This window comes from Ascaphus truei, chromosome 14 (assembly GCF_040206685.1).
Source record: "Ascaphus truei isolate aAscTru1 chromosome 14, aAscTru1.hap1, whole genome shotgun sequence".
Classification (NCBI taxonomy): domain Eukaryota; kingdom Metazoa; phylum Chordata; class Amphibia; order Anura; family Ascaphidae; genus Ascaphus; species Ascaphus truei.
The window spans coordinates 2,434,755-2,578,933 of record NC_134496.1 but is presented as its reverse complement, the minus strand read 5'-3'; the positions used below and the strand labels follow the sequence as shown (position 1 = coordinate 2,578,933).

At 46.2% G+C, this 144,179-nt stretch overlaps 3 protein-coding genes and 1 long non-coding RNA gene across 19 annotated transcripts in view; 2 read left to right on the top strand and 2 right to left on the bottom strand.

The window, feature by feature from the left end:
- The window catches only part of KIF1A (kinesin family member 1A), a 376,457-nt gene extending 329,615 nt beyond the window's left edge, over window positions 1-46,842 (top strand). For 7 of the 13 annotated variants that reach the window (XM_075569525.1, XM_075569526.1, XM_075569527.1 and 4 more), the window contains 11 exons: window positions 12,313-12,446; window positions 13,957-14,037; window positions 14,657-14,718; window positions 18,898-19,043; window positions 19,731-19,943; window positions 22,703-22,780; window positions 23,332-23,456; window positions 31,820-31,957; window positions 42,528-42,720; window positions 43,269-43,387; window positions 44,116-46,842. In XM_075569525.1, the coding sequence (XP_075425640.1) occupies window positions 12,313-12,446; window positions 13,957-14,037; window positions 14,657-14,718; window positions 18,898-19,043; window positions 19,731-19,943; window positions 22,703-22,780; window positions 23,332-23,456; window positions 31,820-31,957; window positions 42,528-42,720; window positions 43,269-43,387; window positions 44,116-44,158 (1,332 nt within the window). In that variant the 3' untranslated portion in view covers window positions 44,159-46,842. The remainder of the gene's footprint in view (window positions 1-12,312; window positions 12,447-13,956; window positions 14,038-14,656; window positions 14,719-18,897; window positions 19,044-19,730; window positions 19,944-22,702; window positions 22,781-23,331; window positions 23,457-31,819; window positions 31,958-42,527; window positions 42,721-43,268; window positions 43,388-44,115) is intronic. The other 6 variants (XM_075569528.1, XM_075569530.1, XM_075569529.1 and 3 more) reach the window with 1 other exon arrangement.
- A 17,381-nt stretch (window positions 46,843-64,223) lies between these two features.
- On the bottom strand, window positions 64,224-65,589 carry LOC142466245 (uncharacterized). The gene is made up of 2 exons (XR_012788105.1): window positions 65,258-65,589; window positions 64,224-64,464 (listed from the first exon to the last, which is right to left on the bottom strand). It is a non-coding gene; the product is annotated as an uncharacterized LOC142466245 (long non-coding RNA).
- A 15,464-nt stretch (window positions 65,590-81,053) lies between these two features.
- On the top strand, window positions 81,054-120,910 carry ILKAP (ILK associated serine/threonine phosphatase). Of its 3 annotated transcripts, none has more exons than XM_075569520.1 (10): window positions 81,054-81,214; window positions 83,092-83,247; window positions 94,539-94,653; window positions 97,243-97,349; window positions 97,423-97,516; window positions 99,971-100,058; window positions 118,640-118,761; window positions 119,615-119,734; window positions 120,465-120,546; window positions 120,655-120,910. In XM_075569520.1, the coding sequence occupies exons 1-10, from the start codon at window positions 81,172-81,174 to the stop codon at window positions 120,793-120,795; spliced, it is 1,068 nt and encodes a 355-aa protein (XP_075425635.1). In that variant the 5' UTR covers window positions 81,054-81,171; the 3' UTR covers window positions 120,796-120,910. The 3 variants fall into 3 exon arrangements, with proteins under 3 accessions (XP_075425635.1, XP_075425637.1, XP_075425636.1); XM_075569522.1 differs by having other exon boundaries at window positions 81,055-81,214; window positions 83,092-83,205; window positions 94,541-94,653; XM_075569521.1 differs by having other exon boundaries at window positions 81,055-81,214; window positions 83,092-83,217.
- A 2,568-nt stretch (window positions 120,911-123,478) lies between these two features.
- ERFE (erythroferrone) lies at window positions 123,479-143,785 on the bottom strand. 2 transcript variants are annotated; one of them, XM_075569518.1, is made up of 9 exons: window positions 142,557-143,785; window positions 142,126-142,323; window positions 140,603-140,809; window positions 139,044-139,155; window positions 128,513-128,670; window positions 127,545-127,653; window positions 127,048-127,135; window positions 126,711-126,789; window positions 123,479-123,999 (listed from the first exon to the last, which is right to left on the bottom strand). In XM_075569518.1, the coding sequence occupies exons 2-9, from the start codon at window positions 142,249-142,251 to the stop codon at window positions 123,901-123,903; spliced, it is 978 nt and encodes a 325-aa protein (XP_075425633.1). In that variant the 5' UTR covers window positions 142,252-142,323; window positions 142,557-143,785; the 3' UTR covers window positions 123,479-123,900. The 2 variants fall into 2 exon arrangements, with proteins under 2 accessions (XP_075425633.1, XP_075425634.1); XM_075569519.1 differs by having other exon boundaries at window positions 127,048-127,132; window positions 142,126-143,784.
- Window positions 143,786-144,179: the final 394 nt, after the last annotated feature.

Sequence of the window (144,179 nt, the reverse complement as noted above, 5' to 3'; positions counted from 1 at the left end):
GTTAAAGAAGGAATGGCTGAGCAGGGTATAAATGAGTAGAGAACCCAATGGGAAGAGGGGGAGGGACGGAGGAGAGGCCCCATGGGAGGCAGGGATAGGTGAGGGAAGATTGCCACAGCTGATAGCTTGACGCGAGGCTTGTGGGCGGTGCACGCGCATCAGGCATGTGCCCTGCACGGGAGAGCTGCGCGCAGCCCGAGCTGGGGGTGGGAGCGCCTCCTGCGGGAGGACGTAAAAGTACGTGGGCTTGCGCGCGCATGCGTGCGTCCCGTAGCAGCCGCGGGGACCAGGGAGAAGGAAGGAGGGTCCCCCTCGCGGCGGTGAGCCAGTGGAGCCGGAGTGCGCCGGGTAAGTGGTGTCACGGGGGGAACCCTCTTTGGGAGAGGTGTTCTCCGGGGTCTTACAATTACTCAGTGCTATTTTTATAAAACATACAAGCAGACAGTTTCGTTTCTCCCCCCCCTCTTGTTTTTCTTTTGCTATCTTTTTATTTTGAGTAAAGTGTAGTGAATATGGCTGCTTTATACCAACACCAGATAAAAGAGACACTGATGGCTCTGTGTGAGGAGTGTGATCTCCAAGGTCTGGGTAAAGATAAAGAAGAGCGCATACAAGTCTTGCTGGAAGATGACAGAGGGCAAGATGCTACACTGTGCCAGGATGCCCACCGCAGTGGAAGTGAGTGTGGTGTAGCCCTGGAAATCGTCCACGAGTGCCTGGGACCAGTAGATGAGGGAATGCAGTTGCAGCCCATCACCCAGTCCCAAGAGCGTGAGGCTGAGAAAGAAAGATCAGCTTCAGAACACGCCGCAGCGAGATGTGCAGCAGAAAGAGCAAGGCAAGCAGCTGCAGAAGCGATATATGCTGCGGGATGTGCAGCAGAAAGAGAACGGCGAGCAGCTTCAGAGATGAGACGCGCTGCAGGCCTACGGCAACAGATGGTATTTGCCAAATCCAGAGGGCATTGCCAGAACCAAGCAGCAGAGGTTCTAGCCCTTCAAGACCACAGATGGAGCATTTCCCAAAATGGAAGGGGGGTAGATTGGAGGAAACCCCCCAACCTCCTCTTGATACACCAACTGAGGCTTCTTTTGGAGGGGCGGTTGGCACACCGAGACAGGGGGATACCCGTTGGTGTTTTGCCTGCCAATAGCTGGGGCACATCAGCACCAACTGCCCAGAAAGGAAGAGGCCTGCAACTGTCTCTGGAGGGGATCGCCCCTCAGGAGTGCAACTAGGTGCCTGTATGGTACCTGGGCAAGAAGAAAACAACGGTGCCCACTTGCAGCCAGTCCTGGTGAGTCAGAAACTCACCCAAGGACTGAGAGACTCGGGTGCAACCCTACCTTGGTGCGACCAGAACTGGTGCGGCCTGAGGAAATCATTTCTGGAAGGACTCTGCATATGGGGGTGGCGGGAGGGGGTCGCCACGTTTTGCCAGTGGCAAAGGTATATTTGAATTGAGACACTGGGCACGGTGTGTGGGAGGTGGGAGTAATTGATATTATTCCTGCTAATATGTTACTAGGTAATGATCTGGGCAAGATGTTTACCCAATATGAGACCGCTGTGACGCAACTAGCCCAGTAATCCGCTAAACAATTCCAGATACTGACGCACACTGGGGATCAGGGAAGGGTGACTGACAGGAGTTGTACCGGAGTGGGGGGCAAAGATAGTCTCCAAGTACAGCCTGCCATCACAGAAGACCTCAGGGGGGTGCTCAAGGGGGATTGTGCCAAAGGGGGGGAGAGAGCTTCCCATTACAGCCTGTCATCCCTAGGTACCAAGAGGAAATGGTAAAGGTTTTATTTGAGCATGGGGCTGGCATGTAAGCTAGCCCCTTCGCTCATTTTAAGGAGGGAGGTGTCATGATAATGTCATGAGATATTGGGTATTTTTAATCCCTCTGGGGTTTAAGGGGTTAATGAGCTACAGTTTTAGGAAAATACAAATATGTGTAGTGTCTTATAAGAAATCTCTGGGCTTCAAAAGGCTTGATTGAAGTTGGGTGTGAAAAGTACAGAGGGGGTTTGGTGTATGTTAACAAATATTTGCAGGCCGAGTGTATATTGCTGGTAGAGACAGGTAAGGGCAATGTCTGGAGCATGGGGTGTGAAATATAGCACCTGTGACAAAGGTTCTCTACACAGGAGGCCCAGCTTCAAAGCATTTCTTCAGTTTTATGGGGGCCTGGGGTGTGACTACAGAAGGTATCAGAATGAGTGACCTTATTAAATATAAGAATATCATGAGATGTCCTCGGCTGAACATGATAAAAGTTACATGTGTGTATTCGTGGGACCGAGTCGCAAATAATGATTACAGACACATGACATCTAGCAGGTACTAAAAGACAGATATTAATATATCTCTTAATTTTAGGATTACACTGTAATATTTAGTCTCATTGGGAGCGTCATGCGTGCCGGAATGTATTAATATGTCTCGCGTGCCAGTAAGTATTACCTAACTGAAGTTATGAAGTTATTTAGATAGGAAAAGCAGTTTTTAAACATCCTGGGGTGGGAGGAGTTTTACTCTGGGGTAAGACTGTCAACCTCACCACTGATTTATGACAGGGGCTGGGTTTAGGTTGTGTTCAATGGGAAATAACTGTATTTAAGACTGAGCAAGTGTGGTGGGGGGTAGATATCTACAGAGGAGTATTTTGAGACCGGATACGGGATATTTCAATGTTTCTTACCAGCGACCTCTCTGGGGGAAAATCTATGTCATGTGGTGAAGTATAGATTTTCTTTTATGTTTATCATTTTATTTTAAGAAGCTGTTCTGCCTTATATTGTAATAACTGTATGTTTATTTTGTAATACCTTTTCTGTAATCTAAGCACTGTATTTTTATATATACAGGCAGTCCTCGGTTATCCGACACAATGCGTTACTCAAAATGGCGTTGTAAAGTGAAACATTGTAAAGCGAAACACGTTTTCCCATAGGAACAATGTTTAAATGAAAGGTTCCGTTCCTGAAGGCATTTTTAACACTAAAATACACCAAATATTTTATGCAGGCAATAAGATATGCAGCACACACATAAATTATATAGTGTATTGTAACAGGGGACTTATCACTGTTCACAAAGGTGCCTCTAATCCAGCAGTGTGGTGGTTAACTGCTGGTAGCAAATTAACTAGCACCACCTGCCTGATTACAGGTAGTAGAAAAGCCGGCATTTGAGACAGGAAGTAACTCCTCCCTAGTTCTGACTGAGAGCTGACCTTTGGAGAGACAGAGCAGAGGTTCTTGAGTCCCAGGAGAGACTGACCAAACGAAACCCAGATCTCTGGAGCTGAGCGGTCTTGAGCTGTCATGGAACAGGAATACCCCTGTCTGCACTTCTGTCTCACCCCCCCCCCTTGTCCTTGCAGCCCTGCTTGTCAGCCTGCTTAGTGGCAGCTGTATGTGTTTGGTTCTGCACACAAACACATTGCCAGTTCCCCTCTTCCCAGCAGTATGCTGCATTAAGATGCAACATTTCTGTTACATGTTGCAGCTTCCCCAGACACTCCTGTGCGTTGTCATGGCAGCCCCAGCTTTCCCCTCAAATGGGCTGGTCTGCTTCTCCCCCTCTGTTCTGCCCACAGATGGTTTGTCCCCAGACCATTTTATTACCCAGTATGTATCACCACCTTCTATCCACCATTTTCCCTGGACTTGTGAGTACCCTGCTGTAATCCCCATAATGGTGATGAAGAAGTATCTTTTCACCTCCTTTGAATACTGAGCACACACAGAGACACCTACACCTCTACCCAAGAGACTGTACCTTATCCTGTTTTCCCTCAATAAAACTAAGAAAAGAAACAGATCTTGTCGTGCTTAGGAAAGAGGGCGAGTTGGCACTATCTGAGCTAAGTCATAACCACGTGACCCTCTGGCTTCCAGAATAGTGAAAAGATATCTGTGCCTTACAGACACTTACAGGAGCAACCACTCCAGACTCCATGACTATATAGGGCAGCCTCTACTGCAGTACAAGCAAGCAGCTTACACAGCAAATACAGAGCAGCCTCTGCAACTGCACACAGCCTGCAGCTTTCACAGACAACCAGTAGCTCAAACTGCACAGCAGCCTTGCAACAAACAGTGCTTCTCTTACAATACCTAACTGCCTTTTTCTCTGTCTGAGTCCACCCGCTGCTCAGCCCCACAGTGAGGAGCCACCTTCCGACCTACCCCTGCGCACGTATCCACGGCCAGCACCATCAAGGGCCACGCCACCGGACACCCGCCAGGACACGGGTCAGAGCCAACGGACACCTGTAAGTACAGCTACCCCAACGCTGCACGCTGCAGGACACCGCTCGGCATCATCTGAGACAGACGCCCATCGCTAACAAGGTAAAAGACCGCACGCCACACGCACTGGCAAAAGGCCTACACACACCTACAGCATGGCAGAACTCAGAGCCTCACCAGACATCACGCAGGAAAGCGATCTCTCAGACACAGAGACCGCTGCGCATCTGCAACAGGCGCAGGTGCAAGGCCTAAACGGACAGTCACACTGACACAAAAGGACCGCGAAAAATATGAGACTAACATTGAAGCGCACCGCGCCAAATTAGAGTTGGCCTGGGAAACAACCGCACTTGGGGTACGCAATGTTGCCGCCGCCGGCAATTCTGTACAACAGCTCGAGCAGGCAATAACTCAATTAAACATAGACCATTTATACTACCAAGAGATGTCAGAGGCGTACGTCACTTACCTGGCCAGGGCTAATACCGGCGAAAGCCTGCGTGAAAGGGACTTACAGCATAACCTTGACTTGACACGTGACAGCCGCGTGCGAACCTCTATCACGGAAGCCGAAAGTAAGAGGAAAGACCTTTTACTGGAAACCGCATCGCAGCGCTCAAGCACATCCAGACACTCATCAAGGTCAGCAAGATCAGCACAATCTAACGCGTCCGGCGCAAGCGCGAGCACTACCAAGGCGCGAGCCACAGCAGAGGCCGCGCGTGCCAGGGCCGAATATGGTCGGAGAGAGGCAGCCGTAAGGGCAGAAAAGGCACGCATAGAAGAGGAGGAGCAGAATGCTGCCAATGCCGCCGCCAATGCCGCCGCCGCTGCTACCGCCGATGCTGCCGCTGCGCGTAAAAAGGCCGAATTGGACGCGTATCTAGAAGCCCTAAGCAAAGAGGAGGACGCCGCGGCCGCCATAGCCCAAGTCGAAGTCTTAGAAGCAGCTGCGAGACAGGACGGCGGGGAGCTACCGTACAGACGGATAGCCTCAGAAGACCCAGCCCAACGCACCGAAGACTACGTAAGGAGCCTCTTCAGTGTAAACACCAGCGCACCATCTCAACACGGAGGGAGTGACACCACAGACACAGAAGACTCGCTAAGACCACGAGGAGAAGACGCTGCTCCATCAATGGCACATGGTGCCTGGGATAGCCACAGCCACAATAGGGATCCACACGCCAGCGCGCACACGGATGCACCACAACAGGCTCGCAATCCAGGTACACCCACGCAGGAGAAAACAGCCCCTCACACTAGCCAGCAACCATCACGCGTCCACGCCAAGGAAGAGGCGACCGCACAGACCCTCCCAGCAACTACCTCAGAACGGGACAAATGCGCCGATGTCTCAGGTCTGACAGACATAGCCAAGTACATGATCCGGCGCGACCTGGTACAAGCAGGGCTCATCTGCTTCGACGACCGCCCTGAGAATTACCGGACGTGGAAGTTCACGTTCAAAGATGCAATCGACAGCTTGGACTTCTCAGCAAGGGAAGAGCTCAACCTGTTAGTCAAGTTCCTGGGGAACGTATCCAGGGAGCAAGCGCAGAGACTTCGGGCGGCAAACGCGCACCAACCCCAAGTAGGTCTTGACCTAGTTTGGGAAAGGCTAGAAGAGTCCTATGGCAGCCCCGAAGCAGTCGAGGATTCACTCTTCAAAAGAATCGAGAGCTTCCCCAGGATCACAACTAAAGACTACTCGAAGTTACGAGAGCTCGGGGACCTGCTGCAAGAAATGGAGTTCGTGAGGAAAGACCATTCCTTAATAGGTCTCAACGCCCTAGACTCAGCTCGTGGAGTGAGACCCATCCTGGAGAAGCTACCCTACAACCTCCAAGAAAAATGGATCTCACAAGGCTCCAAATACAAAAGGGAGAAGCAAGTCGCCTTCCCCCCATTCCCATTCTTCGTGAGCTTCATCCGCGAAGCGGCAAGGACAAGGAACGATCCCAGTTTCATCTTAGGTGCGCAAACCACATACAGTGCGAGCAGCCTGAAGAACGAGAGACCAGCGACGAGATATGGTAACCCCCAAACACCCATCTCGGCCCGCAGGACGGACGTGCCTCCCATGACCCAAACTACTCCCGATCAGTCGGTCACCGGAGACAAGGAACCAAGGGACCCAAACAGGGAATGTCCCATACACAAGAAGCCACACCCACTCAACAAGTGCTTTGGGTTCAGGATGAAGTCCCTAGAGGAACGCAAGAGGTTACTTGGAGAATTCGGGGTTTGCTTCAAGTGCTGCGGTTCCACGACTCACCTAGCCAGGGACTGTAAGGAAGAGAGCAAATGCACAGTGTGCGAAAGTGACAAGCACGTGACAGCGTTACATCCAGAGGCGATGACACTCCACCAACTCAAGAACCCATCCTCCGTAGCGGAGCATGGCGGGGAGGAAGAAGAAGGAGAGTCAACATCCGTCACATCTCAGCGCACTGAGGTTTGCGGAAAAGAAGGTGACAAAATGTCCTGCTCCAAAATATGCCTTGTCGCAGTGCACCCCCAGGGACAACCTGAGAAGGCTATTCGGATGTACGCAATCCTTGACGACCAGAGCAACCGATCACTGGTCAGGTCAGAGTTCTTCGACATGTTTAACATACAAGATGGTGCTTCTCCTTACACTCTCAGAACGTGCGCAGGGCAAATGGAGACCACAGGGAGAAGAGTGAATGGCTACACCATATGCTCAATAGACGGCAAAGTGAACATGCCGCTTCCCACACTCATCGAGTGCAACCACATGGCCACAAACAGGGACGAGATACCCACACCAGACGTGGCACTCCATTACCCCCACCTCAAAGGAATAGCCAACCACATCTGGCCGGTGGAACAAGGCGCCAAGATCCTGCTGCTGCTCGGTAGGGACATCATGAGGGTACACAAAGTCCTTAAACAGCATAACGGACCCCACAACGCACCATACGCCCAAAGACTTGACCTAGGATGGGTGATAGTGAGCAACGTGTGCACCAACAAAGAGCACGGGCAAGACTACGTTGATGCCCGCAGGACGGTGGTGACAGAATGTAGACACACCTCTCTCTGAACCATGTCTTGGCCATCTCCAAGTGACCGAAGGGCCAAGTGAAGAGGAAAGACAAGATCATACTCCTGAGACCAACAAAGACATCCTCACGTCAATGGGATGCGACAATGGCTTAGGATGCTTAGCAGTCCAGACAGCTAAGGATGAGGAGTCGACTCCACCGAAGGAAGAAAGTAACCTCCCAAAGGTGATCGACAAAGGGATCGTCCAAAAGGCAATGAACAATCAGACAATACTCCCACGAGCAAGGGCACAACTAAGACGTACAGTTGTTCCTCTCCACAGAGTATCAAGCAACAGAGCAACCAACTGCCACGGCTAACATAGCCGCAAAAGATTGCGTTCCACAGATGAAGCCACAGTGTCAAAAGGACTGTCCTCTCACACATCCAAAAAGAGACAGCCACAGAGACATTTCATAAAGGGTTTTACTAGGGCAAAGGAGACTGTTCTTCGTTACGTCCGGGGAGACAATAACCTCCCGATGGCAGTCAACAAAGAAACACAAAAGCGTTTAACCAAGCCGCGCGGAGATGTTCTCGTGCAAGAGAAATGTACAGATGAACTACGGTGCACAGCGTTCCAGACAACAAGGGACGATGACAAGCAAACACCATCAAGGGAAGATAGAGGATTCCCGAAGTTAACAGTCAAGGAGCTCTCTAAAGACGGACTAAGCAGTTGGGTGACTCCGCTACCAGTCCGTTCACCAAAAAGACGCCTCCTGAACAATAGAGGACCTGTCATCTCTAGGTTCACTTCGCTCCGCCGCAACCCACAAAGGGAGCCGGAGATCAAAAGCAACTTTGTGGCCTTCACCCAAAAGATATTCCTTACAGGCCACGCAAAGCCAGCACTTCTAATGAAGAAAGGTGCAGAATGCCGGTACCTCCAATCACCTGGGGCCTACCACCCTCAGGAACCCGATCAAATCCGGGTAGTGTTCAACCCTAGCGCTCAACTCCAGGGAGTCTCCCTGAACGACGCCCCCCTCACTGGACCAGACTTGACGATCAGTCTTCCAGGGACATTAATCCGCTTCCGCAAGGAACCTAAAGCCATCTCCTCCCGCCAAACGCCAGGTGATGGGATGACAAACTACCATGACTGGCACATCCACGAGGTGATGCACTCTGTAGAGAAACCTACAGAGTCAAAGGGACTGTTATCTTACAAGACTAAAAGGAAACAGTGCCAGAGACTTTTTACAAAAAGACTTTGTGGCGCAACCAGCAAACCTGGAGCGGTTCATCCACCCAACATACTTTGCTAAAAGACTTTGCCAAGGGATTTCAACACCAGTGGTGCCGGCCGGTATCACCTCGTTATGTGGACATGGACCTTGCATTATTATGTTGTTATGTTGTATGCATTGCACATATGTTCCACATAGCCTACCATATTGTGGTATCTACAGATACCAGACGGGGAGTGTCATGGAACAGGAATACCCCTGTCTGCACTTCTGTCTCACCCCCCCCCCCCCCTTGTCCTTGCAGCCCTGCTTGTCAGCCTGCTTAGTGGCAGCTGTATGTGTTTGGTTCTGCACACAAACACAGTGCCAGTTCCCCTCTTCCCAGCAGTATGCTGCATTAAGATGCAACATTTCTGTTACATGTTGCAGCTTCCCCAGACACTCCTGTGAGTTGTCATGGCAGCCCCAGCTTTCCCCTCAAATGGGCTGGTCTGCTTCTCCCCCTCTGTTCTGCCCACAGATGGTTTGTCCCCAGACCATTTTATTACCCAGTATGTATCACCACCTTCTTTCCACCATTTTCCCTGGACTTGTGAGTACCCTGCTGTAATCCCCATAATGGTGATGAAGAAGTATCTTTTCACCTCCTTTGACTACTGAGCACACACAGAGACACCTACACCTCTACACAAGAGACTGTACCTTATCCTGTTTTCCCTCAATAAAACTAAGAAAAGAAACAGATCTTGTCGTGCTTAGGAAAGAGGGCGAGTTGGCACTATCTGAGCTAACTCATAACCACGTGACCCTCTGGCTTCCAGAATATGAGCTCTGCACAGCAGAGCTGAATTCAAGACACAGGGAAAACTACTGCACCTGAAGCTGAACCAGGAAGTGAGATTTTCCCTCCAAGAAACAGATAAGACTTTTATTCTTAAGAGACTGCTTATATCTGCTTATTTCATGTTATATGTTTTGGGGCTGCGAGAACTGCTTGACTAAGGGAGATGTGAATTATTGCATAGTGTTTCACTAGAAATACTCCCAAGTGAATAGAAGCTTTGTTCCCCCCCCCCCCCCCCCCCTGTGTTTGGATGAATTTCCTGATGAAAAGGAAAAGGCACAATAAAGCCTTATTATAATTTCACATTATAAACGACTCCAAGTGTGTACCTCTGTGAACGTCCGTCTACATGTATATACTGTATTATATATATAATATAACATAATAAATAATATATTATATAGTATAATATAATATTATATAGTATAATATTATATATAAGCTCTTACGACGCTTTGCAACGTTGTTTATGTGAATGTGTGTATATATATACACACACATACACAATGTTGCAAAGCGTCGTAAGAGCGTTGGATAAGCCATTTTGGCGTTGTAAAAATAAATATAGGTATGCATTGCATAGCGTTGGATAAGCCATTCGTTGTAAAGCGAAGCGTTGTAAAACGAGGACTGCCTGTATTAAAACATTTAATAACTAATGCTTTGGGCTCTGAACGAACTAATGCGCGCTCTGGAGAGAATAACTTAGGAATTCGGGTACATGTTACTACAACTGATTTTGTGTTAAAGTGCATAGTTTTTTCCTATAATAAACAGGGACCTGAGGCCCATGCGGATATTTTAGTCTAAGATCTTTTATCATATCTGCATAACCTCAGGTGGTGGCAGTGGATAGGTATGATGTGCAATTGAGTAGGGGTTAATACTAACTCGCTGGTTCCTTTAAGAGGAGAAAGGGGGGTTGCTAGAGTAGCCGTGTGTATTAACCCTGGTTGCATATCTAAAGTCACATGCTCACTTGTGTGCTGTACGCGGCGGTGGTATATTGGGGCGGCTTGAGGAGAGATACAACTCATTTGAGGGACCCCTGAGTGGGGCAGCTTGCGGGCTGTGTATAGATCCTTGATCCTGTAAGAGAGGATATTGTCCATTTGACGGACCCTTGCGGGGGTGAAGAGTGGGTGCGCTTGCGAGCGTCAGTATTAACCCTTGTCCCGTATGCAGGTCGCGTGCTAGCAGGGGGTCGTACGTGACACCCCTTGTGTCCAGTATTTTTGGAGAAGCCACCTGGCAACCGTAATTATCAACTCCTGGGACAACCCCTTCCCCTGTTCCCGACAAATGTATTTTTTTTAATGTACCAGTGTTTTTATTCCCTTTTGGGAAAACTAAAATTACCACCAAGTCAGCCTCAGCCCCCACGAGCTAATAGGAGGCCGCGTTGTCACCGGGGACTCGCATTGCGTTTTTCCTTTCTTGCTCCTTCATCAGGCTTTCCATTCAAAATGCCATCGCGGGCCCCAGGTTGGCCACCACTGGTCTAAATAAGTGAGAAAATCGATGCATAGAAATCTATCAACCAATACAAACCAGCATAACCTTATAGTATTCCAAATAACCACTCCATATATACAGAATATACATCACTTCCGGTATACAGACTTAAGCTAATCAGTATTCTGAAACGCTTAGTTTAGTTGCGTCACTTCCGGTGGGTGGATGATGCCTTACCGCGTCATTTCCGGTAGGCAGTCATTGGGTATAAGAAGGGGCACCGAGTCGACACTCTGCACTCTCTGACGAAGCGCCAATCATGGTGTGAGACGCGTAAGAGCTTTTCCTGTCTGCACCATGATGTCCTAATAAAGAAGTTTTTTATCCTACTGGCTGTTATCCTGAAGTATCACCTTACCTTTCGGAGGTCAACATTCTACAGAATATATATATATATATATATATATATATATATATATATATATATATATACAAATACAACTGTATGCTCATATATATATATATATATATATGCAAATACAACTGTATGCTCATATATATATATATATATATATATATATATGTGGTCGACAAATCACCAAAAAATCTACTCGCTGAACAAAAAAATCTACTCGCCACCTACCACACATGTGCTGCTTGGGCCAATAGGAGCCACGATGTTAAATCCACTTGCCCGGGGCGTGCAAATGTATAGGCTTGTCGAACACTGTATAGATATATATATATATATATATATATATATATATATATATATATATATATATATATATATATATATGCAAATACAACTGTATTCTCATCTGCATGTCTTAGGCAGGTCTGCAACCCCGCCTTTCCCCATCATCACCCAGCATACAGCACTTCCACTGCAGCAAGGGATTCTGGGAAATGACATGCAAATGAGCACACAGTGCCACCTTTTGTCTCAAGCTCACATTACATTAACAACCCTTAAGCAAATGCATGCTGCTTTAAACACAGCTTTTAAGCATAGGCTGGTTACATACAATAATATTTCCATTTGCTATATATATATATATATAGCAAATGGAAATATTACTGTATGTTCATTTGCATGTCTTAGACAGGTCTGCAACCCTGTCTTTCACCATTATCGCCCAGCACACAGTATATATATATATTTCTTGCACATGTGGTACTAATGCAGTAGAAATGTACACATGCGGCCATTTTTATTAAATTATTGCATAAAACGCCTTCTGGAATTGGTAAGATTATTTCTAATCCATTCACTTGAACTGGACTGTAAGGTGTTTTATGGAATAACACTGCCAATGAAATACTGGCCATTGTATCATAACACATTGATTTCAAGTGATATATCCTGCACATGATTCATTCAACATATATTGCGGACTCTCGTCCATGCAGAAGCTTAAAAATCTACACCTCTCTCTTCGTTCTTCCCTCCCCCTAAAATCCCTTCCTTGTCTTTTGGTAGCTGGAGAACTGTACGCAGCCAGCTGTGATCACCAAAGACTTCTGTATGGTTTTCTACTCTCGGGATGCCAAGCTGCCAGCGTGTCGCTCCATCCGCAACCTGTTTGGAACTGGCAGTCTGCGAGCCTCCGAGGGGTGAGTATATCTCTACACACACACCTCTATACACCTCTATGCACCGCTATACACACACCTCTATACACACACACACACACACATACACACACCCACGCCTCTATACAACTCTGTACACACACACACACACACACACCTGTATACAAACACAAACATATCTGTACACACACACACAAACATCTGTAACACGCACCTGTAAACACGCACCTGTACACACACACTCACACATCTGTACACACACACATCTGTATACACATCTTCTTTCTACAGATGTGAGTACAGTGACAGTAAATGACACTTTAGCAGTCAATAGACTACAGTAATAATGTGGCCATATTTATTAAGTGGTGTTACTCCATATAGACACATTCCATGCTGGAAGGTACTTTGCAGCCCAAGTGTAATGCAATTCATGTGGATGGGCCGTAAACGGACATATTTACTGAGCTGCACTGGGAGGTGGCGTATGAAGTAGCACTGCTTAGTGAATATGGCCCACAGTGATCACAATAGATTTAAAGCAGCAATCCCCCCATTCCATTTGTTTTCATATATTTTTTCTGAATTGGATCTGGGGGGATCTATCAGAGTTGAACTGCGCTATTATCAGCTCCAGGGATCACCCCTTCCCCTGTTCCCAACAAATGTACCTTTTAGTGTACCAGTATGTTGATTCCCTTTCGGGAAACTAAAATGACCACCAAGTTAGCCTCACTCCCCCGAGCCAATAGGAGGCCGCGTTGTCACCGGGGGAATCACATTGCAGCTTCCTAGTGCGGGGGCGCTCCACTCCCGTCCTCTAGGATCCCCAACAGGTCAGGTTTTCAGGATATATCCCAGTTTCAGAACAGGTGGCTCAATCAGGAGCTCAGTCGTAGACTAAGAGGCCCATGCTATAAGCCTTCATAAAAAAATTGCCGGGCCATTTAAATGGCCAGTTTTGTGAGTATTACTATCGCGGTATCAGAAAGCCTCGATTACCTGTGATAGCAAAATTCCCAAAGCAGGCGAGTAGCCGGCGACGTGATGATCGTCTCCCGGAAAAGGTCTTACCTGGCGATTTGTTTCAGCTGCAGACAGAGCTGCACAGAGAGAGCCGCCTCTCCCTGCACAAATCTCGCCCGAAACTAATGCTTTTTAATATACATTTTATTACTAGTGTAGATGAGCAGGGGGTCTCCGGAGCAGAACCGCGTTGATTTCAGGTCCGGGGACCCCCTGCTTCCCGAGATACAGGCCCCGGTATGGCCATCTTGATATTTTTCTCCTTGGGAACATGGGGTCCCTGGAGCTGGTAATAGCATTGTTCATCTCTGGGGGACCCTCCAGCTCCAAATAGTAGGTTTGTTTAGGTGGGTGGAGGTTAATGAAACTATTATAATTATGTCATATGTCTCCAGCAGTACTATGAAACTATACTCTGTCTGTCTCTTTAGCACGGAAGGGATGGACTTTCTGCAGGTCTAGCATGAGAGGGGTTAAAAGAATGACATTTGATATGTCTTTGCAGGAGGAAAGAGTTCAGTAGAGTGATGCTTTGGAAGCTTTCTATCAGATCTGCAAATCTCTTTAGCAAAGGAAGTATTACTGGGTATGTCTGGTCGGAAGAACATGGTTAACTGAACAATGTGACTTTTTCAGTATAAACTGGGGGTGTTCAAATGAGAGAATATGGTACCTTTTCCCCTCATGGTTTACAATCCATTCAGAGGCCCATATGTATCAAGGCAAAACTGGTCCAATTCAGGGGTAAAGAAAACTGCATTATAAGCAGGACTGGCTAGGTAAATTGCGGTGTCCGGGGGCAAACTGCGAGTGCGGCGCCCCTTACTCTCCCCGGAACCCGTGGGGTGACGGTAGCGCTGGAGGGAGCCTGACCCGGAATTTGGGCCCGGCTTCCATGATCGCCGCCCTGGTGGGCTCCCTCTATCACCGCTCCCGCTCTACGTGTGGGGTCCCACGGGGGAGAGGGCGCTGGCCTCTGCAAGCACTGGGCCTGGTGCAGTCGCACCGCCATCAAGCCAGCTATCAAAGACAAAAATCCTATTTCAATTAAAAATCACTTGATACATATGGTGCAATGATTTTGCCCCATTATTGCACCACTTTGGCCTTGATACATATGCCCTGGAATCGTTAATTAAATAAAGTGCAGAAGCTATTTCAGTAATTAGCTGTGCTGATTAGTCCAAAATGTCTCTCTTCCGCAGTAACCGTGTGACGGGAGTTTATGAGCTCAGTCTCTGCCGCGTTGCCGAAGCCAGCAGCCCTGGTGAGTGCTCCCCTGCTGCAGAAGCATAGCATCCCTGCACAATTATACTATGCCTGTCTCTATCTCCACATCCCATGCAGGATTCATGCGCCCCTGCTAACCCAGTGCTCACACACACTCACATGTGGTACCTCATTTAAAGGTAACGGCAACACTATTAGCTGTACCTTGATGAAAGATTACTTTTCAGACGTGGTGAATTGAGATTAATTTTCATGACAATCACTGGTGTGTCAGGATGAAGCCAATATAGGGCCATGTCTGCAAAGCGCTGTTCAATGTTGACGTTACCAGTAACCGGCGTTATTTCACCGAGGTTAACGTGTATCCTCGTAGCGAATTATATGCACAAACAGCTGTTATACATCTCATTAAAATAGGCTTAATGAATCGCGGTGTTGTAGCGCAATGTTGTGTTAGCTTCCAATAACATGACGCCAAGTATGTCTTACTCCGGGGGGCTCAACTCCAGTCCTCAATCCCCCCCAACAGGACAGGATTTCTTGATATCCCAGCTTCAGCACAGGTGGCTCAATCAGAGGCTCTGTCTTCAACTGACCCTCTGATTGAGCCACCTGTGCTGAAGCAGGGACTGATTGGGCCACCTGAGCTAAAGCTGGGATATCCTGAAAACCTGACCTGTTGGGGGGGATTGAGGACTGGAGTTGAACCCCCTGTCTTACTCCCATCCAGACCATGAAAAGGGCTGTGTCAGTGGTGTAAAAGCTGTAAAAATGTTACAACAAAGATTCAGTTATCAAATGAGTTTATTTCAGGTGCACACAGCGGAGACAGCTTCAAAACAAAAAGCTCTCTCCCAGATAACACGGTATGCCATATATTTATACCCTAAAACCTAAAGCTCCACCCCTTTATGGGGGGGGCTTGCACGTCACTAAATATTACCTCATTTTGTAATACATAACAATACTAAGAATAGAGAGCGTTGATAGCGCACTGCCAGGGAATCCTGTGAAAATCATTCAGGAAAAGGAAACAGCCCGGCCACTCCAAGAATGAAAAAATAATTTTGGATTTATTGCATGCTGAAAATTACACACAAAGAACGGACAGGTAAACGCACCTACGCGTTTCGTACTTAATGTACTTTATCAAGACCTTGAATTATTTTTTCATTTTTGGAGTGGCCTGGCTGTTTCCTTTTCCTGAATGATTTTCACAGACACATTGCCAGACACGTCAATTTTTGCCAAAATGGCAACACTGATTCTATTAGTTTCATAGGCATTGATAAATATTCACCCGGTATTCGGAAGGGGGACTGGGACATGGACCTCCTCAAAAAAGAGGCAAGATGGATTTACACCTTGGGTACCATGTCCCCTAGGGGTCTTAATGAAGGGTTCATGTACTCTCCCTTTATTTGAAGGAGCATAAAATGATCTTCATTACCCCCTACACAACCCCTTCAGGGAACTCGCTTTCTCGCCTCTCATGTGCCCTCCTGTCTTGGATATGGGTCTGGTCTTAGGATCTATGTCCCAATACGAGTTAAAATCTTTAATAACAAAATGATGCTATGAACACATGATTACATTCATACATAGTACTATTAGCACTTACCCACACCCTCACATAGGACCTATCCAGTCCTCAGTAAATATCTGTGCCTAGCCAGCATTACTGTATGCTGTAATAAGGCTTGAGCACTTTCTCCCTAGGTACTGTTGTGTAAACACTGTGGTTACTACCCCCCGGCTTATTCACTGACTGTGCAGTCAGTGGATCGTGACGTCACATCTAGGGGGCGGTACTTAGTGCTCGGGCAAGAAATTTACATAAATGCAGGGCTATTTAGCCGCACACCTTTCTGGTGTGTCCCTCCCCCCTTGTACTGCCTTGAGGAAGCGGCTACGCGAAACGCGCGTCGGCAGATGGGTGCACGCGCAGGACTCACTTGCATACCTATTAGTCAGCTGACGGCAGTGTTCGCCAGCAACTGCAGCGCGCATATTTTCAACAGGAGCCTCCCTGTGATCGGATGATCTGAAGGGAGCCCAAACTTACCAGACACGCTCTATCCTGCTGTCACACGGTAGCAGTAAGATGTTTGTTATTTTCACAGCATTACCATGTATTCACATCTCCTATCTCTCACTTAGTACTGATCCTTTAGAGATCAACTCTGACAACAGAGTTGGTGTTGGATCAGTACTGTTTACCATTACACTGATATTCATACTACATTGGTTATTATCACCATTACACAACCTTTTACCTACCTGAGAGACGCTGAACAGATTGTATACTTACCTTGTCTGAGTCAGCCTTACCGATGTATTAAGTATGTGAGCCCAGTATGTTATGCCCACAGTGTGGATAGGGACTTATTGTCATGTTCCCTTATACTCAATTTCACCTTACCCAGGGTTATACATATAACCAGTGAAACTGAGCTGATAATTTATAGTCCCTATATTTTATTTATCTACAGCATTTCTAGCCCATATGAGAGTCACACTACCAGTGGCCAGGATCCTGTCTATTTAGCCAGTCACTCTACCTCATTGTTGTTTGGCAGACCTGGCTAGGGTCCCCTCTATCATGCTAGTGTGCTGTATACTTGTTTATTAGGGTCTATACATACTGGCACATACCGCTACAGTAGCGATTATTAGGGTGTCTTGGTTCATTTGGACAGTGGTCTACCATACCCACTTGTTCAAACTGCAGCACACATTATTAGTGGATATTTGCAGTTATCTTCCACTTGATCCAGAACACCTAATTTAGTGTTCATACTCTTAGGATCTAAGCGTTTAATTATAGTTTTACCACCCATTTTTTAAATTTGTTATAATAAAGTGTATGTTTTAAAGTGTTCACCATATCACCTTTCAGGTGTTGAGTAGCCTTACTAGGTTCCTTTTTCTTTGGTTTGGGTTAATAATTGGTTAGCATAAGAACTTTTGGGGAAAAGTATCTAACTTAAGTGTTATACTCCAAATGCACCATATTATTAGGTTAGCATAGGAGAACACTTCCTATAGTAGGGGAATACATTGTATAGCTATGTTATTGCAGTGGATATTGTTGTATGAACGTCACCAACTGTATATGACAACACGCCACAATGAATCAACTTGTAGATATATAAAATTCTTATAAAGCTCTACCAATGAATTAACTGGTAGCATAGAGTATCAGCATGGACTGAGTCACATAGTAGCTAGAGATAATAAACAACATCACATGACGCCGGAGAAAAGGTAAGGGGGGGCGCGAGCAGGGGAGGAGAGCAGGCAGGGGGGCGCAGATAAAGTTTGTGAACCCCTGTTCTAGATGACAAATACCCCGAATGTCTGGGGATTTGGGACTTTTGCTTGAAGTACCGTGGCCCAGACTGTCTCTCAACTAAACTTTTGAATTGGTGACTCCATTCTTGTTCCTCCCTTCTGTGAGGGGTGTGTGAGGGGTGTGTGCTGGTCACTAAACAACGTAACAATAGCGTAGAGATACGCCTGGTTAATTATGAGTGTAATTCCAAATTGATTTAATGCTACAACAACTAACATCTTGATTTCTCGCTCATGATACACCACTTCTGAGTTCCTTGTGCACGCCACACGCTGCTTTCTATGCCCAATTTGAAGTTCTGTTCCCTCCTTCCACACCCTCCATTCCTGCCCTTCGTCATTCTCTGACCCTCCTCCTCTACCCCATACAAATAAATTAATACGTTGAGTTAAAGAAAACACAGAAAATATCCATACAAATATAAGTATTTCTTCATATATTTTTTTTTATCTTACAATGTTTCCTTAGTAACTAAACGACTTGGAGACTTTCTTTTAATTATCTTTACCTGTCTTTTATGTTAAGACTGTTTGTGTCTATTGTCTATCTCCGGTGTGTCTTGTTTCTTGTAAAGTAATTATAGTGCCATCATTAGTGAAACAGATTAGAATGCCGCCGCACAGCAAGTGTATTTTTTTTTTAATTTCATAGCACCAGAGGAAAATAAAAAATGCATTTGTTTCTCAAAGGAACAAAAAATACTGAAAATGTCACTTTTAAAGAGGCTGTGAGCTGAAGGAGCACTGGGAGTTGGTCCTCTGGTGTTGTATTATATTTGTAGCAGGCTATACCTGTGAGCGCACACGCCCTTTGGTACTTTCATTCTGATCTTTTCAACGTCCCCCACACATTCCACCTCAGGGATGCAGCGAAGACGCAGGCGCGTGCTGGACACCTCAGTGGCATATGTGCGGGGGGAGGAGAACCTGGCAGGATGGAGGCCGCGGAGTGACAGCCTGATCCTTGACCACCAATGGGAGCTGGAGAAACTCAGCCTGCTCCAGGAGGTATCAGCCCACTGGTGACCCAGCCCCTACACAGCCTTGGTGTGGTACTAGAGTCTCAAATTGCCATGCTGCAGATGTAGAGCATCAGTTTGTTCCCCCAGATAACACAGAATATCACAGAGATTCCATAGCATTCAATAGCAGTGCTGAGATTATCATAATAGAGAACTACTACACCTGGTGTAGCTGGCCGTTCCATGAATAGTTATGCAAAATGCAGAGTATACAGGACGATACGAGAAAGGACCAGTCAGCACAGGGCACAACTACCCCAACAAGCTTACACTTTGGCCCATTAATACTACGCTGCGCTATTCCATAAAACACATTCACAGCCCTTTGAAGTGAATGGACCACAAGATGTCTTCCGTTGCCAGGTGGCGTCCTTTGGAAGTTATTTGCTTGCTCAATTTCCTCCTAGTCTTCTGGCTTCTGAAATAGGGCAACCATATGAACCTGTGATCTTGCTGGCGTCACTTTATCTTCCTGTGCCTTAGCTATAAGAAATGAGATGTAGATATATATATATATTTATTTCTCTACTTCAAAACAAAAAAACATTCATATTATTGATAGGGGCAGCAGACCCAGCCGAAAGAATAGTAAGGTACCCCATCTTCTGCAGTGCCTGTAATCTATTAGTAATTTTCTTCTGCTTAGTAAACATGGGTCCTTGTGTCTGCACAGGTGGAGAGGACCAGACATTACCTGCTGCTCCGGGAGAAGCTGGAGGCCACACTCAGGGGAGGAACAGACCCTCTCACTCCCTCGCCCAGTGAGGAGATACTGCCCCTCATCCCTATGTGTCACCTGGCCCAGATCACAGAGGAGGGGTCACCACATGCAGCTGACAGGCCTCTAGACACTGCCAGTGAGAGGCACAAGGAACTGGCAGCCAAGGTAGACATCTTTTCTCTCTCTGCTTCAAGTTGACACTGAGAGGCTTATTCTGCAGTATATCATCTAAAGCAGCCGATCGGGCGGTTTTCGGATAAAATTCCCCATTGACTCCAATGCTCTGGCAGATACAGAATAAGCCTTTTCAATGTGCTATTAAGACATATTTTCTAAGCTCAAGAAGAGTTTGGCTAAACTCTTCTACATCTTGAGGAAGGGTTCATCGCATATTAAATAGGGGCCTTAAAGAGACATTTAGAGTACACATTTTTCAGTGTGAGTGCAGCCGTTGTATTTGGTTTCTCCCTGTTCATGTTAGCGAGCGATTTAGGGAAGTTATGGGATGATTTACTTGAATCCTTATGATAAGGGTATAAAACTTTAAAAATCAGTGAGTAGGGAAAAAGCCACAAAGGTAAAAACAGACACGTTATTGTACATGTAATGTGAAGACATTTTATATAAAAAAAAAAAATAATGAAGCTAGACCAGAATGGACCTCACTGAACCATGGAATGTGCGGTCAGCAGCTTCACACATAACCTGCTTGGTCTCTCTAGATATCCTATCTATCTGTCTATCTCTCTTACTCACCAAAGTGCAATAAATAGCATAGTATTATCTCTGCTGAATATTCAAATCGATAAAGGGCCATATTTACTAAGAAATGCTTATACATAAGACATCTCACCATGCTGGAAGATAAATTATAGCTGTACTGACAGGGATTGCTTATCCTGTCCACTGCACCAAATATCCTGACAGGAAATACTTATTAAAATAGCACTGATAAAAATGCTTGTTCGGATTGTCGATATCACCTACGAGTACGCACATGGACACGCTCACACCAATTGTTAGTAAAATATTGTTTATTGAAATACTTAGCTGTGGACAATATTAGCAGTCAGGATACCACACGCACGGTTTCCCCAGGGGAACCCCGACACCTGTTGAGGTGCCTGGCAGTTAGTTACTTCTCCTGCGTTTGCGTATTCCCGGACACAAGCAGCTTCACTGTTAGGCCTCGGCCAGGGTTCCTGCTTGCTGGTGGAGGCGCGCTGAGGCGCGCTTCCGCTCAGCACTGAGCCCCTACAGCCGCAATGAGAGCGGCTTTAGTAGGGGCTCGCCTACGCTTCCGCGCGCTTGCGGAAGCGTAGGTCTTAGGGAAATGTTAAATTTCCCCTCTTGCCAGCGCGCAGGGCCGGTCACGTGAGCGGTTCGCCCAATGAGGGCGAACCAGCTCTGTGACGTCACTGGCCCGCCCGCCGACACGCCCCCGGACGGCGCGTTGTCTAAGGCCAGGGAAAGCACCCGCTTTTCCTGAGCCTCAGCGCGCCTCTGCGAGCAAGCAGGAACCCTGGCCGAGGCCTTAGCCTTGTCCTGGGATGAGATTCTGACCCCCACTCCTCCCAAGACGAAGCTTATATCTCGGGGGATAGGGGGAGGGGGGAGTCAGCAACACAGTCACGAAAACATTACATTTTTGAGTGCCAGCCCCGAGACTCAGACAGTCACTGTAAAAGAGGAAGCATCTTCCGAGCTGAAGCAGAAAGAGGATCTAAGCTGTTTGACATACGAAACAAGCTATTTAACATTACAGCACAGTAAGCATATTTACGAAGAGACACAAATTAACCCATTACATGCCTAGAACTAGACCATCAGAAACAAGACAAACTTTCTTTCTCCCTACAATAGCCTATTCACTTGAATGGGTCTTAAAGGGTTATATTTACTAAGCACTGCTGGAAGATATCTTTTGGAGTAGCACTGCTTAGTAACTATGACCTTTAAGTGCTAATTTGGTTTGGCAAATACAAGGTATTTTATCTGTCTCTGTCTGTGTATCATGCTCCTTAGATGTCACTGTCTTTTCTCAGCTGTCTCTCTGGTCTCTATTCAATAGTGCGACACACAGTTAACAATTCAATTGAATGAAAGCTGATGCATAGATTCTCCGCTTTTCTCTGCATTACTTTGCTTCTCATCACAGCTGAATCCAGTGGTTTCCAACTTTTTTTGGTTAAGAACCCCCAACCCTCTCTAATAGTGTGTCTGAGGTCAGAAACATTGTAAGGAACCCCAACCCTCTCTAATAGTGTCTGAGATCAGATGCATTGTAAGGAACCCCAACTCTCTCTAATAGTGTCTGAGATCAGATGCATTGTAAGGAACCCCAACTCTCTCTAATAGCGCATCTGAGACCAGATGCATTGTAAGGAACCCCAACCCTCTCTAATAGCGTGTCTGAGACCAGATGCATTATAAGGAACCCCAACTCTCTCTAATAGCGCATCTGAGACCAGATGCATTATAAGGAACCCCAACTCTCTCTAATAGCGCATCTGAGACCAGATGCATTGTAAGGAACCCCAACCCTCTCTAATAGCGCGTCCGAGATCAGATGCATTGTAAAGAACCCCAATCCTCTCTAATAGTGTGTTTGAGATTAAATGCATCTTAAAATTGCAGGGAACCCTTTTGGGAAGCCCAGGGAACCCAAGGGTTCCTAGGAATCCTGGTTGAAAAACACTGGTTTAATCATTAGCTGTGACTGCCTCCATGTCCAGGCTCAATTCTTTTCACACTATTCCATTAAGTATAAGAAAAAGAACGGGGAAATGTTGTCTTGTTAAAGCTGTGTGTGTCTGTGTGTGTCTGTGTGTGTCTGTGTGTGTCTGTGTGTGTCTGTGTGTGTGTGTTTGGCTTTTACTCAGTCTTTGTCTCTGATCGTCTCTCTCCATCTCTGTATTTTACAGTGTCTTCGTCTTCTCACCCACACCTTCAACAGAGAGTACAGCTACAGTCACGTGTGTGGGAGCGCCAGCGAGAGCAAGGTGAGCCACCCATAATGCTCTCACAGGGAGACCTGAAGGGATCTTCTCTCCTACACTCCATAGAGCAAGAGTCATAATCATAAGGGATCTCTATAGCGTGTAGTCCAGGACACAAACTTCTTGAGCTGCGCCCCCTGCCCGGCAGCTGCTCGCACCCCCTCACCCCCCCAAGGACACGGCGGGTCATGTGACGCACATTGCCATGAAGACCCGGCAGAGAGCAGATAAGGGAGTTACAGAGGCCTCACACCTCCCCCGGCATTTCATTTAAATGCTGTGGGGAAGAGCGCAGGGCCTCTGTAACCGCCCGTGCCCCCCCTAGAAATTCTCGCGCACCCCCCAGTTTGGGCACCGCTGTTGTAGTCTACCCCACCCATTGCAGTGGTAACATGGTCCCATCATACTACTGGCCCTATACTCTATGCAGGGAAGCAGCCTGTGTGAAACAGAAGGAATCTCTGCCCCATTTAGTCTTTCTGCCATATAATAGGGTGATATACTAACATATCTGCCAGCGATAGTGGGTCATACAGTGTTCTATTTCATTGCAGTTGTCAGAGATGTCAGTCACGCTTCTACGGGATCCCTCACTGCCTGGCCTCGGGGTCTCCTCTCTCACCCCATCCAGCACCTGCCCCTCCCTGGTAGAAGGACGATACTGCAGCCCTGACTCTAGGTACGTCGGGGCCGGTAATAAATGTGCATGTTTGTCTCTGGGACTTTACGGGGGCCATGTATCAGGCAAAAGTGGTGCAATTGTGGGAGAAACAAAATTGCACCAGATGTACAGTATCAAAGAAAAACTCCTATTCATCTCAATGTGCAGTGTTTTTGCCAAACAATTACCATCTCATTTTGGTGCCTGGGCACAGGGAGATAGTGACTTGCCCAAGGTCACAAGTATAGATGAAACTGGTACTCAAACCGGGGTCACCCACTTCAAAGCCGTGACATTATTACAGAGCTACTCCTTCAGCTCCCTATTCTTTATGAATGCCTCATGCCTCTTGGACTCACTTCCATCTCCCCTTTTATTAGGTTCAGACTGGTTTCTTGTTGTTTTACATTTCAATCTCTGTCACGCTCCTTCTCTTCCTATCCCTCTCTTATCAGTGATATTATCGGTTTCTTTGCCTCTTCCTTCTTCCTCTCTCTCTCTATTTTCCTCTCCAGAGGTGGCAGAGCCTATCATCTCTTGTTTCTGCCTTCTCTTTATCTGTGTATTTCTCCCTTATTCATATCCGTCTCTCCCGGACGTCTCTTTCTTTGCTTTGCCTCTTCAGCTCTGACTCTCACACCTCTGCTATTTGTACTCACTCCATCTTCAACTCATCACAAACATGTCCTTCTCTTCCTGAATCTTCTTCCCCTCTCTCCTTCCTTCTTGCTCCCGCTCTTCCTTCCTCTCTCTCTTTCTTGCTCTCTCTCTTCCTTCCTCTCTCTCTTTCTTGCTCTCTCTCTTTCTTGCTCTCTCTCTTGCTCTCCCTTCCTTTCCGTTTGTGTCTATTAAAGCAGTCTGCGCTGATTACCATATTTGTCATTTTCAGAGAGCTCTATACTTGCACTTTTTGAAGCTGGAGATATAAGCATTTTAAATATTATGTGTAACCTCAGAAGCTAGAGATTAAAGAGGCAATCCAAGCAGTTCAAACATATATATTTTTCTTTTAATATATACAGCCTTTGATTACCTTTATTGAAAATGAATTACCTTAGCTGCCGATCGATTTTGTTTTCCTGTGATCGATCAGCAAAGATTCTGCTTCCCAGGGTTTACTAAATGGCCGCCTTTCAGTTTCAAATTGATCCTTCAGTCAGTGTAACTCAGGGGTGCGCAAACTTTTTTGTCTGCGCCCCTGCCTGTTTTCCCTCCATGCTCGCACCCCCCACCCCCCTCCTTACCTTTTCTCCGGCGTCATCTGACGTCACGGTGTCATGGTTGCCATTTGACCCGCGGCGTCACTTGACGCCATTTTGCCCAGGCAACACACAGCCAGAATCCACCGGAGACGAGGTAAGGGACTTACAGAAGCCCTGCGTTTAATTTAAATGGTGTGGGGAAGAAACCCTGCTTTAGAAATCAAAGGATGCTCAGTGTATTCAAACTCATTAAAAGTGGCATTAAGAGTTGAATTATAAAATAAAAAAATGGTAGTAAGTATTATCTACAGATGCAGCGGCCGTTACCCAATTATTTCTCTAAATGGATTTTGAGATTTGCCTAAGATTCTTTCAAAATTTGACAGACTTATTGATAAATATTTTAATATATGGTTTGTTGGAATTGTATTGTATTTTACTATTGGTCAGTCAATACATTCATTCCTAAACCTGTATATTACACATATCACATTATAATTTAAGGTTTCATTTAATTATGACCTGCATTGTCCGCTAGGGGCAGGACTTAATATTATACTATAGTCACAATCCTACACCCCTCACCTATGTTTTATTAGTAATGACACTCTAATAGGGGATTTGATTTAGTTCATTCACGTATCACTAATATTATTAACCACATATGCCATCACCCAGCACAACAATGCATGCTCCCAGCATATCAAATTATCACCTAGAAGGTAGTCACAGAGGTTTTTAGGAGATGCACCTATTAATGATATAAGCACATTATATATATAGCATTTAATTATTTGAATATTATGTAACCTTAGATTGAGAATAAAAATAACCCTGTATTGATAATCTCGCAATCATCTCAGCATTTTTGAGACATGACACCAGTAAACAGGACAGGTTTTAGCATAATAATCAGACAACATACATATGTGCTGTTAAAATATTTATTACCATCTGAACCAGGAGTCAACTAATACTTACCTTAGCTAATGTTCCACACTAACAACCTTCCCCTTCAGTCGCACATTGCTTGCCCGTTCACACATTTGAATGCACTATGCCGGTTAGCATTTAATTTAATTTATCTAATATTATATAACTTTAGAATGTTAGTAATAACAACCCGACATATGGAATCGTGCAACCATCCCAGTATGCATGGGACCCGATATCAACAAACAGGACAGGTTTTAGCATAACAATCAGACAACACACATATTTGTTTGGATAAATTTATTTCCATCTGAATCAGGAGTTAGCCAATACATACCCTTACACAATGCTCCATACTAACAACCCTCCCCTTTAGTCCCACTTAGCTTGCCTTCACATACAATTGTATGGACAATGTCGATTAGTCCTAAAAAGCAAAACAATGAGTTATGGACACATGTTAGTATCCACGCCCTAGGACATGCGTGTAGCTAATTGGTTAAGGCTCCACCTATCATAGGCAGTGAGCCCAACCAGATACTCCTCTGTGAGTATAAAACATTCACCGACGGGGACATGTTCTTATCCCTCCTCCCCTGAAGAAACGTGGTGAACACGTGAAACGTTGCGTCGGGAACGTAGGGCGTCACTTTCGTGACGTCACTCCAAGTGGCGACATCCTATCGGGTTCGGCTACGAGCAGGCTTGTATACTGTGGCAGTGTTGGTTACTGATTTGTACAGTACCAACATACATCTCTATTTGTGAGGGATTCCTCCATGTAATTTTGGTTGTGTCTCTAGGATAGTGGCTTATGGTTGGTCCTATAGGCTATTGTGGTCACATTACTGTACATGCGGTGATACTGGGGTACTCCCTACATATGCAAGAAGCAACTGGTTATCATTGTAGCAGTCTATAATATCGCTGTTAGCTGCAAAGATAAGAAATACCTCATTTTGCATTTAACTCATAGCTGCAACTCAAACACCTGTATGATATAATGGAGTGATAATCTAGCTTCAATCCAACAATTGATTTTGCAACAGCATTGCATTGAAGTACTCTCTGATAGAGGTATAACATGAGAGATCTTGACCTGTTATTCTGATATGTACTCTGCCACTTAGGTTTATGTGAATAACCACTTATGCAATAGCATATTTTCAGATCACACGCCACAACATTACACTAGCCTAATTTGATAGGCGTTGTATATATTATCAATACCTATATGCACGTAGCCATACTACATTAGTAGATGATTATTGGATGTCACATGAGAATATAGAGGCATACAATTACTATTGCTCTATATAAGGACTACTTACTCATTAGCCACACGGCACGGGGATTTTAACAATGTATATGTGTTTTTAACATTTTCTATGTAGAATTAATAACATTTTATTATTTTTGATTTCCGCGGTGATACTGGGCAACTTACCAGTTTTTTGTAGTAATGACTACAGGGCGATTTTCAGTCCACTTTAGACTTTCCAGGATTGAGTGCTCAATAGAGGGGGAACCTTTCTGATCACCTTTGATCAAAACTGTTAATACTATAACCATATCCTCCAGAGCACCTCTCACTTTACACAATTCTCTTGTTATACATGGTGATGCGGTCCCACTAATCTATGCTTTGTCCAGACTAATTGCCCATCAGATTAACACAGCGGGGGTCCATGCTGTGTTAATCCTACCAGGGTCTACCTGTCTGTAAAAGATGTGCAGTAAGAGAGAGGCTGAATCAGTCACTCTAACTGCGCACCTCTCACAGGAGATCGCAGGGTTTTATTTAATTTGAAAGATTACAGTAATGTAGCAGGGGGCCTCCAGAGCTGAACCGCATTGATTTCAGGTCCAGGGACCCTCTACTTCCCGAGATACAGGCCCGTTATGGGGTGCCGGTATCACCGCAATATTAAAGGCCTCTGGTCACGTGATGCAGAGGATTTTAACATGGAGGAGATACCGGCACCCCTTTACCGGGGCCTGTAACTCGGGAAGTAGGGGGTTGCGAGGCTGAAATCAACTTTGTTCAGCTCAGGAGACCCCCTGCTCACGCACACTATGAATAAAAATAAAATGTAAGCAGCTTCATTACCTTAGCAGCTACCCGCTAAGGCAATGAAGTGGTTAAGGTAGACTACCAGGTTGATTGGGGGCAGAGGGGGTGAGTGAAGGGGGTAATAGCCCCAGGATGGTTGGTTAGGCCCCTCGGGTGGGCATTGGGAGGGGTTAACCCCTTCATTACCTTAGCGGTAGTAACCGCTATGGTAACAAAAGGGTTAACGCCTCCCACTATACACCGAGGCCTGACTACCCACCCTGTGGCAACTACCCCCTTCACTCAATCCCTCTACCCACAATAAACATTAAAATACCTACTACCTACTTTACCAATACAAAACCCACCCCCTGTAACCCCAACAACCCCCTTAACACATGCAGTACAGTAATGGGCAAAATTACTATTATCCAGATATGGATAATAGTGCATTTGCCCATTTAAAATAAAACATAAATCAGCAGCATAAAGTAAATTAAACTGGCACTTACCCCTGCCAGGATGAAGGCTATCGTCATCCTCATGACTGTCCTTGTCCTCCGTGGGCATCAACAGCAACAGCACAATAAAAAAAATTTGACTGGCATGGTGGCACTCCCATGCCCAGTGGGCATGGCATGCCACTATGCCAGGGAACATGTATCCTGCCAATCTTCAAAACAAGCCACTAATAAAAAACACATTCAATTTTAATCTTAGAAATTCCACCACAAAAATTGACTGGCATGGTGGCACTCCCATGCCTACTATGCCTACTGGGCATGGGCGTGCCACCATGCCAGTCATTTTTTTGTGTGGCATTTTTAAGATTAAAATTGAATGTGTTTTTTATTAGTGGCTTGTTTTGAAGACTCTTCTTCCTGTTAAGGGGAGTGCTGGTGGTTCACGTAGTGTAATATGTGAAAGAAGATAACAGAATATGGTGTAGTCAGTAACATAATGAACCCTTTCTAATACAAGTAATAGGTCTCACTCACAAATGGAGCTGAAAAGAATAGCGAATCAGAGGTACTTCTCTCTCTGATAGGAGCCCTTTAAGCTGTCTTCGCATACAAATCTCTGGACACGACTGGATAAGCCTTTAGTGAGCCCTGGATAAGCCCTCTGAAGTGGATGTTCTCAGATGTATACTCACCTGAGAAATAAAACAAAGAAAGCCCACAATAGTGCAACACTGTTAAAATGAATAGTATATTAAATAGATGTAGAAAAATTCACACTCACATTTGAGCAAATAGTACAATCATGGGAGAGAATAATGCAGGGAGATGTCGCTAGCTGCCCGGTTCGTGCGTCTTCACATCCACGTCCGTCACTTCTGGGGACGTCTTGCTTCAGGGCGGAAGCGCCTCTACGGTCTCTACGGTCGCGTTAGCTTGCCAGTACTCACTACTGACGTGATCTCTGATGCCTCCCAGGAACAGCTAATCGATTCTACGCGTTCCGCTGTATCTTCTTCAGGAATCGATTCCCGGAATGGAAATCAATGTGGTTTATCTCCGGAGACCACCAGCTACATTACTGTAATGTTTCAAATGAAATAAACCCCCTGCTATCGCCTCTTAGAGGCGCGCAGGTAGAGTGACTGATTCAGCCTATCTCTCACTGCGGGTCTTTTACATACCGGTAACCCCGGTAGGACTAACACAGCAGGGACTCCTGCTATGTTAATCCAATGGGCCATTATGTCTGCAGCAGACTATCTCGGACCACCACGTGGCATAGTGCAGGATTTACCCAGGTAAATGATCGAATAATGGCCGCTGCGTCTGTAATACTACAGAACTGATTTATTTAAAATAACACACATGTAGGATATTGCTTGGATAGCTCCGTTAAGAAAAGCATGATTTTTAGCACTAGAAAACATGTTGTTTTTTTCAAAAGGTCAGGGCATGCTTTTTTTTTCTTTCTTTTTTTAATATTTCTTTATTATCTGCGAGCATGGTTACAACATATAATAAAATGAGAAAAACATAATGAACATTAGGCAACCATAAGCTCACCGCATCTTATCTTTTCTTGCAAACTGTTGAACTTTAAATGATAAAAAATAATGATAATGGGGAAGGGGAGGGGGGAGAAAAGGGGGAAGAGAGAAAGAAAGAGAAAGAAGAAAAGAAAGAAAGCGCTCTGCAGGTCCTCACATCTCGCCACCAACTCCTCCGCACCCAGCACCCTATAGTTCTTTTAGTCTATCCCAAGACCTGTGTAGCAGTGCAGAGGACACCCAATCTGAATATTTAAAGGGGCCCATAACCTCTTTAAATGTGTCGGGAGGCAGTGTGTCCAGAAAGGGTTCCCACTTACTCAGGAATTTATCTCTTCTTTTCCTAATGTCTCCAAATGAGTCACATTTTTCACTCATCATAACTGCAAACAGATAAGATTCGAATTGTCCAATTGTTGGAGCGAATGGTTTTAGGCAGTTGACCAGAATCAGCTTGCGTGCTAAAAGGAGAATCATTCCCGCCAGCTGTGGCACACTGACAGTCAAGGTATTCCAGCCTCCAGATATCCAAATAACATTGGTTTAAAGTCATGGGGAAGCTTTGTTTTTAGCAGTTTGTTTAGAAACCTTAAGGTTTTATTCCAGAATGTCTTTATTTTTCTGCAGAACCACAGGCAATATGAGATATTGGCGCTGGTACTGCCGCACTTTTTACACCCAATTGGAGAAATGTGTTGAAATTTGTTTAGTTGTGCTGGGGTGAGGAATAGGGGAATAGGGAACAATCCCCTAACTGGTGCTACAAACGTCACATGTGGTATAGAAATATGTTAAACAAATCCGGAATCCATGTAGCATGAAATGACAAATCAATCCAGGTGCACAATGAGGTGTGTAAATGAAGGCCATCTCACTCCTGTTAGAGCCCCATAAGGTAAGACCAGTAGGGGGGTCTGACTGTGCTGACAAGGGCAAGTGAAGAAAAATCAACACTCACCCTGTGTGAAAGCACATGCTTCTGCCCGGCGGTCTGGACGGCTGGAGGGATGTGAGAAGCACACTGGCAACCGAAGGAAGTTCCGTGTAAATAAATAAACTCACGAAGTCCGCTGGATCCCGGTGAGGCGTGCTTCAGTCCAGGTAAGTACAGCAAAAGTTCAAAGAAGGGACTGATCACAGCAAGTGATAGGGCTGGAGGCAGGTAACCAATAAAAAAGTATTTATTTAATTAAACAGCATAACATCAGACAGATACAGCCCAGATAAGTCCATTACCTGTCTTTTTCCTGCTATAGCATGGTTGATTTTGATATGAGCACACCTGGTCTAGTGGGTTGTCTGCTACTTAAGGAGCCCTGTTCACAAGCTGGGTTACTCTTTGATAAAGCGCCTGATGGGCGAGAAACGCATCAGAAGACCCTGTATCTGTCTGATGTTATGCTGTTTAATTAAATAAATACTTTTTTTATTGGTTACCTGCCTCCAGCCCTATCACTTGCTGTGATCAGTCCCTTCTTTGAACTTTTGCTGGGGTGAGGAATGCCCGATTCAATATTCTAATCTGCAGTTCCCTTAAATTTGCATCCAGAGTAATGGAACGGACACTCCCGTAGCCTCTTACCAGGACCTCTTGATCTATCAGATCAGGGAAGTCCACCTGCCACTTAACCAATAAAAGACTCCAGAGACCCACAGTACGGGTCGCTATAAGGGCGGTATAGATACGTTTAGATGTAAAACCTGTTTGAATGGAGATCTCAAGTCCGGACTCCAAGGCATTGTGTTCTAATAGGGATGGATGTTCCCTCATCAAGGAAGTCACATAATGACTTAACTGTAAGTAAGCAAAGAAGTATTTATTTAGTAATTGATATCTTTCTTGGAGTTGTTGGAAAGTTGGGAAAATGTGTTGTCCTGTGTTAAAACAGTCTGCGACATGAACAAGTCCTCTACTGGCCCAAGTCCTGAAAACTGCGGACTCGGTCAGGACATGCTTAGGGGGCTAGTTACTGGCATTATAGGAGGTAAACTCATATGGCATCTGGGGAGCTGCTGCTTTAAGCTCAAACTTACTACACAGTGCTCATTTTTGGCTTCACCAGAATTGGGCTTTAAAGTGCTTTAAGCCTTCGCACCATTGAGTAACTTTACTCACATCTCCTTACTCATGTTGCTCTTCTCTCCATTCTCACTCGTCTCTGTCTCCAACCTCTCCCAACAGCCCTCAGCCCCTTTCCCGTGGATTCAGCCCAGAGAGAGACCTCCTGAGCCCAGAAGGAGAGCTGCAGAAGTCTCCCAGTGGTGGACTGAAGATCCCTCCCTGCTTGTTTGTTCCTGACATACAAGAGATCCGGGTCAGGTAAGGAGAGGAGGTAGCAGGATAGAATTGGGTTATAATGGGAGAGAAGGTTCAGTGACAAGGACAAGACCACAAAAAGAGCCCCCTCCCTCCATGAACGGACCAGATCACAAAGGTACGAGCAGTGGTAGAAGTGGCTTCAAAAACCTGTGGCATAGTGTAGGACTTAATTTTTTTTTTTACATTGGGGACAAGCTATTTCCTAAAATAAATATTTATTTTCTGTAAATCGAAGGTTATTTAAGTTTGTTAGGGAACAAAAAGTAGTGGTTCTCTAAGGTTGCAAATTAAAAAGTGGTGGTACTGTGAGGGATGGAGTGCATTTGGAAGAAACAAGACAATCTTTCAAGGGAATAAGGGTCTTAAGAGAAATGTGTTCGACCAGTGTATTCTGCCCTTGCACTCGTATGGATGTAAAACTTGGACCCTAATTGCGAAGATAATTCAGAAGCTTCAGACAACTCAAAGTACGGAGATGTATGCTGGGTATTACCTGAAGAGACAGGAGAAAGAATGAATGAGTTTGGAAGCAAACAAGTCTGTGACATCATCGCCATCATCATCATCATCACGTTTGCCTTCCTCTGGATCAATATACTGTAAGTACGGATATAGGATAAAGTATCGGTCGTCTAAATTTAGCATAGGTTGAACTTGATGGACGTATGTCTTTTTCAACCTCATCTACTATGTAACTATGTAATCACATGGGTGAAAATGTAAAATGGCAGTGGGCTGGATATATTGAAGAAATTACCATCATTGAACAAAGATGGTACTCGACTGGATGCCAAGGGGCATCACAAGAATAAGAATGATCAAAAGTAAGAGGGTAGGATTAAATTATGACATTTGTTGGAGCAATGTGGAGGAGAGTCTTGAAACCGCAGTACTTGAAGAATCATTGGGGAGGCCTTCACCTGACTGCAGGGTTCCCACTGGTACAGTCTTATACTAGGTGACACTCTCCAGGGATGGTAGAAGACGAACCTTTGATGCTGGTGGACTAGGGTTCTTTTCTGTAGCAGCAACAGCAGGGACCTATCCCTTCAGGTTCCATCTGCCAAACTTTCCCTCTATTGTGGCAACTCACCTATTGGTAGTCCTATAGCCCAGAAGGCCGACAATTCCTTACCAGGACATTGCACCATCAGGGCAGGGTTTTGTCACCTAGATTGCCCTCCTAGTTAATCCTAAATACACCCATGGGGACCTCCATTTTATACTCTTAAGCCAGGCCGCAAACTTTTCCCCCTGCGCCCCCTGCTTGCCCCCCTCCTACCCCCTTACCTTGGCTCCGACATGAAATGACGCCATGGGGTCATGTGACGTCACGTGGCCCACGGTATCATTTGACGCTGCATTGCCATGATGACACGTCTTTAGAAGCCAAGCTAAGTGAAGTTACAGAGGCCTTGTGTGGTCCCCCAAGCATTTAATTTGGATAGCCACATATATACTGTATGTAACCCTCCCTGCCAGCTCCTAGGGAGTTTACATCAGGGTCTCTTAGACTGGCTACTCAGGATGCATTACCTTACTCATGGTCAAGGCTTCATGTGGCTGGGCAATGAGGTACCAATGTTATAAATGATGGGAGCCAGGAACTTTTGTAGTACAAACAACATTCTTTATTTGCCCTCTCTTACTAGGGCTCTTTCATCCATACACAATACACATAAAGGCATACCCCGCATTAACATACGCAATGGGACCGGAGCATGTATGTAAAGCGAAAATGTACTTAAAGTGAAGCACTACCTTTTCCCACTTATCGATGCATGTAGTGTACTGCAACCGTAATATACAGTACGTGCATAACTGATGTAACTAACACATGTGTAACAGGCTCTATAGTCTCCCCGCTTGCGCACAGCTTCGGTACAGGTAGGGAGCCGGTACGCTGTTCAGGACGTTATGACAGGCGCATGCGTGAGCTGCCGTTTGCCTATTGGGCGATATGTACTTACTCGCGAGTGTACTTAAAGTGAGTGTACTTAAAGTGAGTGTCCTTAAACCGGGGTATGCCTGTACTGTAGTTATAGATGGTGTCAGATCCATGTGGGTGGCTTGTACTCTTGATTATTGCAACCCCAGGTATCCTCTCAACACCCTGGGGAGGTGCGGACACTTGGCTGATGTTCTGTCCCAGGCTCACTGTGGCTAATGAGTTGAGAAAGGCAGTTTACGCAATTCCTTCTCCTATACAAAATGGGGTCTTCTTAATTTCTGGTGTTTTTATTATAAGAATATTAACAGAAATAAAAGGGGGAAAAAGTTTTGGGGATGTATAAAAATAAGGAATAGGTAAGAAACAAAACTCCCGCAGAGGGAGAGCGGGTTGGAGAACCTTAGCACAGAGGTACTGTAGCAATCTCTAAAAGGAAAGAACTACAACACAGTGCTAAAAGGAAACAGTTTAGACTGTACCAATGGACAGGGAGAAAGGAACGGCCCAAAGCCTGAGGGGGTAGAGAGAGGGGGTTGCCAAGGCAACAGACAGAAACAGGAAGAGAACTGCACAGGAGACAGGACACTCCACGTCTGGTATCAGTAGATACAACTATAAAAACATATGTGGAACATATAATAAAGATACAATAAAACAACAGTTTTAAAGTCCATAATCCACATTAATTCCATGGTATCAACCGGTACCACTGGGTCTCCAAAGTCCTTTTGGTGACACAGGTGCAAAGGTATGTGCACCAGTCAAGTATGGCTTTGTGCTCCTTAATGTCTCTTCGGGAGCCATAGAATAAAGTGGGACCCACAAATAGTAATAGACCAAGGGCTCCAATTTTCTAATTTTCTAGTGTCCAGGTGAGACATTAGAAGAATGGTCTCTGTAATAAAGGTTTTACTTCAACTTTACAGACCTTTCTATCTGCACAAGGAATCGTCTTGACAATAAGACCCATTGGCCACTCTTTTGCTCAACTTGTTCCTCTTTGAGCAAGATGATGTCTCCTTCTTGAATGTCTTGTTTGTCCAACCGGGACAGGAATGCCTCCCACCTTCTGTGTGAGGAGCATAGAAGGGGTCAAGATATTCGGTGACTCAGGATCTGTAGATACTGGAATCAAAGGCTTTGCGTTGACAATTGCTGAGACTCTGGCCTCCAGAATCATAGAGTCCAAAATGCATCAATCAATTCCAATCCTTCGCTCCCAAGCTCTTCTCATGTGAGAGGAATGGGGAGAGTTAAATGTCCACGTGCAACCATGATCATGCAAGTACTTCTGGATACTGACATCTTCATTGTATTTTGGATGAAAGAATCAAACCACGCTCATGCTTCCTAAAAAGGATCTTGAAGTAGATCAGCTCTCCCCTCTTGCTGCTGCTGTGATGTGAAGGCACCCCTCCTTCACCGGTAACCGCCGTGGGAAGACTCCGGCGCCGGATAGAAATGAAAAATAAACAGAAGCGCACCAAGGGTCAAGATATATGAAATAAACAAGTAAAATAGTAACAAATAAAAACTTACATATAAAATTATATAAGTCCAGTAGAGGCCAGTGCACAGGTAACCAGTTCAAACGAATGGTAGGCGCAGGAGGTATATGCTGAGGCTCACAGATCAGTCACGCGCACTGGGGCTGACTTGCTCGACAAAACTCAGTTGTTACTTCCGGGTTGCGGCTTCTCGCAGGACCCGTATTCAGTAGTCCACCACAATCGCCGGTGTTCTGTACTTCCAGCACACATCCCACTCGAGCGAGCCGGATGCAAGTGGCTCAAACCTCTGTGGGAGGGCTGGGACTTGTACAGCCAAGAGTCTGGATACCTGTATGCACTGTGTGAACTCCGCAACGCGTTTCACACAATGATGATGATGATAAAAGGGTGAAATTAAATAACTAGGGTAGAACACTGCAAAGAAGATTAGGGGAGCACATATACAATATTAAAAGAGGCTTTGAGTCCCATAATGTATCTCTCCACTTTAAAATAAAACATGCACAAAGTCCAGCAGGACTGAAATGCCAAGCCATCGAATGTCCCACATTCTGCAAGCGAGGAGGAGATCAATTTAATCTCATCTCCAAAAGAGAATCATTTTGGATTTTTGAATTAAAAACGCTCAGTCCACAGGGGTTAAACATTGAATTTGACCTATCGGCTTTCCTTAAATAATATTACATAAAATGAACAGTGGTTTTGTCTGCCGACAAGTGTTAAAAGTATCACACTTCTGATTGTCACTGTTCACCATATGTATTTGCCTGCCAAATATCATTAAGTTCGTTTTATTTAAGGTTATTTAATTTCACCCTTTTATATTAATTATTAATATTCACACTTACAACTAATAATATTGTCGTAATTCATTATGAGAAATTCACTATATTATTTATTTAATAATAACACAACATTGTGATTAATAGTACATTGTAAGTTATTCTCTTATGGTTCCTACCTGATATATATTGTCTCTTCAATAGGTGCTAAGCAATATGTTGTTTAAATATATGTTGAAAACTATATACGTTGTTAAAAATATATATTGTTCTTTGTTTTTGCATATTTATATTCAAGCATTAGATTGTTTGATTTTGATGTATTTTGTTGTGTATCACTGTATATGTTGTAGCAAATTGTATTGTATTGATGTATTGATATATTGACTTATCTGCACAGGCACGGTTGTTCTAAACTTCATCTAATTAGTGTCTATTATGAAGGAAGGTTTTATTTATTTCCCCCTATAAATTATGAACCGTAATCTGGGCATTCATGATTCAATATTGATCAATATTGCAATTATATTTCATTCATTTTAATTTGTTTACCTTCTGTTACCTTTTTGATGTTATTCATGTTCTATTAGAGAACTATTCACATTCATGTTCTATCAGAGGACTCTTTACTGGGTGTCATCTAAAGTAATTAACAATTACCATAATTGAATGAATTGGGGTATATATAAAAGCACAGACCCATGCAGCATCTATCCCTGACGAAGAAACCCACTATTAGGAGTTTCGAAACGCGTTGGAGGTTTTTTGGCATCGCAGGGACACCGTAGCAGTGAGATCCAGGTGGTGACGTCAGCAGAGGAGCCGATCGACCAGACTCTGGCAGCAAGCAGACTCCGAGTATAGAAGGCGATCCTCCCCCAGTGACTGGCTTATTTCACCCCACGGCGAGCGGTATACCTGGCGAAAAAGACCCTAAAACAAATGTGCATCTCCTAGTCACCTTTTGGTGAGTAGGATTTCAATTTTTATCAAGGCGGAGTAAGTTTCATCTTGCAAGTGCACAAGCACATGAAAGTTTTTTATATTGCATTACAATGTTTGGTTCAATTGTTTTATAATTAATTGTTTTATATTAAATTGCTCTCTTTACAATTTTGTTCCTGGGTAATGCACCATTGCAGTGTTTTCTGTACAACTTGTCTTCCTTTCTTGAGGTATTAGCTTAAGAGAAGAACTTTATCCACAACTATGAGCTCTACTGCTAAAACTGCTCCACACTGCTTGAACCTTGGTCAGGTTGTGGTGCCAACTTAGCCTTGCCAAGGATGAATCTAATAAGTTGTTCTCCATTGGCCTTTAAGTAACCACTGCTGCTATGGCTTTCATTGAAGCGCCTGAGAAAACGCAAATCTCTTCGTTGCGTGTTGCGGTGAGGGATATGTGTGAGTAGGTGTCTAGGATCTGAAGTTGCCCAAGGGTCTTCAAGGAATCCTTCCTCGTTTCCCACTCTCGTTTGTTTTCTGGAGGTAATGGAGTATTCCAGTCCCGTGTTTCCGCAGACAGCTCTTTGAGGAGAGACTTTCCTCGTATGGTGACTGGGGCTACGAATCCAAGAGGGTTGTAGAGACTGTTGATTGTAGACAGGACTCCACGTCGGGTGTATGGCTTCTCTTCAATGAATACTTGGAACATAAATGTGCCCGCTTTAAGATCCCAGCCTCCAGACTTACTGGCACCAACTTGGTAGCTTGGGAAGGCTGTCAGAACATTGGTTCTGAAAGTCCCAGCTCATTACCATGCACAACAGTATATCTTATGTTCAAAACACAATGTTAATAAAATATACTTTCTGTGTCCTAAGTCTCTGGGTATGGGGAATAGAATAAAAAGCTGCACTTTATTTTCTATTAGCCTATATTCCCCACACACTGTTTCAGGGACTTGGACTGGACTGTAAGACTTCCCTCACAACCTTATCTATGGTTGGAGAACTCATGAACCCCTATATAGGTTCTGGGTGACCTGGGCATTAACTGGGTATCCCCTTTAACCTAGGGACCCCTTATAGTTACAGGGACACTGTCCACCATTTACCTTTCTGGGCAGTGCCTGGCCTTTATTAGGAGCCTGATTACCCCCTCACCGTCACACGAAGACATGCACTTTCATCTTGTACTCTGTGATCTTGTCATCAACGTTGTTGTTATGTTACCACAGGAACCTTATGTAGTTTCTGGTGTCTTATCGAACGAGGAAACCGTGAAACATCTGTTGAATGCCGGCTGTTATGGCAATAGGCTCCTTTCAAAAGCAAATGAACACTCCTAGAAGACTATTCTTTAAGCCTGTTCCAGTTAGAAGAACGTCGTTTAAGGAGACTTTCTAGAATTGGGCACTTGAATCAAATACTACCCGGATTTGACCAGGTTTCTGGGGCTGATAAACATGAAATGATTGAAGGAAGGCGAAGAATGTTGGTACCTTCTGTGGAGGAGCTGGTTCTGCATGACCACTATTGAATATCTTTTCCATGAAGGCTACGAAGTGACAGTTTCTTTTCCAAGTTGCGATGTAGCGAAGTAAGGCTAGAGAGGGCCTGCTCTCTGTTTTTCAGGAGATGTCTGCTGAGTGAAGGGAATGGAAGTGGCTATTTCCCTAAGATATGGGTGCAGACGTGCCACGTCTGGTGTGGGAATTTCATTCCTGTCCTCTGCTATCTGATTACACGCTATAAGTGTAGGGAGTGGTATCTTTATTCTACCATCTATGGAACACATGATGTAGCTGTTTCCTCTCCTTCCTGTTGTTTCCGTCCATCCTGCGCATGTTCTCAGTGTGTAACAAGCGTTGTCTCATATGTTGTATAAGTCAAATAACTCTGACCTGACTAATGATCGGTTTCTTTGAACATCGATGATGGCGTAGATTCTTGTAGCCCTCGCAGGTTGTCCCTCAGGGTGTACTGCAACAAGACATATTGTCAGGGTCTCCTAGACATCCTGCTCCTAGCCATAGTTCCTTTCTCTGTCCACCGGGTGTGCTGCTCGTTTCTGTCTGCTCTGGGGTTCCTCTGTCTGTCTCCTCTTGTTGCTCCTGTCCTCTGTCCTTATAGTTCCTGTTTCCTGTTCTTGCCTTTGTTTTGTGATCCTGACTCCTGTTGCTGCCCTGATATGATCTGACCTGACCTGACCTGTTCCCTGTAGTCCTGATTACATATTAAAGGCCCTTGCCTATGATCTGGCTTGTCCCGTTTGTTTCCTGCTCCCTGCTCCCTAGCCTAAGTTCCTGCTCCATAGTCTCAGTTCCTGCTCCCCTGCCCTGCTCCTGCCTTCCTGTTGCCAGCACTGCCTGTGACCACGACGATCCTGCTTGCTGCCTGCCACGAACCCTGCTTGTGACCCCAACAATCCTTCCCGGCACCCCTAGGTCTTACCTGCTACAGGGGTCTCCATGTGACACATATTTTGGAGCAGTATTTCTCATCACGTCCTTCTCCAAAAACCTTGGTGCACTTGGATGTGAGTAAGTACAGAAAGCAAGAACCCAGTAGAAGCACTCAATACCCTGTTGAATATTGATGAGTACTTTAAAATAAATGTTTAATGATCATCAGATTAAAAAAATGGGAGTTAAAATCCAAGGATAGGACACACACAGTATAATCCTATATCGGGAAAAATATAATAACTGCGCCAACCGTGATAAAATGGGTTCAAAGTTTCAGTCCCTCATAGAGTGAGCCTGCTGCCAGAGTTTCTTCCAGAGGTGATTCACCAACCTCTGTACGTAGTCACAGAAAAGAAGGGGGGGGATCCTCCGGCGCACAAGTCTGTGGAGACCACCCGATTGTCATTCACATCCCTGCATTACCATCCTACCAACTGGGACAGACTCCACGCAGACACCTAACCACTTAGGAGGACGTTTGGTGGAGCCTGAAGACATTTCCTCTCTATGCCATTTTTGAATGGCCGCTAGTGAGTTTGCAATCTCTTTTTAATCAATTTTGTTAATAAACAGTATTATACTATGTTTCCCTTTTTTCCCCCCTTTTTCTGAGGTAACACTAAGAAGTACACACTATCCCCAAGCTGGAATTTGGTGCTTTAATCTGTCCTGGAAATACGAGTGAAACCACGAGCCGGAGGATCCCCCCTTCTTTTCTGTGACATAATCCTATATCGAGTGCTTAAAACACTCTGGATTATATACAGATTGGAACAATTGAGTGGAATTAGATCAATGTTCCAGAGGGAGCTGATACGCAGAAAGAAACGCTTTCTCAAGGCTGTAATGATAGGGGCACCCCTGCCCTGCTCCTGCCTTCCTGTTGCCAGCACTGCCTGTGACCACGACGATCCTGCTTGCTGCCTGCCACCGCACCCTGCTTGTGACTCCAACAATCCTTGCCTGCTCCCCGCTGTTCCCGGCACCCCGAGGTCTTACCTGTTACAGGGGTCTCCCTGTGACACTCTATCCCTTAATAGGCTGTTATATACAGCATGAGATTCTGATTATCTGTCATGAATCTACCATATGTTTAATCAACAGAGCTGTTACAGCAATGTTACTCTGATTACAGTCACAGTCAATGCTGTTTGATTTTAAACCCGTATATTTTATATTCGCTGATGACAATAAAGAATAAAGAATAAATTTTAAACATAACATCATACCATCCTTGTGACACATATTTTGGAGCAGGATTTATCATCACGTCCTTCTCCAAAAACCTTGGTGCACTTGGATGTGACAGATGGTAGTGATATTTTCTCTTCTTCCTCCTCCCCACCATGCTTTGGCATGTGGGTAGGGGCCTTAAATTTATTAGGTTTAAATGTCTCTGGATGTAAAGCTGCTACATGCTTGTCACTACCACACTCTGGCATTTGGTAGCTTCTTTACAGTCTCTGAACAGGTGACTTGTGGAAGTGCAGCATTTGAAGCAAACTCAAAGTTCGTTGAGTAAGCTCATGCGTTCCTCTATGGGCTTCATTCTAAACCCAATACATAGTTACTCAGTTACATAGTAGATGAGGTTGAAAAAAGACATACGTCCATCAAGTTCAACCTATGCTAAATTTAGACAACAGATACTTTATCCTATATCTATACTTACTTATTGATCCAGAGGAAGGCAAACAAAAAAAACCAGGGTCATATCATCCAATGATATCTCATAAGAGGAAAAATAAATTCCTTCCTGACTCCAAGAATTGGCAATCGGATTAATCCCTGGATCAACAGCCTTCCCATGTACAGTATACTTATTTTGTATATCGCTGTATACCTTTCCTTTCTAAAAAGATATCCAACTTTTTTTTTTAACAAATCTATTGTATCTGCCATCACAGTCCCATGGGTAATGAATTCCACATTTTAACTTCCCTTACTGTAAAGAACCCATTCCTTTGTTGCTGGTGAAATCTTCTTTCCTCCAACCTTAAGGGATGGACCCGAGTCCTTTGTACTCCCTGTGGGATGAATATTACTTTTGAAAGCTCCTTGTATTGTCCCCGAATATATTTGTATATAGTTATCATATCCCCTCTTAGATGCCTCTTTTCTAATGTAAATAAATCTAATTTAGCTAGCCTCCCCTCATAAGTTAGATTGTCCATCCCCTTTATTAATTTGGTGGCTCTTCTCTGCACTCTCTCTAGTTCCATAATGTCTTTTCTTAGGATTGGTGCCCAAAATTGTACTCCATATTCAAGGTGTGGTCTTACTAATGCTTTGTAAAGGGACATAACATTTGTTATGCTCTATCACTAGGGGCCCCTTCCCAGGCCCTGGCTGACTCGATAGGGATAACAGATCTGCATCCTGCTCCTGTCAATGAACTATCATTCCTAGGCAGATTATGTCTGAGGCCTGTGCGGACCTGCCTGTAGAGCTGGTCCGTTTGCACCCGGGGGCCTCCCTCATGGAGACCTCAACCCCATATAATAGGAAAAGGCATCACTCTTTGTGGATCTGCACCCATAGGGGGGTTACATATGTATATACTAATACAATTATCACTTTTTTTCACAAAGGAATGCATGTTATCTATATTGTCTTGTGCTCAATTGCTTGTAATACAGTGCACCCTTATTTATCTACATACAGAAGTGTGCAGCTCTATGAAATATATATATATCTCCTTTGTGGCAAAATGTGATAATTGTATTAGTCCAATATCACATAAATAGATAGATACATAGATCTCCCTGCACTTCTTAAAACATTCACTAATTGGCTTTAAAAGTGTTGTTGCTGCTTTACTCCTCTGGAAGAAATAAAATGAGCGATGAGACATTGTTTTATTCAGTTATATAACTGAGCTACTTGGTTTCCTCCATCCCACCTCTCACTCCTTACAGCCCCATTGTGTCTAAGAAGGGGTACCTATACTTCCTGGAGCCGCACACAGGGGGCTGGGTGAAGAGGTACGTGGTGGTCCGGCGCCCCTACGTCTATATCTACAACAGTGAGCGGGACCCCGTGGAGAGGGCCATCCTCAACCTGTCCCAGGCCCAGGTGGAGTACAGTGAGGACCAACAGGCCATGCTGAAGGTGAGAGGCAGATACAGGAAAGGGGAGAGGCAGCGTTGCAACATCTTGGGGAAGTACATTTTCTTAATATATAATAACAAAAGGGTTATATTTAAAGATGCCAGCTCATTAAGACAATATGGGGTCTATATAACAATGCAAAACTGGGGCCATTCTGGGGCAAGCAATCTGCACTATATGTATTACAAACAACCTCATTCAAATGAATAGGATTTTCTCTTTAATGCATCCGGTGCAATTTGCTTTGCCCCAGAGTTGCAAAATTTTTACCATCATACATACTGTGGCGTCCATGAGGAGGTGTAAGACCAAGCAAAATTCGGCTCTGATTATCAGGTTGGGAAGATGGCAAGAGAGAGATGTAGAGAAAGAGGGAAGAGAACCCCAAGAAAAAGGATTGTGGCAAGGAAACGATGTGAGGTGGACTGTTCCTGCGGAGCTACTTTTAGTTATTATTAGTGGTTGAAATGGTGGACCCAAAACGTATGTCCACCGAGGCCTGTGGGAGTGGGATCTCATCTGTGCACACGTCCTGCTGTCTCCCGCAGACCCCCAATACGTTTGCGGTGTGCACGCAGCACCGCGGTATCCTGCTGCAGGCCGGCAACGACAAGGACATGCACGACTGGCTCTACGCTTTCAACCCTCTGCTGGCCGGCTCTATCCGGTGAGACTGCGTGACTGACGCTCTGCAGGGGATGAGCGAAGCACCTGCGGGGGAGGAAGAGAACATAGCGGCTTACTAGCAGTGATGGGGTGGATGGATGCTTTAGCAAGGAATGGGTTTATAGAGCAATACTGTTATGTAAAGGTAATGGGGTTGATGAAACAATGTCATAGAGGCTGGAGAAGAGAGAGAGGGTTAATTCGTGCAGCACAAGACATGGTGGGTTTCTCTGACACTTAAGAGAACATTTAGGGTTTGTTTCCAGTTGCACAGAAATCTCTACTACCTTGCGTGTTGCACAATACACATATTTAATAGGAGAATGGACCATATGTACACCAGATATTTCCATACACATTCTAGTGCTGTGACAACAGATACAAAACCCATGTAAATGAGGGGGGGGTCAGGGAAATTTCATCTGGCTGAGTTGAGGAGATAGGAGGCAAGAGCAACTGTACTATCATGATACCCACGAATGGCCAAAGTGTGTATAGGTGTTGCTGGCTGTTTTGGAACCTTGGATAACACAGTTCTACTGATACAAAGTGATGTGGTTTATAACTGTGAATTTGGAAACCAACCTCTACAAATCCTAACTGTGCCTCTGTCGTTGAGGCAATTAATGAAGCTACTGTATGAATGCACTGTCTGTAACAGAGAACATGTTTGACTTAGCATGTGACTCTCTGTCTTTCTTTTTCTCTCTTTCTTTGCTTCTCTCTTAGATCCAAACTGTCTCGACGCAGAACGGCCCAAATGAGAATTTAATGTGATCCCTGCACACTCCCCCTCTCTCATTTACTCATCCCACCCTTCATTAACCACCCAAACCTGCACATAAGAACAGCACCAATCCTTTAAAGCTCTCGCTCAGCAGGGATCACACTTCCTAGCACTCTCACTGTTTGGGGATCTCCCACATTCTCACTCTCTAGGAAATCTCACTGCACTCTCACTCTCGGCTCTATGAAAGCCTACTGTTCCTTCTTGCTGAAATCTTCCACAGTCTGCCACGCTTAGCAGGGAGGGGGCTAATAGAGCACTGCTTTATTATGTCTGTATTCAGGGGAAGAGTTAATGGAGTGATGCTCTGCAGGTTGTACAGTAGATGGCTTTAGGAAGTGTTGTTCTGCTGGTGTTTTAAAGGTCAGTGGAATAATGCTGTACAATTCTCTGAAGGGGTAAAGAGAGATGTTCTGCAAGTGTCGCTCAGCGAAGGAATAGATTGAGTGATGTTCTGCAGATCTCTAGCATGGTAGAGGTTTAAGGAGTGATGATCTCAGGGAGTCTGACAGGAATAGATCAAAATAGTGATGTTCTGCAGGTCACTAATTGTGAAGTGGGGAAGTGATGCTCTGCAGATCGCTAGTAAGAGATGTCAAAGGAGTGATCCACTGCAGAAGGAGAAAATGAAGTTCATTTCTCTGCACGCAGAACTCCTTCCTCACACACAGTGCACTTCTGCATGCCACACAGATGTGCACACTCCCTTGTTCATTTGCACTCATTTCTGGGGTCATACTCCACACCTACAAAGGAGTTCACATTCGCACACTCTCACTCACTCTCCCTTACTTACATTTCCTTGCACCATAGTAACTGTCTTTCTATTTAGTGAGGGTGTGAATGGGGCACTTGTACGGGGGGGGGGAGTGGGGGAGGGGTGAGATCACACTGCAGAATACCACGGTAGAGTAGCTCCCGTGAGTTAATGATTACAACTGGGGACGTGAGTCAGATACCCATAAGATAATATTGCCCTAGAGAGGGATATATTGAGGAGAGAAGGAGCAGCTCCTTGTGACCTTCAGCAAGTCATTTTATCTCTTTGTCAGGCACCAAAAAACATAGATTGTAAGCTCTATGGGGCAGGGACTGCAAAATGTCTCTGTAAAGTGCTACGTAAAACTAGCAGCGCTATACAAGAACAAACAATTATTATTATATTGTATGAACCCTTTATATATGATCAATTTATAATTATCCAGACAGCAGGCACTTAGCAGATGGGTAACCATCAGATTATATAAAGTTGGAGTGGGAGGGGGGGGGCTGCATGGGATTCTATATGGAGTTAAATTAATAGTTATTACACCAACAGACACTGAAGAGTTGGGTGCCCAGCTCATATCTTATGTCACTTGGCTCCACATTGGGATCCAGTTTTTTTTTTTTTACCATTTTCTTAAAGCCTTGTGATGTATTTAGACCTGTTTTAGTCCTTTGTAAGGAAAACAGCATTAGAAATACATGAGTGGATCAACCTGTGCTCCTGACTTCAACCATGGAGCTACCGTAATGTAAATACTGAACTCGTCCAATTATAAAGAACATTGCAACATGCATTAGGTTTTTAAACAATAAGAAGTTGGGAGAGCATCAGTAACGGGATGGTATATATAAATATCACAAACTCCACCGTACACAGTACAGTGATGATAAAGAACACTTAGTAAGTACATTCATGTTTTTCTTTGAGTGCTCATTTGCATGTCATTACCCAGGATCCCAGGCTGCAGAGTAAGCACTGTATGTTGTGTAAGTATGGAGTGAGGCGGGTTTGGGGGACTTGCCTGAATGTGCTCAGAGTTGTTCTTCATCATAAATGGCTGATATTACCTGATGACCACCTAAGCGTTGACTACCTTGCAGTAGTGAATATGGGGGGGAGTGACTTTGCCTTTGATAAGGAAATTGTAAGACTACAGCCAAAAAGTCCTTCTATTTATGCTGCTAGTGTGAATATAAATACAAAGTTGCAATCTCACAGGCCACAGGATGACCCAAACCCTTAAGGCACCCCAAAGAGAGGATGTACTTTAATAAGCCAAAGAAGGGAACAGTGACCCCTAAATGGGGAACTTTGCCTCCCTATGCACTTTCAGAACTATTCCCTCTTAAAACAATGTGTTGCAGGACAAACCAGGACTTACAGGGTTAATATCCTAGCAGTACTGCCCGATACCTCAACATACACAAAACCCACTTATATACGGATAACAAGGTCCTAGGGAGTCTCTCCATGTAATGTGTGTCGTGAGTATTGTCTCTGTGCTCGGTCTCGTCTTTTTGTGGTGAAAACAATGCACTCACTTATGGTGTGATCCCATTTTAAGGCTCTCTTTGCATGTGACATGTTAACTTGTGTATACCTTTAAAATGCATAAGAGAGAGTGGGGGGGGGGGGAGAGTAAAGACACAACAAGAAAAAAAGAGAGTGGGAAGGAGGTTGGAAAACAGGTATAGACAGAGAATGAGATTGATGACGGGAGAGCTATCTAAGGATAGAGAGGTCGTGAAAGTGTGCTGTAGGTCTCCCTTTGTGACTGCCTACCTCTCTTGGAGTCTCTTTGTTGATTGGAGGAGGCTGGCACTGGTCTGACTTAGATTTTGGTGCAGCGTAAGTGGGGATTTGATGGGACCTTGTCTCGTGGTCAGACTGCCTCAGAGACTCTGATGTTCCCTTATCTCATCCACTATGTGACGAGTGTGTCTGAGGCCAGAAAACCTACAGTTCACACTGTGCCTCCAGAGATGGACCAATTACAGCCTCTAACTCCTCCACCAAGAGAGAGACGCAGGTAGAGACAATAATTAGGGTTACCACCCGATTCCAAGTCTTACAGAGGAGGAAGGCTGGATCGGTATTTTACACCCCCATCCTATAAAGTAAAGTACATGCTTTTAGGACTGGCACCCTGTTGTATCATCAACACAGAGATTAGGAAGTCGTTAAAAAGGAAAGATAGATTACCACATTATAAAATAAGGAGTTTTGGTTACACAAAGAGAAAAGGACATGTAGCCTTAGAACAACGAGGGTCTTTTATCAACAAATTCTGGGTGCACAGATTGACTCCAAATGTATCAATCGTATTGATTTTAATGACATTTTCTCATTGATAAATCTAATTGTTTTTATCATCAGTGATTTGTTTAAATGTGATGCCTACGGTACATTTCCTGGCCTGTTTGAAGACAGTACATATTTATGGAGGCCGGAAAGGGGGAGTCCCACTAATATTTTAGGCTTTTGGCATTGTGCAGTAGCATTTGATATTGCTTTATATTACATGTTCATTTTCAGGTGGGGGTTTATACAAGAAATGTCCCTTCTAGTTTTCTAGAACTGTATAACACTAGTGTGGATCTTGTCATATACAGTATATCTGTCACTTTAATGGGTAGTGAGCCGAGTCCTCTCCTGCTAAGCCTGTAATATGTAAATACATTAACAATTAGCAGTTTTCATTAACCCCATGATTGCCGGGGGGAGGGGGTTGGACAACACATTGTCAAGATGTTACCAGCCGTCGACAATGTGTCAACAATTCCAGGGCTTAGTGAATAGAGATCCAGTCAAATATTTATTTCCATTCGCATCAATTTGTGGATATTCGCAGCTGGCGAAAATGGCGCAAAAGTAACAGAATTTCTAAAAAATGAGAAACGGCAATAACTTCCCAAGAGATCGTCTTTTACCCCAAATGTTGTGAATATCTTGGAGAAATTCGTGAAACTTGATGAGTTTCACCGCAAGTTTTTGCAGCATTCACTTGACACTTGTTGAAACTTCCCAATGCGGCAAGAATTCATATACAGTAATCGGGGAAAAAACAAAGAAGTAAGCGGGTTCGTGTGTAGCCAGTTTTTGGCTTTGCACAAGCCCAGGTAACATTGAAATGAACTCTTTGTGGTTCCACTAATGTTTATAACAGTAAACAAAGACGCCCAAATGCACGTCCAATATGGCAAATGATTAGATTTTTTTCTTTGTGTTTTTTCTTCCCTAAGTATGAGAAGAAAGAATATATAGACATGAATGAAATAATTTGCCATATTTGATGCATTCGGCTTCTCTTTGTTGAGTGTTGTATATTTGAGGTCCTTTTCCCAGTAGCCCTTGAATTGGCACAATTACATATATAATACTGGGTTTCCAGCTGGCTAAGATTGTATATGTCTAATTACTAATGTCTATAAAACATTTGCAGGAACATTTACAGTATGAACTGAACTGAGACATGTTCACACATCTTTATAAGGCCTATATATATATATATTGAATATAGTACGAAACAGAATAATCCACAGTTTCGCGGTGTATTAACTGCACATGACCCCGCTTCTCATTATATAGTGTGGGAGCGTTTAGGTCAGGGGCGGCCAACTCCAGTCCTCAAGGGCCACCAACAAGCCAGATTTTAGGGATATCCCTGCTTCAGCACAGGTGGCTCAATCCGTGGCTCAGTCATTCTGACTGGGCCACCTGTGCTGAAGCAGGGATATCCCTAATACCTTGCCTGTTGGTGACCATTGAGGACTGTAGTTGGCCACCCCTGGTTTATTGAATAGCCCACGTGGGTCACGTTACCATAGTTTAGCGCTGCTGCATTGAACAGCACAAATCTAATATGGGGACTACGGCTCTTTATATCAGGCCAATAAACAACACACCGGGACCCCAGGGGAATGTACTCGTTACTTTAGTACAGAGCGTAGCATCTGAACTTTGCAAATGTTGAAAGTCCGCTGCCCACCCAGTGAGGTAATATTAATAATGATTATTTGTACCCTCCCCCTCGGAGGTTGCCAGCTTCGTGCTGTCAGTTTGCCCCCCAAAAGTGGCCAGACAAATGCCACTGTATAATTGTAAGATATGATATAAATACAAGTTATTATTATCAGTACATATATTAAATATAATCATTTGTTTCCACTCATTAATCTGGAACAAAATAAAAATAAGTGACATGGGCGGCCTTTCTAAGCCTGTCAATGCATTGCCGCCTCTCTGGCAGTGAAGGGGTTAACGCGTCACATTGCCGCCTTTATGCGGGAGGCTGTCAGTTGCAGGCGCGTGGCTTTTGTGCAGCGTGCCGGAGGGTATCAGCGCTGGCTGCATAAGGTTTTACATGATGCTTTATCTGGTGTCTTATGATTGGGAAATCGTAGTATGCACAAATATATTTCATTTATATTTCCCAAAGCTGTGGTCTGAGCTGTAATTGTGTGACCCACCCTAGTATGCAAAGGCGCGTTGTGCGTCCCCTGTACAGGACGAGAGGGGCAGCGATTCCCTTTCTGAGATCTCCTGTTCCTTTTCTCACTATTCCCTGTAAGAGCTTAAATTCAATTATGATTGCCCACATTCATCATGTTGTCTTAAACTACACGCCTGTCACAGCCCCCCCAAAAATGCCAGTGCTCCATGACATTGGGTAAGCGTCACATTTGGTGGCACCCTGTTGGGTTTATGTTGCCCCAAAATAATGACCCTTTTGCTCTTTTCTCGGAAGGATTGCAACCTAAGCTCTCATTGAGCTGGGATTGGAACTTGTTCCTAACATCAAAGAGCCCATCACGGTTACGTGATCATTACACAGCGATCACATGACCCCAGAACCGGAATATCCTCAGCACCCTGCAGTATCGCCAACCTACAGATGTAGGGAGCGTTAATGCTCGCGCTCTCTCGACGCTCTGCGTCATTTTAAGCAAGATTTGATAGATCGCCATTAAAACTTATGTTGACGTGAGCTAAATGTCGCTCTGCCAGGCTTCATGTAATGCATTTTTTTTTTTACACCACATTGACATGTTTACGGGTGCAATAACATTGGCTACGTCTGTAACTCCACGTCATCGGGAGGTTTGATCCATGCATTCTGGTTCACAATACCCCTGCATGTCTATGGGGAAATGGAGACATGGAAACCTAGGGCTGGACTCCAGTCTCTCGATGACATGAAACTGGGTTGGCAGTACTGATACTGGTTCTGCTGGCAAAGCGTTAAAGCAAATAGCCATTTATATTTCCCTTTGCCAACAGAAGAAAACATTTGGCACGGGGATTTATCATTTGCAATATGTCTGAAAAAACCTGAAATTTAGTTTTACTATTCAAACCATATCCGTTTACATGATGACTAATTTGGGAAGTGTAAGCGTTAAATATGACAGCCAGAACTAACAAATAACAATGTTTCTAATGATTCACAATAGCTCATTGTAAATTAACACTGGAGCTTGTATAAATGATAAATACAGTGTACAGATGTCACCATTCTAGAGATCCCAGTGCTGTTGCTGGGTAGAAACAGATCTCTTGAATACCTGTTTCCTGAAAATGCCGAAACATTCACAAATGACGTCAGTATGCCTTCCATATATTAATAAAGTGCGTGTGTGTGATGTAATGTTTATTTATTTAAGTATTTTTTTTTTTAACTATTATTGCTTGAAAGTTGACCTAAAAGTTATTGCTAATTTTTAGCGCCTGGTTAGATTACATTATTTTTTGGTGTTAAGTGAAGGTATAAATATAATGAAGTGCATGTTAAAGATACAGAATATATCTCGAGTATGCACAGCTTCAATTTCCATTTCAAACTCTATTGACACAGAGGCTTCATTTTTACACCTGTCAAAAGTTGGTGCTAATAAAACAGATTGATTGTCACTTCGAGACAGAGAATTAAAACGCCTAAGAGTATTCACCGCTGAAAAAGAATTACAGTAGCATCATTTGGGGCCGGTGCAGAGGTTTTGCTTGTCTGATATTTTTCACCAAAGGCCAACAGGTTTCCCGGGTCTGCATAAGCCAGTCCTTAGGCCAGGAGTGGCCAACTCCAGTCCTCAAGACTGTCAACAGTCGAAGACTGAGCCACTGATGGAGCCACCTGTGCTGAAGCAAGGATATCCTTAAAACCTGACCTGTTGGTGGCCTTTGAAGACTGGAGTTGGCCACCCCTGCCTTAGACAATGGACCCGTAGCCAGGCTCCTATCCCTCTTGATAGTAACAACGGTCTCCAACTGATGCCTACACCCTCACTTAAGCCACGTTACCTGCTTTATGACTGGTAAATGACATTGTTATGAGAGTCTGTTTATCTGCCGTTCCTAACCTCTTTGGGGTGCTCACACACCACACTCCACTCACACAAACTCACACTTTCCCTGCTATGTACACAACATCCAACTTTTCCTACACGGTATTCCCACACTGCTTTGCAAGAATGTACTGTTAGCAGCATCTGGTGTAAATCATAGGTGGAGCATAGCAACAGCAGAGAGGATTCTGGGAATGGGAGCATATTATTGCCTTGGGCGCTTAACCTCTGTCACTTTCCCCTTTTGTATAAAATGCAAAACAGGCATCCAGAGTACAATTTCCACTATTCTTCTCGTTGACTCCTCTGCCAACCTGTGAGATTTTTATCTGACGTATATTCCAATTAATGATCTTTCAGTGCAAGAAAAATAGTTGCTGTGTCGCTACCAATAATATAAGATACAAGGAGCTGTAAGATGGACCTAACTGCCGAGACCCTCATTGTGTTACCCTTCCTTGTTAGTAGGGCCTGGATTGCATTGCAGTGAATTGTGTAAAGACCTCTCCAGCACTGAGGAGGTTTTGAAAAGACCGTGGAAATAAACAGTCCGAATAATAATGATAAAGAAGGCTGCAGATGCAAATATCCCTCCCTGGTTGCACCTGTGCCCCCTTTCCCCATCACAGTCACATCCACCCTGTTATGTACCTCCCCTTAAGCCCTGCTCACTGTATGGTCCCAGCCACAAGCCCCGTGCTGTGTGTCTTGTAACTGTGATGTGTAATTCTTCTGAGTGTTTGGGATGTGGAGTTGTGCAGCTCTTTGACTTGTGAACACTTCCGCTGCCAGAGGGACCTGAAACGCAATGCGATCCAGACCCCTCTGGCAGCGGAAGGGTTAATGTCCTAACCAAGAGCACCGTGCTCCTGGAATAATTAATCCATTAATAAATGTGTCAGTTATGCAAATAACAACTGCTTTGTGTCTGTGTTTTTACTTGTTCTTATAATGGAAGTGATACGGTAATAATGTTTATCTTACAAGGTGCACAGCACGACACATAGACTTGTTTGCAGGCGCCGTGAGTCATTGCCCCGGAGACCTTACCTTCTAATGTTGGGGCCTGAGGCACATGGAGATAAAGGGACTTACCCGGTGTCACTGGGAGAGCTTGAACCGGTTTCCCCACTATGAGGCACCTTCAGGACAAAGCTTAGGGAGCTCACTCCGGGTATGATGGTGTTCCATAGAGAAAGTGGTCCATAGTCACAGTATGAAACAAAAAGACTGAATAGCAGAAATGGCCAACTCCAATCCTCAAAGGCCACCAACAGATCAGGTATTATTTATTTATAACATGTTTTACCAGGAAGTAATACATTGGGAGTTGCCTCTCGTTTTCTAGTATGTCCTGCGCACATTATGATAACAATACATGGTTACATTAGATGAACAGACATTTCATGGACAGTTAGAGATATGATTATGGGCATATGTAACATTTACAGACAAGATTAACATTGTGTTAGGAGAGGTAAGACAGGCCTGCAATGTGTAAGAAGAGACCCTGCCTCAATGATGTTACAATCTAGAAGGGATTATGGATATCCCTGCATCAGCACAGGTCGCTGAACATTTGCTTCATTAGATGGGTGCAAATAAATGTCCCACCTTTCAATATATGAAAAGGGTGGGTAGAAGTGGCACACCACTGTTAATAAAGATGAGTAAAAAAGTATTCCCTTTTGGTGCTCACCTGCTGCTGATCCCGGCGTCTCGAAGCTGGATCCATGAAATGGTAGTGAACAAGGATTAGAAGGAGCACACAAAAGACTGAAGTAGAGTCAAAAAACTTCTAATTGAATTCACTACCTTTCAATATATCAAATAGTCCACGGTTCGTTTCTTTTCTCAATGTATTCAGAGACAAATAGAACAGAACTTTTAAAGCATCATTAGGCATATAGCATTTAGTTATAGAGTGGAGAATCGCTAGCTTAGTTGATGTTAAATGATTCTGAATTCTATACATCCAAATACAATTTTTATACATTTGGGTAAGCAATCTTTAACTTAGCAAGCACCTGTTTTTCTCACTGTCAGCCAAATGTTCTTAGAACGATATTAGAACACTGTTTCTTCCTTTAGCAATATTTACTTTGATTTACAAAACCCTCTTTGTTGTGTCACTAAGTAACTATAAGATTTAAGTGTGTTCCTAATCTTTTAAGACCAATCTCTATTGTATTGTCTTACCAACTATTTAACTAACCATTGATTCCAAACTCATGATCCTATACTATTCAACCCAGCAAACATTAAACACACCAAGTTTTATACAAAATGGAAATGAATAAAACAAGATGGATTCTTAAGTCACATAAAACATTTCTACATCTGCCTGACTTCAGACTGATCTTATCTTCTTATCTTTGCAGAGGCAGCTAATCATTTTTCAATATACTTTCTAACTGTAAATGTGTAATTCCTTTATGCCCGTCCGTGACTCGGAAGCTCTCCCGGGAGATTGTGTATTCAATGTGTGGGTAGAGAACAGCGGGCCCGGAGTCAAAGCAAAATGAAGGAGACACACGCAGCTCTGCAATCAAATCACTAGACTGGTTTATTAAAGATAACAAGCAGGGTTATATAGACAAAAAAAAGTTCTACAGTTATTTAGCTGAAGCGTCTTAGAGGTATTTGCTGATGTTCTCTACCTAATTTATTGCTACATAGATTAAATGTTGCTTACATTTGTGCCTTTCACTTATTTCTAGGGAGTGAGGGGAGGGAAGAAAAAGGGGGAATGTGGGAGTGAAATGACAATTTACTTATTAAAAATTACTAGTTACACTGCTCCTTTATAATTAGCGCATTGTAGCTACTCTCATTCTTCACAATTTCCCTTTCTGAGAATAAATGGGTGTTGGTGGGGGTTAATATCTCCTGGAAGCGACTACACAAACATCCTCCTCACACACATCTTTCATACTGCATTTACTCAGAATGGCAAAAAAGCAAAATGGCTGACTTGTCCTTGTGTTTGACTCACACCCCTGGGTGACCTCCCACCTTCCTCATATCCTTATATCCAATCTTTTCAGTCCCCCCATATCCTTAAGAGACAGACTATTTAAAGAACAGTTAACCATTTCATTGTCCTACTGGACCAAACAGTTGTCCAATTGTGCATGACTTCATTTCTTTCGGGACATTATATCGGCTCAGTTGATTCCTTCTTCGGGGGGACTGCCGACATCTTCATCACTGAAAAGAGGCATAGCGTTGGTGGAGGATTGCAGCGCACTTCTGGACCAAAGTTTTGCTGTACTTAACACATACCTATGTGAGAGCAATGAGTAGGACAAACACACATACAAACACATCCGCTATCTTCGATTCTAGAGAACTAATCCAACCACCAAGTCCCAATGAATCCCATCCCTCATCTCTACCTTTAAAACTGGAACCACGCTTCCTAAATAACATAACCTAGTCTAATTGCCAGGTAATTCTATATCAATCCTTCTAACACAAAATCAATAACTTCCCTAGGGCAAACTCATATTTCTACACCCTTCGTAACAAATTTCTTGTATACAAGTGTCTTATAACATATTGTCCTTTTCCCAAGGGGTTAAATGTAATTCCCTTGTTCCTGGAGTGCAACCTATTGGGTATGGATAGTACATTGGGTTACATTGCACACAAAATGTGGGCTTTGTTTACCAGGATTCCATTATATAACGAAAGGGTGTGCATATATACTAATAAAAATTACTAAACAAAATATACCTGTTACTACCCTATTGTCTTTGTGTGTTCACTATTTACACAAACCTAATAGAATATACATTATAAATAAAATAATAAAACCTGTAAAGAAAAAAAAAATTATTAAAAAGTTCAAAGTTCATGTGTTGAGGCCTGGACTTTTGCCTGTGTCTTTCTCCTCCGTTGGTTAAATTTTGTATTCTGTAGCGGCTGTGTCTATGTAGCGGCTGTGTCTTTTGGCTTTTCCACCTTGGCTATGGTTTAACTTGAAGCAACTGTGGGTGGTACTGGGATAAATTGCACGTGCGTAACGTGGACCAGAAAGAGACCTCTGCCACTTTAATTGCTGTAATGGTAATAGTAGTAGGGTCTTTTCATCTGGGATGAAAAACGTTCTTGCTTAGGAAATACATGACCATTAACCCGTCTCGAGTAGGTGCACTTTCAACTTTGACATGTGCCTAGAGAGACTCAAAACTATATTAGTTGCATGCAATACTTACTAATTGTTTTACTAAACAGTCATTGTGGTCTTGACTTTGGTACAATTTAAATTCATAAAATGTAATGCCCCATTTATTGCCAAACCAAAAGAAAATGGTTAAAATGATTTTGTATAGAACTTCACATTAATTAGCTGTAATATAATTTTTTGAAAAGTGCCGAGCACACTGCCAACTTTAAAAGACACTCAGCATTATTCTTAAAAAAATAATTTCAGATTTCGTTCATCCCGGGCACTAAGCCATCTAACTTCTGGGCATAGACAGCTATATGATTGTGTGAGCGCCCTGAGAGGAGAGATTTTGGAGCAGACGTTCACACAACCGCGACCGGAAGTGACGTATCGGAACTGAGCGGAAGTGACGTATCGGAGCCAGTCAGGCAGGACCATCCATCCGAGAGGGAGCTCCGTGCTAAGATCCTTACAGTGCCTGTAAACACCAACGATTGGGACCAGAACAACTCACGTAAGAGGGAGCCCCATGAGGGAAAAGGCCTGGAAGACGGCGTTCACCGCCGGAGGGGGAGAGTCCCAGAGAGTGGTGGTCCACACAGAGTCACACCGGAGGAGGCGGGTGAGCCTGAAGTTAACAACTGTCTCTCCTTGATCACAATGATTGTGATACATGCTTAAACCACTTGTTTTTATTGTAAGTGTTCATTTTTAACCCCATAAAGTCGAGTTTCATATTGTACTGGTCTGCACTATGGCTATCTTTTCTTTTGCATACACATTGCTGCTGAGCTGAGAGTTGGAGACTCCATATACCGGGTTGAGAAATCCTTCTAGCAGAGACCATTGTGTGTCAAAACCGCTTGATTTTGACTTACATCTTGTAAGTAGGCAACACATATGAGCCAAGATAGAATATAGAATTCATACACTAATTTCAAAACTGTCTGCACTTAGATTGTTTTTGTCTTTTGTTCTATTTCCCTTTATGCTCCCCCTGGATTACAACTGGAGAGTGATGATTTCCAGTCCCCACCAGCTGGGTCTGAGCAGGGGGTTTGAACTTAAAAATATTGTTTGCACGTTGTTTTATCACGTTACCATTGTCCATTAATCAATTGATTATATTAATATTCACTGTATAACATAAGTGTACACTAATAGAGCTAGCGCCGTTTTCTTCACCTTCACTTAGCATATAAAAATTATAGACACAGATTTAAAAAACCCTTTTTTTTTCATCTCCAAGATTGCAACAAACTTGAGATCTTTTCTGGGCATCCTGCCAAAACCTTGGAACAAGACAGATAATAAAAATTATTAATTACTGGAGTTTTAACATACAGTGCAATACAATTTGAAACAGCTTAAAAATGAAGCTCCTTACACAGCCGGTTCAGAATAAAATGGGACTGGTATTAAAAAATTAAAACTGGATTTTTGTTAAATAGGAAATTATAGGCTTAAGATATACTTTAAATAGTTTATAGTTACTTGTTACACACAAAAGAAACAAAAAAAAATAATACAACAAAAATTACCAAGACAAGGCAATGCAAAACTGTTTGATCCTACCTGCAAACTATATTAATAAAAATGTCCCTTTCTTTTATTATCATATCCTAAACTACAGTTAAACCTAATTTGTCGCTACAGAGCTTCAGTTAACTTTTGTGTCTGGAATGTATCTGTATCTCTGCACATTCTTTATTACTTGAGAAGGGGGGGCTGTCTGGGCTGCTATTCTGATTCTCTCTCTCTCCTTGAGATGGAAATAGAGAAGTTGGAAAAAGATGTCTTCCTGGTTTTAAGAAACATTCGTCGGGCCAGAACGAATAAATCCTTAAAATATACCAGTGACCAGGCTTAATTATATCAAAATATTGTTTCACATTTGCCCATTCTTTGTCCTTCTCTCAATAACCAGTCAAACTCTCCCTTGCCCAGTGTTGATTAGTTTGTGTTGTAGTGGGGGTGTACACCTTTAAAATTAAACTTCAACATAAACAATTATTCTTATTTTTGTAAGACCTTGCAAGTTTTCTGGATGGTAGTTTGTATACATGTAATAAGCCGGCGTAACCATAATTCAACTCTCACACGGGATTCATTCAGGTAAAATTCATGAAACACACAGGGATTACTCAATCAAACAACATTATTATTATTATTTTACCATATTTATCAAATCTAATAAAACATTCTGGGGAAAAACTAATTTTCCTATATTGAATTTACACATAAGGCATGGTTCTCTATCACAGTAGCAATTTCTGACAATGTTTTATGCTTCCAACCAATACACCCAGTCTCTACTTGCGTCTCAATTCCTGCATATAAACCTTTCACAAAAACCGCCACTATAAGTGGTCTTGCGTTCATCTCTACTTCCTCAATACCTCCATATGGCTATATTATTTCCAATAATCTATTGGCAAATTCACATGCTGTTTCTTCCTTATTCACTAGCTGTTATGTCAATTTTTATCCAGTCAGTGGTTAAAATAAATGCAGCAATTATAACACTTTAACAAAAACAAAACCATCTCTGTCACTATTTTTATTCCTTACACAGTGTCAGTATCTGATTCTGATTTGTCCTCGGACTTTTCCCTATCCCGTGAACGGTCCCTGATGGGTTAATTCCTGCCTAGAGTCCGTCTCTTCCCCCTCCGTACCAATCTGCCTGGCCGGCATGTCAATAGGGAGTGGTCTAGGGAGCCTATTGCTTCGGGTTCCCCGTGAAGCCGAAAGGGTTTCTTCAACGGAGACTGCCACAGAGCCGGTGACCTGGGAAAGTTTAAGGGGTTCAGGGGGTTTGAGAACAGGGATACTGGGGTAACTTTGGGCTACCTATGGAGGTGGTAATTATCTCGGTTCCATAGGGGCAGTAGGCAAATATATATATTTTGAGAGTGGTGAAAAATCTATGTTGGCAGCACTTCAAAGGTGCAATTTTGACACACGCTGCAGCACATTTTCTTAACAGTTTTAACACATTTCTTTAGTCTTATACTTTATTTTGTCTGACTTACTTCCAGACAATATTTTACTTTATTATCCATGATTAGCTTATAAAGAAAACTTATCTTAATGCAATATAACCTTATCTAAATATACATGATATAGGGTCCCTATAGACAGCCCAGTATAAAACAGGACTTTATAATTTAACCCCTGTTTTACAGCGGGGACTTTGACATCTGCTTTGTAGACAGGATTCTATACCTGCCTATTATACAGTACAGACAGGACTCTTCTTAACATTGACCACAGACTATTGGTGATTCATTATCTCTATCCAATCCCTAACGTGGAGACACAGTTTAAACCATGCCCCCAGCTAGTTACCCCATGTGCACTGGGACTCTGAGGATCTTATTTCTGTAGCCCCATAATTAAATCAGGGGCGATGACCAGTCTTCCAAATTAAGTATCTGGTAGGATCTGCATTGTTTGTAGGTGTAGACATAACACTTACAAACCACTCAAGTTTGATGATTCTCCGCCCTCAGGTAACAATTAGAGTGGCAGAATCTGTTGATTAGTACTTGGTCTGTTGATTAGTACTTAGGCTCAATCATACGGCTGCCCTTCCTGACCTATTTAGCATAGCAGATGGAGTCTGCATTTTTCAGGGCAGATCCAAAATACCATACTGTAGACGGACGTTCACAGAGGTACACAATTTGGAGACGTTTATAATGTGAAATTATAATAGGCTTTATTGTGCCTTTACTTTTCATCAGGAAATTATCCAAACACAGGGGGGGGGGGGAACAAAGCTTCCATTCACTTGGGAGTATTTCTAGTGAAATCCTTGCAATTAGTTCACATCTCCATTAGTTAAGCTTCTCCCAGCCCAAACACATAACATGAAAATAAGCAGATATAAGCAGTCTCTTAATAAGGAAAGTCTTATCTGTTTAGTTGCTGTAAAGTAAGCTTCTCTGCTCTCCTGGAACCGCACCCGTGCCTGCACAGAAAAATATCAGCATCCAGGTTTAGCAGTCTTATTTGGTGTCTTGCAATCAGCTCTGCTGTGTGGCTGGCAGAGCTCAAGACTGGTCAGCTCCAGAGATCTGGGTTTCTTTTGGTCAGTCTCTCCTGGGACTCAAGAACCTCTGCTCTGTCTCTCCAAAGGTCAGCTCTCAGTCAGAGCTAAAGAGAGTCACTTCCTGTCTCAAAGGCAGGCTTTTTGTAAACAATCTAATCAGGCATGTGGTGTTTAGTAATTAACTACCACACTGCTAGATTAAAGGAACATTACTGAACAGGGATAAGTCCCCTGTTACACATACATATACTCTTTAATATCTACACATATTAATAAGTTCCATTCTGGTGGGCTCAGTGGGTCGAAATTTGCCAGTTTTTAATGCCTACAGTGACTCCACATATTGGCCAAATATCAACTCTCTGTGACCTCCAGAACTGGAGATACAGAAATGCACTTTAAAACATTAAAATACAGGATTATAATGAAACATGGGAACAGGGGAACATACAGTTTCCTGACATGACAAGGTGTAAGCCACATTCTGGACCGCAGTCCAGTTAACCCCTTGCCTCCCTGGTGAGGTCAGGGGGTGGCCATATGGGGTGCAACCCCTTTAATACCGGGCCAACCCCTCTCCCTCTACACCTCCCCTTCTTAATGGGTGACCTGTGGCCCACTGGCCCTAACGGGGAGTGGGGCACTGCTGGCACCCTTAACGACCTCAGTCTCAGAGGGATAGTCCTGATGTGAAAGTCCATCAGCATTGCTGTTTTTACTACCCATTTTGTGCTGAATAGTAAACTCGAATTCTTGTAAGGCCAAGCTCCACCTTAGCAACTTGGCATTCTCCCCTGATGCCCTCTGCAGCCAACTCAGGGGGTTGTGGTCTGTGAGGACCGTGAAAGCCCTTCCATAAACATAGGGCTGGAGTTTTTTGAGTGCCCACACAATGGCCAAGCACGCTTTCTCAATGGTGGCATAGGCCACCTCTCTGGGGAGTAGTTTTCGTCTGAGGTACACCACAGGGTGCTCTCTGCCGTCGTTCCCCCACCTGGCTCAACACAGCCCCAATGCCATAGTCCGAGGCATCAGTCTGTATAAGGAAATGTTTGGTATAGTCCGGGGCAGCCAGTATGGGGGCCCCAGCAAGCGCAGCTTTCAGTGCCTGGAAAGCAGTTTCACAGGCAGGAGTCCAGGTGATAAGCACAGGCAGTTGCTTTTTAGTCAAATCAGTCAGGGGTTTGGCCACGGTGCTGTACTGTAGGACAAACTTCCTATAGTACCCTGCGGTGCCCAAAATGCCATGACCTGTTTCTTGGTTTTTGGAACAGGCCACTGAACTATGGCTTCTACCTTGGCTGGCTCTGGTTTGAGGTGCCCTCCACCCACCCTGTGCCCTAAGTACAAGACCTCTGCCATCCCTACCATACACTTAGTGGGTTTCAAGGTAAGCCCAGCCTCCCTGATCCTATCCAGCACCGCAGCTACAGTACATGTCCTAAGTGGGAGTCCCAGGAATTACTAAAGACAGCAATGTCATCTAAGTAAGCCCTGGCATAGCTCTGCATCCCTTCCAGTAACCTATTGACCAGGCATTGGAAGGTAGCCGGGGCATTCTTCATCCCAAATGGCATCACTCAAAACTCATAGAGGCCACTTGGAGTGATGAATGCTGACTTCTCCCTAGCCTCCAGGGTCAGTGGGATTTGCCAATAGCCTTTGCTCAAATCCATGGTGGTCAGATACTTTGCCCCCGCGAGTTCATCTAGTAACTCATTCATGCGGGGCATGGGGTAGGCATCTGACACCGTCCCAGCGTTGAGCAAGCGGTAGTCCACACAAAACCGGGTGGTCTTGTCCTTCTTAGGAACTAGAACTACCGGGCTTGCCCAAGGACTCTGGGACGGAGTAATTACCCCTAGGGTCAGCATCTCCCCTATCTCCCTTTCCATACTGGTCTTGACCTCTGCTGACACTCCATAAGTGTGCTTATGCAGAGGCTGCAGATCCCCTGTGTGCACTGGATGTTTTGTGAGATGTGTGGTCCCTGGCATGTCAGTGAAGAGGGCCCTAAACTTATCTAGCATGTCCCTGGCTTCTACCTGCTGCCTAGCACTTGTTACGCCGGTGCTGCCCGCAGACCAGACCCGTCCCCTGAGCTGAAGGGGGAAGTGGTAATACACGCACCCGCAGCAAAGGGAGCGTGTCCGGAGTGTGGTATGAAGCGTTGCCAGGCCAGGTGTAGTAAGGTAGACAATACTTGCCGGTACCGGTTGTAGAGATAGAGTGAAGGATGCCTCGCCGAAGTCAGGGAGTGGAGAGCGGAGATAGGTTGTAGTCCAAGCCGTGTTCAAGGGGTTACCAGAGTGAGCGTTGTCCAAGGAATGCCGAGATTGAGAGCCAGAGGGGATAGTCGTACAAGCCGCGTCAAAACCTGTGAAAACACTGAGAGAATCCAGAAGTACTTCCATACAGAGACTATGTCGAGCAAAGACTGAGAGCAGAAAGGAGCTAGATAAAGCAGGAAGGTCCAATTAGGAACGGAGGCGGGACAGGAAGAGCTACAGGGAGACACTGCAGATTGGTGCAGGAATAACAGGCCAGGTGAGTCTTGTTGGTAACCTGAGTATGCCCGTGCGGGGGCGGAGCCTGAGGTCCGTGGGATGGGAAAAAGAGTGTGCAGACTGAGCTCCGTAACTCGTGTACGCGCGTGAACCGAGCCAGTGGATGGTGCAGGTGTGCGCGCAGGAGGGCGTGGACGCGCCCGGCGCTGAGCAGAGGAATCACCGAGGGGAGTGATCCCGCGACGGCGGCAGGGGCGAGGAGCCGTGGAGGCCGGTAAGGCAGGTTTGTTTTGTGTGTCCAGGGACTCCCTGCGGGAAGGGGATGCTTTGTGTGGGGAGCGTGGAGAACGCCGATTCCTTACACTACCCCCGTCTTCAGGAATGGCCTCAGGACGATCCAAGAACGGTTTCTCTGGAAACTTTTTCCTGAAGGACTTAAGAAGGGCCGGGGCATGAATGTCCTTTAAAGTTACCCAGGATCTCTCTTCAGGGCCAAAGCCCTTCCACTGCACCAAGAACTGGAGCTGACCCCTGGATAGGCGAGAATCCAAAAGAGAGTAAACTTCATATTCCTCGTTATTTTGTACAGTAATGGGATCCGGTTTACGAGTCTGATCCGGAAAGAAGTGACTGGAGATAAATGGTTTTAAGAGGGACACATGAAAGACATTGGGAATCTTCATACTGGGTGGTAGTTGGAGCCGGTATGCCACGGGATTGATTTGTTCACAAATAGGGAAGGGACCCAGGCACTTAGGTGCCAGTTTAGGAGATGGTACCTTGAGGTGGATATTCTTAGTGGATAGCCATACCAAATCCCCTGGTTTGTAACTGGGCGCCGAACGACGGCGACGACGATCGGCCTGTAGTTTCGATCTGCGGGAGGAGTTGAGAAGGGTAGACTGAATCCTGGACCATGCGGTTTGGAGGGAAGAAATGCGTTCATCTACGGCTGGTACTCCAGAAGGGGAACGCAGATCCCCCTATAGGGAACAGAGGGCAACACACAGGGAACGACAGGACAAGGAGCAGGGCTATGGGAGAGAGCAAAGATCACCCCGACCACACGCAGGGCATTTTTTAGAACAGGCCCATACAACAAAACCTCCACCCTTAGCCACTCAGAATCGCTTCCTAGTGTTAGAAGACCAGAAGGAAATAGAAACACCAAATACAAAACTCAGAAAAAGACCACACGAGGAAAGCGGGGAGGACGAAGGACACAGAAAAAGAGCAGCGATCTAAATAACATATTCAACCTGAGTAAAAAATAACTTAATATAGATGAATGTAACCTAATAAAAAAGGGGTTAAATTTCGCTCCAGTCGCAAAGGCGAATAGCTTCAATCTGTATATAGACGGACACAAGTATATTAGACAGCTTACACTTAAGAAATTCTTCATCTCAAAAGATGCACAAACCAGGGAGATAGTGAGCAGTAATGCTAATTTGAACATAGAGAGTGATGAGTTCAAACATTCCAACCTCAAAAATAAGTCTAAATTCTATCCTAGTTGGGCGAAAGGCCATAATCTTGAAGTATTCCATCAGAAAATACAGGAGGATTTTGACAGACTGACCTCGAATACGACTAAACTAACAAAAAATAATCTAACACTTAAAGAAAAAATCGCTCTACAAAACTTAGAAAAAGATAAGGGAATCACATTCAAACAAGCAGACAAGGGGGGAGGGGTAGTCATTATGGACACTGTTTACTATAAAGGAGAAGCAGAGAGGATACTGTCTGACGACGTCACCTATGCACGTCTAAAGACGAATCCGCATAAAGAATTCTGTACAGAATTCCTCACTCTGCTAGATAAAGGCAGGACGACAGGAGTCCTAAATGAGAAAGAATATGACTATCTTAATGTCAAGTTCCCAGTTATGCCGATATTCTACTTTCTACCTAAAATACATAAAAACATGGAAGCACCACCAGGGAGACCCATCATCTCTGGGATAGGCTCGCTCACGTCGCGACTATCAGAGTATATAGATGGCTTCCTGCAACCATATGTTGCGGAGATGCGGTCTTACCTTAGAGACACCACGCAAATTCTTAATATATTGGAACAGATAGTCTGGCAAGAAGACTATAAAATGTGCACTTGTGATGTAACTTCATTATACACATCCATAAAGCATGATGATGGAATTAAAGCCATCAATAGGACAATAACAAGCGATAAAACGGTTAAAATAGAACAGCAACGCTTTATTTTAGAAAGTATCAATTTTATTCTTAAACACAACCTTTTTAATTTCGATGGAACCTACTTTTTACAAAAATGTGGTACAGCGATGGGTACGAAATTCGCACCAAGTTATGCCAACTTGTTCATGGACAATTGGGAGACCGACACCATCTGGTCGGACCATGATTATGGTGCGGATCTCGTCCTGTGGCAAAGATACATCGATGATGTGTTCTTCATCTGGAAAGGCAGTAGCGAAAACTTGAATCACTTCTTAAATTACATCAACAATAATGAGAGAAATTTGGCTTTCACGTCGTGTATAGGAATTAACTCAGTAGACTTCTTAGATCTAACAATCTATATAGAAGACAATACACTTAAGACCAAAACTTTCTTCAAAACAGTAGACTGTAACAATTACTTACTCAACACCAGTTGCCACCACAAAAATTGGTTAAAGAACATACCCCCAGGACAGTTTCGCAGAATTAGGAGAAACTGTAGCGATGATAATGTCTATAGGGAGCAATCCAATATACTTAAAAACCGCTTCATTGCTAAAAACTATGATAACGACAAAATGGATATAGCAATAAGAGATGTAGGGAAGCTCAAACGTAGTGAAATCCTTAAAACGAATCCACCAAAGCCCAAAGAGGAGTTCAGCATAGCTTTTTTAACACAGTACAGCCAAGATGCAGGAAGCATACAACAAATTCTGAATAAACACTGGCATCTCCTACAAGGAGACCCCACTCTGAAGGATTATCTTCCAGGGAAGCCGAAAGTCATCTATAAGAGGGCTGACAATATCAAAAGAAGGTTAGCACCAAGCCTTTTTAGGCCAGAAAATAGTGTAACAGGCCATGACCCCAACTGGCTACAAAAAGTAAAAGGTTTCCATAGATGTAATTCTTGCAAAGCATGCAAACAGGGAACCAAAGAAAAAAATCAGTTCATCTCTAAAATAACAGGAGAACAGTTTAAAATCACCAGTTTTATCAACTGTAAATCAGAATTCGTAGTTTACCTTTTAAATTGCCCCTGTGGACTCCAGTATGTAGGACGTACCAGTAGACCACTACGGGTACGCATTCTGGAACACCTAGGGAACATTAGACGCAAATTAATGACACATAGCGTCTCAAAGCATTTTGCACTGCATCACCAAGGAGACCCATCAGGCCTTGAATTTAGGGGCATCGAAGTAGTCCCCCCTCATTGGAGGGGAGGGGACAGACTGACATCTCTATCGCGAAAAGAAACTTTTTGGATATATAAACTGAAAAGCCTGGCACCCGCAGGCCTTAACGTAGATATAGACATTGCAGCCTTTCTTTGAACACACATTGATCTGTTTCCATTTCCCCCTTTTCAAAGTCATTTTTAAAAGTCATTTTTAAAAAAATCATTCCAGAAGCATGTCCAAACACACACTGATTCCTCTCCCATCCCATTTCGTATAGGGGAGTGCGTATCGTATATGAATTCACCTTGAACCTGCCCTCGAGGACCAAAAGTGATGCACATCATCGGGACAACTAATGAACTCACTCTGTATGAAACTGCAAGCAGATTTGAAGTTAGAAACTAGCAACGAATAACCTTGAACATCTTTTAAGTTTCACAGACTTACTATTAGAAATGACAATGTCAATGCAATTTCCACACACAGCCACATGGTGGCACCATGGTTTAAACCATGATAAAGTCTTTATCAAAGTTTTTATCAGACTGCAAATCATCTAAGTGTGAAGTGAAACACGGAGTTACTCCAGCTATCTGAATGAGCACTCCAATATTTGGTTTTTGATCTACTATTTCCTAAGAGCTATGCGATCCATTAAACGATGTCTAGTTAGCTGAACGAGCACTCCAGGGTTCTCCATCCTAAGGATTGAGCCACATTAGGTTTTAACTGTGTATGTATACTTATTCTTGCTCTTCCAAGGAAGGAAAGGTTTTTAGATGTTCCCTGAATCATTTCAAATGTGCCTGCCAAATCATTAGGTTCTAAACCCTTTTTCCCTATTTTTAAAATACCTTTCTAATATACCACTCTTTATAACCTTCCAAATGTGTTTTGTACAAATGTAGGGCATACTGCCCACAGTAAGAAATATGATTTTGCAATGTCAAGGTAGAATGTAATTTTCACGTTTGGCCACATGGTGGCACCATTGTATCACGAATGGCAAGATTCTAACATAGCAAAAAAAAGTTTAAAAGACGGGACTCACGGAGGATTTTAATGGTTCCTAACATTGTGATTATTTTGAAAATACTGTTCCCACCAGATAGTCGCGCAATTGAAAGAAAAACTAAGCCTGTTTGAACACCCATTTTTAATTAGTGCTGGGTAAAGATTATTTTCATTATGCAATTTTTACTATGCAATTTTTATTATGCAATCTCTTCTTACAAAGTTGAAATCCACCATCCGGTTACCATAAATACTAAGGGCTAATAACGGCAACACTTATAAAGACATAAAATAGTCATTTTTACTCCATTTTAATCAGAAACAGGTGATCAACCAATTAACTAAAGGGGGATACCTATATATACAGCACACAATGAGCATCCGGCAGGAACCTGACGAAGCTTATTGCGAAACGCGTAGTTCCCTGCCGGAGCTCATTGAGAGAGGGACCCAGCACACTACAGGACATCCGGTGCAGATCCCCTCTTCCGGTTCCACTGCCGGACGCGCCAGTGGGAGCAAGAACGGAGGAGGAGACCGTGCAGGAGTGTACCGAGCGGCTGAGGCTGGGCCATTTTATCTGACATCAAGTGTGAGTGTAGTCCTTGTGTTTGCTTTATTTCATTTTTATTTAATTGTGTCTTATTTTATTGTATTTCATTGTGTCATAGATTGTTCTATACATTTTATGGTTCACCACATGTTTGCATTTCATATGCTTATGTCTCCACTGTATACCCATTAAAGACCTTTTTTATTGTTGTTAACCCTTGTTGGCATACACTCCTTTTGGTCATCTGGGAAACGGGGAGAGGAGACACTCACACACTACACCCATCGGGGGATAATTCTGCTGAGACAACCCAGACACCATCCATACAGGACATCACCCTCTGAGGACAAGGACTCACATCAGGCCGTGTGAGTTTTATGTATATTGAGACTCCAGCATATGAGTCTGTAATAAATCCACTACAGTCAGCGTTGAGGGAGAGACACCACACAAGCCCGTGTGAGTCACTGAATCCATAATTTTATGTATTCTTTGATTAGTTAAAGTGGAAAACCAATTATCAACCCCTCCAGCATTATCCTCCTCCTTGCTTCCACCCCCTGTCCTTCCCCCTTTCCCCAACCAACCCCCCCCCTCTTCCCCCATCCCCCACATGTGTATCTAATACACTGAGATTTTAATTCTTTTTTATCCATATTTCATTCGGTTCCATCGACATCGGGAGGCCCATGAGGTTTGCTCTGACTATCTTCACACTACAACTGCCACGCTAAGAAGGAGACGGGATTCCCTTCTCCGAAGTCAAGCAGCAACCAGGAAATCATCAAAAAAGGGCCAGTATATATTTTTATATACTCTTTTACACTTCGTACACAATCACATATCTATATTCCAATTTATTTGAATAGCTTAGGCGTTGCAGCACTTTCTCCGCCACAAATCATAGGGAGCGCCCCAGTTCAAACAACCTCCACTCCAGAAGGGATGTTGGGGATGGGAAGACAGGGAGGATGGAACCCATAATTTATAAAGAAGGGCGACTCCCGGGTGGACTCATTTTTGGCAGAATTGACGGCATTCTCTGCCCAAGAGAGGAGTTGAGCCCAATCATCCTGGAAATCGGATATGAAACATCTCAGGTACTTCTCCAGGGATTGATTGATTCTCTCCGTTTGTCCATTGGACTGAGGATGATAGGCGGAAGAGAAAGAAGAAGAGATGCCCAATCTCTTCGTAAAAGCTCTCCAAAATTTGGATACGAACTGAGAACTTCTGTCAGAAACAATGGACGAAGGGATCCCATGAATCCGGAAAATCTGCTCCGTAAAGATATCAGCAAGGGCGGGGGAGGTGGGTAATCCTTTAAGTGGAATGAAATGGGACATCTTCGAGAACCAGTCCACGACCACCAAGATAGTGTTCATTCCTCTGGACCTGGGCAACTCCACGATGAAGTCCATAGAAATGTGGGACCAGGGGCGGTCGGGAACTGGAAGGGGTAACAGAAAACCCTGAGGCTTTTGACGGAGAGTCTTGCTTTGAGCGCACGTGGGACAGACGCGGGTAAACTCCAGAATATCTTGAGACATCCTTGGCCACCAGAAATTCCGACGAATGAGATCAGTAGTCTTCTTAAAACCTGGATGACCTGCAGATTTAGAGGAGTGACCCCAAGACAGGACCTCTGGAACAAATTTGGAAGGTACAACGAGTTTGTTGTCGGGAACGACCAAGTCCTTGGGAATGCGTTACTGGGAGTGCAAAATCTTGTCAACATTCTTGAAAGAAGACGTGGCGAGAATCCTCTCATGCGGAAGGATAGTCTCCAAAGATTCCTCTGGCCTCTCTTCAGAAGAATGTATACGGGAGAGTGCGTCTGCCTTTACGTTCTTGGTCCCGGGGATATAGGAAAGGTGAAAATCGAATCGAGAAAAAAAAAGAGCCCAACGAGCCTGTCGTGGACCAAGGCGTCGAGCGTTCTCTATGTAAAGAAGGTTCTTGTGGTCCGTGAGAATAGTAAACGGCTCTTTCGACCCCTCCAGCAGGTGTCTCCACTCTTGAAGAGCCATCTTCACGGCCAGAAGTTCCCTGTTACCCACGTCATAGTTCCTCTCGGCAGACGAGAATTTCTTGGAAAAATATGCACAGGGATGTAACTTATCTTGGGGCGTGGGTCTCTGAGAAAGAACGGCACCAGCGCCGCAATCAGAAGCGTCGACCTCCAGGACGAAGGGAAGTTCAATGTTGGGATGACGGAGAATAGGTGCGGATATAAAGGCTTCCTTGAGTGTCTCGAAGGCGGAGATGGCCTCGGATGACCAAGCAGAAGGATCAGCTCCTTTTTTGGTGAGCGCAGTAAGGGGTGTCACAATGGTGGAAAAACTCCGTATAAACGTACGATAATAATTAGCGAACCCTAAAAAACATTGTATGGCCTTGAGAGAGTTGGGTCTTGGCCATTCAGTGACTGCTTGAAGTTTACCGGAGTCCATCATAAAGCCCTCATCGGAAATGATGTACCCCAGGAACGGAGTAGAGATCTGATGAAAGGTGCACTTCTCCAGTTTGGCGTACAAATGGTGTTCACGGAGACGGGAAAGGACGTAGGAGGTGTGGCGTATATGGTCCTGGAGATCTTTGGAAAAAATCAGGATATCATCCAAGTATACAATAACAAAAATATTGAGTACCTTACGAAAGACGTCGTTGATGAAATCCTGGAAGACAGCGGGAGCATTACATAAACCGAAAGGCATTACCAGATATTCGTAGTGTCCACTACGCGTGTTGAAGGCCGTCTTCTATTCATCCCCCTTCCTGATGCGCACCAAGTTATAGGCACCACGTAGATCCAACTTGGAAAAAATCTTGGCCCCCTGTAATTTATCGAACAGTTCGGTAATAAGGGGAAGGGGGTAACGATTTTTAATAGTTATGTGGTTTAAACCCCTGTAGTCGATGCAAGGCCTCAACGACCCGTCCTTTTTCTTGACGAAGAAAAACCCAGCCCCTGCTGGGGAATTGGAGTGACAAATAAAGCCTTTCTTGAGATTCTCCTGGATATATTCATCCATAGCGTGAGATTCTGGTAACGAGAAGGGGTAGGTCTTGGACTTGGGTAGGGAGTAACCTGGAACTAGGTCGATCAGACAATCGTATGTCCTGTGTGGCGGCAAGAGGTCTGACTGTACCTTATTGAAAACGTCCTGGAATTGATGGTAAACGGAAGGTAGAATAACTTCGGGAACAGAGGTATTGGCCAGCAGTTGATGAGTCTCGCCTGACCTCGGCCTCCAGGAAATGGGAGCAGAGGAAGTCCAGTCAATGAGAGGATTGTTAAGCTGTAGCCAAGGAAGGCCAAGGGTGATGGGTATCCCAGGAGCGTGAATGGCATCGAGAACTAAGATCTCCTTGTGCAGATGTGAGGACAGAAGCAAGGGAGCCGTCTCTAAGGAGATGTGGGCCGGGGTAAGAGGACGTCCATCGATACCGACGAGTGCGATAGGAACCTTCTTTCTCACGAGTGGTATGCGGTTTAATCTGGCGAATTCAAGATCCACGAAGTTTCCTCCAGCTCCTGAGTCAATGAAAGCGGCGGTAGAAGTCTTGAATTTATCGCCTGAAAGGGAGACTGGAAATGTAAGTTTCTTAGGGAGTTCACCTTTAGAAAGGGGACGTGGAGACATTACACCCAGAGAGAGCCCCTCTGTACTCACTGGGTGTTCCCGTTTCCCGGACACAGTGGACACTCGCGAACCAGATGTTCCATGGATCCGCAGTAGAAACACAATCCCCCGGCGTGGCGGAACTGCCGTATCGGTGTGCGGATGCGTTGTACCCGCAATTGCATTGGCTCTGGCAACTCCAGTGCAGGACGAAGAGGTATGGTAGCACTTGGGGGAGCAGAAGTGTTGCTGGGAGTACTGGAGAACGGAACTTGAAAGTTATGGAAGCGAGTGCGCTGACGCTCTGAGCGGCGTACCTGGATACGTTGATCCACTCGGACAGCCAAATCAATGAGGACCTCCAATTGATTCGGCCTGGATTGGCGAGAGAGTTCGTCCTTGATGGGATCTGCCAGACCTTGCCAGAATACGGAGACGAGAGCCTCTTGTCCCCAGTTAGTCTTGGCTGCTAGAGTCCGGAATTCCACAGCATACTGTGTCACCATTCGCCGTCCCTGAGTGATCTGGAGGAGAGAAACAGATGCCATCTCCCGACGAGCGGGATAATCGAATACTTGTTGAAACTCGGCTTTAAATGCCGGGTAATCTTGGGTAAGGTCAGAACGTCGCTCCCAAACCGGGGAAGCCCAAGCCAGGGCGCTGCCAGTTTCCTCAGGGTTTTGTCAGCATTCAGGTTTAGAAGTTTCCCCTGTGTCTTGCAAGCAGCCTCTTCTGGTAGACTCAAGACGCCTGTCCCCATGTCAGTCTCACAAGTTGTGAGAGTCAGGGAAAATCTCACTTCCTGCCTCAAGGGCAGGCTTTTCTAAGCAACCTAATCAGACAGGTGGTGTTTATTAATTGACTACCAGCAGTTAACCACCACACTACTGGATTAGAGGCATATTTCCTGAACAGGGATAACTCCCCTGTTACAGTGTTATACACATTTAGTGCGCTTTTTGGTTCTGTGTTTTTTCTGCATCAAGAATGAGTTTTGCTCACTAGAATGCAGTCTACTAGGAACGAGTCTCACTTAAAAGGCAGTCTCGCATTAGGAATGCGCCTCAATCATTAGAAGGTACTCTCACTCATTCAGAATAAGTCTCGCTCGTTAGAAGGCACTCACTCAATAGGAATAAATCTCATTCTTTAGAAGGCACTCACTTATCAGCAATTAGTCTCACTTATTACAAGGCTCACTTATTAGAAATGTGTTTCACTTGCTAGAAGGCAGTCTCACTCATTGGAAGGCAGTCTCGCTCATTAGAAGGCAGTCTGGCTCATTAGAAGGCAGTCTCGCTCATTAGAAGGCAGTCTGGCTCATTAGAAGGCAGTCTGGCTCATTAGAAGGCAGTCTCGCTCATTAGAAGGCAATCTGGCTCATTAGAACTCCTGACGAAGCATCTGACGAAACGCGTAGAGCAGGGGAGCGCAAACTTTTTGTGCTGCGCCCCCCTGTCACTCTGCCCCCGGCTCTCGCGCCCCCCTGCCTACCTTCATTCGCGTCAGATGACGTCACACGCCCACGCAGCGTCAAGTCACATGGTGCCGCGGCGTCTATTGACGCCGCGTTGCCATGGCGACGCAACACAGACGGCTGAATCCCGGTAAGTAAACAGTTGCAGGGGCCTCACGCGATCCCCCGGCATTTAATTTAAATGCCTGGGGGAAGAGCGCGGGGCCTCTGCAACTGCCCGCGCCCCCCAGCACAATCTCCCGCCCCCCCTGGGGGTCGCGCCCCCCACTTTGCGCACCGCTGGCGTAGAGTTTGCAGTGAGGGAACCTGTTCGGAAAGACTGGCAGAATTCAGGCAGAGGTCACGTCCAGTGGGAACTTCCGCCCTTAGCCGTGACGCGATAGCGGAAGTGACGCGACGGCTGTGACGTATGCGGAAATCACAGCAAGAGATTCCAAGACGCTGTGAAGCTGCCTGCACCTGCATTAAAGAACGATCGACGGTTCTCTCCCCCACCTGATTTTAACATGGCAAATGTGAGTGTGTTATACTCTTGTTAATTGTTTGAATTATACCAAGTTGGAATAGTATGCACTATTGTGGCTTTTCTTTATTCTTACATACCCGTGCACTGAGGGATATCCCGGCAATTACTGTCTAAAGGGCTCCAGTCAGAGAGAGAAGGATCTCTGACATGTGATATTATCTGCGACTTTTGTGAGTTCTATTTTATAGATTCATTCCATTCATGCAGTATATTACAATCTGCACTATATATGTTATTTTTTTCTTACATATATGACCACACTTTCCTGCGCTCCTCCTCATCTGCAAGCAACACAAGTCTACCATTCTGGGATCTGGAACTGTCCCATCTGAGGAAGTTGAGCTGCTCATTTTACACTTTTATTTTTTCACTATTGGTGTTAGATACATTTGTGTACTTAAGTTGTATTCTTAACAACATTACTGGTTTATCATTCGGGAGCGCCCAGTCCATTCCCCACTTCCTTCCCTCCCCATTCCCCACATCCCCCTATATTTTGTATTCATTAGAAGGCAGTCTCGCTCATTAGAAGGCAGTCTCGCTCATTAGAAGGCAGTCTCGCTCATTAGAAGGCAGTCTGGCTCATTAGAAGGCAGTTTGGCTCATTAGAAGGCAGTCTGGCTCATTAGAAGGCAGTCTCGCTCATTAGAAGGCAGTCTGGCTCATTAGAAGGCAGTCTGGCTCATTAGAAGGCAGTTTCGCTCATTAGAAGGCAGTCTCGCTCATTAGAAGGCAGTCTGGCTCATTAGAAGCCAGTCTCGCTCATTAGAAGGCAGTCTGGCTCATTAGAAGCCAGTCTCGCTCATTAGAAGGCAGTCTGGCTCATTAGAAGGCAATCTGGCTCATTAGAAGGCAGTCTCGCTCATTAGAAGGCAGTCTCGCTCATTAGAAGGCAGTCTTGCTCATTAGAAGGCAGTCTGGTTCATTAGAAGGCAATCTGGTTCATTAGAAGGCAGTCTGGTTCATTAGAAGGCAGTCTGGCTCATTAGAAGGCACTCTCGCTCATTAGAAGGCAGTCTCGCTCATTAGAAGGCAGTCTGGTTCATTAGAAGGCAGTCTGGTTCATTAGAAGGCAGTCTGGTTCATTAGAAGGCAGTCTGGCTCATAGAAGGCAGTCTGGCTCATTAGAAGGCAATCTGGCTCATTAGAAGGCAGTCTGGCTCATTAGAAGGCAGTCTGGCTCATTAGAAGGCAGTCTTGCTCATTAGAAGGCAATCTGGTTCATTAGAAGGCAGTCTGGCTCATTAGAAGGCAGTCTGGCTCATTAGAAGGCACTCTTGCTCATTAGAAGGCAGTCTGGCTCATTAGAAGGCAGTCTGGCTCATTAGAAGGCAGTCTGGCTCATTAGAAGGCAGTCTGGCTCATTAGAAGGCACTCTTGCTCATTAGAAGGCAGTCTGGTTCATTAGAAGGCAGTCTCGCTCATTAGAAGGCAGTCTCGCTCATTAGAAGGCAGTCTGGCTCATTAGAAGGCAGTCTCGCTCATTAGAAGGCAGTCTGGTTCATTAGAAGGCAGTCTGGTTCATTAGAAGGCAGTCTGGCTCATTAGAAGGCAGTCTCGCTCAGAAGGCAGTCTGGCTCATTAGAAGGCAGTCTGGCTCATTAGAAGGCAGTCTGGCTCATTAGAAGGCAGTCTGGCTCATTAGAAGGCACTCTCGCTCATTAGAAGGCAGTCTGGCTCATTAGAAGGCAGTCTGGCTCATTAGAAGGCAGTCTCGCTCATTAGAAGGCAGTCTGGCTCATTAGAAGGCAGTCTGGCTCATTAGAAGGCAGTCTGGCTCATTAGAAGGCAGTCTCGCTCATTAGAAGGCAGTCTGGCTCACTAGAATGCATTCTGGCTCATTAGAAGGCAGTCTGGCTCATTAGAAGGCACTCTTGCTCATTAGAAGGCAGTCTGGCTTATTAGAAGGCAGTCTGGCTCATTAGAAGGCAGTCTGGCTCATTAGAAGGCAGTCTGGTTCATTAGAAGGCAGTCTGGCTCATTAGAAGGCAGTCTGGCTCATTAGAAGGCAGTCTGGCTCATTAGAAGGCAGTCTGGCTCATTAGAAGGCAGTCTCGCTCATTAGAAGCCAGTCTGGCTCATTAGAAGGCAATCTGGCTCATTAGAAGGCAGTCTCGCTCATTAGAAGGCAGTCTCGCTCATTAGAAGGCAGTCTCGCTCATTAGAAGGCAGTCTCACTCATTAGAAGGCAGTCTGGTTCATTAGAAGGCTGTCTGGTTCATTAGAAGGCAGTCTGGCTCATTAGAAGGCAATCTGGCTCATTAGAAGGCAGTCTGGCTCATTAGAAGGCAATCTGGCTCATTAGAAGGCAGTCTCGCTCATTAGAAGGCAGTCTCGCTCATTAGAAGGCAGTCTGGCTCATTAGAAGGCAGTCTCGCTCATTAGAAGGCAGTCTGGTTCATTAGAAGGCAGTCTGGCTCATTAGAAGGAAGTCTGGCTCATTAGAAGGCAGTCTGGCTCATTAGAAGGCAGTCTTGCTCATTAGAAGGCAGTCTGGCTCATTAGAAGGCAGTCTTGCTCATTAGAAGGCAGTCTGGCTCATTAGAAGGCAGTCTGGCTCATTAGAAGGCAGTCTGGCTCATTAGAAGGCAGTCTGGCTCATTAGAAGGCAGTCTGGCTCATTAGAAGGCAGTCTCGCTCATTAGAAGGCAGTCTCGCTCATTAGAAGGCAGTCTCGCTCATTAGAAGGCAATCTGGCTCATTAGAAGGCAGTCTCGCTCATAAGAAGGCAGTCTCGCTCATTAGAAGGCAATCTGACTCAGGAATAATCTAATTTACCAAAACCACTGCTAAATTCGGTTGTCATCAACAGAAGCTCCACTCATGTCATTAATCCTCAAATGAGCTAAAGAGGCCACATTTCAACAGGATACCTGAAATGTTAACTATAAGAGCCGGTCTATTCACAAACTACTCGCTAGTATTGAAAGACAGTTTGTCGTCTAATTTATGAACAGTATTCTGAGTCTGTCACTTTTTGGAGGGTAGTCTCACACCTTAGAGCAGAATCCAGCTCACTGGAAGACCATCTCGTTTATTAGGAATGGATCTCACTAGTTGTACGGCAGTGTCACTTATTAAGAATAAATCTTCTTTTTAGAAAGTTGTTTCACTCACTAAGTATGAACCTCACTCATTGGGAATACATCTCACTGGAATAAATCTCACTCTTTGGGAATAAATCTCACTCTTTGGGAATAAATCTCACTCGTCGGGAATAAATCTCACTCTTTGGGAATAAATCTCACTCGTCGGGAATAAATCTCACTCGTCGGGAATAAATCTCACTCATTGGGAATAAATCTCACTCGTTGGGAATAAATCTCACTCGTTGCGAATAAATCTCACTCGTTGGGAATAAATCTCACTCATTGGGAATACATCTCACTCATTGCGAATAAATCTCACTCATTGGGAATACATCTCACTGGAATAAATCTCACTCGTTGGGAATAAATCTCACTCATTGCGAATAAATCTCACTCGTTGGGAATAAATCTCACTCATTGGGAATACATCTCACTGGAATAAATCTCACTCGTTGGGAATAAATCTCACTCATTGGGAATAAATCTCACTCATTGGGAATAAATCTCACTCGTTGCGAATAAATCTCACTCGTTGGGAATAAATCTCACTCGTTGGTAATAAATCTCACTCGTTGGGAATAAATCTCACTCGTTGGGAATAAATCTCACTCGTTGGGAATAAATCTCACTCGTTGCCGAATAAATCTCACTTGCTGCGGATACATCTCACTCATTGGGAATAAATCTCACTTGTTGGGGATACATCTCACTCATTGGGAATAAATCTCACTCGTCGGGAATAAATCTCACTCGTCGGGAATAAATCTCACTCGTCGGGAATAAATCTCACTCGTTGGGGAGAAATCTCACTCATTGGGAATAAATCTCACTCAGGGCCTCATGCAGAGAGCAGCGCTATTTAAAATTGGAGAGGGGAATAAAAAGTAGGTTTAATGTAGAGTTGTATTCTCCATATGCAGAAATGGGCGAAATCCGCTATTTTTAGCATTACTGCATGTGGAGAATTGTAAATGAGGAGATGCGCGCAGCTGAAAGGGAAAAAAAAAATCGCGCATTTTTTTTTTGTTTCCCTATAGCCGGCGAGCTACTGCTTCTTGCCAACTTTAGTTGGCGGCGAAAATTGGAGAAAATCGCGCCAAAAACAGCCGCTAGATGGCGAGTGCGCCTTTCTGAATTCGGATATTTTTCAGACTGGCGAGATGTACTTTCTCGCCAGCCGCGCGGCGAGATTTTCAAATAGAAAAAAAAATGGCGCTTTTTTTCCTACCTCGCCATTTTCAGCTGTTTTTAGCGAGATTTTCTCCGGAAAATGGCGAGATTGTAAATAGCGCTGCTCTCTGCATGAGGCCCTTATTGCGAATAAATCTCACTCGTTGGGAATAAATCTCACTCGTTGGGAATACATCTCACTCATTGGGAATAAATCTCACTCATTGCGAAGAAATCTCACTCGTTGGGAATAAATCTCACTCGTTGGGAATAAATCTCACTCGTTGGGAATAAATCTCACTCACTGGAATAAATCTCACTCGTTGGGAATAAATCTCACTCGTTGGGAATAAATCTCACTCGTTGGGAATAAATCTCACTCATTGGGAATAAATCTCACTCGTTGGGAATAAATCTCACTCGTTGGGAATAAATCTCACTCGTTGGGAATAAATCTCACTCGTTGGGAATAAATCTCATTCGTTGGGAATAAATCTCATTCGTTGGGAATAAATCTCACTCGGGAATAAATCTCACTTGCTGGGGATACATCTCACTCATTGGGATTAAATCTCACTTTCTGGGGATAAATCTCACTCGTCGCTGAATAAATCTCACTCATTAGAATAAATCTCACTCATTAGAATAAATCTCACTCATTAGAATAAATCTCACTCATTGGGAATAAATCTCACTCATTGGGAATAAATCTCACTCGTTGCGAATAAATCTCACTCGTTGGGAATAAATCTCACTCGTCGGGAATAAATCTCACTCGGGGAGAAATCTCACTCGTTGGGGAGAAATCTCACTCATTGGGAATAAATCTTACTCAGGGCCTCATGCAGAGAGCAGCGCTATTTAAAATTGGAGAGGGGAATAAAAAGTAGGTTTAATGGAGAGTTTTATTCTCCATATGCAGAAATGGGCGAAATCCGCTATTTTTAGCATTACTGCATGTGGAGAATTGTAAATGAGGAGATGCGCGCAGCTGAAAGGGGGAAAAAAAATCGCGCATTTTTTTTTTGTTTCCCTATAGCCGGCGAGCTCCTGCTTCTTGCCAACTTTAGTTGGCGGAGAAAATTGGAGAAAATCGCGCCAAAAACAGCCGCTAGATGGCGAGCGCGCCTTTCTGAATTCGGATATTTTTCAGACTGGCGAGATGTACTTTCTCGCCAGCCGCGCGGCGAGATTTTCAAATAGAAAAAAAAAATGGCGCTTTTTTTCCTACCTAGCCATTTTCAGCTGTTTTTAGCGAGATTTTCTCCGGAAAATGGCGAGATTGTAAATAGCGCTGCTCTCTGCATGAGGCCCTTATTGCGAATAAATCTCACTCGTTGGGAATAAATCTCACTCGTTGGGAATACATCTCACTCACTGGAATAAATCTCACTCGTTGGGAATAAATCTCACTCGTTGGGAATACATCTCACTCGTTGGGAATACATCTCACTCATTGGGAATAAATCTCACTCATTGAGAATAAATCTCACTCGTTGGGAATAAATCTCACTCGTTGGGAATAAATCTCACTCACTGGAATAAATCTCACTCGTTGGGAATAAATCTCACTCGTTGGGAATAAATCTCACTCGTTGGGAATAAATCTCACTCGTTGGGAATAAATCTCATTCGTTGGGAATAAATCTCACTCGTTGGGAATAAATCTCACTCGTTGGGAATAAATCTCACTCGTTGGGAATAAATCTCACTCGTTGGGAATAAATCTCACTCGTTGGGAATAAATCTCATTCGTTGGGAATAAATCTCACTCGTTGGGAATAAATCTCACTCGCTGGGAATAAATCTCATTCGTTGGGAATAAATCTCACTCGGGAATAAATCTCACTTGCTGGGGATACATCTCACTCGTTGGGAATAAATCTCACTTTCTGGGGATAAATCTCACTCGTCGCTGAATAAATCTCACTCATTAGAATAAATCTCACTCATTAGAATAAATCTCACTCATTAGCATAAATCTCACTCATTGGGAATAAATCTCACTCATTGGGAATAAATCTCACTCGTTGCGAATAAATCTCACTCGTTGGGAATAAATCTCACTCGTTGGGAATAAATCTCACTCGTTGGGAATAAATCTCACTCGTTGCCGAATAAATCTCACTTGCTGCGGATACATCTCACTCATTGGGAATAAATCTCACTTGTTGGGGATACATCTCACTCATTGGGAATAAATCTCACTCGTCGGGAATAAATCTCACTCGTCGGGAATAAATCTCACTCGTCGGGAATAAATCTCACTCGTCAGGAATAAATCTCACTCGGGGAGAAATCTCACTTGTGGGGGAGAAATCTCACTCATTGGGAATAAATCTCACTCAGGGCCTCATGCAGAGAGCAGCGCTATTTAAAATTGGAGAGGGGAATAAAAAGTAGGTTTAATGGAGAGTTTTATTCTCCATATGCAGAAATGGGCGAAATCCGCTATTTTTAGCATTACTGCATGTGGAGAATTGTAAATTAGGAGATGCGCGCAGCTGAAAGGGAAAAAAAATCGCGCATTTTTTTTTTTGTTTCCCTATAGCCGGCGAGCTCCTGCTTCTTGCCAACTTTAGTTGGCGGAGAAAATTGGAGAAAATCGCGCCAAAAACAGCCGCTAGATGGCGAGCGCGCCTTTCTGAATTCGGATATTTTTCAGACTGGCGAGATGTACTTTCTCGCCAGCCGCGCGGCGAGATTTTCAAATAGAAAAAAAAAATGGCGCTTTTTTTCCTACCTCGCCATTTTCAGCTGTTTTTAGCGAGATTTTCTCCGGAAAATGGCGAGATTGTAAATAGCGCTGCTCTCTGCATGAGGCCCTTATTGCGAATAAATCTCACTCGTTGGGAATAAATCTCACTCGTTGGGAATACATCTCACTCATTGGGAATAAATCTCACTCGTTGGGAATAAATCTCACTCGTTGGGAATAAATCTCACTCGTTGGGAATAAATCTCACTCACTGGAATAAATCTCACTCGTTGGGAATAAATCTCACTCGTTGGGAATAAATCTCACTCGTTGGGAATAAATCTCACTCGTTGGGAATAAATCTCACTCGTTGGGAATAAATCTCACTCGTTGGGAATAAATCTCACTCGTTGGGAATAAATCTCACTCGTTGGGAATAAATCTCATTCGTTGGGAATAAATCTCACTCTGGAATAAATCTCACTTGCTGGGGATACATCTCACTCGTCGCTGAATAAATCTCACTCATTAGAATAAATCTCACTCATTAGAATAAATCTCACTCATTAGAATAAATCTCACTCATTGGGAATACATCTCACTCGTTGGGAATACATCTCACTCGTTGGGAATACATCTCACTCGTTGGGAATAAATCTCACTCGTTGGGAATAAATCTCACTCGTTGGGAATAAATCTCACTCGTTGGGAATAAATCTCACTCGTCGGGAATAAATCTCACTCGTCGGGAATAAATCTCACTCGTCGGGAATAAATCTCACTCGCTGGGGATAAATCTCACTCGCTGGGAATAAATCGCACTCGCTGGGAATAAATCTCACTCGCTGGGAATAAATCTCACTCGTTGGGAATAAATCTCACTCGTTGGGAATAAATCTCACTCGTTGGGAATAAATCTCACTCGTTGGGAATAAATCTCACTCGTTGGGAATAAATCTCACTCGTCGCTGAATAAATCTCACTCATTAGAATAAATCTCACTCATTAGAATAAATCTCACTCATTAGAATAAATCTCACTCATTGGGAATAAATCTCACTCGTTGCGAATAAATCTCACTCGTTGGGAATAAATCTCACTCGTTGGGAATAAATCTCACTCGCCGGGAATAAATCTCACTCGCTGGGAATAAATCTCACTCGCTGGGAATAAATCTCACTCGTTGGGAGGAAGTAACACTAGACGTTTCACTTTATAAGTAGCGGCATCCGCTTCTTCCCTTCTCTTCCAATATACTGTGTGCAGCCGCTGTTATCTCCCCAGCACAGTGCGAGCAGCGGCAGCGAAAGAGTTATTCCCGGCTGTCACTGCTGTCACTTTCAGGCTGCTCGTGTTGTGATATTTTACTTTGCTAATAAAGTTTACTAAAAAAAACCACGAAGCAGCCGTTGCCCACCCGTTCTGCGAAGGTTTCATTCGCGCACTGATTGGATAGAAGCGACTCCGTTGCTTCCCGGTGATTGGATAACCTGCGCTGTGATCCCGCCCACCTGGATGTTTGGCATGGAGCACGAGGGCAGCAGCCGCGCCGCCGTTGTGTTGTTGCTATACGAAGACTAGTGTCGCGATCTCTTGGGGAAGATGGATCTGTATGATGAGCTACCGGAACCCCCGCGGTTTCCGGGTGAGGAAGCGATACAACGGGGCGTGTATACAACTACACCCCGCCATGACGTAGACACAGCTATGTGTGATGTAATAGTGTGACGTGAACACAGCTACGTATGATGTAACACAATAGTGATGTGTACACAGCTGTGTGATGTAACACAAGTGATGTTTACACAGCTACGTATAATGTAACACAAAAGTGTGACGTGTACGCAGCTACGAATAATGTAACAACAGTGTGACGTGTACGCAGCTACGTATGATGTAACACAGCTTCGTATAATGTAACACAATAGTGATGTGTACACAGCTACGTATGATGTAACAGTGTGACATGTACATAGCTACGTATGATGTAACAGTGTTACATGTACATAGCTACGTATGATTTAACAGTGTGACATGTATACAGCTATGTATGATGTAACAACCGTGTGACGTGTACACAGCTACGTATGATGTAACAGAACCGTGTTGTGTACACAGCTACATATGATGTAACAACAGCGTGACGTGTACACAGCTATGTATGGGATGTGTGATGTGTACACAGCTATGTATGATGTAACACAACCGTGTGACGTGTACACAGCTATGTATGATGTAACAGAACAATTACGTGTACACAGCTATGTATGATGTAACACAACAGGGTGTGACGTGTACACAGCTATGCATGGGATGTCTGATGTGTACACAGCTACATATGATGTAACAACAGTGTGACGTGTACGCAGCTATGCATGTGATGTGTGACTTGTACACAGCTACATATGATGTAACACTACAGTACATTGTGACGTGTACACAGCTATGTATCATGTAACAGAACAGTATGACGTGCACACAGCTACGTATGATGTAACAACAGTGTGACGTGTACACAGCTATGTGTGATGTAACACTACAGTGTGTGACGTGTACACAGCTATGTATGATGTAACACAACAGTATGACGTGTACACAGTATGTAATTTTTACATAGACTAACAACACAATGGGCCTCATGCAGAGAGCAGCGCTAACAGGAAAAGCGGCATTTTTTGCCAAAATCTGCCTTTAGAAAGGCAGGTAATGGCGAGTTTTGAAAGAAGCGCCATTTTTTTTTTTTTTTTTGCAAATCTCGCCGCGCGGCTGGCGAGAACCTAAATCTCTCCAGTGTTGAAAACGGCCGTATTCAGAAAGGCGCGAACGCCATCTAGCGGCTGTTCGCGCCAAAAAAATGGCGCGATTTTCAACATTTTGCTTCGCCAACAAAAGTTGGCAAGAAGCTGCAGCTCGGCGGCCGGTGGGGGAGAAAAAAAAAAACGCGATTTTTTTACAACAAGTTTCAACAGCGCGCATATCGCCGGTTCAAACTCTCCATATGCAGACAGGATTCTAAATGCAGTTTTATGACCTTCCGGCATATGGAGATTAAATCACGCCAAAAAAGGTACTATTTTTTTCTTTCTCCAATTCCACCGCTGCTCTCTGCATGAGGCCCAATGTGTGTTATGCACAGTGCAACAGAATAGTGTGATGCTTTCAGAGCTACACATGGTATAGTGCAACTACATAGTATGGTGTGTGTGTGTGTGTCGTGTTGTTATACTATGCAGCTACACATTAGTTGCATTTCACTTTGTGTAGCTGTGTATGTCATGTTCTGTTACACTACTTGGGTATATGTCACGTTGTGGTGTGACACTAAAGCTACAGTGCAAGAACGTGACATGCAACTACACAGTTTGACGTATACATGGTGAAATGCAGCTCTCCAATGTCACGACACACTGCATAACTACAACACCGGGGGATGTTTATACACCTACATCGTGTATGTGTGAGAGGATAACACAGAGTGAGATACTGTATATGAACCTGACGGCCCGTCCCCTCCTCTTGCAGCCCCTGCAGTATCTGGGACCGATGCAGCCCCTCCAGCCGGTGACCCCGCCGGCAAGCGAAGAGCAGATACCGCAGACTTACCGGCGAGCTGTGAACACCGGCACCAGGAAAAGAAAGTTTGTAAAGGTTTTCACAAAACTCGAAAATGCACCTGGGGTTTGTGTAAGAGGCTGCTGCCTTCTGTGTGTGTGTCCACAAGATACCCCCTTGCGTGTGCCACAAATGCAGCAATCTGTTCAGATATTTACAGAGCGGTGCTAAGCCCATTCACTTGACTAGGTTCGTAATCGCCCCCAACCTCCTTCCCTTAGCTTATTGTATTGTCGGGGTAACAATGTACAGTACTAGCAGCTGACAAATAATACAAACAAGTATTTCCTGTTCCTCTCCATAGCAGCGGGCACACTTGGGTTTATCTCTGCCTCTGGCGAGGATAGCACAGAAAAAGACATCCTGCAGGTAGTTTTTGCTGTAAGTATCCCCTCCTCCCACCTGCAGGTAGTCTCTTTCTTTCTGTCCTACCTGCCAGTAGATGTTGTTGGTTTTTGGGCTGACCTGACTGCCTTCCTGTTTTAGAGGACAGTTAATACCAGGGGGTCAGTTTCTCTTGCACTCTTCTTCTGCCGTCGCCCTCGGGTGAGGGGCAATTCAGGGGTCCCTGTGAGACCATAGCTTCCCGCAATGGAGGAAATCCCCCTCATCCTCTGGCAAAGAAGCAGCGTGTGCTGTTCTCCAGTCTGCCGGCCACATTGTAGGTCTGAGGCGTGGGGAGGTTAATTCAAACGGGCCGACGCCAGCATTTTTATAGGACACGGGTGTGGGTGGTTGGGGTTCCTGTTGTCTGTGTCCGGCATAGCAAGTCAGCGCAGCAGTAAAAGGTTTCTGCACAAGTCTTATAGGTAAGCTTTGTTTGACTATTTTCAACTTTTAAAGAGTTTTTTTTCTCAAAGGCATTTATGTCTTAATTTTTCTTAAGGCGCGTATTGCACAATGCCTGTTTTTCAATGTTTTGCTTAAAAAGTGCCTGTCTAGTAAACAAGATCCTGGCTTCAGGTCGCAGCAGGGCCTTGTCTCTATATTAAGGATAGTGCTATTCCAGTTCAAACATTGTGAACAAATGCTGTACGGCCATACTACAGTGATTTCTAAAATAAATACTGCCTGGTGCTGTATTAATCGGGGCCTCCGCTCAGCCAGAAGGAGACTTCTTCTTCTAAAGCCGCAGTATAGAAGTATGTACGGATTGTGAAAAGCCTGCCATGGAAAGAGGCTCTGGGAGGAGTAGCACAAGAACCTTCACCGCAAATCTTTTCTAACATGGATGAGTCGCTATCACAAAGCCTGCACTCAATAATGCAGACCCCCAAGAGATAAAGGTGTGAGGGAGTGAAGGGGTTAACCCCCACTCTGCCATGATGAGAAGTCGGACCACACCTTAGCTGCCACTCTGCTCGGGTGTTTCCAGTATTCTGCAGCTTGAAGACACAAATGGACATATGTCTTTTTTCAACCACATCTACTATGTAAAATCCTGCTAAGCGGGTCCTAGGAACGCTGCAACATTCTAGCTGCAGGCGTATGCTGGTTATTCAATAAAGAAATATCTGCTTTCATACCATTTTCTTTTTGGATTTCAGCAGAGCTTCAGTTACTCTTCTTTATTGACTAGGCTATTTAGGAATCAGGGGTTCCTGGTGCCTTCCTGCAATGATGGCCATTTTTGATTTGCTTGGATGTCTTTTTGAATAGAGTGGTGCTGTCTGACAAACTTGCTATGTATGCTGGTTATTGTTTGACGCTTTCCACTGCGGTATGAAGATATAGTGTATCCTGTTTTCCCAGTACGGGAAATAAAGGACATTTGTGTTAAAATACGTGGCGTGCAGTTCTTACGGACCCAACCGGGAGGACCCTGGAACAGAGAATAACCAAACTGCTGCTGCTCTGACAAGCAAAGGAACTAGCAGACTGGGTGGGGTTTTATCTGTCCCTGTCACCATTCCCTGCCGCATTACTCCTCGTAGACCTGGAGGGGCGTTCAGAGGAGTCTGGTTCAGGGCTAGAACTGAAAAGCACTAGATAGTTCATGAAGCCAGCTGCCATCTTAGTTTGACTATATAAAACCCCACCCAGTGCGCCAGTTCTTTGCTTGTTAACTTTTTGTTTACAGAGCAGCACTCTGGTTATTCTCTGTTCCCTAGCGCTGCGTCTTTCTCTGTTTCCCTCATCTGGCTTCTAGTTCTGCAGATCTACAGGTACCTATTTTTTGTCTTATTCCATTTGACGTAGTTGCCCCTGCTACATTGCTTTAGCATGTAGCACTGCAGTCCTTGAAGCTACCTTTTAGCTTATCTTGTTATTCCCTTTGGACGTATTGCTCCCTGCCTATTGTTTGTTCCCCAAGCCACCACAGCTTTTCAGTGTAGCGCTGCCCATTTTGCAGACTCCATTTTGTTTTCCTAGTCATTACTTTAGTGTAACATCAAACCCCACCAGTTTTTACTTCGGTTTCCATGTTACCTTCCAGGGTGTCATATATCCTGACATACACAAGCCTGAATTAAATAGGAGATACATTCTTCAGAAGATGAAGACTGGAGATCATCTGAGGAGGAGACACAAGTGAGACAGCCTGTTCAAAGGGGCCCTAAAGAAGATTCGATAATTCTTCATTCATAGGGCGATCCAAGAATGATTGATTGAAGTGGAATGGGCTCAGCCAATAGGAAGCTAAAGCCTGGGATGCTCCTCCCAAAGTGGATACGCCCATTTCCAGGTTGCCTGGAAGAACCACTCTACCGGTAGACATAGATCTGATGGCGACTAACCTAAACAGAAAGGTCCCTGTCTTTTACTTAATAGATTTTCATCTGCAAACAGCACACATAGATGTGCTCGCCTTCCCTTGGACATTCAGTGCAGTATACTTGTTTCCTCCTATTCCACTCATTCCAAGAGTGCTAAAAAGGATTAAAAACAAGGCGGAGGTGATCATAATGGGCCAAGAAAATCGTGGTTCCTATAAGTCATATGCATGGAAAAGGAACCTCCTTTCAGCCTTCCAGTATGACCTGAGTCAGGGGCCAATACTTCACCCTAAACCTCAATATGTGGGCACTTCAGGCCTCGAGATTGAATGGCAAATGCTCAGAAGTAGATGTCTCTGAGCCAGTTATCACTCATTAAATGGCTGCTAAAAAGTGCTTGGCTTCAAGTATATCATCGGGTATAGTTTGCCTGACACAAGTATTCTTTTACAGATTTTTTTGAATGGACTTCGTTTGGAAAGACCTGTGTTCTGAGATTCCTTCAGGCTGTAAAACATTTAAGGCCACAGATAAGAGAGAAATTTCCCCCATGGAACTTATTTCTAGTCCTCAAGGGTCTTGTGAAACCTCCTTTTTGAACCACTGCTTCGAATTAATTTGCAAATGTTAACAATAAGAACGGTGTTCCTAGTGACAATAACGTTGGCATGAAGAATTGGAGAACTTCAGGCATGATCATCAAAGCATCCTTTTTATTTATTTTTTATTATACATTATGGATAAAATTGGGCAGAAACAAGTTTATAATTTCTTACCGAAAAAAAAGATTTTCTCCGTTCCATCTTAACCAGGAGATAGTTATTCCTTCATTCCATCCAAATCTAACGGCACGTAAAGAAGATTCGAATTCTCTGGGTGTTGTTCGTTGTCTGAGGCACTACTTGGACAGGGTTGCCGACTTAGAAAGTCAGACAGGCTGGTCGTAATTCTGTGTGGTTCAAGGAAGGGTCAGCCAGCTACAAAAGCAACGTTTGCAAGATGGATCAAATCTTGCTTTAAGATAGCCTATGCCCATTCTGCCAGGGCAATGGCAACATCCTGGGCATTCAGAGTGCAAGTTTTTCCTGTCGGTGCAATGTCTGGCCATTATTCTGTACATTTCAAAGGCATTATAAATGGGATGTTCAGGCCTCTGCTTTGGATGTAGGATACTACAAACTGGAGTAACTTAAAAAAAAAAAGAAAAACCTTGTGTTTAGTCTGATTTTTTTAAATGTGACTCACTTATTTACTCGCCCTTGGTTTAATACTGCTTGGGAAGGTTTCCAGTGTGCCCACTGCCATGGAGAGGAACAGGAAAAAATGACCATACTTGGTCATTTTCGTTTCCTGTATTCTTTCCATGGCAATGGGCATATCTTCCCTGCCCCTTCATTGTTCATGTACGAACGATATTGATGTATCTTTCAGCTGGTGGGAAAACCTAATCCTCCTGCAGGTAGGAGTAGGGGCTACTTGCAGGAAGTACTACCTGCAGGAATCCTCCTTCTTTTATTTCTTCTTCTCCTCTCCCTATCCTGGATTGGGGCGGAGATAAACCCGAGTGTGCCCACTGCCGTGGAGATTAACAGGAACAGAAAATGACTAAGTATTAAAACCATTTTCCTTTGTGCATTACATTAGTCACTTTATATGGTTACATTTGGTGTAATCCTAGTGGTGCAAAAAAGATGTCCACTTGAGCAAGTCCCTTTATAGGACACTAATGAAATGGACAAACATTATTAACCTGTACCTGGCCACAGGGCTTCTCACGCAGTGTTTCTGTCAATAGAGGGGTATGAAATGAAACGCCTCTATAAAGCCGGACGTGCACATTCTGATAATCGACTCAAACTGCATTCTGTAGTTCATAATGCACCTGGCAATACCTGGACATGTCACCATTGACACGCTGGGGGAGGCGCGTTTCAGTTCCCCACTTCCCATTGGCGTCTGCGTCTCTGTTAGTGTGCATCTGTGACACTGACACGCCGCTAATGGTCTCCGCGCGCACGGGGAGGGTTACTGCCGGTTGCAATGGTGATTGATTGGGTCAGTCATCACTGCGCACAGCACAGGCGCTGGGCGGGCAGACACAATTTTCAGCGGTCGCAACCTTTCCATCCCTTTACAAATGTAAATATATAGTTTCGAGTTAAGCCATAGATGCCGGTGAACTTGTGGCGTGCATGTGAGCTGGCATGGGGGGAAGTGTGCGTAACTGAGTACTAGTGAGTGAAGGGAAGGTGAAGGTGCGGAAACCACCTCCGGTGAGAGAACCTGGTTTGGAATACAAACTGCTTCATCCTACTACGTGGCATGAAGTTCACGCATGGAAATTATACATAGTATTGTGTGCACCGACTGTATGAACTTGTTCTCTTCCCATTTACCCCAATGTGCACCGTGACAAAGTTGCCAAGTATATTGGCACAAACGATGCGATGTGCATTATTACTACTGTACTTACATTTTAATGCACAAATAAATTATAATATGATCCTAGTACATAGGCCCCCACGTCTGTGAGTAGGTTACTGGCCATGCACTTAAACTCAGGCTGCGCTGTAAAGCTGCGTAATACAGCAGTCAGGAGCTTATAGGGATTCAACAAGCAAAAGGGCACTCATTACCCAGAATCCTTGGCTGTCGTGGAAGCGCTGTGTGAGTATGGGGTGTAACATAAGTTTGAGGACATGCTTGAGACGTGAATGTGCTCGTAAGAATTCTTCATCATTGCTGTGCGGTGGAAGATTTTTCAAACTTTTAAAAAAAATCATAACTTATTTGTGTAAGGCCGCGCTCATGGTGGTGGCGCGGGGGCGCGCACGCGCTCTCCTGCAGACCCAGTGATATGTGCACTTGGCTGCAGGAGATTGGGGTGGCGAACGCGACACGGACGCGTCATGAAGCTGGTTCGCCCTCATTGGCTGAACCAGCTCACGTGATGCTGACATCACGCGACTGCAGCCCGAAATCACAAATGTTATTGTCTGTAGCAGCGTCGACCGTGCTACAGCGCCGCATGGGGCCGCAGGCACTTAAGGAACTACATTAGGAACACAAGTAAGAGTCCCGGACATACGCACGCAGCGACGTCGCCACCATGGGCGCGACCTAAAGGTTCACTTGCGCTACTTGATGCGACAGACGTTGTGTGGCAAACTCTGTCGCTCTGTGCTACCTGCGGGTGCTACAGACGCTGTGCTACCTGCGGGTGCTATAGACGCTGTGCTACCTGCGGGTGCTATAGACGCTGTGCTACCTGCGGGTGCTACAGACGCTGTGCTACCTGCGGGTGCTACAGACATTGTGCTTCCTGCGGGTGCTACAGACGCTGTGCGGGTGCTACAGACGCTGTGCGGGTGCTACAGACACTGTGCGGGTGCTACAGACGCTGTGCAGGTGCTACGGACGCTGTGCTTCCTGCGGGTGCTACAGACGCTGTGCTACTTGCGGGTGCTACGGACGCTGTGCTACTTGCGGGTGCTACGGACGCTGTGCTTCCTGCGGGTGCTACGGACGCTGTGCTACCTGCGGGTGCTACAGACGCTGTGCTTCCTGCGGGTGCTACGGACGCTGTGCTACTTGCGGGTGCTACGGACGCTGTGCTACTTGCGGGTGCTACGGACGCTGTGCTACTTGCGGGTGCTACGGACGCTGTGCGGGTGCTACAGACGCTGTGCTACCTGCGGGTGCTACAGACGCTGTGCTACCTGCGGGTGCTACGGACGCTGTGCTACCTGCGGGTGCTACAGACGCTGTGCTACCTGTGGGTGCTACGGACGCTGTGCTACCTGCGGGTGCTACAGACGCTGTGCGGGTGCTACGGATGCTGTGCGGGTGCTACGGACGCTGTGCTACCTGCGGGTGCTACGGACGCTGTGCGGGTTCTACGGACGCTGTGCTACCTGCGGGTGCTACGGACGCTGTGCTACCTGCGGGTGCTACGGACGCTGTGCTACCTGCGGGTGCTACGGACGCTGTGCTACCTGCGGGTGCTACGGACGCTGTGCTACCTGCGGGTGCTACAGACGCTGTGCTACCTGCGGGTGCTACAGACGCTGTGCTACCTGCGGGTGCTACAGACGCTGTGCTACCTGCGGGTGCTACGGACGCTGTGCTACCTGCGGGTGCTACGGACGCTGTGCTACCTGCGGGTGCTACAGAAGCTGTGCGGGTGCTACAGACGCTGTGCTACCTGCGGGTGCTACGGACGCTGTGCTACCTGCGGGTGCTACGGACGCTGTGCTACCTGCGGGTGCTACGGACGCTGTGCTACCTGCGGGTGCCACGGACGCTGTGCTACCTGCGGGTGCTACGGACGCTGTGCTACCTGCGGGTGCTACGGACGCTGTGCTACCTGCGGGTGCTACAGACGCTGTGCTACCTGCGGGTGCTACAGACGCTGTGCTACCTGCGGGTGCTACAGACGCTGTGCTACCTGCGGGTGCTACGGACGCTGTGCGGGTGCAACAGGCGCTGTGCTTCTTGCGGGTGCTATAGACGCTGTGCTACCTGCGGGTGCTACGGACGCTGTGCTACCTGCGGGTGCTACGGACGCTGTGCGGGTGCAACAGGCGCTGTGCTACCTGCGGGTGCTACGGACGCTGTGCTACCGGCGGGTGCTACGGACGCTGTGCTACCTGCGGGTGCTACGGACGCTGTGCTACCTGCGGGTGCTACAGACGCTGTGCTACCTGCGTTTGCCTCTGACGCTGTGCTACCTGCGGGTGCTACAGAAGCTGTGCGGGTGCTACAGACGCTGTGCTACCTGCGGGTGCTACGGACGCTGTGCTACCTGCGGGTGCTTCGGACGCTGTGCTACCTGCGGGTGCTACAGACGCTGTGCTTCCTGCGGGTGCTACGGACGCTGTGCTACCTGCGGGTGCTACAGACGCTGTGCTACCTGCGGGTGCTACGGACGCTGTGCTACCTGCGGGTGCTACAGACGCTGTGCTACCTGCGGGTGCTACAGACGCTGTGCTACCTGCGGGTGCTACAGAAGCTGTGCGGGTGCTACAGACGCTGTGCTACCTGCGGGTGCTACGGACGCTGTGCTACCTGCGGGTACTACAGACGCTGTGCTACCTGCGGGTGCCTCAGACGCTGTGCTACCTGCGGGTGCTACAGACGCTGTGCTACCTGCGGGTGCTACAGACGCTGTGCTACCTGCGGGTGCTACAGAAGCTGTGCGGGTGCTACAGACGCTGTGCTACCTGCGGGTGCTACGGACGCTGTGCTACCTGCGGGTGCTACGGACGCTGTGCTACCTGCAGGTGCTACGGACGCTGTGCTACCTGCGGGTGCTACGGACGCTGTGCTACCTGCGGGTGCTACAGACGCTGTGCTACCTGCGGGTGCTACGGACGCTGTGCTACCTGCGGGTGCTACGGACGCTGTGCTACCTGCGGGTGCTACAGACGCTGTGCTACCTGCGGGTGCTACGGACGCTGTGCTACTTGCGGGTGCTACGGACGCTGTGCGGGTGCTAAGGACGCTGTGCGGGTGCTATAGACGCTGTGCTACCTGCGGGTGCTACAGACGCTGTGCTACCTGCGGGTGCTACGGACGCTATGCGGGTGCTACAGACGCTGTGCTACCTGCGGGTGCTACGGACGCTGTGCTACCTGCGGGTGCTACAGACGCTGTGCTACCTGCGGGTGCTACGGACGCTGTGCTACCTGCGGGTGCTACGGACGCTGTGCTACCTGCGGGTGCTACAGACGCTGTGCTACCTGCGGGTGGTACGGACGCTGTGCTACCTGCGGGTGCTACGGACGCTGTGCTACCTGCGGGTGCTACGGACGCTGTGCTACCTGCGGGTGCTACGGACGCTGTGCTACCTGCGGGTGCTACGGACGCTGTGCTACCTGCGGGTGCTACGGACGCTGTGCTACCTGCGGGTGCTACGGACGCTGTGCTACCTGCGGGTGCTACGGACGCTGTGCTACCTGCGGGTGCTACGGACGCTGTGCTACCTGCGGGTGCTACGGACGCTGTGCTACCTGCGGGTGCTACAGACGCTGTGCTACCTGCGGGTGCTACGGACGCTATGCGGGTGCTACAGACGCTGTGCTACCTGCGGGTGCTACGGACGCTGTGCGGGTGCAACAGGCGCTGTGCTTCTTGCGGGTGCTATAGACGCTGTGCTACCTGCGGGTGCTATAGACGCTGTGCTACCTGCGGGTGCTACAGACGCTGTGCTACCTGCGGGTGCTACGGACGCTATGCGGGTGCTACAGACGCTGTGCTACCTGCGGGTGCTACGGACGCTGTGCTACCTGCGGGTGCTACGGACGCTGTGCTACCTGCGGGTGCTACGGACGCTGTGCTACCTGCGGGTGCTACAGACGCTGTGCTACCTGCGGGTGCTACGGACGCTATGCGGGTGCTACAGACGCTGTGCTACCTGCGGGTGCTACGGACGCTGTGCTACCTGCGGGTGCTACGGACGCTGTGCTACCTGCGGGTGCTATAGACGCTGTGCTTCTTGCGGGTGCTATAGACGCTGTGCTACCTGCGGGTGCTATAGACGCTGTGCTACCTGCGGGTGCTACGGACGCTGTGCTACCTGCGGGTACTACGGACGCTGTGCTACCTGCGGGTGCTTCGGACGCTGTACTACCTGCGGGTGCTACGGACGCTGTGCTACCTGCGGGTGCTACAGACGCTGTGCTACCTGCGGGTGCTACAGACGCTGTGCTACCTGTGGGTGCTACAGACGCTGTGCTACCTGTGGGTGCTACGGACGCTGTGCTGCCTGGGGGTGCTATAGACGCTGTGCGGGTGCTACAGACGCTGTGCTACCTGCGGGTGCTACAGACGCTGTGCTACCTGCGGGTGCCTCAGACGCTGTGCTACCTGCGGGTGCTACAGACGCTGTGCTACCTGCGGGTGCTACAGACGCTGTTCTACCTGCGGGTGCTACAGAAGCTGTGCAGGTGCTACAGACGCTGTGCTACCTGCGTGTGCTACGGACGCTATGCTACCTGCGGTGCTACGGACGCTGTGCTACCTGGGGGTGCTACGGACGCTGTGCTACCTGCGGGTGCTACGGACGCTGTGCTACCTGCGGGTGCTATAGACGCTGTGCTTCTTGCGGGTGCTATAGACGCTGTGCTACCTGCGGGTGCTATAGACGCTGTGCTACCTGCGGGTGCTACAGACGCTGTGCTACCTGCGGGTGCTACGGACGCTGTGCTACCTGCGGGTGCTTCGGACGCTGTGCTACCTGCGGGTGCTACGGACGCTGTGCTACCTGCGGGTGCTACAGACGCTGTGCTACCTGCGGGTGCTACAGACGCTGTGCTACCTGCGGGTGCTATAGACGCTGTGCTACCTGCGGGTGCTACAGACGCTGTGCTACCTGCGGGTGCTACAGACGCTGTGCTACCTGCGGGTGCTACGGACGCTGTGCTGCCTGGGGGTGCTATAGACGCTGTGCGGGTGCTACAGACGCTGTGCTACCTGCGGGTGCTACAGACGCTGTGCTACCTGCGGGTGCCTCAGACGCTGTGCTACCTGAGGGTGCTACGGACGCTGTGCTACCTGGGGGTACTATAGACGCTGTGCGGGTGCTACAGACGCTTTGCTACCTGCGGGTGCTACAGACGCTGTGCTACCTGGGGGTGCTACGGACGCTGTGCTACCTGGGGGTGCTACGGACGCTGTGCTTCCTGCGGGTGCTACGGACGCTGTGCTACCTGCGGGTGCTACGGACGCCGTGCTACCTGGGGGTGCTACGGACGCTGTGCTACCTGCGGGTGCTACGGACGCTGTGCTACCTGCGGGTGCTACAGACGCTGTGCTACCTGCGGGTGCCTTAGACGCTGTGCTACCTGAGGGTGCTACGGACGCTGTGCTACCTGAGGGTGCTACGGACGCTGTGCTACCTGCGGGTGCTACGGACGCTGTGCTACCTGCAGGTGCTACGGACGCTGTGCTACCTGCGGGTGCTACGGACGCTGTGCTACCTGCGGGTGCTACGGACGCTTTGCTACCTGCGGGTGCTACGGACGCTGTGCTACCTGTGGGTGCTACGGACGCTGTGCTACCTGCGGGTGCTACGGACGCTTTGCTACCTGCGGGTGCTACGGACGCTGTGCTACCTGCGGGTGCTACGGACGCTGTGCTACCTGCGGGTGCTACGGACGCTGTGCAGTAGCTGTGCTACTTGGTGTTACAGACGCTGTGCTACCTGCGGGTGCTACGGACGCTGTGCAGTAGCTGTGCTACTTGGTGTTACAGACGCGGTGTTGCTGGACCGTGCTACTTGATCACAAAGGAGAGTAGTATTTTGTATTTTGCACATGTTTTAAGCTGTTACAGTTTCTATGGTAACCAAACGTTAGGAAGAGTTTTTGGAACATTTCTAGTCTCTGCCGTGTAGACAATGCTATGCAGCTTGCTATAATACGAGCAATGTCTCTAGTAATACTCTTCTGTATAGTGATATAGTAATTGGAGCAATGCATTGGAAATCTATCCATGATGGAGTTACCGGATCGATGATCAATAAGTCTGTGACAGAGATGGCATTATAAGGGCAAGGATCTGTTTTAAGGGAAATGCAAGTCCTTTGCTATCCACATCCAAAATGCTTCTGTGGTAACACTTACTCTGTCTTCTGCTTAGGACTCGTATCTGTGAAAGCTCATGTGGCTGAGAGGAGAGGGGAACGTGAGGAGTTACAAGACGCTCATACCATATGTGACCTCAGCCAGGAGTGTGAGCCACTGCCAGCTCACATGTAAGTAGGGTTCAGCTGCTGTACAGTATGTAACACTCCTCTCCTTCTTTTATAGTGTCTTCTTAGACAACTTGCTAATACAATTTCAGCAGAGATATATGCTGGTACAACATATGTAGAAGTGATTGTGTTCCTGGAACGGCCGGATGGAAAATAAACGCCCACACGAGTCGGTTAATTCATCTAGGTCCCTAACATTCTTGAGTCATATTCCAAACAGAACAAGGACGGGTCTATCTAACCCAAAGCAGAATGCAGCAATCGGCAGCACAAGCCACAAAGCTAAGGCTGCGCTCATAGTGCCTGGCGACGTGACGTCGCGCCAAAACAATACATTGAATCCGTCGCATGCGCTTATAGTAAGCGCGATGGCGACGTAGCAACAAAAAAATTGGAAGACAGTGAAATTTGATTTTGGGAGAGACAGTCACCACATGTGACTGTCTCTACACCAATCACAGTGCGCCTGTTGCACTCTGCTCTCCCCTTTCGTGACGTCACTGGCCTTGTCGCCAGCGACGTCGCTCAGACCTAAAGTTCAACTTTCGCCCTTGGGTGGCATCTGTGTGCTCTCAAATAAGTATTCTTTGAATTTTCCTTTCGGAAAACATCAGTGTGTATTTTAAGAGACGCATCAACATATAACAGCAGATACAAATAATGTAAATGTTGAGTCATAAGTGTGCGTGAAGTGAAGGTGATAATCATTATTATTTCATAATCCTATAAACAGTGATAATGGCGTGACATCACCCTCCCAAACAAAAATAAGATCATCAATAAAACGGCGATAAAAGATAATGTGATCTCTATATGGGTTCCTATCTCCAAACACATGGAACGGCTCCCACCAACTCATGAACACGTTAGCATAGGAGGGGGCAAAGCTAGTACCCATTGCCGTTCCACGTGTTTGGAGATGGTAAACACCATCAAAAAGAAAGTCATTATGTGTTAAAAGAAAGTGAATGGAGTCTAAAATAAAAGTGAAAGTGATAAGTCAGAAACTTCCAAAACGCGTCGTACGGCTGCCACCTGGGGGAATGTTCAATGATCGTATATAGCGAAGTCGCATCCGTAGATACCCAGATATATTTCCGTTTCCATGATATTTTGTTAAGCTGGTTAATAAGATCCCCACTATCCAAAATATTAAGGGGAGAGACCTAGCCAGGGTTTGCCACAAACGGTCTACGTACCGTGACAGACCATCTCCCAAAGATTGTTTATTTATTGGAATCATTGTCTTTTTTTCCCCTCCTACTACGCAGAGAGAGAAGCTAATACTAATTGGTACCCACTACCATTAGTGGAGTACAGGAAAATACAATTACGGCTATTTTTCTCGCTGCCTACGGTGTTCTGCAGTTATTGTCATCTTGCATACATAGTTACATAGTTACATAGTTACATAGTAGATGAGGTTGAAAAAAGACTTCCGTCCATCAAGTTCAACCTATGCTAAATTTAGACAACAGATACTTTATTCTATATCTATACTTACTTATTGATCCAGAGGAAGACAAACAAAAAACCCCATTAAGGGGAAAAATTAATTCCTTCCTGACTCCAAGAATTGGCAATCGGATTAATCCTTCCCATGTATACTTATTTGGTATTTCCCTATATACCTTTCCCATCTAAAAAGATGTCCAACCTTTTTTTGAACAAATCTATTGAATCTGCCATCACAGTCTCCATGGGTAATGAATTCCACATTTGAACTGCCCTTACTGTAAATAACCCTTTCCTTTGTTGCTGGTGAAATTTCCTTTCCTCCAACCTTAAGGGATGGCCCCGAGTCCTTTGTACTGCCCGTGGGATGAATAGTTCTTTTGAAAGCTCCTTGTATTGTCCCTGAATATATTTGTATATAGTTATCATATCCCCTCTTAGATGCCTCTTTTCTAATGTAATTAAATCTAATTTAGCTAGCCTCTCCTCATAAGTTAGAATGTCCATCCCCTTTATTAATTTGGTGGCTCTTCTCTGCACTCTCTCTAGTTCCATAATGTCTTTTCTTAGGATTGGTGCCCAAAATTGTACTCCATATTCAAGGTTTGGTCTTACTAATGCTTTGTAAAGGGGCATAATTATGTTTACTTCCCTTCCATCCATTGCCCGTTTGATGCAAGATAAGATCTTGTTTGCCTTTGCAGCTACTGCATGACATTGGGCACTATTGCTAAGCCTGCTGTCTACAAGCACTCCTAAATCCTTCTCCATCAAGGATTCCCCCAATATATCTCCATTTAATTTGTAAGTCGCCTTTTTATTCTTGTATCCCAAATGCATAACCTTACATTTATCTGTATTAAACCTCATCTGCCATTTACCTGCCCACTTTCCAGTCTCTCCAAGTCCTTCTGAAGAGAAATTACATCCTGCTCTGATTCTATTACCTTACACAATTTAGTATCATCAGCAAAGATGGAGACTTTGCTCTCGATCCCAACCTCAAGGTCATTAATAAACAAGTTAAAAAGCAGGGGTCCCAGTACCGATCCCTGAGGTACTCCACTGAAGTTCCAAATCAAGTTCCCTGTCCATGTTCCCTTCATGCAGCGTAATGAGATCACTCTCTTGCAGCTCACGCCTCTCATACTTTGCGGTGTTTGATGGTCACGGCGGGAGCCGTGCAGCGCGATATGCGGCGCATAATCTGCATCGGAACCTGGCGAAGAAACTGCCCCAAGGTATAGCGAGGGGTCTGCAGGGTTGTGGGAAAGGAGACCAGGGGAGCGGCCGGGTCACAGTTCTTTGTTGTAGGTGATGGAAGCAGCATGGAGAAGGCAATGAAGAGGTGCCTGCTTGATGCCTTTAAGCAGACTGACGAGGAGTTCCTGAAACAGGCAGCAAGCCAGTGAGTCTCCTATTGCCTTCCCCGTCTCCTAATTCAGAACTCTAACCATGCCCTCATTCTCCTTCACCCCCGCAATCTCCTTCACCCCCCCCTGTTCTCCTTCACCCCCCCTATCTCTTTCATCCCCCCCGTTCTTCACCCCCCCACCCGTTCTTCGCGCACACACCCGTTCTTCACACACACACCCGTTCTTCGCGCGCGTGCACCCGTTCTTCACACACACACCCGTTCTTCACACACACACCCGTTCTTCACACACACACACACCCGTTCTTCACACACACACACACCCGTTCTTCACACACACACACACCCGTTCTTCACACACACACACCCGTTCTTCACACACACACACACCCGTTCTTCACACACACACACCCGTTCTTCACACACACACACCCGTTCTTCACACACACACACCCGTTCTTCACACACACACACCCGTTCTTTTCACACACACCCGTTCTTTTCACACACACCCGTTCTTTTCACACACACCCGTTCTTTTCACACACACCCGTTCTTTTCACACACACCCGTTCTTCACACGCGCACACCCGTTCTTCACACGCGCACACCCGTTCTTCACACGCGCACACCCGTTCTTCACACGCGCACACCCGTTCTTCACACGCGCACACCCGTACTTCACACACACACACCCGTTCACACACACACACCCGTTCTTTTCACACACACCCGTTCTTCACACACACACACACACGTTCTTCACACGCACACACCCGTTCTTCACACGCGCACACCCGTTCTTCACACGCGCACACCCGTTCTTCACACGCGCACACCCGTTCTTCACACGCGCACACCCGTACTTCACACACACACACCCGTTCACACACACACACCCGTTCACACACACACACACACACCCGTTCACACACACACACACACGTTCTTCACACACACACACACACCCGTTCTTCACACACACACCCGTTCTTCACACACACACCCGTTCTTCACACACACCGCCCCCGTTCTTCACACACCCCCGCGTTCTTTAACCCTCCCCCCGTACTTCAACCCTCCCCCCCCCGTTCTTCAACCCTCCCCCACCCGTTCTTCAACCCTCCCCCCCGTTCTTCAACCCTCCCCCCCGCGTTCTTCACCCCTCCCCCCCGCGTTCTTCACCCCTCCCCCCCGCGTTCTTCACCCCTCCCCCCCGCGTTCTTCACCCCCCCCCCCCGCGTTCTTAACCCCTCCCCCCCGCGTTCTTCACCCCTCGCGTTCGTCACCCCTCCACCCCCGCGTTCGTCACCCCTCCACCCCCGCGTTCGTCACCCCCCCGCGTTCGTCACCCCCCCGCGTTCGTCACCCCCCCGCGTTCGTCACCCCCCCCGCGTTCTTCACACACACACCCGTTCTTCACACACACACCCGTTCTTCACACACACACCCATTCTTCACACACACACACACACACACACACACACACCCGTTCTTCACACACACACCCGTTCTTCACACACACCGCCCCCGTTCTTCACACACCCCCGCGTTCTTTAACCCTCCCCCCGTTCTTCAACCCTCCCCCACCCGTTCTTCAACCCTCCCCCCCGTTCTTCAACCCTCCCCCACCCGTTCTTCAACCCTCCCCCCCCCCCCGTTCTTCAACCCTCCCCCCCGCGTTCTTCAACCCTCCCCCCGCGTTCTTCAACCCTCCCCCCCGCGTTCTTCACCCCTCCCCCCCGCGTTCTTCACCCCTCCCCGCCCCCGTTCTTCACCCCTCCCCGCCCCCGTTCTTCACCCCTCCCCGCCCCCGTTCTTCACCCCACCCCCGTTCTTCACCCCTCCCCGCCCCCGTTCTTCACCCCTCCCCGCCCCCGTTCTTCACCCCTCCCCGCCCCCGTTCTTCACTCCGCCCCCGTTCTTCACCCCTCCCCGCCCCCGTTCTTCACCCCTCCCCGCCCCCGTTCTTCACCCCTCCCCGCCCCCGTTCTTCACCCCTCCCCGCCCCCGTTCTTCACCCCTCCCCGCCCCCGTTCTTCACCCCTCCCCGCCCCCGTTCTTCACCCCACACCGCCCCCGTTCTTCACCCCTCCCCCCCACGTTCTTCACCCCCCGCGTTCTTCACCCCCCGTTCTTCACCCCCCCGTTCTTCACCCCACACCGCCCCCGTTCTTCACCACACACCGCCCCCGTTCTTCACCACACACCGCCCCCGTTCTTCACACACACCGCCCCCGTTCTTCACCCCTCCCCCCCGCGTTCTTCACCCCTCCCCCCCGCGTTCTTCACCCCTCCCCCCCCGTATTCACCCCCCCCCCCGTTCTTCACCTCCCCCCCGTTCTCCACCCCCACCCCCCGTTCTCCACTCTCACCCCCCTTCTCCTTCACCCCCACCCCCCCTTCTCCTTCACCCCCACCCCTCCTCTCCCCCTGGTTTCCCTGGCACACACACTCTCACACTCTCCTGTTCTCCGCTGCTTGCAGGAAACCAACGTGGAAAGATGGAACTACCGCTATCTGTGTTTTGGTTGCCGATAATATCTTGTATATTGCCAACCTTGGAGACAGCAAGGTGAGCTTTGAGCACCAGCGATTCCCCTGCCCTATGGCTGATTGCGTCCCACTGCGTGACTGCAGGGCTGGAAGGGAGCGGGCAGTGGTTGTATTTGTTTTATTTCAACTTTCTTTGAAGGTGACAACATACACCGCACTGTACGTGGAATATACACCGCACTGTACGTGGAATATACACCGCACTGTACGTGGAATGTACACCGCACTGTACGTGGAATATACACCGCACTGTACGTGGAATATACACCGCACTGTACGTGGAATATACACCGCACTGTACGTGGAATATACACCGCACTGTACGTGGAATGTACACCGCACTGTACGTGGAATATACACCGCACTGTACGTGGAATATACACCGCACTGTACGTGGAATGTACACCGCACTGTACGTGGAATGTACACCGCACTGTACGTGGAATGTACACCGCACTGTACGTGGAATGTACACCGCACTGTACGTGGAATGTACACCGCACTGTACGTGGAATGTACACCGCACTGTACGTGGAATATACACGCACTGTACGTGGAATGTACACCGCACTGTACGTGGAATATACACCGCACTGTACGTGGAATATACACCGCACTGTACGTGGAATATACACCGCACTGTACGTGGAATATACACCGGTCTGTACGTGGAATATATACCGCACTGTACGTGGAATATACACCGCACTGTACGTGGAATATACACCGCACTGTACGTGGAATATACACCGCACTGTACGTGGAATATACACCGCACTACGTGGAATATACACCGCACTACGTGGAATATACACCGCACTGTACGTGGAATGTACACCGCACTGTACGTGGAATATACACCGCACTGTACGTGGAATATACACCGCACTGTATGTGGAATATACACCGCACTGTACGTGGAATGTACACCGCACTGTACGTGGAATATATACCGCTATTCCGCACTGTATACGTGGAATATACACCGCACTGTACGTGGAATATATACCGCTATTCCGCACTGTATACGTGGAATGTACACCGCACGGTACGTGGAATGTACACCGCACTGTACGTGGAATGTATACCGCACTGTACGTGGAATATACACCGCACTGTACGTGGAATATATACCGCTATTCCGCAGTGTATACGTGGAATGTACACCGCACTGTACGTGGAATATACACCGCACTGTACGTGGAATATACACCGCACTGTACGTGGAATGTACACCGCACTGTACGTGGAATATACACCGCACTGTACGTGGAATGTACACCGCACTGTACGTGGAATATACACCGCACTGTACGTGGAATGTACACCGCACTGTACGTGGAATGTACACCGCACTGTACGTGGAATATACACCGCACTGTACGTGGAATGTACACCGCACTGTACGTGGAATATACACCGCACTGTACGTGGAATATACACCGCACTGTACGTGGAATATACACCGCACTGTACGTGGAATATACACCGCACTGTACGTGGAATATACACCGGTCTGTACGTGGAATATATACCGCACTGTACGTGGAATATATACCGCACTGTACGTGGAATATACACTGCACTGTGCGTGGAATATACACCGCACTACGTGGAATATACACCGCACTGTACGTGGAATATACACCGCACTGTACGTGGAATATACAACGCACTGTACGTGGAATATAAACCGCACTGTACGTGGAATATATACTGCTATGCCGCACTGTACGTGGAATATATACCGCTATTCCGCACTGTATACGTGGAATATACACCGCACTGTACGTGGAATGTACACCGCACGGTACGTGGAATGTACACCGCACTGTACGTGGAATGTACACCGCACTGTACGTGGAATGTACACCGCACTGTACGTGAAATGTACACCGCACTGTACGTGGAATATACACCGCACTGTACGTGGAATATACACCGCACTGTACGTGGAATGTACACCGCACTGTACGTGGAATGTACACCGCACTGTACGTGGAATGTACACCGCACTGTACGTGGAATGTACACCGCACTGTACGTGGAATATACACCGCACTGTACGTGGAATATACACCGCACTGTACGTGGAATGTACACCGGTCTGTACGTGGAATATACACCGGTCTGTACGTGGAATATACACCGCACTGTACGTGGAATATACACCGGTCTGTACGTGGAATATACACCGGTCTGTACGTGGAATATACACCGCACTGTACGTGGAATATACACCGCACTGTACGTGGAATATACAACGCACTGTACGTGGAATATACACCGCACTGTATACGTGGAATATACACCGCACTGTACGTGGAATGTACACCGCACGGTACGTGGAATGTACACCGCACTGTACGTGGAATGTACACCGCACTGTACGTGGAATGTACACCGCACTGTACGTGGAATGTACACCGCACTGTACGTGGAATGTACACCGCACTGTACGTGGAATGTACACCGGTCTGTACGTGGAATGTACACCGGTCTGTACGTGGAATGTACACCTCACTGTACGTGGAATGTACACCGCACTGTACGTGGAATGTACACCGCACTGTACGTGGAATATACACCGCACTGTACGTGGAATGTACACCGCACTGTACGTGGAATGTACACCGCACTGTACGTGGAATGTACACCGCACTGTACGTGGAATGTACACCGGTCTGTACGTGGAATGTACACCGGTCTGTACGTGGAATGTACACCGCACTGTACGTGGAATGTACACCGCACTGTACGTGGAATATACACCGCACTGTACGTGGAATATACACCGCACTGTACGTGTAATATACACCGCACTACGTGGAATATACACCGCACTGTACGTGGAATATACACCGCACTGTACGTGGAATATACACCGCACTGTACGTGGAATGTACACCGCACTGTACGTGAAATGTACACCGCACTGTACGTGGAATATACACCGCACTGTACGTGGAATGTACACCGCACTGTACGTGGAATGTACACCGGTCTGTACGTGGAATGTACACCGGTCTGTACGTGGAATGTACACCGAACTGTACGTGGAATGTACACCGCACTGTACGTGGAATGTACACCGGTCTGTACGTGGAATGTACACCGGTCTGTACGTGGAATGTACACCGCACTGTACGTGGAATATACACCGCACTGTACGTGGAATATACACCGCACTGTACGTGGAATATACACCGCACTGTACGTGTAATATACACCGCACTACGTGGAATATACACCGCACTGTACGTGGAATATACACCGCACTGTACGTGGAATATACACCGCACTGTACGTGGAATATACACCGCACTGTACGTGGAATATACACCGCACTGTACGTGGAATATACACCGCCCTGTACGTGGAATATACACCGCCCTGTACGTGGAATATATACCGCACTGTACGTGGAATATACACCGCACTGTACGTGGAATATACACCGCACTGTACGTGGAATATACACCGCACTGTACGTGGAATATACACCGCACTGTACGTGGAATATACACCGCACTGTACGTGGAATGTACACCGCACTGTACGTGGAATATATACCGCTATTCCGCATTGTATACGTGGAATATACACCGCACTGTACGTGGAATATACACCGCACTGTACGTGGAATATAAACCGCTATTCCGCGCTGTACGTGGAATATACACCGCACTGTACGTGGAATATACACCGCACTGTACGTGGAATATACACCGCGCTGTACGTGGAATATACACCGCGCTGTACGTGGAATATAAACCGCTATTCCGCGCTGTACGTGGAATATATACCGCACTGTACGTGGAATATATACCGCACTGTACGTGGAATATATACCGCACTGTACGTGGAATATATACCGCACTGTACGTGGAATATACACCGCACTGTACGTGGAATATACACCGCACTGTACGTGGAATGTACACCGCACTGTACGTGAAATGTACACCGCACTGTACGTGGAATATACACCGCACTGTACGTGGAATGTACACCGCACTGTACGTGGAATGTACACCGGTCTGTACGTGGAATGTACACCGGTCTGTACGTGGAATGTACACCGAACTGTACGTGGAATGTACACCGCACTGTACGTGGAATGTACACCGGTCTGTACGTGGAATGTACACCGGTCTGTACGTGGAATGTACACCGCACTGTACGTGGAATATACACCGCACTGTACGTGGAATATACACCGCACTGTACGTGGAATATACACCGCACTGTACGTGTAATATACACCGCACTACGTGGAATATACACCGCACTGTACGTGGAATATACACCGCACTGTACGTGGAATATACACCGCACTGTACGTGGAATATACACCGCACTGTACGTGGAATATACACCGCACTGTACGTGGAATATACACCGCCCTGTACGTGGAATATACACCGCCCTGTACGTGGAATATATACCGCACTGTACGTGGAATATACACCGCACTGTACGTGGAATATACACCGCACTGTACGTGGAATATACACTGCACTGTACGTGGAATATACACCGCACTGTACGTGGAATATACACCGCACTGTACGTGGAATGTACACCGCACTGTACGTGGAATATATACCGCTATTCCGCATTGTATACGTGGAATATACACCGCACTGTACGTGGAATATACACCGCACTGTACGTGGAATATAAACCGCTATTCCGCGCTGTACGTGGAATATACACCGCACTGTACGTGGAATATACACCGCACTGTACGTGGAATATACACCGCGCTGTACGTGGAATATACACCGCGCTGTACGTGGAATATAAACCGCTATTCCGCGCTGTACGTGGAATATATACCGCACTGTACGTGGAATATATACCGCACTGTACGTGGAATATATACCGCACTGTACGTGGAATATATACCGCACTGTACGTGGAATATACACCGCACTGTACGTGGAATATACACCGCACTGTACGTGGAATATACAACGCACTGTACGTGGAATATACACTGCACTGTACGTGGAATATATACCGCTATTCCGCACTGTATACGTGGAATGTACACCGCACGGTACGTGGAATGTACACCGCACTGTACGTGGAATGTATACCGCACTGTACGTGGAATATACACCGCACTGTACGTGGAATATATACCGCTATTCCGCACTGTATACGTGGAATGTACACCGCACGGTACGTGGAATATACACCGCACTGTACGTGGAATATACACCGCACTGTACGTGGAATGTACACCGCACTGTACGTGGAATGTACACCGCACTGTACGTGGAATATACACCGCACTGTACGTGGAATGTACACCGCACTGTACGTGGAATATACACCGCACTGTACGTGGAATGTACACCGCACTGTACGTGGAATATACACCGCACTGTACGTGGAATGTACACCGCACTGTACGTGGAATGTACACCGCACTGTACGTGGAATGTACACCGCACTGTACGTGGAATATACACAGCACTGTACGTGTAATATACACCGCACTGTACGTGGAATATACACCGCACTGTACGTGGAATATACACCGCACTGTACGTGGAATATACACAGCACTGTACGTGGAATATACACCGCACTGTACGTGGAATATACACCGCACTGTACGTGGAATATACACCGCCCTGTACGTGGAATATACACCGCACTGTACGTGGAATATATACCGCACTGTACGTGGAATATACACCGCACTGTACGTGGAATATACACCGCACTGTACGTGGAATATACACTGCACTGTACGTGGAATATACACCGCACTGTACGTGGAATATACACCGCACTGTACGTGGAATATATACCGCTATTCCGCATTGTATACGTGGAATATACACCGCACTGTACGTGGAATATACACCGCACTGTACGTGGAATATACACCACACTGTACGTGGAATATAAACCGCTATTCCGCACTGTACGTGGAATATACACCGCGCTGTACGTGGAATATAAACCGCTATTCCGCGCTGTACGTGGAATATATACCGCACTGTACGTGGAATATATACCGCACTGTACGTGGAATATATACCGCACTGTACGTGGAATATATACCGCACTGTACGTGGAATATACACCGCACTGTACGTGGAATATACACCGCACTGTACGTGGAATGTACACCGCACTGTACGTGAAATGTACACCGCACTGTACGTGGAATATACACCGCACTGTACGTGGAATGTACACCGCACTGTACGTGGAATGTACACCGGTCTGTACGTGGAATGTACACCGGTCTGTACGTGGAATGTACACCGAACTGTACGTGGAATGTACACCGCACTGTACGTGGAATGTACACCGGTCTGTACGTGGAATGTACACCGGTCTGTACGTGGAATGTACACCGCACTGTACGTGGAATATACACCGCACTGTACGTGGAATATACACCGCACTGTACGTGGAATATACACCGCACTGTACGTGTAATATACACCGCACTACGTGGAATATACACCGCACTGTACGTGGAATATACACCGCACTGTACGTGGAATATACACCGCACTGTACGTGGAATATACACCGCACTGTACGTGGAATATACACCGCACTGTACGTGGAATATACACCGCCCTGTACGTGGAATATACACCGCCCTGTACGTGGAATATATACCGCACTGTACGTGGAATATACACCGCACTGTACGTGGAATATACACCGCACTGTACGTGGAATATACACTGCACTGTACGTGGAATATACACCGCACTGTACGTGGAATATACACCGCACTGTACGTGGAATGTACACCGCACTGTACGTGGAATATATACCGCTATTCCGCATTGTATACGTGGAATATACACCGCACTGTACGTGGAATATACACCGCACTGTACGTGGAATATAAACCGCTATTCCGCGCTGTACGTGGAATATACACCGCACTGTACGTGGAATATACACCGCACTGTACGTGGAATATACACCGCGCTGTACGTGGAATATACACCGCGCTGTACGTGGAATATAAACCGCTATTCCGCGCTGTACGTGGAATATATACCGCACTGTACGTGGAATATATACCGCACTGTACGTGGAATATATACCGCACTGTACGTGGAATATATACCGCACTGTACGTGGAATATACACCGCACTGTACGTGGAATATACACCGCACTGTACGTGGAATATACAACGCACTGTACGTGGAATATACACTGCACTGTACGTGGAATATATACCGCTATTCCGCACTGTATACGTGGAATGTACACCGCACGGTACGTGGAATGTACACCGCACTGTACGTGGAATGTATACCGCACTGTACGTGGAATATACACCGCACTGTACGTGGAATATATACCGCTATTCCGCACTGTATACGTGGAATGTACACCGCACGGTACGTGGAATATACACCGCACTGTACGTGGAATATACACCGCACTGTACGTGGAATGTACACCGCACTGTACGTGGAATGTACACCGCACTGTACGTGGAATATACACCGCACTGTACGTGGAATGTACACCGCACTGTACGTGGAATATACACCGCACTGTACGTGGAATGTACACCGCACTGTACGTGGAATATACACCGCACTGTACGTGGAATGTACACCGCACTGTACGTGGAATGTACACCGCACTGTACGTGGAATGTACACCGCACTGTACGTGGAATATACACAGCACTGTACGTGTAATATACACCGCACTGTACGTGGAATATACACCGCACTGTACGTGGAATATACACCGCACTGTACGTGGAATATACACAGCACTGTACGTGGAATATACACCGCACTGTACGTGGAATATACACCGCACTGTACGTGGAATATACACCGCCCTGTACGTGGAATATACACCGCACTGTACGTGGAATATATACCGCACTGTACGTGGAATATACACCGCACTGTACGTGGAATATACACCGCACTGTACGTGGAATATACACTGCACTGTACGTGGAATATACACCGCACTGTACGTGGAATATACACCGCACTGTACGTGGAATATATACCGCTATTCCGCATTGTATACGTGGAATATACACCGCACTGTACGTGGAATATACACCGCACTGTACGTGGAATATACACCACACTGTACGTGGAATATAAACCGCTATTCCGCACTGTACGTGGAATATACACCGCACTGTACGTGGAATATACACCGCACTGTACGTGGAATATACACTGCGCTGTACGTGGAATATACACCGCGCTGTACGTGGAATATACACCGCGCTGTACGTGGAATATAAACCGCTATTCCGCGCTGTACGTGGAATATATACCGCACTGTACGTGGAATATATACCGCACTGTACGTGGAATATATACCGCACTGTACGTGGAATATACACCGCACTGTACGTGGAATATACACCGCACTGTACGTGGAATATACACCGCACTGTACGTGGAATATACACCGCACTGTACGTGGAATATACACCGCACTGTACGTGGAATATACACCGCACTGTACGTGGAATATACACCGCACTGTACGTGGAATATATACCGCTATTCCGCACTGTATACGTGGAATGTACACCGCACGGTACGTGGAATGTACACCGCACTGTACGTGGAATGTATACCGCACTGTACGTGGAATATACACCGCACTGTACGTGGAATATATACCGCTATTCCGCACTGTATACGTGGAATGTACACCGCACGGTACGTGGAATGTACACCGCACTGTACGTGGAATGTATACCGCACTGTACGTGGAATATACACCGCACTGTACGTGGAATGTACACCGCACTGTACGTGGAATATACACCGCACTGTACGTGGAATGTACACCGCACTGTACGTGGAATGTACACCGCACTGTACGTGGAATGTACACCGCACTGTACGTGGAATATACACCGCACTGTACGTGGAATATACACCGCACTGTACGTGGAATATACACCGCACTGTACGTGGAATATACACCGCACTGTACGTGGAATATACACCGCACTGTACGTGGAATATACACCGCACTGTACGTGGAATATACACCGCACTGTACGTGGAATATACACCGGTCTGTACGTGGAATATATACCGCACTGTACGTGGAATATATACCGCACTGTACGTGGAATATACACTGCACTGTGCGTGGAATATACACCGCACTACGTGGAATATACACCGCACTGTACGTGGAATATACACCGCACTGTACGTGGAATATACACCGCACTGTACGTGGAATATACACCGCACTGTACGTGGAATATACACCGCACTGTACGTGGAATATACACCGCATTGTACGTGGAATATATACTGCTATGCCGCACTGTACGTGGAATATATACCGCTATTCCGCACTGTATACGTGGAATATACACCGCACTGTACGTGGAATGTACACCGCACGGTACGTGGAATGTACACCGCACTGTACGTGGAATATACACCGCACGGTACGTGGAATGTACACCGCACTGTACGTGGAATGTACACCGCACTGTACGTGGAATATACACCGCACTGTACGTGGAATGTACACCGGTCTGTACGTGGAATATACACCGGTCTGTACGTGGAATATACACCGCACTGTACGTGGAATATACACCGGTCTGTACGTGGAATATACACCGGTCTGTACGTGGAATATACACCGCACTGTACGTGGAATATACACCGCACTGTACGTGGAATATACAACGCACTGTACGTGGAATATATACCGCTATGCCGCACTGTATACGTGGAATATACACCGCACTGTACGTGGAATGTACACCGCACGGTACGTGGAATGTACACCGCACTGTACGTGGAATGTACACCGCACTGTACGTGGAATATACACCGCACTGTACGTGGAATGTACACCGGTCTGTACGTGGAATATACACCGGTCTGTACGTGGAATATACACCGCACTGTACGTGGAATATACACCGGTCTGTACGTGGAATATACACCGGTCTGTACGTGGAATATACACCGCACTGTACGTGGAATATACACCGCACTGTACGTGGAATATACACCGCACTGTACGTGGAATATATACCGCTATGCCGCACTGTATACGTGGAATATACACCGCACTGTACGTGGAATGTACACCGCACGGTACGTGGAATGTACACCGCACTGTACGTGGAATGTACACCGCACTGTACGTGGAATGTACACCGCACTGTACGTGGAATATACACCGCACTGTACGTGGAATGTACACCGCACTGTACGTGGAATGTACACCGCACTGTACGTGGAATATACACCGCACTGTACGTGGAATGTACACCGCACTGTACGTGGAATATACACCGCACTGTACGTGGAATGTACACCGCACTGTACGTGGAATGTACACCGCACTGTACGTGGAATGTACACCGCACTGTACGTGGAATGTACACCGCACTGTACGTGGAATGTACACCGCACTGTACGTGGAATGTACACCGGTCTGTACGTGGAATGTACACCGGTCTGTACGTGGAATGTACACCGCACTGTACGTTAAATATACACCGCACTGTACGTGGAATATACACCGCACTGTACGTGTAATATACACCGCACTACGTGGAATATACACCGCACTGTACGTGGAATATACACCGCACTGTACGTGGAATGTACACCGGTCTGTACGTGGAATATACACCGCACTGTACGTGGAATATACAACGCACTGTACGTGGAATATACACCGCACTGTACGTGGAATATATACCGCTATTCCGCACTGTATACGTGGAATGTACACCGCACGGTACGTGGAATGTACACCGCACTGTACGTGGAATGTATACCGCACTGTACGTGGAATATACACCGCACTGTACGTGGAATATATACCGCTATTCCGCACTGTATACGTGGAATGTACACCGCACGGTACGTGGAATGTACACCGCACTGTACGTGGAATGTACACCGCACTGTACGTGGAATATACACCGCACTGTACGTGGAATGTACACCGCACTGTACGTGGAATATACACCGCACTGTACGTGGAATGTACACCGCACTGTACGTGGAATGTACACCGCACTGTACGTGGAATATACACCGCACTGTACGTGGAATATACACCGCACTGTACGTGGAATATACACCGCACTGTACGTGGAATATACACCGCACTGTACGTGGAATATACACCGCACTGTACGTGGAATATACACCGCACTGTACGTGGAATATACACCGCACTGTACGTGGAATATACACCGGTCTGTACGTGGAATATATACCGCACTGTACGTGGAATATATACCGCACTGTACGTGGAATATACACTGCACTGTGCGTGGAATATACACCGCACTACGTGGAATATACACCGCACTGTACGTGGAATATACACCGCACTGTACGTGGAATATACACCGCACTGTACGTGGAATATACACCGCACTGTACGTGGAATATACACCGCACTGTACGTGGAATATACACCGCACTGTACGTGGAATATATACTGCTATGCCGCACTGTACGTGGAATATATACCGCTATTCCGCACTGTATACGTGGAATATACACCGCACTGTACGTGGAATGTACACCGCACGGTACGTGGAATGTACACCGCACTGTACGTGGAATATACACCGCACGGTACGTGGAATGTACACCGCACTGTACGTGGAATGTACACCGCACTGTACGTGGAATATACACCGCACTGTACGTGGAATGTACACCGGTCTGTACGTGGAATATACACCGGTCTGTACGTGGAATATACACCGCACTGTACGTGGAATATACACCGGTCTGTACGTGGAATATACACCGGTCTGTACGTGGAATATACACCGCACTGTACGTGGAATATACACCGCACTGTACGTGGAATATACAACGCACTGTACGTGGAATATATACCGCTATGCCGCACTGTATACGTGGAATATACACCGCACTGTACGTGGAATGTACACCGCACGGTACGTGGAATGTACACCGCACTGTACGTGGAATGTACACCGCACTGTACGTGGAATATACACCGCACTGTACGTGGAATGTACACCGGTCTGTACGTGGAATATACACCGGTCTGTACGTGGAATATACACCGCACTGTACGTGGAATATACACCGGTCTGTACGTGGAATATACACCGGTCTGTACGTGGAATATACACCGCACTGTACGTGGAATATACACCGCACTGTACGTGGAATATACACCGCACTGTACGTGGAATATATACCGCTATGCCGCACTGTATACGTGGAATATACACCGCACTGTACGTGGAATGTACACCGCACGGTACGTGGAATGTACACCGCACTGTACGTGGAATGTACACCGCACTGTACGTGGAATGTACACCGCACTGTACGTGGAATATACACCGCACTGTACGTGGAATGTACACCGCACTGTACGTGGAATGTACACCGCACTGTACGTGGAATATACACCGCACTGCACGTGGAATGTACACCGCACTGTACGTGGAATATACACCGCACTGTACGTGGAATGTACACCGCACTGTACGTGGAATGTACACCGCACTGTACGTGGAATGTACACCGCACTGTACGTGGAATGTACACCGCACTGTACGTGGAATGTACACCGCACTGTACGTGGAATGTACACCGGTCTGTACGTGGAATGTACACCGGTCTGTACGTGGAATGTACACCGCACTGTACGTTAAATATACACCGCACTGTACGTGGAATATACACCGCACTGTACGTGGAATATACACCGCACTGTACGTGTAATATACACCGCACTACGTGGAATATACACCGCACTGTACGTGGAATATACACCGCACTGTACGTGGAATATACACCGCACTGTACGTGGAATATACACCGCACTGTACGTGGAATATACACCGCCCTGTACGTGGAATATACACCGCACTGTACGTGGAATATACACCGCACTGTACGTGGAATATACACCGCACTGTACGGGGAATATACACCGCACTGTACGTGGAATATACACCGCACTGTACGTGGAATATACAGCGCACTGTACGTGGAATATACAGCGCACTGTACGTGGAATATATACCGCTATTCCGCATTGTATACGTGGAATATACACCGCACTGTACGTGGAATATACACCGCACTGTACGTGGAATATACACCGCACTGTACGTGGAATATAAACCGCTATTCCGCGCTGTACGTGGAATATACACCGCACTGTACGTGGAATATACACCGCACTGTACGTGGAATATACACCGCGCTGTACGTGGAATATACACCGCGCTGTACGTGGAATATAAACCGCTATTCCGCGCTGTACGTGGAATATATACCGCACTGTACGTGGAATATATACCGCACTGTACGTGGAATATATACCGCACTGTACGTGGAATATATACCGCACTGTACGTGGAATATATACCGCACTGTACGTGGAATATACACCGCACTGTACGTGGAATATACACCGCACTGTACGTGGAATATACACCGCACTGTACGTGGAATATACACCGCACTGTACGTGGAATATATACCGCTATTCCGCATTGTATACGTGGAATATACACCGCACTGTACGTGGAATATACACCGCACTGTACGTGGAATATACACCGCACTGTACGTGGAATATAAACCGCTATTCCGCGCTGTACGTGGAATATACACCGCGCTGTACGTGGAATATACACCGCACTGTACGTGGAATATACACCGCGCTGTACGTGGAATATACACCGCGCTGTACGTGGAATATACACCGCGCTGTACGTGGAATATACACCGCACTGTACGTGGAATATAAACCGCTATTCCGCGCTGTACGTGGAATATACACCGCACTGTACGTGGAATATACACCGCACTGTACGTGGAATATACACCGCGCTGTACGTGGAATATACACCGCGCTGTACGTGGAATATAAACCGCTATTCCGCGCTGTACGTGGAATATATACCGCACTGTACGTGGAATATATACCGCACTGTACGTGGAATATATACCGCACTGTACGTGGAATATATACCGCACTGTACGTGGAATATATACCGCACTGTACGTGGAATATACACCGCACTGTACGTGGAATATACACCGCACTGTACGTGGAATATACACCGCACTGTACGTGGAATATATACCGCTATTCCGCATTGTATACGTGGAATATACACCGCACTGTACGTGGAATATACACCGCACTGTACGTGGAATATACACCGCACTGTACGTGGAATATAAACCGCTATTCCGCGCTGTACGTGGAATATACACCGCACTGTACGTGGAATATACACCGCGCTGTACGTGGAATATACACCGCGCTGTACGTGGAATATACACCGCGCTGTACGTGGAATATACACCGCGCTGTACGTGGAATATACACCGCGCTGTACGTGGAATATAAACCGCTATTCCGCGCTGTACGTGGAATATATACCGCTATTCCGCGCTGTACGTGGAATATATACCGCACTGTACGTGGAATATATACCGCACTGTACGTGGAATATATACCGCACTGTACGTGGAATATATACCGCACTGTACGTGGAATATACACCGCACTGTACGTGGAATATACACCGCACTGTACGTGGAATATACACCGCACTGTACGTGGAATATACACCGCACTGTACGTGGAATATATACTGCTATGCTGCACTGTACGTGGAATATATACCGCTATTCCGCACTGTACGTGGAATATATACCGCTATTCCGCACTGTATACGTGGAATATACACCGCACTGTACGTGGAATATACACCGCACTGTACGTGGAATATACACCGCACTGTACGTGGAATATACACCGCACTGTACGTGCAATATACACCGCACTGTACGTGGAATATACACCGCACTGTACGTGGAATATACACCGCACTGTACGTGGAATATAAACCGCTATTCCGCGCTGTACGTGGAATATACACCGCACTGTACGTGGAATATACACCGCGCTGTACGTGGAATATACACCGCGCTGTACGTGGAATATACACCGCGCTGTACGTGGAATATACACCGCGCTGTACGTGGAATATACACCGCGCTGTACGTGGAATATACACCGCGCTGTACGTGGAATATAAACCGCTATTCCGCGCTGTACGTGGAATATATACCGCTATTCCGCGCTGTACGTGGAATATATACCGCACTGTACGTGGAATATATACCGCACTGTACGTGGAATATATACCGCACTGTACGTGGAATATATACCGCACTGTACGTGGAATATATACCGCACTGTACGTGGAATATATACCGCACTGTACGTGGAATATATACCGCACTGTACGTGGAATATATACCGCACTGTACGTGGAATATATACCGCACTGTACGTGGAATATATACCGCACTGTACGTGGAATATATACCGCACTGTACGTGGAATATACACCGCACTGTACGTGGAATATACACCGCACTGTACGTGGAATATACACCGCACTGTACGTGGAATATACACCGCACTGTACGTGGAATATACACCGCACTGTACGTGGAATATATACTGCTATGCTGCACTGTACGTGGAATATATACCGCTATTCCGCACTGTACGTGGAATATATACCGCTATTCCGCACTGTATACGTGGAATATACACCGCACTGTACGTGGAATATACACCGCACTGTACGTGGAATATACACCGCACTGTACGTGGAATATACACCGCACTGTACGTGGAATATACACCGCACTGTACGTGGAATATATACCGCTATTCCGCGCTGTACGTGGAATATACACCGCACTGTATGTGGAATTCTATCCCAGCCATTTCTAACCGTCCTAAAGAGCTTGCAATCTGGTATTGGGGTACAATCTGTATTTCTTTGGGATGGGGTGCGACCTTTTAGCCCCTCCAAATTCCCTATTACTTAAGACAATCTGTGGTCAGTAGGCAATGAAAGTAGAATTATTTGTGTCTTCCTCATGTAGTCACTGATACTCACACTTCGTGGCTGATAAAAATTGGGCAAAACATTGTGTAGCTGTTTGGTTCATCCAGGGTAGGAAGGGAGCGATGATTCAGGAACACCCCAAAATAAAATGAACAAATGATGGTGCAATAAAATCACAAATGTATGATGAAGCACAGAAACTTGGCTCATATAGATCGCCTACTTACAAAAAGCAGGGGGAGAATCAGCATTTACCGGAACAAGGTGTGTAGGAACTCAGGAGGGCTCTCACTCAGGAGGGCTCTCACTCAGGGGGGCTCTCACTCAGGGGGGCTCTCACTCAGGAGGGCTCTCACTCAGGGGGGCTCTCACTCAGGAGGGCTCGCACTCAGGAGGGCTCTCACTCAGGAGGGCTCTCACTCAGGAGGGCTCTCACTCAGGAGGGCTCTCACTCAGGAGGGCTCTCACTCAGGAGGGCGCTCACTCAGGAGGGCTCTCACTCAGGATGATACTCATGAGATAACACAGCAGAAAGAGACCATAGTGCAGACCAGCAAACGGTTTTTCACAATAAAAAAGCTTCAGAAATGTACTCCCAATGTGTACAATAGGAATAGGCCCATATAATAGTGTTGAGGCAGTGAGCCTCACGTAGGGATAGGTGGTGATCAGGCCGTCTTCCTTCGAAGCTCCCCCAGTCAGACAGCGTTGGACGGCGTCTGACGTCACATCCGTTACGGGCGGGACAGCTTCCGGTTAGGCGGGAGAGGGAACGGATACACGGCACAGAGGTCTCTTCACCTCTGGAACGGGGATTACTGCATGCGAAGTTGAAGCTCTACGCGTTTCGTTGAACTAGCGTCAGCTTCATCAGGAGCTTTATTTATTCACTTTATATTGAGTATTTATGGTATTACACTGTAGTTGCTTAGCGCCGATCTAAATCATTTGGGTTTCCTGAGCTGTTTGGTTCATGCCAGCTCCTCTGGTCTATACACATCCTCCAGAATGAAGACAGAGCCGGCACTCCAGGGGTCTTTGAAAAACCTTGTGTGCCGATTTCTGGGCACCCAAGGCAGCTGATTGCGGTCGATAAGTGCACTTATTCACCCCGGTCAGCTCCCATGCTCTTGCAGTACACAATTATTTTAATACAATTATTATAATGCTTCTGTAGCATGGGAACGGCAGTGCAGTAGATAAACAAATATATAAGACCCCGACATACAAAATATCATAACAAAAATACAGAAATACATCACAAACGTGCAACAAATATTTTATTAGAGTGCAGTCCTAGTGATCACTTCAGGGTTAGAAATATCGCTATAAAATATTGGTGCCTCTTAATATGATGAACATTGTGATTGATCTGCTTCATATGGTAGTCCTGAGCACAGCGTGTTTGGAATCCCTGCAGTGTTCTTATCTCCGCTCGGTATTAGAGCCGAACTAGTCAGTAACGGGAGATGTTGTATATTCTTTAATTGCTGTTGTATTGGCTAGTAGGACACAGACGCCTGAGAAAACAGAGAACCCCTGCGCTTCTCCCATTGGGCAAACAATAAATGGGGAGATAAATATATATAGTGAAACCCAAGTCTGTAAGACAACGGTCCCTATGCTAAATGCATACAAATATTCTGTGAAATATACCCTAAAGGGGTTAATAAATGAAGCAAGAAGCTTTCTAATATATATTATAGAACATGTATATTTTTGTCGATGTAGCTTTTTTATGGCTTTTGTAGTGTCTTATCTCTGGGAACCAACCGTTTGCAAAAGATATCAATTGCGGTTTCCTATGATGAAAAAGTACATATTAAATGCTTATATTCCTTGGTCTTCCAAGAATCTTTTCAGATTATCTCGTCCTGGAAAAGGTTTATTTAGGTTTTATTTATTTATTTTTCTAAATGTGTTACTCGCCAAGAAACTCGGTGCTAGAGAGGTTTCCTGCTGCTAATAGAGAGAGAGGCCGGTGAAAGATCGGCATGGCCCGTCACTGCATGAACCGGTAGTTCTTCATACAACGTAGGCTAAGAATAATGCTTTATATACACTATGTCCAATTCTGAATGTTAACATAAATCTCACCGCTGACCCTCCCCGCTTCAGTCTTCTCCACTCCGTGTTCATTTTTTCTTTATTGATTTGCAGGGGCAGGGCAATGAACTATTCTCTTGCCAGGGGGCTGCAGTCCCCTCTGGCAGTGGAAGGATTAAGATTGTATGGCAGAAGTACTGGGTGTGACTTTGCTGGCTCGGATGGACCATGGGATCTGATGTGTGGCTGACATCAATACGCCGTTATAAAAATACACTGCCCCACATTTGCTCTTCATATAGTTGACACTCTTGGTTCTGAACCCCATATAAAAGTCCAAGATAACTTTCTATATTTCTGCCATATCTGATGAAGAAGAGGCACGAAAGCTTGTAACGTATCTACTATTTGTTGGTCCAATAAAAGGTATCATGCAGCCTACTACTCCTCCCTCCTTTGTTATTTTACCACAAGATAACTGTTGGTACTGTAGTTGCTGATGGCTCCCGAGTTGTACAGATTAGTGTGTTCCACTTCCTTCCATTGGCGTAAAGCTACGGTGCAGCAGCTTACTTGTTCTCTCCTCTGCCATGGGGTGACTGTAGCTTTTGCTTATGCCAGGCTTTGTTATGCCGGATTAATGAGGAAACCCAGAAGCCGACAGTGCTGACCCTGAGCAGAGAGCACAACCCCACCCAGTATGAAGAGCGCATGAGGATCCAGAGAGCAGGGGGCAATGTGAGGTGAGAGGGTGCCACACTTCTGTTAATAACTCCTGAGTATCAAGGGCGGGGCAGGACATCTAGATGTACTGTGACCTCTTCTATTGCATTGACCAGTCACTGGACAGTCATCTTAGTCTACTGTTGCTTAAGCAAGTTCTCTTGTTGTTTTTAATCGTTCCCCTGCCTCCCTTCACTCTCGCTTCCCTTCCCCCTCTTCTGGGTGGAGGAGCCCCTAGACCTGGGGTGTGTACAGTTTTCTGCAGAATCAGCAAATTCTGTGAAATGCCAGCCTGTTATCAGCAGGAGCCACACTTCACATAGAGTGCTGCCCAGGTCGGACGTACGTGTGTGCAGTACTGCCCAGACCCATCCTCATTGTACACACAGAGCACTGACATCTCCATGCAGTCAGTCACACAAGCACAGGACTCCTGGGTGCCAGCCTATAAAACGTACTTTCTTGTTCTAAAGTGTGTGTGTGTGTGTGTGTGTGTATATTACCATTTCTGACACTCGCATTGAAGGATGTGATGTGTACGTTTGACCCACTTGTGAGCATTAACACACACTTCTCTTGAAGTGCCGGACTTAGAGCCATATTAACTAAGTGGTGCTGTAGACTCCTTACAAATCCATTCATTTGAGTGACCATAAGGTGTTTTTTAGTACTGGAAAGTCTTATGCTGTAACCCAGTTTAGTGAATATTGCCCTGGTGCTATATGCAGACGCTGTTCACAACAGATCACACCTAGTGCAAAGTCTCACCCTGTTCTACACAGCTATTAATCCTGCAGGACACAGCAAGTGTCTAGACTGTGTCACCTCTGCTGAGTTTATGCACAGGGCATAAGTGTTCTTTGTTTCCTGCAGAGACGGCAGAGTCCTGGGCGTCCTGGAGGTATCTCGCTCTCTAGGGGATGGACAGTACAAGCGCTGCGGCGTAATCAGCACACCTGATGTTAAAAGGTGTCCTCTAACACCCAGCGACAGGTAAATACGCAGTTGTGTTGACATTGAAGCAGAAGTGTAAACACTGGAATAATAGCCGCAATTGCGGCATTAATTGTCATTGATGTGAATGGAAGTGACCACGGACCTGTTATCATTGCAGTATGCTCACGGCATTCGCGCTTTAGTCAATCTCTTCCCTGTTGCTTGCACATACCTCCATCAGTAGAACATCCCTGCGGAGCCACAGGGCTAAGTAGCTGCAACGCTCAATATCTTGTGCCCCATCTTTTGTCAGTGAGCCCCCTTTAATACATATTAGAGAGCTGCCTCTGAACAAGACTAGATGCCTTTGTGAGTTTTCAGAACCTTTTATGGATCAACATAACCATTCTCCCTAGATGTTTGTTTGTAAGCCTATGAAGTGCATTACTTGGTATGATTTATCTTGGCTATTTATTGATATGTAGAGTGATATTTACGAAGCGGTGTTACTCCATAAGGCACCTTCTGTAACAGAAGACACTTACAGCCCATTCACTTGAATGCCAAAAAGAGACATAGCTACGAAGACGTGCTGGCTGGTGTCTTATGGAGTAGCACGTTTTAGCAAGTATGGCTCTTTAATGTGAATGTTTTCATGTGAAGTAGCGACTGTTTAATTTCGCATGCAACATTTACGTTTTTATCAACTTCTGTTTGCCATAAGAAATAGTTCCCCGGCTTTCGTTCTTTCTGATGTCTCCATGGGACTTTTCCCCTTTTGCTTCAGGTTTGTTTTGCTGGCCTGTGACGGACTCTTCAAAGCCTTCTCACCAGAAGAGGCCGTGACCTTCATCCTGACCCATGTGCAGGTAAATGAGGGGACGCTGTGCTGATGACAAAAGCCTCACGGATATTGTTATATGGTTATATTGGTGATTGGGTGTTTTGGCTGCTCACCTGACCTCCCCCTCTCACAGGAAGAAAGCCCTCCAGTGGAAGAGGGTCTGTGTGACCTTGACGCTCCCTACGAGTCTGCGTGTCAACGCCTTGCCACCGAAGCAGTGCGCCGGGGTGCCGCTGATAATGTCACAGTCCTGCTGGTGCACATTCAGCACTGACCTTGGGAGGGTGGTTGGACGGACTACAGCAAGAGCTCATTTCCACACAACACAAGCTCCTCCTTCTTTCTCTTATTTGTAAATACATTTTCCAAATACAGTACACCTTATTCTACCAGAGTGTTTTCATTAAATAATTTTGTTGGCAGGGTATCAGATCACTTTCACGCACCTTATCTTAACTTAATAAAAGGATTGGAAGACCGTATGGATTGCAAAGGTTTACCTCTTTCTATAATTGCTGCAGAAGTGTGATGGCGGAGTGTGTTCACCTTACTTATAGGCACACTTTTTTGTAAGGGACACTGATTTTTATTTCTTTTAACCTCTAGTATATTTCAGTTCACCCATGTTCACCTCTTGCATCTTTTTAGTACTTTATAATTAAATACATGACAATAGAATTTAAAATTTGACTCTGAAAGCTAAACTCGTCCCAGCATGCAATGTGTGTGCGCATACTACCGTCTCCCTTCACCGTGTATAAACCAGAAGCTCCCTGTAGTGGAATCATGCCACTTGTAGCAGCAAAACGTTCAAAAACCTGATTTGTTTTTTTCCCAAAATCAGTTCTGTAGTAATAGATAATATTTACTTCATTTTTTTTTCTAACTCAATGCTATTTTCAATGAGTTTTAATGTACTGAGCAGCATTTCCTGTGGTTGCTATAGCAGGCTTTGGTACACCTCTTTTTGAGCCCAGCTCTGTCCTGTTTGTGATTGATTTGTTGCCGTGTTCCCAGCAGGATACTGTGGTTGGGTTGAAAGCTGTACCAATAGACACTGTTGCCGTAATGTTATATTGTAGTTCCATTAACCTGAAGGATAGATTGAAACTGAGAGGCTGCCATTAGGCGAACCCATGGCGCAGGATATTTGCTGATCGATCACAGGAGAACGGATCGATCGACAGCTTAGGTAATTAGTTTTCATCAAAGGTAATCAAATGATGCATATATTAAAATAACCATTTGTTTTTAGAACAAATTGCTGCGAGGAATGCTGCTTCAAAGCCCCTGTGACCCGCAGATTGCCAACATCTAAAATGTTGCAACGGTTGCCAGTAGTTGCAAGGGAAAGTAAAGATGGCTGCGGGTCATCCAATCAGAAGCTGCCATGTCATCTCACTATGTCACATTTTTCTGTTGACCAAGTGAGGCTAACCCCAGCAGCCATACTTCTCCCAGACAATCCTTTTTGCAAGGGAATTTAAAAATTACATTTCATGAGGGTCCCCGTTGCTTCATATATGGATTGCTGCTGTTTTTATTTCTTTTTTAAATCTACATTTAGCATAGGTTGATACTTGGTGGATTTATGGGGGGGACAGAGGGTCTGCGTTGTGAGCAATTGTGATAGTTATAGCAGCAACTACTTTCGAGGACATATTAAAGCAATCTGTATTATACATGGCATAATATTTTAGTTGGAATACGTCTTTCAATGTAACTGAAAGCCATTGTAGCCTGAGTACATTGACGTTTATAGCGACACTTGTAGTGCAGTAAATGGCTATACGTGTTTTATCTGCTGTAATCCAATACCGTGAGTTGTGCTCAGCAACAAAGATGCAGATACTAGATTTTTTCGGTAATACAAAAGCATATTGGTTCAAGATTTGGATACATAAAGTGCCTTCCTTAGGTACACTAATGGTCCTTTTAGGTTCTACTAGACCAATACACTGGAGTATTGAATACATGTAGACCGAGAGGCCCATATTTACTCCATAAAACACCATCTGACACTGGAGGACCATCTTCAGCCCAATGATGTGAAGGGGCCATTGGGTGTCTTCCAGCGCCAGAAGATGTATTATGGCGTAGCACTGCTTAGTAAATGTGGAATGCTTATTGGTGTTCCCAGCTCCCGCTCCCATTACATAGGAATACATACTTGCTAGGCAGGGTATGTGGGTTCGAGGCACCCAGTTAGATTTCATATGGATATGTTCTTGTATACAATGATTGTGCCATCAAAACTATGTATATCATGCTTTGAACCAGGGGCGGCCAACTCCAGTTCTCAAGAACCACCAGGTCAGCCACTGATTGAGCCACCTGTACTGAAGCAGGGATTTCCTTAACCCTGGCTGGTTGGTAGCCCTTGAACTGGAGTTGGCCGCCCCTGCTTTAAACGTGGTGGTGATACAGCACTGCAGGCTCCTTATCCTCCCTGATTATAACAGGTCCTTAGGCACATACATATATATTTTTTAAAGGCTATACTTAAGTCCGCTAGGAAAGTCATCCCTTTATATAATATCTGTATACAGAGGTTTTACCATTTTAATACATAAAGATGGAGTTTTTTCAGGTAATTACCTCCATGGAGGTGAGAAGCAGGTTGCACCAGCCATTTATTTGTGCAGCTGCATACAAGCAGCACCCCCCGCACCCCCAAGCAGCTTATATGAGTGTTACTCCTGTTATTTTGGTATATTGCCCCGTCGCAATTCTTTTCCAGTGTTTAAAAAAAACATGATTTTCCTGATCTGTAGCTTCTCATGTTACCACGGTAACCTTTGGCCTGCAATGGGCTCTGGGGAAAGATTCATTTTTATGTCCTGGATACAAGATATTTCAAATGTTTCTATCTCCTGAACAAAGTATTATATTTGAAAATAAAAACAGCTCTGGAAAGGGGAAAAGGAGAGTAACAAAATGCACGGACACACAAAAAAGGCAATTATTGTGGACTGCTGCTTTGTGTTCGTTTATTTTCCAAACATATTGTATATCTCAGAGAAATCAGATCCATGCTTCTTGGTCGGAAATCCCAGTAAACAGCCAAGATCCACCACTGTCCAGAGCATCCTGCTGTGTAGTACGTGTAAAGCAGGGCTCTCAAACTCAGTCCTCGAGGGCCGCCAACAGGCCAAGTTTTATGGATAACCCTGCTTCAGCACAAGTGGTACAATCAGTGGCTCAGTCCTGGAGCCACCTGTGCTGATGCAGGGATAGCCCATAAAGCTGGCCTGTTGGCCCTTGAGGAACGAGTTTGAGACCCCTGCTTTAAAAGCCTCACTGCAGCAGGAGCAGTTTGTCTACAACATAGAATCCAGTGTTGGACAGCTGGAGGGTATCCTCACCCGCTGCACCTCGGTCACCGTCCCAGGAGTACACCACTGAAGTCTGATCCCCTTTTCACCACCAGCCGAAAGCCCATCCAGTTCTCCAGGAAAATTGACACGTACTGTCCGGCCTGAGAGGAGGACACAGTTTTTGACATTGGGGGCGCGTGCATGAAATCTTATTCTTCAGTTCTCCTGGGAACTGCATCTTCTTGTTAGATCCCCCCACCACTAAACTGGTAAGAGGTGAATTATTGATTAAAAAAATAAATATTCTTTTAATCAATTGCCTTTTTGTTATTTAAAGACCATCATTTTTGCTATATATGTGATTCACGGATCCCTCTTGGTGTGTGAATTCGGCTGAAAGAGCACCCGTGGCAGAGTATAGTACAGTATCATGAGTGCTCCTATCCCAGGACACTTAAATAAGAAATGGAAGGAAGCAGGCCCTCGCTGAATGCTTGGGAGAGCAATAATGGGGGTCATTGGCTTCTGTATTGGTTATTGTTATAGGGCCCTGGTGGCACCTCGAGGGTGCTGTGTTAAAGGTGATATCGTTTTATTTATTGCTCCTTTACGTGTAAGGTTGCCAAGTGTCTTCAAAAATGCCGGACAAAATGGTGAAAGGGGTGACGCGCTCGATACATGCACACCCCTCTCACATCCATCCGCTCCATGCTGTTTCCTCCTCTCCTTGGCCCCAAGCTCCTGACACCACCTTCTGATTGGCTGCTGGTGGGTAATGCAGCCAATCAGGATGGCAGAAGCTGTCCAGCGCTCTAGCAACAGCCCTGCTCTCTCCCTGCTCAGGGAAATCTTCCGGCCCCCACAAGCCGCTCAGCTCACTATGTCCGGGGAGGTAATACCAGACACATACATGTCCAGTATTACCTCTTAACTTTTTACTGGACAGTGTCCAACTACAGGACAGTCCGGTTCAATACTGGGCACCTGGCAACCCTATGTAGGCCAGAGTGCTAGTGAATTTGGGGGAGATTGCTGCTTTACGACACCAGTTATTCATAAATCGCCCCCAAATTCACCAGCACTCTGGCCGCATATATAGGTTTGCCAGGTGTCCAGTATTGAACCGGACTATCCCTACTTAAAAACATGTTTTAGCATTGGAACCAGGGGTCTTCCAGCGCTGAACTGCGCTATTCTCTCCAGGCCCTCCCTGCTTTCTGAGACGTGGCCCTTTTTAATGTGCCGGTAATCTTCCTCCCTTTTGGGAAAGGAAAATGGTGGCCTCATTCCCACAGTACCAATTGAAAGTTGCAAATTCAGCTGGGAATGAAATCACGACTACCTAGTGGATGACAGGGGTGGCCATATTCACGTTCTTTTTCACCAGCACATCAAAAGGTTAATTTCTTGGGGAATGGGGAGGAAAATACCGGGGACACACACATGTCCAGTATTACAGTACCGCTCATTTTTACTGGACAGAGTATCCAAATACTGGACAGTCCAGTTCAATACCGAACACCTGGCAACCCTACACATCAACCACCCAGCAATCGCATTGATTTTTGTTTTGAACCTGTGTAGCATTCTGCAAACAGCTGTAGGAATGGGGACTGCTGTAGGTGTAGACAACCTCATTGTTCCTAGTGTGGACACCACATATCCTAGTGCAGTAATTTCCAACTGGTGTTCAATGATGGGATGCAAAGCAGGGCAGTTTCCTCCACCCTGATTGGCTGCATTACCCAGCAGCAGCCAATCAGGTGGTGGTGTCATGAACCTGGGAGTTATGGCCAAGCTGAGAAGAAAGGTGTGTGTGTGCGTGTGCGCGTGCGCGTGCGCGTGTGTTGTGACTGCCCACTTCTGTCTCCTGTGACTGAGTGTCCTGTTGTGCGGGTGACTGCAACTAAGCACTGGGATTTAGGGAAGCCTCGATTGAAAAGAGGTTGAAAACCACAGTCCTAGTGTAACTCAGACATTAACACTAGGGACAGTAAGGCTGGCTACATATTAACATTTCTATAGGATTCAGTGGCAATGCTGGAGCTCTATACTGCAAGATAATCCAACATATCTCGCCAAAAGGAGCAATGAGGCTGGCACAACTGTACGTGCTGGGAACATTAATATTGTCGTTGCACTTTATACTTGTACGTGTCCGATTTAAGAGGCTGCCACTTGAAACTTGAACACTTATCAAACGTGTGTTTTTGTCAGTATGTGCTCTCCTTTTCCAGTCTCTGGATATCACCCTCAACATGGCTATATTTAGGGCTGCAGTAACATGAGTTTCTCAATAATCCGGGTTCTAGGAAAGAAGTGTTACATTAGAGCAGGTGGGTGCTGAAAGCCTGTCAATTCGGTTATTTCAAGTATTGTTGATCAGTGGACCAGATTTATTTTTTAACGCTTGTGACCTAGTATTCTAGTGCTGACTACAGAAGACTTGGCAACAAAAAGCTTAATTAGGTTACATTAGTATTGGAAGAACACGTTAAATGAGACTCTTCATACCCTGTGAATGACACATTTAGAGGGGTGTACAGATGCAGCAGACGTTACCGCTCCTGTTGAAGCTGGCACGTTATTTACCATGAACGCTTTAGAAAACAATGGTTGAGAACGCATGCGTAACTTTTTGTTAACAGGTAATGACATCTTCTTCATCTGTATGTCCCGACCACCTTGAAAGTGTTTCTTACCAGAGGCCCCTTAATGGATCAGAGTCTGATAAAGTTGTGTAGCATTTCGATAGGTTCTTCCTGCACATTCTCTTTGTGTAGGGGATAATTGCTGCAAGCAATGTTATGGGTTTGTGGGACTCTGTTCTTTTCCCTAGACCATTTTTGTACCAGTTCTGGCTTGGCTTTACCTGTAGGTATAGGACTCCACTCAAGGTGACTGTATGGGGGACTTCATTGCCTATGAAGCTGCTAAGTGCTTGTAGGGACCTAGAAAACAAAGACAATGCTATGAGACAGAATCCTTCCCATTATAAAAGCAGACGGTCATATTTAGTAAGTGGTGCAAAGTTGTAAGAAAACGTAAAGCTCTTAAGTGAATAGATCTCATAGTTTGACTCCAATGTGTTCATCCAGCTGCATACATACCAGAAACGAGCGTGTTCAATTTACACACTGGCACTTTACATCCACATTTAACACAGTTGTATACAACTCAATAGATGAGATGAATCCTAAAACACCTACAAGTGTTGCTGGCACAGAGACTGGATACAAAGTTGCACACGCAGAAATCCTTCTGGATTCTCCACCTTTGCCCGTTTCCCCAAATCTGCTGATACATAGAGTGTGACTCAGATATAGCATCAGTGACATCCAACAGACAGAAGAGACAGGAGGACTGTATGTCCCATCAAGTCTACAACAGCTGATTGATCATAATAGAGGTAAAATATATCAATGTTTCCATCTGTCTCCACTACTGAAGGACAACATAGTGACACTACATAAGAAGTATATGGTCATCTAAGACGGTACCTTTGACTACGGTAAGGTTAATATGGACAGAATGGGTGTACTGAACTGTAGGGTGATACAGTGCAGTGGACCTCTCTCAAAGAGTAGTTTTGGGGCCATCATTATTGTCCTTCCTGCCACAAGGTAACGTATATACAGAAGGGATATTACATTCAGTCTCGGGGCGACACACTGCCTGGCACTCCCATGCCCTGTCTGCGACTCACCAATTATGAGTCTTGCAGTGAAAGTATAAAGCCCAGCGAAGGGAGCTGTGTATCGTCCACTGGTGAGATTCAGCCCAGCTCCTCTATAGAATGACCCATCCTCCTGAGGCTGCAAAATGAAAATGGTGAATATGTATGATGTTAATGTGTGTTGAAACAGCCAATCAGGGGTACTAGACCGTGCACTCACTGGGGTCTACGTATCAAGGCTTAAGTGGTGCGATTGTGGGACAGACTTTCCACACCATGCATCAAAGGAAAAAAGGAAACCAGATTATTTTCTTTGATACATATGGACAGTTATTTTGCCCATAAATTGCTCCACTTTTGCCTTGATCTGTAAACCCCAATGTGTTCATGAGCACGCATCAACTTCATTGCCAAGTGCATATGGGCTACTATTTGCACATTTGTGGGCCCCAGTCACACTAAAGGTGGTTAAATAAGAAAAATGAAGAGCACCGGTACGTTCCTGTAGGAACATCACAGTAGATATCTTCGAGGAACGGTTAGAAAGTAAAAGTATACAGGCCAGCTGAGAATGACCAGGGCCCAAAACTCCAGCCAGGACCTGGGTTCCAGTGACTTTGAGCGGAGAAAGGGCGGAGCGGGCCAAGTTTTGCTAACCGGGGGAATGAGGTTATCTGTTCGGCGCCCACTGCTGCCTGCTTTCTCTGACATTTGAGGACACGCTTGCACCTTTAGCTGATTTACAGTACTACAGTATGTTGCTACATATGTAGCGGGCTTCACTATTTCCCCAGATGCCTCTGCTGGCAGAGAACACCACAGTGTGCCCAAGCAAAAAAAAAATGTAATTACATTAAAAAGGGGAGCTTCTCGTGTGATATTCTGCATGGTCACTGCGATTTAATACTATAGATCCCACTACAATAGAATCACCAAAGGCCCTCTTATTCTCATAGTCCCCACTTCCTCTCATCCACCCCACAAATGCCTCGTCTCACCATCTGGTACAGCTGTAGTTCCCGCTCGTCTTCCGGTTCCAGGTTGGTGTTCCCGTTTGTCCTGCAGATGAAGGCGGCATGCACAGTTGGGGGGAGTAGAGCCAGAGGATGGCCATGCTCTGAGTAGTGCTTCCCATTTTGCCTTTTCGTTAAAAGTTCTGTCGGAATAAATACATGCTCATACTCGGTGAGAAAAGACACAGGCTCGCTGTAAACACTGACACTGAGTGTGAATCAGGATAACCTGCTTCAATTACTCTGTGCCCAGGACATACTTGAAAACGAGAGGTAACTCTCAATGTATTACTTCCTGGTAAAGTATTTTATAAATAAATAATAATTCCCGGTGTCAGCTCCTTGGGACTTTGGGCAAGTCACTCTATCTCCTTGTGCCTCAGTCACCAAAAACAGATTGTAAGGTCATCTTTGCAGGGACAGTGCCTGTAACATTCCTCTGTGCTGCGTACCGAGCGCTATACTGTAATGTGGCGTGCTTGAGTCCCATTGAGATAAAAGCCCTATATGAAGTAAAGGTATTATTATATAGTGTGTTCTTCTTTAAACTGCGGTAGAGCCCATAGGGACACTATTGCACAGAAATGGGAGTTTCTGTGCAACAGTGTCCCGATCGACACTATCACAGTTTAGTGACTAACCCCCATAATGTAAGAACATTTTTAAAAAGTATGCACCCAGCACAGCTGGGACTCCGTGGCACGCTGTGTGCATACTTTTCCGTTTGTTCTGAGATATACCCCTCAGGTTATCTCATCTAGGAGATTCTGGGGAGTGACTCCATGCGCCTAGCAGCAAAGGGATTGGTTTCCACATAGGATTCAAGACCGCACGAGCGCGGAATTCTCTAATTGGGTTCATCGCCCATAATGTGAGATCCTCTTTTATCCAGCAGGAAACACGAGTTTATAAATATGTAATGTTAAAGTCTGCGGAACCCCACAACACCCTTTCTCTGCTAGAGGTGCCTGCAACGCAGTTCTGGGCGGCAAATCTGCATGGGGAATATGCTGAAATACACTGTACAGATGCAGATGGGCCTTTTGGTGGCATATATTGTGATATTCTGTGCCATCACTGCCATAAGATCCTATGGAAACTGATATTCTGAGGTGTAACGGGTACAGTATGTTTGACCATTGTGAGGAGCTGTATGAGGCTGTCTACATCTGTATCTAGCACTGCATTCCCAAAGGAGGTTGCAACAAGTAACAACAACATCTAAATTGTCACAGACCAGGATTTTGAGGTTGCAATGCATTGTCAGCCCCATTTTGGAAGAACACAACACAGTGATGTGTAACTGATGCTCATAATTTACTCACCTAATCTAGTCTCAACACAATGTCAATATGCTGTGGCACCCTTAGGCCCAGATGCACTATGGTTCGTTATATCAGAGTACATAATGTTGTGTTACCTAGAACCGTAACATGTTATTTTCCCAGGTAAGAGAGATACCTGGGCACAAAATTGAACACACCGGAGAAATACGTTCATGAAATCATTTGAATATACTTTGCATATTTCTCAGGTGTGTTCAGTTTTGTGCACAGGTATCTCTCCAAGGGAGTGTTTGGGCAGTTATACAAGTTATTTGGTACTTTGAAGAAAATGACTTTCTCCCTCCCAAAACCCATATTTTAGGGTCTGATTGGAGAAACGCCAACAATAATTCCCTGCGTTAACCTGTGCAGCCTTCAGTGGGCATGCAATGTTCCTGTAGGAAGAACGCCTCTTTTACAGATCATTAGCACTAAAGTCCAGAAAAATGCAACCATACATTATTTGAAGGAGTAAAACTGGGTTATTCTCTTTAATGGATAAGTGTTACTAATAACGGCGCAGCCGAAGGGCAGCCAAAGGGCGTGAGCCATTTGCTGACATTCGCTGATGTTAAAGCTGCTCTATTTCTATCTGAAACTCACACGCCCTTGATCCCCTGTACCCAATTTTCCTACTTTATCTGTCCACGAAATGTCTGTGAAGTGACTATATAACCCTGTTCTTTTATTGTAACCTTGTATTATTTATAACTCTGTGCCCAGGACATACTTGAAAACGAGAGGTAACTCTCAATGTGTTACTTCCTGGTAAAACATTTTATAAATAAAATTAAGCTGGGGTTACTATAGGTTAGCATTACGCTAAATAGCCTAACAGAGCTTACTGTATCTGGGCCTTAATGTGCATATATATATACACTCTCTCTCACACCCTCTCACGCACCACTCTCCATTATCATTTTATTGACCTTTGCGCCCCAGCATTATTGAGCCTGTACTCCAGGGACGCGGGAGTGACCTTTTCATCACGATCGCCAATTTGACTCCTTTTGAACATTTGCGACTTCTTGGCAAAAAAAAGGCAAGTGGCTTTTACTTTGGATGAAATATTGCTCCTACGCTGGCAGACTGAAGGTAACGTCTCGTGCTACCCGGAGTAACACGATAATACCAGAAATATAACGGAGCAAGGTGAATTTCACACAGCAAAAAGTGGGACAACATTGCACTTTTGCACCACAGCGCAGCAATCTTTAGCAGTGGTTGAACAGTCATGGTATTAGGGGTTACAGCACCACTACTTTTTAATTTAGCAACACCGGAGTACCACTTGGTTCCATTTTATTTTAGTAGACTGCTCTCCCGGCTCTCTTAAGCATGAATATAGTATCAATCTCTTTACAATGCAGTCAGAATAGCTTTTCTCAATGTATCATACTGTAAATGTATAATTGTGTTTTAGTCTGGCAGATCACCACTACTTTTCTTAGACCCTCCGACCACTGATCTTCAGTGATCATGTATGCTTTTATATCATGTAACATGGTTAGTATTTTCTGCCTGTCTCTTCCCCCTGTCACGTAAGGCCTTAGTAGTCTAGGCTGCGACAGGCCATTCTGTGCACTTTTGACCCCCTTCATGCTCCTCTCTGAGTGACTGACGTGTGGTGGTTACTCATGGCCTGTGTATAGCCTATCAGGTATAGGTAGAGACCTTGAGCCCTCCCCTTCTGGTGCCTCAGAGAGGCAGTGCCAAATTGAAGTAGTCTGTTCCCCTCCTTCTAGGGAGCGGGAGGTAGAGCTTCTCCTCCGGGCTGGGAGAGAGGCCGGCCAGCCCTCATGGCTGGCTGGGCCTGTAAGATCTGATGCTCCAGACTCAGCGAGCAAGCACCATCCAGAGGCCTGGTATCCTCTGATGATCCTATGCACCGCTTTAAAGACGATCTACAGTGAATGCTGAATAAAGATCATTTTTGCTTTCATCATACTCCTGTCTGAGTGTCAGTCCCTGGGCAGGAGGGAAGAACTGTGCTTTAGTGGGGGACTGATCTCTGGACATCCTGGAGCCCACCACAGCTGGAGGCTCTGAGTACCAAGAAGAACATCAGTGATCATCAAAAATCCTGATCCTCACAGGTACGCTAGCACCACACCTTGTAGCAGACTAATATCTCCCAGAGGAAGGGGGGGAGGGGGAAACAGTGCTACAATTAGATACACTTGTATTGTGGATTCTTCTTTTCTATTATTTGTTGTGGGGAGCTGTATATTTGGTTAGCATTATATACAACTGTCCTGGAACAAGATTGCGTGTTTCCATGTTCTGAGGCTGCCAGCACTCCTCAGTTTAAGTTTGTTACAAATGTAGCCTTCCCATTGCTCCCAGCCTGTTGCCTTGGCAACCCCCTTCTGCTCAAACCTCAGTTGGTTTGGCTATCCTACCCTGGTTTGGCTATCCCCTGTTAGTTGGTATAGTCCATTGCTTGTTCCTGCTTTTGCCACCTATCCCAGTTCCCCTCCTTTGTTATTGTTGTCGTTCCCAATAAAAGAACAAAATAAAGTAAGGACTCTTTGTGCATCTATGGGGAGTGAGTTAACTACCTGCCTATACCACTTGCCACAGTGTGTATGAGTCAGAATACAACCATGTATATATTTACAAGGTGGAGTGTGTAACAATGTTCCACCAGATGACACAACTTGCCCAGGTAGAGATTACTGTATAGTGGAGTTTCTATAGGATTCAGTTGTAATGTTGTTGCTGAATAATCTAGTTATAATCCAACATACCCCAAATGGGAGAACAAAGTGTACGTGATCTTCCAGGCCAATCCTCCATTGGGTGTGTGCCAAACAAATCGTTACGTTACTTAGATTAGTTCATTCATTTTGGCTTTTCTTATCCATGTTGAGGATCAGGATCAAGCAGATAGAGGGCCAACCCAAAGGGGAAATGCTGGAGGAATAGCACATGAAGGATAATGATACATACCCTCAGAGAGAGCCTTCTCCTACTCCCACAATCTCTAGGCCTCCAGTTACATTGAATAATATTTCTCCTCCTTCCCCAAAAATTCAGCCTATGATGGTTCCCTAATGCTCAAACAGCCCCTTTAAACTTTTCTACATTAAACCTTACCAGCAAAGCACTGCTCTACCAATAAAGATGTGCAAAAGTTTTGCTCCAAGGTGGCGAACCAGGCGAAATTTGCCTTGCGGAAAACAAAATTTGCGACCTTGTCAGAGTTCGCAAGTGATTGGCTGGGCATTCAGTTAACGGGCATTACAATTTTGCCTTATACGTTAATTTGCGACATTCTCTAATATCACCAGATCTGCTTAATGCCGAGACTATGAATAAGACACACACCATGTTTAGCTGCCTGTGATATTACGCTGAAAGCTTGTTAGTTTGGCAACATTATGAGTTCTTTGACGCTTTTCGAAACGTTTTGTAAAAAAAATACACTTTGGGTGGAAAAGCACCAAAAAAATATGTTGCGACTGCATTTTGTACAGTTTTGCACATCTCTATCTCCCACTCTCTGCCTTGCAAACAGCAGGCCTCCCTGTAACAACAACTTCTCTCAAAGCGTTTCTCTGCCACCCCTTCCAGGGCCTGGCTTTCTGTTTATAGCAGGGGTGGGCAACACCAGTCCTTAAGGGCCACTAACAGGTCAGGTTCTCAGGATATCCCTGCTTCGGCACAGGTGGCTGTCATTGACTGAGCCAGTGCTGAAGCAGGGATATCCTGAAAACCTAACCTGTTAGTGGCCCTTAAGGACTGGAGTTGCCTACCCAACTTGGTCTATATCGACCACAGAAATGCTGATTGGACACGAAAAGCAGCATTTCGATCAAGTCAGTATTAAGGTACTTGGGGGTTATTTACTAATGACACCCACCTGCAACACAAGTGCAAATGAATTGCACCAGGTTGATGAAAGGGAAAAAAAAAATTTTCTTCCAATTGTATTCATTTTCCATCATACAGTATATATGGGGTTATATATGGGGTTATTTGGGGGCTTTGCCCCAGGTTTGCAGGTAGGAGACTTTTAGTAAATCAAGCCCTTTAGATTTGTTTTTCTTGCGTCAGTGAGTTATTTGAGGAGTCTGTAAGTGGAGTTATACAACGCCAATAATTTCATGGGATGTGTCCATCACGTTTCCTCTTATTGTGAAATAACATATCGGGTCTGAGACGTAAGAAACCTCTCAAGTTATTATTATTCTTTACGTGTAAAGTTATCAGATATAATAGAAGTGATCCCCCCCACCCCCCACCAATTTTTTTTTACAGGTTTATTACACTAAACACAGAAAACAGGAGTGTGTAAGAAATCATACAAAAGGAATTACCGGGATAAAAAGATGCTCCTAGCGCACGCGCACAGTACAGCACACACACACACACACGCACACAGAACAACACGCGCACAGTACAGCACACACACGCACGCACAGAACAGCACGCGCACAGTACAGCACGCGCACAGTACAGCACACACACGCACACACAGAACAGCACACGCACAGTACAGCACACACACGCACAGAACAGCACGCGCACAGTACAGCACACACACGCACACACAGAACAGCACGCGCACAGTACAGCACACACACACACGCACAGAACAGCACGCGCACAGTACAGCACGCACACACAGAACAGCACGCGCACAGTACAGCACACACGCACACACAGAACAGCACGCGCACAGTACAGCACACACACGCACACACAGAACAGCACGCGCACAGTACAACACACACGCACAGAACAGCACGCGCACAGTACAGCACACACACGCACGCACAGAACAGCACGCGCACAGTACAGCACACACACACACGCACAGAACAGCACGCGCACAGTACAGCACACGCACAGAACAGCACGCGCACAGAACAGCACGCGCACAGTACAGCACACACAGAACAGCACGCGCACAGTACAGCACACACACGCACACACAGAACAGCATGCGCACAGTACAGCACACACACACGCACAGAACAGCACGCGCACAGTACAGCACACGCACAGAACAGCACGCGCACAGTACAGCACACACACACACGCACAGAACAGCACACGCACAGTACAGCACACACACAGAACAGCACGCGCACAGAACAGCACGCGCACAGAACAGCACGCGCACAGTACAGCACACACAGACGCACACAGTACAGCACACGCACAGCACACGCACACGCACAGCACAGGCACAGTACAGCACACGCACAGTACAGCACACGCACAGTACAGCACACGCACAATACAGCACACGCACAGAACAGCATGCGCACAGAACAGCACATGCACAGTACAGCACACACGCACAGTACAGCACACGCACACGCACAGTACAGTACGCACACAGTACAGCACACACACACAGTACAGCACACGCACAGTACAGCACGCAAACACACACACAGAACAGCACGCGCACAGTACAGCAAGCACACACAGTACAGCACATGCACAGTACAGCGCGCAAACACACACACAGAACAGCACGCACACAGTACAGCAAACACACACAGTACAGCACACGCACAGTACAGCATGCAAACACACACACAGAACAGCACACGCACAGTACAGCACGCGCACAGTACAGCACACGCACAGTAGAGCACACACAGACGCACACTGTACAGCACACCCACACGCACAGTACAGCACGCGCACAGTACAGCGCACACATGCACAGAACAGCACGTGCACAGTACAACACACGCACAGAACAGCACACGCACAGTACAGCACACACACGCACAGAACAGCACACGCACAGTACAGCACAGCACACACACGCACACACAGACGCACACAGTACAGCACACCCACACGCACAGTACAGCACGCGCACAGTACAGCGCACACATGCACAGAACAGCACGTGCACAGTACAGCACACACACACAGAACAGCACACACGCACAGTACAGCACACACACAGTACAGCACACACAGATGCACAGTACAGCACACGCACAGTACAGCACACAGTACAGCACACAGTACAGCACACGCACAATACAGCACACTCACAGTACAGCACACATAACAGCACATGCACAGAACAGCACGCGCACAGTACAGCGCACACATGCACAGAACAGCACGTGCACAGTACAGCACACACGCACAGAACAGCACACACGCACAGAACAGCACACACGCACAGTACAGCACACACGCACAGAACAGCACACACGCACAGTACAGCACACACAGATGCACAGTACAGCACACGCACAGTACAGCACACAGTACAGCACACGCACAATACAGCACACTCACAGTACAGCACACAGTACAGCACACGCACAGTACAGCACACACAGACGCACAGTACAGCACGCGCACAGTACAGCACACACTCAGTACAGCACACACTCAGTACAGCACACACTCAGTACAGCACACACTCAGTACAGTACACACAGACGCACAGTACAGCACGCGCACAGTACAACACACGCACAGAACAGCACACTCACAGTACAGCACACGCACAGTACAGCACGCGCACACACACACAGAACAGCACGCGCACAGTACAGCACGCGCACAGTACAGCGTACACACGCACAGAACAGCAAGCGCACAGTACAGCACACGCACAGTACACACACGCACAGAACAGCACGCGCACAGTAGAGCACACACACACGCACACAGTACAGCACACCCACACGCACAGTACAGCGCACATGCACAGAACAGCACGTGCACAGTACAACACACGCACAGAACAGCACACGCACGCACAGAACAGCACACGCACAGTACAGCACAGCACACACACGCACACACAGACACACATAGTACAGCACACCCACACGCACAGTACAGCACGCGCACAGTACAGCGCACACATGCACAGAACAGCACGTGCACAGTACAACACACGCACAGAACAGCACACGCACAGTACAGCACACACACGCACAGAACAGCACACGCACAGTACAGCACAGCACACACACGCACACACAGACGCACACAGTACAGCACACGCACAGTACAGCGCACACATGCACAGAACAGCACGCGCACAGTACAGCACACACACACAGAACAGCACACACGCACAGTACAGCACACACACAGTACAGCACACACAGATGCACAGTACAGCACGCGCACAGTACAGCACACGCACATGCACAGTACAGCACACGCACAGTACAGCACACAGTACAGCACACAGTACAGCACATGCACAATACAGCACACTCACAGTACAGCACACATAACAGCACACGCACAGAACAGCACGCGCACAGTACAGCACATGCACAGTACAGCACATGCACAGTACAGCACAGCACGCACAGAACAGCACACACGCACAGTACAGCACACACAGATGCACAGTACAGCACGCGCACAGTACAGCACACAGTACAGCACACGCACAATACAGCACACGCACAGTACAGTACACACAGACGCACAGTACAGCACGCGCACAGTACAGCACACGCACATGCACAGTACAGCACACGCACAGTACAGCACAGCACACAGTACAGCACACGCACAATACAGCACACTCACAGTACAGCACACATAACAGCACACGCACAGTACAGCACACAGTACAGCACACGCACAATACAGCACACTCACAGTACAGCACACATAACAGCACACGCACAGTACAGCACATGCACAGTACAGCACACACGCACAGAACAGCACGCGCACAGTACAGCGCACACATGCACAGAACAGCACGTGCACAGTACAGCACACACGCACAGAACAGCACACACGCACAGTACAGCACACACAGATGCACAGTACAGCACACGCACAGTACAGCACACAGTACAGCACACGCACAATACAGCACACTCACAGTACAGCACACAGTACAGCACACGCACAGTACAGCACACACAGACGCACAGTACAGCACGCGCACAGTACAGCACACACTCAGTACAGCACACACTCAGTACAGCACACACTCAGTACAGCACACACTCAGTACAGCACACGCATAGTACAGTACACACAGACGCACAGTACAGCACGTGCACCGTACAGCACGCAAACACTCGCACAGTAAACACACACGCACAGTACAGCACAGCACGCGCACACACGCACAGAACAGCACGCGCAGAGTACAGCACACACAGGCGCACAGTACAGCACGCGCACAGTACAGCACACGCACAGTACAGCACACGCACAATACAGCACACTCACAGTACAGCACACAGTACAGCACACGCACAGTACAGCACGCGCACAGTACAGCACGCGCACAGAACAGCACACTCACAGTACAGCACACGCACAGTACAGCACGCGCACACACGCACAGAACAGCACGCGCAGAGTACAGCACACACAGACGCACAGTACAGCACGCGCACAGTACAGCACACGCACAGTACAGCACACAGTACAGCACACGCACAGTACAGCACACGCACAGTACAGCACGCGCACAGTACAGCACGCGCACAGTACAGCACACAGTACAGCACACGCACAGTACAGCACACAGTACAGCACGCGCACAGAACAGCACGCGTACAGTACAGCACGCGCACAGTACAACACGCGCACAGTACAGCACGCGCACAGTACAGCACGCACACAGTACAGCACAGCACGCGCACAGTACAGCACACGCACAGTACAGCACGCGCACAGTACAGCACGCGCACAGTACAGCACGCGCACAGTACAGCACACACATGCACAGAACAGCACACACACAGTACAGCACACACGCACAGAACAGCATGCGCACAGTACAACACACGCACAGTACAGCACACACATGCACAGAACAGCACACACACAGTACAGTACACACACACGCACAGAACAGCATGCGCACAGTACAGCACGCGCACAGTACAGCACACACGCACAGAACAGCACACGCACACACGCACAGTACAGCACGCGCAGAGTACAGCACACACAGACACACAGTACAGCACGTGCACAGTACAGCACGTGCACAGTACAGCACACGCACAGTACAGCACACAGTACAGCACACGCACAGTACAGCACACGCACAGTACAGCACACGCACAGTACAGCACACAGTACAGCACACGCACAGTACAGCACACGCACAGTACAGCACACGCACAGACGCACAGTACAGCACACGCACAGTACAGCACACAGTACAGCACACAGTACAGCACACGCTGCTCATACGCCCTCACCTCTCAGAAGCTGCAGGATGCAATGTTGTCGCTTCCCCTGTGAATAGGTATTTAAGGGGTGACCATGATGACTCGGTGGTGCTGGGGGACCGATCGGGCCGGGGTGATGAAACTGGAAGCATGCAGACAAGCAGGACAATAAATTGTAAGCTCTTCAGGTCAGGGATTCTATGCTATATGTTTAGATAATATACCATCCTAAATTGTGTTTATCATCCTATTAAGTTGTAGTTGAACATGTAAAAATCACAGTTAGCAGAGCAGAACGAGGGGAGCTCAGACGTACCCCTATAACAGAATGCACCAGTAACACTATAACTCAGCAGTACGCAAAGTGGGGGGCGCGGGATATTTTTGGAGGGGCACAGGCAGTTGCAGAGGTCCGACACTATTCCCTAAGGCGTTTAAATGAAATGCCGGGGGAGCGCGTGAGGCCTCTGCAACTCACTTACCGGGATTCAGAAGAGTTTCTGTGATGCGTCGCCATGGTAACGCGACGTCAAATGACCCCGCGATGTCATGCGGAGTGACGTCACACGTCCGTCTCCATGACAACGGGATCACGTGACCCCACGGCGTCATTTGACGCCGCCAAACAAGTTAAGGGGGGCGCGACGGTGAGGGGGTGCAGGCAGGGGGCCGCAGCTCCAAATTTTTTCGCTCCCCAGCTATAACTCTCAAGGCCTTTATGGAATATGCTGCTAGGGAAAGGATATTAGCAACACATTTACAGAAACTTCAAATACAAAAACCCTGCTCTCCCCCCAAACTGGCAATTTATCTGTGAATTTCTACATTTTAAAGTCCTCAGTTGAAGCCTGTTAACCCCGTCACGGTCAGTTCCAATTGAGAACAAAAGACAAAAAGATCTAGTGCTACATCTAACCAGACATTATTATATAGTTACATACATGCTTATAAGAAGATATACAGATAAATATTGAACTATATAATATGTCACGTTAGATGTATCACTGGGTCTCTTTATCTTTTGCTCTATATGTGAGGTCACTCCCAGTCGCGCTCTGTTTGACACAGTATATGTGATGTGACAGGTTTGGGCTCTGAGCTTACAGGGGCAGTGTGAGTTTCTTAGACTTTATCTTAGCATATGCTTCATTCATTTAACCCTTTAGGTACTTTTCACATATTTCACAATGTTTAGTCCACAATACAATAAGAAATACATTTAGTGTAGTTACGGCACCTGTTAAAATGGAGTTTACCTCGACAGGGTTAACAGACCTGAACTTTTTTTTTTTAATCAAAAGTTGCATCTAATGACTCTTTCATTATAAGATCAACGTGTAGAAAATGCAATAAATTGCATGTAAAAATCACACACCTCAAAAATATAAAGCGGATGCAGACTGACACGGAGGGAAAATACAGAAGTGAAGGTACAAGCGTACAGGAAGTGACGGGATGGGTGAGACACGGGGCCTCAACTCCATCCCTCAGGACACCCCCAGCAGGCCAGGTTTTAAGGATATCACTTCAGCACGGGGGGGGGGGCACAACTGGTTGGGACAATAAAAGAAGCCGTGGAGATGCCTCACTCGTGGTTGGGTGTCCTCTTGGCTCTTTCTCTTGCTGTTCGCTCCACGGTCAGAGTGTTTCACAAATAGCTGCCAGGACTCCTGAGGGGGCCACGGGCGGCGGGGTAACCTGGGGACCTCTTGCGTTGAATCCTCTAAGGCAGAGGCGTCCTCCTGTGGGGTCTTCAACACTGGGATCTCTAGTGAGGGGAGTATTGTAACTGAGACCTGTATGAATTTAAGGCGTATGAGAGAAATATTCCATAGTCAACACAATCCTCTAAATCTTATCTTCCCATTTCTCTTGCCCTCTTCTTTTTTGTCTCTCTGTTTTTCTTCTTTGCCATGATATAGCAGCGTGCACTAGATGAGGGAGTGTGCATGCATGTTCCTGCACAGTGCATGCATGTTCCTGCACAGTGCATGCATGTTCCTGCACAGTGCATGCATGTTCCTGCACAGTGCATGCATGTTCCTGCACAGTGCATGCATGTTCCTGCACATTGCAAGCATGTTCCTGCACAGTGCATGCATGTTCCTGCACAGTGTATACACCGCACAGGGTACATCTGCAGACACATTGGGCGGAGATTAATGAGTGTGATGTCGTGTTGTCATACTTTAATTAATCTCCTGCAACGAGTCACGGCCCCAAACTGCTTACAATTCATTGTTTTGCCTGATGTAAAGGAAGATAACGGGAGTCGCCCAAAACCACATCGCCTTTCATTGGTATTAAAACCACATTCTCCCATTATAAAGCATTGTCCTTTACAAGGCCACGCTACACGCTAAAAGACAAATTATTTCCGGTGAAAAAGAAATCCTTACTATTTATGCACAGATGCACGTATTTCTGTCTATATGTTACATAGTTACATAGTTACATAGTAGATGAGGTTGAAATAAGACGTAGGTCCATCAAGTTCAACCTATACTAAATTTAGACAACAGATACTTTATCCTATATCTATACTTAATGATCCTGAGGATGTCAAAGAAGTATGTATGTGTTTGCATTACATTTAGACATAACATAGCACAGAATTATTGTTATCATACCAGCTATTGCATATATGTGATACATACAGTAGACAAATTGAACCACTGAATAGACTAACATACATTTTTCACAAAGTATTGTTATCGTCTGAACAAGAAACCTGTGAGATCTTAACGTAAGATCTCACTTATGTACAACTACACCTACAGTGTGAGGAAATAGTGAAGACTGTATCCGCTCAGCTAGTTATCAATATATTCATCAAAGGATAGTCCAAGAAAGATGACATAAATAGCCGTATTCCCTCTCACACACCAATTCCCTCTCTCACCCCCCTCTATTTCTCTCCCTCTTCTCACACTCCCCCCTCCTTTATTAACCCTTTAGCCTTGCTCCATAGGTGCATTTTTTTCTTTGATCTTCTCCCCAAATACTCAAGTACTCTAAATTGTTTAAAAAACATCACAACCCGCAGTGTGAGTGTGTACGTGTGTCTGCGTATCTATGTATGGTTATAGATAGATAGATAGATAGTACTTACATGGGGTTTGGATCCTCTGTTTTTGTGGGTGCAGGCGGGTCCAGCACAGAGCAGGATCAGCAGTACCCCCACACTGATAGTCATGAGCACACAGCGCAGAGGGACTGGCTTGTATACTGCATCCATTACCCGTGGGGGGGAGGGGGACAGCCACAAACAAATGTACTGATACACAGGCGAGACCTGTCTTCCCCGATACTGACAATACAAGAGACCCTCACAATGATGCACCTTCAAAATATACCGATACACAAATATACAGGCCAACACCAAAATACATTAACGGCTACACCCACAGTATTACTTGTACAAAGCTATACTGAACCCTGTGTGCACAGCGACACACGTCAGCGATGCAGCAGCACACAAAGAGGGGTCTTCCAGGGGGTCAGAAGAGCAATTGTGGGTGAGAAAAGGAGAGTCCCTCTTACATTTAATTCTAAATAAAAAGGGTCTCAAACTGTTCTCCTTTATTCCATGGTCTGTTCATGTGATTCTGCTGCTCCCTCTTGGTTTATTCTCTCTCTGTCTGTCTCATTCTGTCACTCTGTGTCTCTCTGTGTCTCTGTCTGTCACTCTGTCTCTCTGTCTGTCTCACTCTGTCTCGCACTCCGTCTCTCTGTCTCTGTCTGTCACTCTGTGTCTCTCTGTGTCTCTGTCTGTCACTCTATCACTCTGTCTCTCTGTGTCTCTGTCTGTCACTCTGTCACTCTGTGTCTCTGTCTGTCACTCTCTCTCACTCCGTCTCTCTGTCACTCTGTGTCTCTGTCTGTCACTCTATCACTCTGTCTCTCTGTGTCTCTGTCTGTCACTCTGTCACTCTGTCACTCTGTGTCTCTGTCTGTCACTCTGTCTCTCACTCCGTCTCTCTGTGTCTCTGTCTGTCACTCTGTCTCTCTGTGTCTCTCTGTCTCTGTCACTCTGTGTCTCTATCTGTCACTCTATCACTCTGTGTCTCTCTGTGTCTCTGTCTGTCACTCTGTCTCTCTGTGTCTCTGTCTGTCACTCTGTCTCTCTGTGTCTCTGTCTGTCACTCTGTCCCTCTGTGTCTCTGTCTCTCACTCTGTCCCTCTGGGTCTCTGTCTCTCACTCCGTCTCTCTGTGTCTCTGTCTGTCACTCTGTCTCTCTGTGTCTCTCTGTCTCTGTCACTCTGTCACTCTGTGTCTCTGTCTGTCACTCTGTCTCTCTGTGTCTCTGTCTCTCTGTGTCTCTGTCTGTCACTCTGTCTCTCTGTGTCTCTGTCTGTCACTCTGTCTCTCTGTGTCTCTGTCTGTCACTCTGTGTCTCTGTCTGTCACTCTGTCTGTCACTCTGTCTCTCTGTGTCTCTGTCTGTCACTCTGTCTCTCTGTGTCTCTGTCTCTCTGTCTGTCACTCTGTCTCTCTGTGTCTCTGTCTGTCACTCTGTCTTTCTGTGTCTCTGTCTCTCACTCCATCTCTCTGTCTCTGTCTGTCACTCTGTCTCTCTGTCTGTCACTCTGTCTCTCTGTGTATCTGTATGTCTCTCTGTCTCTGTCACTCTGTGTCTCTGTCTGTCACTCTGTCTCTCTGTGTATCTGTATGTCTCTATGTCTCTGTCACTCTGTGTCTCTGTCAGTCACTCTATCACTCTGTCTCTCTGTGTCTCTGTCTGTCACTCTGTCTCTCGTACTCTAAGTTTCTGTCAGTATCTCCTCCTTTATAGCTCTCGTCCTCTCAGTTTAGATAACAGTCCTATGCATCCAACGCCCACACGCACACTCTGAGAAGTGCATCATGTCACTGTGTGTGTTAATTCCAAGAAACAACATTGCAGGAAATGTATAGGTGGATTTCAAGTGTCAAAGGTTTGGAAATACAGAGTTATGAATCCCACACATAATCCTGCGCCTACAGATGTATGTGTATTTGTATATAGCGCCATCTATGTACTTAGCGCTTCACAGCAGTAACGCCCGGGACATAATAATATAACACATAATATGGGAATAAGTGCTTGAGACATAAAAGTAACACTAGGGGAAGGATTCCCTGCCCGAAGAGCTTATAGCCAGAGTTCTTGTCCCTGCAGTGACC

What these genes read in the sequence shown, in the direction of transcription:
- ILKAP (XM_075569520.1), top strand. Translation starts at nt 81,172, where the DNA reads ATGGATCTGTATGATGAGCTACCGGAACCCCCGCGGTTTCCGG. An exon ending in CTGAAACAGGCAGCAAGCCA is followed by an intron (nt 97,517 to 99,970) that starts GTGAGTCTCCTA and finishes CGCTGCTTGCAG; the next exon opens with GAAACCAACGTGGAAAGATG. An exon ending in TCATCCTGACCCATGTGCAG is followed by an intron (nt 120,547 to 120,654) that starts GTAAATGAGGGG and finishes CCCCTCTCACAG; the next exon opens with GAAGAAAGCCCTCCAGTGGA.
- ERFE (XM_075569518.1), bottom strand. Translation starts at nt 142,251, where the DNA reads ATGGATGCAGTATACAAGCCAGTCCCTCTGCGCTGTGTGCTCATGACT. An exon ending in CACTGCAAGACTCATAATTG is followed by an intron (nt 127,136 to 127,544) that starts GTGAGTCGCAGA and finishes TCTATGTATCAG; the next exon opens with CAGATTTGGGGAAACGGGCA. An exon ending in TCTCTGTGCCAGCAACACTT is followed by an intron (nt 126,790 to 127,047) that starts GTAGGTGTTTTA and finishes TTTGTTTTCTAG; the next exon opens with GTCCCTACAAGCACTTAGCA.